Consider the following 144,179-nt stretch of genomic DNA (forward strand, 5'->3'; position numbering starts at 1 on the left):
GCAGTGTAGTAAAATATATGCACACTTGCTTGTTGCCCTGCTTTCAGTGCAGAAGTTGTTTTAAAATTTTTGGCTATGCAAGGCGAGCATTCAGATAAATGTAGACAATATAAATATATAAATATAAATTTCTCAGTGTGTGCGTGTATATATGTGTGTGTGCATGTATGTGTGTGTAGGTGTGTGTGTGTGCATAAGGCGAGTGGCGACACATGAGGTCAAAAAACAAGGAAGCGGTGTGCCTGGTGGAAACAAAACACCCATTAAGAATGCGTGAAGAGCAAGGCCACACACACACACACACACACACACGCACACACACACACGCAGAGTGTTTCAATGCATGTGAGGGGTATTTTTGCACCTTTTATTAGTCTTTACAACAGGCCTGCAGATAAACATTGCTACCGGTAATTGAATCTCTGCTTTATGAATTCAGCATCCAGGAGGTGTGAGAAGGTGCATGCATTTGTAATAAAATAATTAGCATTTTGGCTTTAAACGCTTATTCACTGAGAAAAATGTGCATTCTTCTACTTTTCAGCATCTGGAAAGTGCAGCATATGCTGTTACATCACGGCCATGGGAAATGTATTAGAAATAAGAATGTTGTTGTTTTTTTATCTTTCATATCTACAGGGCGGGAAAAAAAGCAAGAAGTGTACCCGAGGGAGGTAAATATCGACCTATCCTCACCTCAGGAGCCCAACCCACTGCATGGACGGGTCTGTTCTCCTCCTCCATGCCTGGAGGCTCGTGGACTGTGCTGAAGGTACTCTGTCTCCTACCAGCAAACGTGCGATAATACAAGAGAACGACATCAAATCCAGCGTTATGTGCTCGTATTGTCTGCTGGCTATACGAGTTGTCACCCAGCGAGCCCAAGCTGACGCATCATCACGGCGCAGGCGGCTGTAAAGTGCAGAGAGAAGATGAGCTCAATGCCACTGAGACCATAGAAAGTTCACTGATTCATTTTTAATATACTGTCAAACTTTTCACCAATGGGGGCAGATATCTGTTAGAAGAGGGCAGAGAGGCTGTCAGGCTTGGTTAGATGTAATCTGCACTGTGGACGCACCAGCAGATAAGACAAATACTTCACTGCAGCTCCGTTAGAAAGCATATTTGCTAACTTCAACTTCAGTCAATATGGCGATTGGTGGACGCAGCGCTAAAACAAATGTACTCACATTGAAGCAAAAGTACATAAGGATGGGTTCCAAATCTTTAGCTACTGACTGATTTTCCTGACTGATTCTCAAAAAATCAAAAAGTACCAGATTTTGACACCCTTGTCACGTCCGGTTGCAGACTCAGTACTGGCTCAAACACTTGGCGGGCAAACAAGCATATCCGTAGCTACTTAATGCAAACAAAGCAAGCACGTCTGATGATATTTGAATTTAAATTGCAGCATACAGATGCTACCAATTAGCTTTAACAATTTTACATGGCGATTTCAACACTTCCAAATGTGTTTATGAAAACTAGATGTGTCCCGATACAACTTTTTCACTTCTGATAGGCTGCCGATATTTGAGAAGGTACCAATATTACCAGCTATGATACTATGAGCACAGATCATAATACTTACTTTTATTATTTTGTTGTGTAGAACTTTAGAAAATGTTTGATCAAGTGAAATTACTCAGAGAACATTGCTAGGTCTGAAAAACACTACCACCAACCTTATGACAGTCTTATGCTATCTTTATATTGAAGTGGAATGGCAATTAGTTTTTGGTGACACATATTGGCCACAATAATTAACTAAGTTAAGTTCATGACCAGGGATGAGAATTTATACGATTTTTCCGGTTCTGATTCCACTTTCAATTCTGCTTAATGATTCAGTTCCTTATCGGTTCTCTCATTGATTATTATTTGGAAAAAAGACAACAAAAAGGTGGATCAACATCAATTTAGATTAGTTTAGAGGTAACTCGACCTTACAAAGTCTGCAGTGAGGTCTTAAGAGGCACAAACGTAGTATTGAAAAAATATAAACTTTTTTGAAAATAAATATTCTTCTTTAGAATTTAACAAAACACAACATGTGGAAATTACACAATGTAGCTGTCATGATCTTGCAGCTCTGCGCTGGTTGATTCCTGATGCTTTAACCTTCCAGTCGTGTTCATCACCTCTGCTCTGGCTCCACTCAAGCTCCTTGTTCCTGTGGGTCTGCCCTTTAGTGTTTACTTGTTCTTCTCCACACCTTTTGTGTAAGATTTCTGTTTCTCAATACCTTTTGTATGTGTCCTGAGTGGTTTCACTCTTTTTTAAGTGTGCTTTTTGTTATTATTTTTATTCTTTCTTCTTTGCGTTGGGGTCCTATTCCGGCAAAGGTCGATCGTGTCAATAACATGTATTAATATGTGATATTAACTCATTACATGGAAAGTGAGATATGTCAAGCCTTCTTTTGATATAATTTAGATGATTATGGTTTACAGCTAATGAAAACCTTGAATTGAAAATGTGGGGTTTCAAAAACTGTAATCCATGATCATCAAATTATAATAGAGGCTTGACATTTCTCACTTTACATTTAATGAGTTAATATCCCATATTAGTGTCACATTCGAAGTTGACATGTTGACATGAATGGACTTTTTACACATGATTGTATTTTTTTTTGTTCCGCCTGTATAATATAATGACTGAGTGAAAATCTACTGGAAGGAAAACATGCAACTTTTCTCTAATTACAATTGAACATTCACAACATTCATTTGAACCATTTGCACTGTGGCAAATGGTTGAAAGCCTTAGACCAGTGTTTTTCAACCTTTTTTGAGCCATGGTACATTTTTTCATTGAAAAAGATCACGAGGCACACCACCAACCAAACATGTTAAATAAATGATACTGTGTAGCCGCCTATATTAACAATATAGTAATTATTATCAAACTTTCTGAATAGGAATAAAGTAAACACAAACATTTATTTCATAATCTTTCATATTTCTTCTTTCAAATTAAAAGTGCACTTAACATGTCCACTTCAAAAATACAGCTGGAACATGGAATAAATAAATAAATAAATAAATGATAAATGGGTTATACTTGTATAGCGCTTTTCTACCTTCAAGGTACTCAAAGCGCTTTGACACTATTTCCAAATTCACCCATTCACACACACATTCACACACTGATGGCGGGAGCTGCCATGCAAAGCGCTAACCAGCAGCCATCAGGAGCAAGGGTGAAGTGTCTTGCCCAAGGACACAACGGACGTGACTAGGATGGTAGAAGGTGGGGATTGAACCCCAGTAACCAGCAACCCTCCGATTGCTGGCACGGCCACTCTACCAACTTCGCCACGGAATGCCAAAACAATGTGGTCTTAAACCTAAAGAGGTAGTGTTTTGCAAACTCTAATTCCGTCCAAAAACATTCTGTTAGCAGGAATAAAGAAAATAATGCTTATTCTGACAGAAGCAATAATATTTGGGGGCAATTTCACTGTTACAATATGAAGAGTATGAAGAGTTGAATGTACAAAATGTCAATCTCAGTATATTTTACTCACTTAGTGTGAAACTTGTGCCTGTTTGGATGAACATAGAGCTGATATGCATGTATTCTTTGTATTTTTATTTTGTATGCTCCTATATGGACCTCAGGAAGACTAGCAGTCACCTTGGCGTCAGCTAATGGGGATCCATTCAATAAACAATAAACAATAAACAATATCCTGGCTGGAATTGAAGACAGACACACACGGAGCTCTTCCTCAACAGCTCTCAGTCTCTCTCTGTTTTTTAGTTTTTATAGCAGTTAGGCTTGAGAAGCTTACTTCACACAGATACAGTATGTTGTGGAAAATGGGAGCAATGTCAAAATAGCTTTGTTTGCCAGAATGGGGAACTCCTTGGCAGCAGTCAACCAAAAACTGTCCAAAGGTAGATCAGCAAAACTTAGCTTTAAACTACAATTTTGTCTCAGTTCAGTTAGTTCTTCCTGCTTCTGTAAAGTCATGTCCTTTCCAACAACTGCTGAGCTCTATGGGTGCCTAACCCAGTCAGGCCGAAGAGAAATAAAGTGACATATTTTCCTCCAGAGTTGTTAAATGTTTACCTATGATTTCACACAGTGCAGCAGTGTCAACATTTTGCCATTTCTTGGTGAGTGGGAACATTTCAAGGTTGACACGTTTCACATGTTGTTGCCATGGGTGCACCTTTGAGCGGACTCCGTTTATTTGAATCGTACTTGTGAGCAAGTTTTCATTTCGGCCTTGCATTTGTGTGTTCAGTTCATTCAGATGATGAAAAATATCCGCCATTTGTCAGAAGCACTTTAAATTCCTCCCGCAGTTCATACACACGGGCCAGCACCTTGCCGCGCGACAACCATCGGACCTCCTTATTAAACAGCAAGGCCTTATGCTGCACTCACACAAAGATGCCAATATGCGGCTTTTCACCGGTCGTCTCTTTACAAAGTTTACCATGTGCACAATATCAATCATCACAGGGGCTAGGTCTGCTGGCAATGTCTTGGCCATGAGGGCCTCACGGTGTAAGAAACAGTGCGTGACAATCACATCTGGATGTCTTTCCTTCACTCTGCTTACAAAGCCTTTGGTGCGCCCGACCATGGCTGAAGCTCCATCAGTGCAAACACGTGCAGTTTTCCCACTTTAGTCCTCCTTACTAAACTATTACTATGTGACCCAAAAAATGTCCTCTCCTGTTGTCTTTTCTGGCAATGCCTTGCAAAATAGGACGTTTTCTCTGATTGCGTCTCCATCCACAAAGCGCACATTGGCCAAGAGTTGAGCATGTCCACTAATATCAGTACACTCGTCCAATTGCAACACACATTTTTCACTGATACGGATCTTTTCCAAAACCACATTTTTGATGTCTGCAGACATGTCTGTAAATTGTGTTATCTGAGAGAGGTACTTTGTCTATTTCTTTAACCGCTTCTGGTCCGAGCATCTCATTTACAATGGCTTTACAGGTGGGTTGTATTAACCTTCCTCTTGTGTTAGCTTTCTGTTACCATCTCTTATGTTAACGGGTCGGTTTTGACCCACGTCTTAAATCAGCTGTAAAATACACTAAAAACAACTATCTATCATCCAATTTGTTTCTCATCTCTTGGTTATTACCTTGTTAGGCTTCCTTATCCATGAAAATATTGGTTTTAATAATTTTGGTGTGGGCCATTGGGCCTTTTTTTTGTCAGTATAACCCTCGATTTCAATTTAAAAAATGGTAAAATGAACCTCAAGAGAATCGTATAAATAAATAAAAGATTGTTGTGTTACCTGACTATTACTGAGGGGTATTAGAACACATATCTTTTGACAACCTTTGCAGCGCATGGGAATGCAGCGGCTATGCTAACGCTCTTGGGAGTGTAGAGCGATTTGGCAAAAAACACCCGTCATTTCTGTCAATTTCATGGCTGGCTCAAAGCGTGAACACTCTGTGATCACATACGACCGACAGACAATTCTGGATGTGGATGGATCGGGTCGTTATAGACTGAAAGATGCATGTACGGTGGACCTCCTCGCTAGCATGGGAATACTTCGTGGGCTACATCGAGCGGCCTTTGTAGCAGCGGAGTCAAGTGCTAGTGGTGACCAATGGCCAATGGAGACGACATAAGCGGTGCGAGCGGAAGCAGAAGCGGGGATGCCGAGCTGGGCTAACAACAAAGAGAAAAGCTAACCAAAGAAGCGTGGAGTCTCCGGGTAAGAAGCCATTTAAACTAGAACTAGCCGGCGTCAGGCTGGATAATCCCTGCACACATAACAATTCTCTTAGAATAAAACACAACTCACATAATGTTTTTTCTTTTGTGACCGTGTTAGAGGCAGACATACATTGTACTGAGGTAGCTAACTATAATGCGTTCAGTTTATCGCAACATCAAGCAAACAATCTGAATATCCCCGTCGTATCAATTCCTAGATATGGTCGAAACTATTTAAAATGCAATACGCATAATACACGCAACATTATTAATATTGCTACTTCGGATAATTTCAACAAACAATCCTCAAAACAGCCCACTACCTATAATATGGGCTTTTTAAACATAAGATCATTATCTTCCAAAACGTTATTAGTTAATGAAGTCATTAGAGACAACAAACTTGACGTCGTTGGTCTCGCCGAGACCTGGCTCAAACCAGACGATGTTTTTGCGCTAAATGAGGCATCTCCTCCTAACTATACCAATACACATGTTGCCCGACCTCTTAAAAGGGGAGGGGGTGTCGCACTAATATACAATGAAAACTATAATCTTACACCTAACCTAAATAATAAATATAACTCGTTTGAGGTGCTCACTTTGAGGTTTGTCACACCGCTGCCTCTCCACCTGGCTGTTATCTACCGCCCCCCTGGGCCCTATTCGGACTTCATCAGTGAATTCTCAGAGTTTGTTGCTGATCTAGTGACGCACGCCGACAATATAATCATAATGGGGGACTTTAATATCCATATGAATACCCCATCGGACCCTCCATGCGTGGCGCACCAGACTATAATTGATAGCTGTGGTCTTACACAAATAATAAATGAACCCACGCATCGCAACGGTAATACGATAGATCTAGTGCTTGTCAGGAGTGTCACCACCTCTAAAGTTACGATACTCCCGTACACTAAAGTAATGTCCGATCATTACTTTATAAAATTCGAAGTTCTGACTCATTGTCAACAAACTAATAATAATAATAATAACTACTATAGCAGCCGCAACATTAATGCTGCCACAACGACGACTCTTACTGACCTACTGCCTTCGGTAATGGCACCATTCCAAAAATTATGTGGGCTCTATTGATAACCTCACTAACAACTTTAATGACGCCCTGCGCGACACCATTGATATTGTAGCACCGCCTAAGCTAAAAAGGGCCCCTAAAAGGCGTACCCCATGGTTTACAGAAGAAACTAAAGCCCAGAAATTATCATGTAGAAAGCTGGAACGCAAATGGCGTGCGACTAAACTTGAGGTTTTCCATCAAGCATGGTGTGATAGTTTAGTAACTTATAAACGCATGCTTACCTCAGCTAAAGCTAAATATTACTCAAATCTCATCCACCTCAACAAAAATGATCCTAAATTTCTGTTTAGTACAGTAGAATCGCTAACCCAACAAGGGACTTCTCCCAGTAGCTCCACCCACTCAGCAGATGACTTTATGAATTTCTTTAATAAGAAAATTTAAGTCATTAGAAAAGAGATTAAAGACAATGCATCTCAGCTACAACTGGGTTCTATTAACACAGATACGACTGTATATACGACGGATACCACCCTCCAAAATAGTTTCTCTCTCTTTGATGAAATAACATTGGAGGAATTGTCAAAATGTGTAAATGGAACAAAACAAACAACATGTTTACTTGACCCAATTCCTGGGAAACTTATCAGGGAGCTTTTTGTATTACTAGGTCCATCAGTGTTAAATATTATAAACTTATCACTTTCCTCTGGCACTGTTCCCCTAGCATTAAAAAAAGCGGTTATTCATCCTCTACTCAAAAGACCTAACCTCGATCCTGATCTCCTGGTAAACTACCGGCTGGTGTCCCACCTTCCGTTTATCTCGAAAATCCTCGAAAAAATTGTAGCACAGCAGCTAAATGAACACTTAGCGTCTAACAATCTCTGTGAACCTTTTCAGTCCGGTTTCAGGGCAAATCACTCTACGGAGACAGCCCTCGCAAAAATGACTAATGATCTATTGCTAACGATGGATTCTGATGCTTCATCTATGTTGCTGCTTCTTGATCTTAGCGCCGCTTTCGATACTGTTGATCATAATATTTTATTAGAGCGTATCAAAACGCGTGTTGGGATGACAGACTTAGCCTTGTCTTGGTTTAACTCTTATCTTACTGACAGGATGCAGTGTGTCTCCCATAACAATGTGACCTCGGACTATGTTAAGGTAACGTGCAGAGTTCCCCAGGGTTCGGTTCTTGGCCCTGCACTCTTTAGTATTTACATGCTGCCGCTAGGTGACATCATACGCAAATACGGTGTTAGCTTTCACTGTTATGCTGATGACACCCAATTCCACATGCCCCTAAAGCTGACCAACACGCCGGATTGTAGTCAGCTGGAGGCGTGTCTTAATGAAATTAAACAATGGATGTCCGCTAACTTTTTGCAACTCAACGCTAAGAAAACGGAAATGCTGATTATCGGTCATGCTCAACACCGACATCTATTTAATAATACCACCTTAACATTTGACAACCAAACAATTAAACAAGGTGACTCTGTAAAGAATCTGGGTATTATCTTCAACCCAACTCTCTCATTTGAGTTGCACATTAAGAGTGTTACTAAAACGGCCTTCTTTGATCTCCGTAATATCGCTAAAATGTGTCCCATTTTGTCCACAAGCGATGCTGAGATCATTATCCATGCGTTCGTTACATCTCGCCTCGATTACTGTAACGTTTTATTTTCGGGCCTCCCTATATCTAGCATTAAAAGATTACAGATGGTACAAAATGCGGCTGCTAGACTTTTGACAAAAACAAGAAAGTTTGATCATATTACGCCTATACTGGCCCACCTGCACTGGCTTCCTGTGCACCTAAGATGCGACTTTAAGGTTTTACTACTTACGTATAAAATACTACACGGTCAAGCTCCTGCCTATCTTGACGATTGTATTGTACCATATGTCCCGGCAAGAAATCTGCGTTCAAAGAACTCCGGCTTATTAGTGATTCCCAGAGCCCAAAAAAAGTCTGCGGGCTATAGAGCGTTTTCTATTCTGGCTCCAATACTATGGAATGCCCTCCCGGTAAAAGTTAGCTACTGCTACCTCAGTAGAAGCATTTAAGTCTCATCTTAAAACTCATTTGTATACTCTAGCCTTTAAATAGACTCCCTTTTTAGACCAGTTGATCTGCCGTTTCTTTTCTTTTCTTTTCTACTCTGCTCCAAACCCGGGGTGGACCGCTAGCCTGTGCATCAGATGGGGACATCTCTACGCTGCTGACCCGTCTCCACTCGGGATGGTTCCTGCTGGCCCCACTATGGACTGGACTTTCGCTGATGTGTTGGACTTTCACAATATTATGTCAGACCCACTCGACATCCATTGCTTTTGGTCTCCCCTAGAGGGGGGGGTTACCCACATATGCGGTCCTCTCCAAGGTTTCTCATAGTCATTCACATTGACGTCCCACTGGGGTGAGTTTTCCTTGCCCGTATGTGGGCTCTGTACCGAGGATGTCGTTGTGGCTTGTACAGCCCTTTGAGACACTTGTGATTTAGGGCTATATAAATAAACATTGATTGATTGATTGATTGATTGATATCTTAAATATATTTGTTTAATTATTTTTTTCATTTTAATAATTTTAACTATAGTAACATCTATGGTGTTACGGGTCAATTTCGACCCACATATATTTACTTCAAGAAAAAGGCTAAACATTATTTTTTTCAGCAGCAGAACTTTAATACAAACACAAAATAAAAAGCAGAACAAGTCATAACACAAAATATATATTTGCAAGGTCAAACAAACAACAACCAATCAAGCAAATCAAGTTAAGTTAAGTTAAAGTTAAAGTACCAATGATTGTCACACACACTAGGTGTGGTGAAATTTGTCCTCTGCATTTGACCTATCCCCTTGTTCACCCCCTGGGGGGTGAGGGGAGCAGTGAGCAGCAGCGGTGCCGTGCCCGGGAATCATTTTTGGTGATTTAACCCCCAATTCCAACCCTTGATGCTGAGTGCCAAGCAGGGAGGTAATGGGTTCCATTTTTATAGTCTTTGGTATGACCTCCTCATCAGACTCATCAGATGTGTCTGTGTCTTCTGGATGATACTCCACATTGTCTTCCTCCTCAGAAACCTGTTCATCCGTATCACTATGCTGCTCTGTGTCCTCTCCCTCATTTTTACCAAAAATATTATCGAGAACTTCACTCACTGTAAATCTTTTTTTCATTTTTGCATGCTGCAAATTGGAGATGTGCACTCTGCAAGTCACCAACTCTATACTGAATTGACCTCACATGTCTGGACATGCCCGTCTTTGTTTGTTTTTATACTGGATAACAAAGTAAAATGAGAATCCCCTAAAGCTCACATGATTGGGAGAGGAGCTGGCTGTCAGTGTGTTCAGTTTTGGCTCTAATTATTGCTTTATAATCTTATTTTTATAACTGGGTCGAAACCGACCCTAACAACACCAAGGTCATAATTTCAACCAGAGCATTTTATAATTTAGTGGAAAAAAAAAGTTTTATTTTGTTGAAATAGAGGTTCCTGACAAAGTCAAAAAGCCTTGATGCAAAAAAAATACATTTATGTGGTTCTTTTATGCATTTAAAAACTAAAACGGGTCGGTGCCGACCGTAACACAAGACGGAGGTTAATGTCTCTGCCACAGTGTGGGACCTTTTGATTTAGCTACAAGTTCTGTTATGATGTGCTTCCCGGATCATGTTCTGTTTGGTTTTATAGACTCCCTCAGTTCCTGTTTTGTGCACCCCTGGGTTTGTTTTCAGTTACCATGGGTGTTTAGTGTTTTCACCTGTCTCTGATTAGTGTTCGGGATGCTCACCTGTTTTCGTGAGCTAATCAGAGCGCTCTTTAGTTCTGCCTTTTTCAGTCAGCCAGTCTGGCTTCCTAGTTTGCTACACGCAACAGTTAACAACGGTTTTGATTTCCTCTTTGTATGCTAGCTTCTGTTGCGTTCCAGACCAGATGTTCCTCCAGGGGAATTTAAGTTACTGGTCAATCCCAAGTTCTTTTGATGACATATAAGCTGAGTTTAAATGATCACCCAGAACAGAATAGGTATTTTGTAAATTATTTCCAAAGCTTTGGAGATAGAGACCAGCCGGGTCACATTCAACTGCGTAGCCAAGTTGATCTGAAAAACATTACCCAAGTGCTGTGTTCTTCAATATGTCCCTCGCCCCCACCCTCCAGAACGAATACACATGTCTATTGTTCTCCTTAGCTAGAGACAGGATGATATAACAAATAAAAGGAGTATTGCTACTCCCTGCATTCCGAGCTCCATGTAGTCCACAGTGTACCATCGGTCATGAGATGGAGAAAAAATAGAAAGAGTACAAGATGGAACACTATATATTTCAAATATGACTATAGAAAATAAATAACTCTTAAACATGTATATACAGATATATTAATACTGTATATATATCCCCGTCACTTCCACGCTAGTCTCTTTTTTATATGCTAATTACTATACTAATACCGGTATGACCTAGTCTCTCATAATGCTCATCTAAATGAGAAGGCATTCATATATAGATACTAGGGTTGTACGGTATACCGGTATTAGTTTTGTACCGCAATACTAATGAATCATATTCGGTACTATACCGCCTCTGAAATGTACCGGTCCGCCACCCGCCCGCGTCCCCGTCATCATCACGTTGCGTCATTGCTGGTTTACTAGCAGACGAGCATATTCGGCAGGGCACAATCATGGAGTACTTTCAACCAGACCCAGTGTGTAGACAGAAAAGGGAGAATGGACGCATTTTGGCTTAAAAACCAAAGATAAAGGTGAAGTTATAACACTGAAACGCCCACCGGAAGAGGTGCTTTAAGACATGGCTAGCTAGCTAGCGGCTAACGTCCTTCCGCAGTCGGCAGTGTTTTAGCTACTTCTAAATCACTAATCCTCGCCTCTATGGCGACAAATAAAGTACGTTTCTTACAAGTATAATCCCTGCAGGACGAGGAATAGCTAAACATGCTTCACTACACACCGTAGCTCACCGGCGCCAAAATGTAAACAAACGCCATTGGTGGATCTAACCTGCTGCTATACTCTGTCTCAAAGTGTTGACATGTGCTCAATGTTTCTTTACCATTATTGCTATGTCGTCTATTACCATTATTGCTATGTTGTCTATTACCATTGTTGGTATATTCATTATTCCTACATTGTTGATACAAATTATTGTTACAGTGTAATAATTATTGTTACCTGTGGTAATGCCACTATGATAAAACATTTGTATTATAATCCTTGAACAAAGTAAGCGTGAAACGTATGTGAATAATCACTGAATGGAGAACTGGGGGTGGGATTAAATAACTTATCTTCTTCCCACTCCCTTTCAGGCAAAACTGGACAATCATGCATTACATACTATACGTTACCTTTTGCACTATATTAATTTATATTATTATGTGTTGTCAACTTTGTACTTTTTTATGTCATTGCCTGAAATAAATAAATAAATGGAAAAAAATAATAAAATGAAATGAACATCCACTGTAATGATACCAAGTACAGTTGTGTTTCTAGTCGATACTACCAAGATTACATCAATATTTTTTGGCATCACAACATCTTCTTTCGTTTTTTTAAAATTGATATTATGTTTATAAACTTAGGAAATATGTCCCTGGACACATCTGGACTTTGAATATGAACAATGTATGATCCTGTAACGACTTGGTATCGGATTGATACCCAAATTTGTGATATCATCCAAAACTAATGTAAAGTATCAAACACCAGAAGAATAAGTGATTATTACATTTTAACAGAAGTGTAGATAGAATGTGTTAAAAGAGAAAGTAAGCAGATATTACAGTAAATGAATAAGTAGATTAAAAATTAGTTTTCTACCACTTGTCCTTGGATGGACAAGTGGAAAAAGACACAATATATTACTGCATATGTCAGCAGACTAAATTTGGAGCCTTTGTTTGCTTACTTACTAATAAAAGACAAGTTGTCTTGTATGTTCACTATTTTATTTAAGGACAAACTTGCAACAAGAAACATATTTTTAATGTACCATAAAATTTTTTGTTAAAATAAAGCCAATAATGCAATTTTCTGTGGTCCCCTTTATTTACCTAAAAGTACCGGTACCAGTACCAAAATATTGGTATTGGGACAACACTAATAGATATACATTTACACCTACAATGTTTTCTTTTTTGGAGTAATTTATTTTGTGTTTGCAGTATCTTATATGTCTTGAATATATATATATATGTATGTATGTATATATATATATATGTATATATGTCATGTCTGTGTGATCATGTTTTTGTTTTGGCCATGTGTTTGTTTTTTGGACTCTTTTTAGTTCCTGGTTGCGCTTCCTTGTTTGTTTGTTTCCATAGCAACTCATTAGTTTTCACCTGTCCTGTCACGCACCTGTTTCACGTTTTGAGTCACGCACCTGTTTTCACTGATCATGTCACTATTTAAATCTGTCATTTTCTGTTGGTCTTTCTGGCGACATCACATTCATGCTCCACATTTATGCTCTGCACACTTTTTCATCCCTCTACTTCATGTCATGTTCACAGTTCCTTGTCAAGTAAGTTTTGTTTATTAATGCCACAGTTAGTGTTTTTGTTTTATTGTTCATTTAAACTCCTCCGTGAGGCTAGAGATGGGCAGTTCCAGGGCACCGTGACCATATAGGCCGATGTTACTGAGGCATCGTGGAAGGCCAAGCCACTTCTTGATGTATGCACTGACTGTTCTCTCCAGCTTCTCGACTTTGGAAATGGGGATCTCATAGACCGTTAGTGGCCACATCAAACGGGGGAGCAATCCAAACTGTAGGCACCACAGTTTCAACTTGCCAGGAAGTAAGGTCCCGTCAATGCGGACAAGGCCTTTGATGGCCTCTTCCCTCAGCTGATTGCTCTGGTCCGAGTCTTTGAGACTTGCATTGTACAATCGCCCTAGACTCTTGACTGGCAGCTCTGACACCAACGGAATGGGAGTATCCTCGATGTAGAACCTCTGGTCCGTGAGTTTCCCCTTGACGATAGATATGCTCCTGGACTTGCTGGGTTTAAACTTAATCCGTCCCCATGTAATGTTGGCATGAAGCTTTCCCAGCAGATGTTTAGTGCATGCAACGGTTGAGGTCAAGGTGGTCATGTCGTCCATGTAGGCACGGATGGGAGGTAGACGCTGTCCCCCTTTCAGACGTTCTCCACCCACAACCCATTTGGAAGCTCGAATTATCACTTCCATTGCCATGTTGAAGGCTAGAGGGGAGATGGTACATCCAGCCATTATTCCCACTTCCAGAGATTGCCATGATGTTGTGTATTCTGTTGTTTTGATACAGAATTGCAGATCACGGAAGTAGTTTTTCACCAGGTTTGTGATGGTATTTGGGATGTGGAAGAAGTTGAAGGCTGTCCAGATGAGAGAATGAGGGACGGATCCAAAAGCATTGGCTAGGTCTAGGAATAAGACGTGCAGGTCTCTTCCCTCCCTCTTGGCAGATTGGATTTTGTGCCATATCATGCTTGTATGCTCCAAGCAGCCTGAGAAACCAGGTATTCCAGCTTTCTGCACGGATGTATCAATCAAGCTGTTTTGCTTCAGGTACGTTGTCATCCTTTTAGCAACGATGCTAAAGAAGACCTTCCCTTCAACGTTTACCAGGTTGATCTGCCGGAATTGATCAATGTTTGAGGCATCTTTTTCCTTTGGGATTAACACTCCCCCAGCTCTGCGCCACACTTTCGGGATGGTTTGCTTCGTGCACATCACCTTCATCTGCCTCCACAGAAAGCATAAGACATTTGGGGAATTTTTGTACAGCTGATATGGAACTCCATTTGGTCCTGGAGCTGAAGCTGCCCTTGATTTCCTCACTGGGGCGGCGTGGCGAAGTTGGTAGAGTGGCCGTGCCAGCAATCGGAGGGTTGCTGGTTACTGGGGTTCAATCCCCACCATCTACCATCCTAGTCACGTCCGTTGTGTCCTTGAGCAAGACACTTCACCCTTGCTCCTGATGGCTGCTGGTTAGCGCCTTGCATGGCAGCTCCCGCCATCAGTGTGTGAATGTGTGTGTGAATGGGTGAATGTGGAAATACTGTCAAAGCGCTTTGAGTACCTTGAAGGTAGAAAAGCGCTATACAAGTATAACCCATTTATCATTTATTTATACTGCTTCCTCAACCTCGCTCCACCTTGGGGGACTGTCGTCCAGCTGGTGTTCTGGTTGAGGTATTGGTGGCATGTCTGATGGTATCTCTCTCTGTTCGAATCTTTGACTGTCTGTGTGAGTGGTTTTCAGGTGGTCTTCCAGTTCCCTCTTTGGCACCTTAAGTGATCCACTCTTTTCCTTTGTGAAGAGGCCTTTCACAAATCTGAAAGGGTCCTTGTAGAAGGATGTTCTCGCCCTTTCCTTCCTCTTGCCTCGAGTCCTGAGGTTTTCAGCTCTCCGCAATCTTCCCAGGTGTCCCTTTAAGTCTGTTTGCAGGAGGTCAATGCCAACTCTTTCCTCCAGTGAGGCTCTCTTCCATTCCTTCCTCAAAACCCTTCTCTCTTTGACCAGTCCTTCGATTTCCTTTTGCCTTCTGGACTTTGGAGGGGTTGTTGATGGCATGTCCTTTTTCCCTGTCACGTGTGTTCCGAATCTTTCTGCTCCATAGGAGTAGATCAGATCTCCCATCTTCTCCAGTTTTTTCTCCACCGTTCCTTTGATTCCGTCCAGGATCTTGATCAGGTCTGCATCGATTATTCCCCACTCTTTCTTGCTGCTGGACTTTGGCCACTTTACATGAGGTCTGTGGCCTTGCATGTTCTTCTCCAAAGCAGGTTGCAAATGGCTTGGTTCCACAATCTCTGATGTAGTGCTTGAATTACTTTCAGCCTCTGGGGTATTGATACTCGGTAAGACATTTGGGGAATTTTTGTACATACATATATATATATATATATATATATATATATATATATATATATATATATATATATATATATATATATATATATATATATATAGCACGGCAGCACGGTGGGAGAGGGGTTAGTGCGTCTGCCTCACAATACGAAGGTCCTGAGTAGTCGTGAGTTCAATCCCGGCCTCGGGATCTTTCTGTGTGGAGTTTGCATGTTCTCCCCGTGACTGCGTGGGTTCCCTCCGGGTACTCCGGCTTCCTCCCACCTCCAAAAACATGCACCTGGGGATAGGCTGATTGGCAACACTAAATTGGCCCTTGTGTGTGAATGTGAGCGTGAATGTTGTCTGTCTATCTGTGTTGGCCATGCGATGAGGTGGCGACTTGTCCAGGGTGTAGCCCGCCTTCCGCCCGATTGTAGCTGAGATAGGCTCCAGCCCCACCCCGCGACCCCGAAGGGAATAAGCGGTAGAAAATGGATGGATGGATGGATATATATATATATATATATATATATATATATATATATATATATATATATATATATATATATATATATATATATATATATATATATATATATATATATATATATACATACATGTAGGTATATACATATACAGTGGGGCAAAAAAGTATTTAGTCAGCCACCCATTGACAATCAATGGGTGGCTGACTAAATACTTTTTTGCCCCACTGTATATATATATATATATATATATATATATATATATATATATATATATATATATATATATATATACATGTAGGTACATGCATATATATATATATATATATACATACATGTAGGTACATACATATATATATATATATATATATATATATATATATATATATATATATATATATATATATATATATATATATATATACACACATACATGTAGGTACATACATACACATATATATATATATATATATATATATATATATATATATATATATATATATATATATATATATATATATATATACATACATGTAGGTACATACATACATATATATATATATATATATATATATATATATATATACATACATGTAGGTACATATATATATATATATATATATATATATATATATATATATATATATATATATATATATATATATATATATATATATATATATATATATATATATATATATATATATATATATATGGTTGTCCCAACAAATTATACAATCCAGTGGTGGTCTGCATAATTCCTGTGAAGTAATGTAATCAAGACATATAAGATAATGCCAACACAAAATAGATTACCTTAACTCTAGTTCGAATAGTGACTCTGTAGCCTATCCGGCTGCACTTGGGCGGAAGGTAACGTACACTCTGGACAAGTCGCCACCTTACTTACAGCCACCCAGTAAAGATATCTGAAGCCAGCAAAACTAAACATCAGTTTGTGATATATTTACATTATTAAAAGTTAAATCGTTTAATAACCCTTCTAAAAAAATACTTTTCCAAACTGATATAAAAATGTCAGTATAGAAGACATTGCTTCTAATAAAGTAAAAGTTGGAAGACATTAAAATGAACATTATTACTACACTAGATCTGTCATGATCCGTTACCCGGATGATGGCATGATGTATGTTTTTGGTAATGTTTCTGTGTTAGTCTGTTTCCTGGGTGCACCCTCTTTCCCTGTTTACTGTTGGTTTCCATGGGCACTGATTCTCCTCACCTGTCTTAGTTTAGCAATTAGTGTTTCCACCAGGTGTTTTGGTTAATCACTCCCCTTTATAGTGTGCGGTCACCCAGCAGTAGTTGCTGGGTCAATATTTGCTGTAGGCAACATTTACGTTTCATGTTTTTTCTCATCGCTATAGCAAAGTGTAGCTTTCCTCGTTTTTTCACCTTTGGTGACATTTTGGTTTTGTTCTGCTCCACGCTTGCTAGCGTCCTCAGTTTTGTATTTTTGTCTTGCCTTTAATTTATTAAAAGAATACTTCATCTTACCTCCACGACACTCCTGCTTGTCTCCTGCCTTGGAAGGAACACAACAATCGCAGCCATGCGTCGAAGACGTAACAGGATCTTTACATTGTCACTTTAAAGGCATCAAATGTAAGTTTTTAAAACAAATATTTGTTTGAAACAGTTACAATAAATGTTCCCGCACTCAGAAATAAATGTTTTACATTAAAACATTTTTTACAGTATAGTTTTTGACGATCCAAGATGGCGCCACTTGTTTTTCTGCACACTCGCTTTTAATGCTGTGTTGCCAAATTTTGTATATGATCGTTTGATACTCCTTGATATTCGCACCTCATCCATTGTGAGTGGACAGTTTAATAATCCACCACCTTTTTTGGCATCGGTACCACTGTTCCTGAGACGCCCAAAAAACGTCGCAGAAAACTCTGAAAAAGGAGTGGATTACATGTCAGATTGAGGATTTACCTGGCTCTGTCCTCTCGGAAGATTCATCCACAGCTGACTAAAGCTACAGCAGTTGATTTGAGGCGATCGCTAAACTACAGCTCTGGCTACCTGAGACCTGTTAGCCTTGGAGCCGCCGGCTATACGCCGCCACACCACCGGCTTGCGAGGCTCTCCAAACAGCATCGCACCCAAAACAATCTCCGCCCACTGGCTCGTTCTGCGCCATTGCAATGCAACTGGAGTTCACTTCATATGGCTCTTTTTAACACCAGATCGTTAAATAATAAGACTTTTATCCTCAATGATTTTATCTGCTCCAATAATACTGACTTATCACGGAAACTTAGCTCTTCCCAGGTGACAACAGCGCGTTCTTCGAGCTCTTCCCCCCCAACTATAGCTTCTTCAGCACGCCCCAACTGGCTGGGAGGGGCGGGGGTATCCCCACAGTCTACAAGTGCCGTTTACTCTCCACCAAAGCCTACGTCAGCTTTGTACTACAACTTTTTGTATTTACACTGCCCACTCTTATTTTATGTGCTGTCGTTTACCCCCCACCTAAGCAAAACCAAAAAAATATTTTTAAAGTGATTTTTAAGATCTTTTAACAGAAATCCTGCCAAAATTTGATAAAATATTTATCTGTGGTGATTTTAACATCCATGTCGAATCTCTGATCAGCTGGCGAAAGATTTTAACTCAGTATTAGAATCTTTGGATCTCACTCAGTCCATAGCCTGTCCTACTCATCAGCATGGGCACACACTGGATCTTATCATCTCCCATGGACTGTCTGTGCCTGTTATTGATGTTCGTAATATACCTATTTCCGATCACTCACTCATGTGCTTTGAGGCTTTAGGGGACGGCGTGGCGAAGTTGGGAGAGTGGCCGTGCCAGCAATCTGAGGGTTACTGGTTCAATCCCCACCTTCTACCATCCTAGTCACATCCGTTGTGTCCTTGAGCAAGACACTTCACCCTTGCTCCTGATGGGCCTGGTTAGCGCCGTGCATGGCAGCTCCCGCCATCAGTATGTGAATGTGTGAATGTGTGTGTGTGAATGGGAGAATGTGGAAAATAGTGTCAAAGCGCTTTGAGTTCCTTAAAAAAGGTAGAAAAGCGCTATACAAGTACGACCCATTTACCATTTACCATTTAGCACCTCCACCTCCAAACAAACATGTTCCTTCCTGCCATCACCAGATCATCACCTCGTCAACAGCCACTGATTTTGCTGCTGCTTTCCAAGAAACTAACCCAGGACCCGTCATATGCCCTGGAAATGTAATCTTCTCCTTCCACTCTACATGCTCCCAGATCTTGGACTCTGTTGCTCCTTTCAGGGACAAAGTCACAAAATCTGCTCCTGACCCGTGGCTAAATGAATCCATGTGAGACATCAGTGCAGGCAGGCTGAGCCCAAATGGAAGAAAGATGGACTTCATGTGTCATTGGACATGTTCAAGGACAGTCTTGCGACATATCACAAAACTGTGAAAGAAGCAAAAACTAAATATTTATCTAACATCATCACCAGCAATAGTCATCACCCTGGAGTTCTATTTAACACTATTAACTCTGTTATTAACCTTATCAACCTTATCACTGCTGTTTTAATGGTGTACCTGAGCACACATGATGCATTTGAACAGTTTTTCATTAATAAGGTCCAGTGCGTCAGGCAATCCATCCCAAAGGTCCCAACTACTACTGCCGCAGCACAGAATCAGCATTACTAAAAGTCCAAAATGACATTCTTATGGCTCTTCACACCAAAAATGCTGTTATGCTTGTCCTTTTGGATCTCACAGCTGCCTTTGACACTGTGGACCATGCAGTCCTCATGTCCTGCCTGGAGTACTGCGTTGGCCTATGTGGATCTGTGCTAAGATGGTTTTCTTCATATCTCTCCCAAAGGTCCTTTTCACTAATGATTTGTGATCTCTCCTCCACAGTTGCTTCACTTTCTTCTGGTGTACTCCAGGGTTCAATCCTTGGGCCAATTCTTTTGTTCTCTTTACATGCTCCCATTACGTTCAATCATATCCAAATACAATGTTAACTTCCACCACTATGTTGATGATGTAAAGCTCTATTTGCCCGTTATGTTATGTGATATAAATGCTTTGTGAAAGCACTCGATCACTATGGCAGGGCATCTGTCGCTTCATCCTGGGCAATATTCATGTCAAATTTGTGCTTTGTTTTAAAGATGTGCTATTTGGATTTACACTGTATGAAAACAAATTTGAAAAGGAATTTTACCTTTGCAACCTCATTATACTATTAGCTAAGTTTCATATTCATAAATGTAAGTTTCTCAATACCCGACCTGTTTTTTGTGCCTTTAAAAAAGATTTAGAACTCTACATTTGTCAAGGCTTGGTAAAAGGATTGGACTCAGATGCAGAGTAGGGAACTTGACAGGCTTTTATTTTGGCAGCTTCCTTTCACCTCCAAAGTCAAGGAATACAATACTATAATTAACCAAAAAACTAATCGTTGAAAAAAGGTTCCAAAAAATAGGAACAACTGAAAATCACTCCGAACGGAGGAAAACACAAAACCAAAGACGAACTAATAATTGGCGCAGTAAATGCTATAAAATGTATAAACAAAAAAACGCTCCAACGGGAGGAATAAACAACAGCTATGAAAAATTCTACACTATCTTAATTAATAAAGTTTAACAAAAATAGTCACTCAAAAATTGAGGAATTTAACTAATAACTTACCACTTCGGCTGAATAAAGTCAATAACAAAAAATCACTCTGCTGAGGAGGAAAAAGGAAAACTCAAAATAGCCACGAAGGGACTCAAGAACATGGGACATAGACTGGATACAAGGCAAGGCATGGACATGGACGTAGACGATGGAAAGTACGAATGAACGAAACAATCTGGCACAGAACAAACGGAGGAGTGGGCTTATAAGACACATGAGGGTAATAGGGAACAGGTGGAAACAATCAGGGAACAGGGATGACGTCAGACTGATGACACAGAAGGAAGGGCAAGTGACCTGAAACGAGAGGAGAGTTACTTTTCAAAGTAAAATATGCAAATCACAAGACAGAAAAAACCAAGACAAGACATCCCTCACCACGGTGTGACAACATTAAAAAACTCTCTACCTCCAACAACCAAAAAGCTGTGAAAACGATGATGCTGTGTTCCAAATTTAAGTTATTTACTGAAATTGAGTGAGCCTATGGCTTTGCACATTGTTTATTATATATATGTATATATATTTTGCATTCTATTTTAGTTACTTTGAATTTACAACCCCCTGGTGCTGTTTTGTACTGTTTTTGTACTTGTACAGCCCTTTGAGACACTTGTGATTTAGGGCTATATAAATAAACATTGATTGATTGATTGATTGACTTTGATTATTATTTCTCAACTGTTTGTAAATGTTGAAATTTATAAATAAAGGTTTAAAATAAAAAAAATAAAAAATGTGACATAAATGCACTCCATTCCCTCCATTGCTGTCTCAATGACATTAAACTAAGGCTGTCACAGAATTTTCTGCATTTAAATGAGAGCAAAACAGAGTACATTGTTTTAGCCCTGATGCACGTCATAGTGCACCCAGCTTTAGCATTTGAGAAACAAATTACCATATTTTCCGGGCTATAAGGCACACTTAATAAATCCTTTTTTTTTCCGCAAAACTCGACAGTGTGCCTAATGTACGGAACAATTCTGGTTTTGCTTACCGACCTCGAAGCAATTTTATTTAGTACATGGTGTAATGATTAGTGTGACCAGTAGATGGAGATACATGTAGACTGCACTATGGTGGCAATATGACTCAAGTAAACAACACTAACATTTTATATGTTCCATTGAAAATATAGAACATTACATGCGCTCAAAAATCTTTCAAAATGTTTTGGTACGACTTTAGTAAGCTATGAAGCCGCAGTGCTTGATGTGCTTCAACATACGAGTATTATTATGGTGTGTGTATGTAACAGTCAGTGTTCTGCGCTGTGTATCTTCTTAGTGAGGCGCACACACCGAAGTTGAATCATGGGGTGTGGGCAACTTAGCGTGGGGAAAGGTGTTTGGTTGGCTAATATGCGGCTAACAACAGTGTCACCAATGTGGGTTCCAAACTCCCCTAAAATGTCACGCAATTGTGCCAGGGTGTCATTATTAGCAACGGTGGGAGTGGAAAACATTTGCCTTGCTACAGGGGTACCATCAGGGCTGCTACAGCCTGGCTGCCTAGCTTGCTCTGCAGTCCCTGCTTGCATCCACCCTCTACTCCTCCCAAATGGTGTAAAGTCCATTATATTTCAAACACAATGAATATAACAGTGGAAATATGACGTTAAAATAAAATTTAACTATACAGAAACACGTGGTATAAAGACACTGTACGTGAGGAAACGTAATGATAAATTGTGGAAAAACACAGCCACAGTAAAACAAAATCACTTTTTTATCAAAAGTCTCAATGATCAACGGATCCTTTCTGATTGCTGTACGATACGCTTACTTGCTCACAGCATAACCTCGGCGATCTGCAGCAGCTGATCTGAAAAATCCGGGTCACGGCACCATTTTGTAACAGTCAGCGTTCTGCGTTGTGTATTTTCTTAGTGAGGCACACACGGGGATTTATTCACCCTTTTTTGGAAAAAAAACAAAAATAGGGCGTCACATACAGTCCACGGCAAACGGAATCTCTCTCCACAGCTCCGAGCGTCAGTGCTCACTTTTTTTGGTAAAAAACAAAAACAGGGCGTCACACACAGTCCACGGCAAACAGAATCCCTCTCCACAGCTCCGAGCGTCAGTGCTCATTGAAGCTGGTCACAAAGGTGCGACGCCAAATCCCCCCCCCAGGGAAACAAAAAGGTATGTAACGGAAAATAATGGAGTGGAACCTATTTACAATGAGAAACACTTTTGGGGAAGTTCACAACAAAAAATGATGTGAATAATTGACCAAAATTAAAATAAAATAAAATAAAATTTAGCTCGGCTACATGTATAAGGTAAGAAATATTATCTAGAGTTTTGTTTCACAATATTATGCAAAAGCAACTTTTCTTACCATCTGGTACCTACTGAATTGTATTTGGAATCTGCATAAATCCTGAAAAATTGCGCGCATCCGCCTTTGTAGTCCGTGTGAACCCCGTAGTCGATAAGCTACTTCTTTTTCTCTATCTTCTTGTTATGTGACATTCATCCTCTGCTGTTGCCATTTATAATATAAAGTAGTGTAAAGTTCTTACTTATATCTGTCATTAAACTCGCCATGAAAGCGCTAAAACATACCGATGTAGTGAGTTTACATTATTCACCCAAGGAACTTTAGTTGTTTGAGAGTTCCGGTCGGACGGTTTTTTACGGCAGTTGTTTCCGAATGAGGAGATGCTGCTCCGTTATTGATTGAAGTAAAGTCTGAATGTCATTAAAACAGTTAGCTCCATCTTTTGACACTTCTTCCACTCCCATCCTTGCACACTACACGGCTACAACAAAGATGACGGGGAGAAGACGCTGCCGAAGGTGAGCCACGTAAATAAGACCGCCCACTAAACGACGCATCCGTAAGCTACTGTCAGAAAGCGGCTTGAAGATGATCTGTAAAACATAATCTATGCAACATTTTGACCAAAGAAAGAACCACCGTTACATGTTATGCAGACCAGTGGTCCCCAACCCTTTTGTACTTGCGGACCGGTCAATGCTTTAAAATTTGTCCCACGGACCGGGGGGGGGTTTAGTAAAAACATTTTTTTTTTTTTTGGTCATAAATAAATACAATCATGTGTGCTTACGGACTGTATCCCTGTACACTGTACTGATTTGTATTGATACATAATGTATATGTTGTGTTTTTTATGTTGATTTAATTTAACAAATTATTATTTTTTAATTTCTTGTGCAGCCGCGGCCCGGTACTAATCGGTCCACGGACCGGTACCAGGCCGCGGCCCGGTGGTTGGGGACCACTGATGTAGACCACAAGGAAGTCATTTCAATTTAGAAAAAAACAATACGACTCCGAACAGGACAAGCGGTAGAAAATGGATGGATGGATAATAATAATATGACTCCTTTAATGTGCCCTATAATTTAGTGCGCCTAAAAAAAAAGATCAAAAATAGACCATTCATCGGCAGTGCGCCCTATGGTCCGGAAAATACGGTAACTCTGTGGTTAGAGCAGGTTTTTTCCAGCTGAGAAAGATTAAGCCTTTTCTGCCGAGGGCATACCTTGAAAAAGCCATTCTTGCCTTCATCAGCTCTAGACTGGACTACTGTAATGTCCTCTATAATGGACTAAATCAGTCACTCCCCCACAAGCTCCAGTTAGTACAAAATGCAGCTGCTCAGCTCCTCACTCATGCTCCAAAACATGCCCATATTACCCCGGTATCTCTTTGCTCTCCATTGGCTCCCAGTATGTCTGAAAATACATTTTAAAATATTTTTGTTTTTAAGGACATCAATGGTCTGGCCCTAGCATACTTTGCTGATATTTTAACAAGGAATCTGCGCTCATCTTTACACACATATTTGGAAGTACCAAGAACTAGACTTAAAACATGGGCTGATCGTTCTTTTTCTGCATCTGAGTTGTGAGCCATCACTGAGCTACAAGTTTTTAAATCTCAACTAACAACATATTTGTTTAAATTGGCTTTTAACAAACAATTGCTTTAAGTATTTATTATTACTGTTTAAATATGCATGGTTTTACTTGCTTTTAACTTTTAACCAGTAAAGCACTTTGTGCACCATTGTGATGTTGATTGATTGAATGATTGATGTTTGTAGTAATAAATATGATTCGAACATTTCAGCATTATATTTGTTTTCAATTACAATAAGTGCGTTTATCATAAACATTCCCGCCACTTCATTTTACACACAATGGCATTGTTTTTTTGGACATATACCACAATAATATTTTGTGGCCTTGATACCGTGATAATATCGTACCTTGAGATTTTGATACCGTTACATCACTAGTACATACACATGCACATATACAAACATAAGCTCAAACATACAATCACACTTCATCAAACATACCGTATATTAATGTTGTTGACAGCGGATATGGGCATTTGCAATATGATTTTCCTGATAGGCTGGACAGGACATATTAAATAAAACATACAAAAAATACAAAACAATGTTATTAAGGATGGGTATCTTTCCCATTTAAACAGATACGGTACCTGGAAATCGATACAAATAGCCAACGGTACCACTTTTCGGTACTTTTGTGGGTGTTCATATTCAATATTAATTTGTTTAATCATAACATAAAAAAGTCATATTTATCTATGAAGTGAGCTTTCAATGATGCATGTGCTTTCCAGCTGTTATTTTGTGTTCTTACACTTATGAGTCTCATTTGCAAGTATTATATAGTAGACTTTGCACACACATGCAATTCTAAGACTAGAATGCAGTCGTGCATAGACTACAGAGCATTACACACCATGGCACCATGCTGCCATGGTGATGGCAGCATCATGCTGTGGGGATGTTTTTCAGCAGCAGGAACTGCGAGACTAATCAAAATAGAAGGAAAGGTGAATACAGCAATGTACAGAGACATTCTAGATGAAAACCAATGCTTCCCATCAAACCTGATGGCGCTTGATAGGTGCTGCAATGAGGACAGTGCGAAACTGCCCAAAAATAGGTTCTTCCAAGGTGTGGGATCGTATTAAAAAAAAACTTGAGGCTGTATTTACAGCCAACGGTACGTCAACAAAATATTGAGCAAAGTTTGTGAGTACTAGTTTTAATACATTTGCAAAATTAAAACACTATAGAATTTTGAGGACAAAAATGTATTTATTTTATTTTGGAATAAGGCTTTAACATAACAAAATGTGGAAAATGTGAAGCTGTGAATACTTTACGAATACACTGTACTTCCCGTTCAGTGTTCTGTTGGCCAGTCTAGAATAAGAACATGTTTTGGGAGAAAAAAATCATTATTTCTTATTGTCACAATGTAAACAATAAACAAAAAAGATTCACTCACAACAATAATCACTCTCAAAACTACTAAATGAGTTTTTGCTGGGAATAAAAGCATTCAATCGCTTGTACAGATCAGTCAGAAAAGCGTTCATTCATCAATCTATAATTGTTGGAAAGAACTCAGCAGCTCATGTTCGCTCTTGGCACGCTATAACTGCTCACTTTCACCCTGGGATTGGCAATTATGAAGAAGGCAAACAAATGAATGACATTTTGTGGCGCAGGTCAATAAAAAACAACTTACTTGGCCCGTGTGTGGAGTCTGTGGACTGCACCTGCATTTTGTTTTAGAGTAGATTAATTTGTTTCAATTAGCAAACACGGCATATCACTTCGACTGGGTTGGAAAAAATGTAAGACCATTGTGCATTATTGTACCATACAAATGCTGCTGTAGATCATAATCAGGTGACACGTTGATTAGCGTCGAATGAAAGTGCTGTTCCCAGGAGCTGCTGCGGAGGTTAGCTTCATTAGTGAGACACATGACAGCTTCACCTTTGTGTACTTTCAGCCCAGTCTTTCTTTCTTCCAACTGTGGCGCTGCGTTTGGCAAAAAAATGCTGACAAGGCATTCATGTTAGGATGACAAACGAGCTCATCGCCAAAATCATTGGGTGGTCTCCGCAGGATGACAGCTCGATGCCATCAAAAACTATATTAACCACCCGTAGACACTTTTAATTGAATCTGTGTTCCCATTCATTCATTTATTTGTGGCTGCCCACCAAGATCACATTTGGACCGCCACAAATAGACACTTGCGTTTTCCTGCGCTGTTGTCGTTTCACATCGCTCATGTCAAAGGCTCACCAATGTCATGTATATAGAATAGAATATAATAGAAAAGAATAGAACGCCTTTTATTGTCACTATACACAGGTACAATGAGATTGAAAGCAACTCCAGTATCAGTGTGACAGTCTACAAATATGCAAAACCTAGGAAGGAAAGAAAAGAAAATAGTGCAAAAGGAAGTAAGGTGCACAGTCCAGTCCTGAGAACGAATGTTCTGAATGTCTTGTTTAAATATTCAATATTATACGATATACATATATACAGAAGCAATCAGACTGTGGGTGGAAAGTAAAAATTGCACACTGAGAGGTGCTAAACTATAAAATCAGTGCCTATGAGAGTTCATCGTGGTTATGGCTTTAGGGAAAAAAAACTATTCTTAAGTCTGTAGAGCTTTGTTATTGATATCCATAATAAAGTCCATCACAGAGTTTGTCACCACTTAGTTTTGCGCCAAAATTAGTTGAAGATGAAGTGCAATAATAGTCCTATACACTCAGCTTAACATGAAAGTAAACATGACACTGGACGTTACTGTTAACCTGGAAATGGAAATCCCGCTTGGGACATTTCTATTGTCTCAAAAAAATGACACATCATGACCAATTTTGCAAATTAGACAACCAACTAGCCTGACAGCGACTGTCAAAGCAAGCACATCAACTGTTATCTCTGATATTAGTTTTACCAAGGCTGCACAATATTATTTCTTTTCCAAGCCAATACCGATGCAGATCATTTTCTGCTTCTCAAAACCGATATTAATACAGGTAACTTACTTATATATATATATATATATTTTTTCCAAATGTATTATAGATATAAGCATAGTTTGTGTACACCTTTCATTTGGGCAGCTTCTTTCTCAACAGTTGTTTCAGGTGGCTGATGATGTTTGATGTGTTGAAGCGTAATTTTTTCCCCCTCCTCATCGAATGTTTGCAGAACATTCAGCGCAAATAGCAAAATGTCTTTTTCTTACACGATCGATGGCATGTTTTTTTTTTACCAGGAGCTCAGTGGAAGTTTACGACAGGCCATAGGAGAAAAGGAGAGCTTGATTGTCTTGCCCTGACCCACTTAGAGCACAGTATGAATAATCTTGCCAAACAGAGGTGTTTATTGTTATTTTTATCGGTTATCGGAGATGTTTTTTCAAATTATCGGATTTATCGATGTAAAAGATTTGCTGGCAAGAAAGCCGCAAAAAAATAATTGCAAAGACTTTTGGAAATAAATAAGAACTATTAATAATTGCAAAACATTTCTACCATTGCATATTGATGGTGTGACCGGGTCTGAGAAAATAGTACAGTTGTGGCAGAAACAATATAGTGAACTATTAAACTCCATAAAATGTAATGTATTTGCAGTGGATAAAGTGGAGTTTAATGATGATGTAACTGTCACTGTGACTGAAATACATGAAGCAATAATGACGTTGAGAGATAATGAGGCCTGTGGTGTGGATAACATTGCAGCTGAACATATTAAACATGATAGTAAGAAAGTGTACTCTCTGTTGGCTATGTGCTATACGTGTCATGAATATGGAGGGGGGGTGAGTGTTTCCATGGTGACAGCCAGTAATACATACAAAGCCTAATTCAAAGATGGCTGTCTGCACCACTTAGGTACTTGTTATCAATTGTACACAGTTTTAGAAGATAACTTGCAGTACACCCACTAATAGTACACATAATTTTACACTTTGTACACTCTATGTAGTACTTGTTATTTGAAATCTTAGTAGATCAGTTAATGTACTGCAATAAAACATCCTAGTACTTCAATCTATTGCTTGCTTTTGTCATTAAAACGTATTTGCTTTCATATCAGCTGCATTAGAGCATAAAACAATTGAAGGATTGGCCTTTTTTCCACCGAGCAAACAAGACTTTCTGTCTGTTTCAGCACCAAATGTGCAGTAGAGAGGCTGCTTGTGGCTTTGGGAGCCTGCCAAAGTGCTATCCTGGCCTTTCGACTTCAATTGGAATTTCATCTGAAGTCTCTGATTGTTTCAGGTATGCCACCAGATAATGTGTGTTTGTTTGCGTGTGTGTGTGTTTGTGTGTTTGTGTGTGTGTGTGTGTGTGTGTGTGTGTGTGTGTGTGTGTGTGTGTTTGTGTGGGTGTGTGTGTGTGTGTGTTTGTGTGTGTGAGTGCTCATTTTACGGATGGTGGACTAACAAGGGTTGGTGGGACAATGTTATCCAACTAGAAGTAAATACTGCAGCAACATTCACTCCCTCGTTTTGAACGTTTGATTCATCAACAGTGGCTGGAGGTGGATGGTACTCTAACAGAGCAGTTATTGAAATATTTGACAGTAAAGAATACATTTAGACTTTTAAAAGTTGCGCTTACACTTGGTTTAGTTAAAAGAAACTCTGGTGTGCTTACTCTGCTAGTATGTTCCATTTTGTCAAGTGTCAAAGCCATCGTCCCAACCCTGGTGTGTGCTTGCATGTGAACTCTGGTGCGGTTCAGTTCAGGTTGGGTGTGAAGTGTGTCCAGGCAGGCGCAGTAAAAAAAATAAATACAAATATACAACATGGGGTGGCAATAAATATTTCAATGATGAACAAAGCTAAATATGTACTGGACCAAAAATCACTCCATATTCTCTACTCCTTGCTTTGATATTTATCTATTGTTTTTATTTGTTGTTGCGGTAAAGATTGACAAAGGAAGTTAACATGTGTGCTAGAAATTAATTCTGTAGAGGAATAGGGTAGGATTAATTAAACTATGCTTCTTCCTACTCCTTTTCTGACATGTTACAATGTGAAACTTTAAACATGTGATGTAAATATTGTAACTGTATACATGTTAAAAACACATCATTGTACTGTTATTATTTTTCTTTTCATTGCTCCTTTTGTTGTTGTTTTAGTTTGTTTTTTCTTCTTGTTTTGTTTTCAAATGTGTCCAAAATAAATACTTTCAATAACAATAAAATTCCATCAAGCATGCTTGCTTTGTTGACATGGACAATAATAATATTACATAGAGGCAGTCCACTATGAATACATATGTTTGCCCGCCAAGTATTTGAGTCTGCAACCACACTTTACATCACATCATTAAACAACAACAAAGGTTTAGAAATATGGTACCATTTGATTTTCCATGAATCAGTACTTGGTAGTATCTACGGAATTCGGTAGGTACCTAAAAAAGTACTGAACCATCATAGGCATGGTTGGTTCCGTGAAAAGGAACTCTGGTGTGTTTGCTTTGCTAGTTCGAATCTTTTAGATCGGCGATTAAATGCTTTGGAAGTCTCTTTTAATGTGTAAAAACTACACTCTTGAAAGTACCTTTGGACAAACAATTACAAAGAAAAAGTCGTTTCATGTAACTAATGAAAGAAACAAGTATTCATTATTTGTGAATTGGTAAAAGGAAAGATCAATTTTGCCTCCAAAATGTTGGAAATTACACTAAATATTAGATTGAACTGTACCTTCATAAAGACCTGACATAGTACACAACAGGTACATTGATGTATATTTGTCTAATTGCTCCAATAAATACAATGACATCATCAGTCGTCATATACATCTGCTTATGAATTTATTTCGGGTTCTTTTAGCAAACAACTATGAAAACATAAACATTAAATCCTAAGAGAGAAGCATTAAGACTATTGAAGTCAGAGGATGCTGTCTGTTAGTCGCCATGGTTACGCATGTGTACCAAAGCAGGGACGTTAAAGTTGTGAGCGTTTGTGCGCGCACCTTTGTGTGTGTGTCAGAAATGAGAATGGAAAGAGTGAATGGATAAAAAGTAAGATGCAGAAAAACCTGTTACGATTCAATCTTATATTACATTCATCTTAAATTATATTACATTCATTTTAAATTACATGACACTAATCTTATATTGCAATAATAGTTTTATATCACATAATTGTTGTCTCATATTACATGAATCTTATAAAACATTATTCTTATAATACATTACATTAATCTTATTATAGTACATTGTTAGACTTCACCAGAAATTGGAGCCTCGGAGATGTAGCTCGTTTTGCTGGTAGAAGTAATGATCCTTCCGCAGGTTCACATACAGAAACTTTGTTAGGACTTTTACTTTGTCTATTTTTTCAAGTGAGATGTCTTGTCGGCGCAGTGCCATAGCCGAGGACCTCACTAAGTAATCCAAAATGTTGTCTTCTCTCTAGGGTGTTGGGTAACGGAAAATCATTGAGAAGCACTTTATTAATCTTACATTTTAAGTCTTGGCAGTTCATTCTTCACACTCACACTAATAGAAAGGTCATTCTGACAATTTGCAACAAAACCTCCCATGTGTTACTGAGAAAGGAACTGCACTTTAAAAAAAAAAATACAAAAAATGGCCTATTATTCACAATTCTTATGTAACTAAAGAACACTTTTTTTTTTTGTATTCTGAATTGTAAACAAATGCAATCAAAAGTTTGTTTACAATGGAACCTATGGGAGTCACTCTATTCTGCCTATAAAGCCCTTAAAAACATCCATAACGCGTCTATTACAATTTTATAATGTATATATATATATATATATATATATATATGTATATGTAATATTTACATATTTTGATCATTTTAAGCACATGCAAAGAACAATCCACAAATAACTTCAGCTGAAATACAGGACTCTCTGAAAAATTGTGGTGTGGCTGTTTCAAGATGCACAATAAGGAGGCACTTGAAGAAAAATGGGCTGCATGGTCGAGTCGCCAGAAGAAAGCCATCACTCCAAATTACTTTGTTCCAGAAGTTTTGAGGCTTGTCTCTGTGCTGTTTGGCGTAATGTAAGCGGGATACTTTGTGACATTTGTGCAGAAATGGCTTTCTTCTGGCGACTCAACAATGCAGCCCATTTTTCTTCAAGTGCCTCCTTATTGTGCATCAGCCACACCACAATTTTTCAGAGAGTCCTGTATTTCAGCTGAAGTTATTTGTGGATTTGTCTTTGCATCTTGAACAATTTTCCTGAAAGTTGTGGCTGAAATCTTTGCTGGTGTACCTGAATCCCTCATTTTCCACTTCTTAATCAGCGTTTGAACACTGCTGATTGGCATTCTCAATTCCTTGGATATCTTTGTATACCCCTTTCCTGTTTTATGCAGTTCAATTACCTTTTCTCGCAGATCCTTTGACAATTATGTTGCCTTCCCCATGACTCAGAATCCAGAAACATCTGTGCAGCACTGGATGAAAAATGCAATGGTCTTTTTCAGAGAGTCCTGTATTTCAGCTGAAGTTATTTGTGGATTTTTCTTTGCATGTGCTTAAAATGATCAAAATATGTAAATGTTACACATATATATATATATATATATATATATATATATATATATATATATATATATATATATATATATATATATATATATATATACAGTAAGTGTGTGTGTAGTATGTGTATGTAGTGAAGTCGTGTATTTTCAGATGCTGTGTGCTACCTGTGCTAGTGGCGGTCACACAGGCAGCAACATTATTGTCTTACCCATGCTTGGGACCCACCATCGGAACCAGAATTATCAGCTGGTCGACCTCACAAGGCCAACAGGCTGCTGCAAAGTGCTGAGTGGGCATTTTCTCCTAATGGCTTTTCTTATCTGCTCTCCGTAGATCATCAGCAACAGGACGGATGGATAGAGAATCTGTTTGGATCTTTCATTATTTTCCAGCCATTCTATGAATTCCACAGGTAAGATAAAAACACTTAGAATCAAATTTTTGCTGACATTTTAAATATTTTATCTTTATGCAAGAATAATTTTACAGTCGGGGGTTCAGAATGAGCTTTTAACGACTAATTGATCGATTGATCCATTACATTTAAATACATTTTTCATTCCTGCAGTGAGTTTAGCATGTAGGATGATTTGTATTTTTAATTATTATGGGCCTCTAGCACTTATTCATCATACGTATTATGTTAATTACTAATAGTGTTGGTAAGATGTTTCTACATGGGGGACCGGGCTTGTCGGGACGGGGCGTCAGTCAGCCTCGCCCCAGATTAGTAGCTGTTTTTGCTGTTTGAGGTAATGCATCTTCTGCAGGTTCACATAAATAAATTTTTTTAGGACTTGTACTTCTTTAATTGGGTTAAAATGTATGTATTTTCAAAGCAGTGTCAGAGCTAAAAAAAATCCAATCACTACCTTGTTTGTTTATCAGAGTAGTTTAGTCTTTTTCTGAGATGGAAAAGTTGGAAATGAGAAAATAAAAATTCTAACGTTACATAGACACTGTCCACTAAAATTATGCCTGTTTACCCGCCATGTGCTTGAGTTGGTACCAAGTCTGCAACCTGATATGACGTCACAACAACAAAGGTAGAAAAATATGGTACCGTTTGACTTTCCTTGAATCGGTAGTTGGTCAGTACCTATAAAAGTACTGAATTCAGTACCCATCCCAAAACATTGCTAGTTCAATAAAAGGAACTCTGGTGCAAATCCTTAGTTGAAGACAGCCCTAATCAAAACTGGGGCGTGTCCCGACACAACTTTTTCACTTCTGATGTGATACCGATATTGGAACTTCAGTATTGAACTATTGATCCGATATCAGCAGAACTCATATTTACTTTTATTATTTTGTAGTGTGGAATTTTATAAAAGGTTTGATCAGGTTAAAGCAAACAAAATGAAAATGAAAAACACGTACCTATTCAGGGGTGGACCCTGATTGCCAACATACGTCTGGTGGTGGGGGTGTGGTCAATATGACAACTTCATATGATATGCATAATCTTCAATGGTGCATATATTTTCTTTCAAAGGCAAAAAAAATGTTAAACAATGAAACCTCAATCTACGAACTTGGTTCTTTAACATGGTTCGCCAACCAAAAAGTTTGTAAAATGAAGCAGTTCCCCATAAGAATCCATGTAAACATGAATAATTGGTTCTATCCTCAACAAAAGTCCCTGTTTCAGTAAAACACTGCACACTTTGAAGACACTGTAATGCATATAAATACTGTGTGTGTGCTGTATATCAAAACAACATAAGAAGGGGGTGATGGCTCAACAATCTATTTTTATATCAAAACAACACAAAAACACTACAACAAGCATAAATGTCAACACACACACACACACACACACACACACACACACACACACACACACACACACACACACACACACACACACACACACACACACACACACACACAAACACACGTTGGTGTGCTTCAAAACCATCCATCCATCTTCTTCTGCTTATCCGAGGTCGGGTCACAGGGGCAGCAGCCTAAGCAGGGAAGCCCAGACTTCCCTCTCTCCAGCCACTTCGTCCAGCTCCTCTCGGGGGATCCCAAGGCGTTCCCAGGCCAGTCGGGAGAGATAGTCTTCCCAACGTGTCCTGGGTCTTCCCCGTGGCCTTCTACCGGTCGGACGTGCCCGAAACACCTCCCTAGGGAGGCGTTCGGGTGGCATCCTGACCAGATGCCCGAACCACCTCATCTGGCTCCTGTCGATGTGGAGGAGCAGCGGCTTTACTTTGAGCTCCTCCCGGATTACAGAGCTTATTACCCTATCTCTAAGGGAGAGCCCCGCCACCCGGCGGAGGAAACTCATTTCGGCCGCTTGTACCCGTGATCTTGTCCTTTCGGTCATAACCAAAAGCTCCTGACCATAGGGGAGGATGCGAACGTAGATCGACTGGTGAATTGAGAGCTTTGCCTTCCGGCTCAGCTCCTACTTCACCACAACGGATCGATACAGCGTCCACATTACTGAAGATGCCGCATTGATCTGCCTGTCGATCTCACGATCCACTCTTCCCTCACTCGTGAACAAGGTACTTGAATTCCTCCACTTGGGGCAAGATCTCCTTCCCAACCAGGAGATGGCACTCCACCCTTTTCCGGGCAAGAACCATGGACTCTGACTTGGAAGTGCTGATTCTCATCCCAGTCGCTTCACACTCAGCTGTGAACTGATCCAGTGAGAGCTGAAGATCCTGGCCAGATGAAGCCATCAGGACCACATCATCTGCAAAAAGCAGAGACCTAATCCTGCAGCCACCAAACCAAATACCCTCAACGCCCCCTTCAATAATAAAATCCTCGAAGCAAAGGGGATGCATGCCGCAGGCTAACTAGCTAAAATGCTAGCTTAGTGGTTGTCCACCAACCCGAAGCTATACAGCAAGACTGTGAGAGTTTGATCACATTTAAAGCATTTCTGATCGCACAAAATGAACCCTTAGACAGGCTCACACAGGAAAATAAAAATAAAATAAACTCGTCAGAAGTGCCGCTAGCCTTGTAGGTCTTCAAAATGGCTGCCCCAGTGTGTACAGCAGGGGTCAGCAACGCGGTGCCCGCGGGCACCAGGTAGCCTGTAAGGGCCAGATGAGTCGCCCGCTGGCCTGTTCTAAAAATAACTCAAATAGCAGCACTTACCAGTGAGCTGGCATTTACAGAGAAAAAAAGTGCTGCACTTTCCTTCTGTGCAGATGGTGCTGAAAGACAATGCTTCTGCATCTGAGGCTTTTGACAAAGTTGCAGAAAAGTACTCTCAGGTCATACACAGAGTTGGGCAAGAGTTTGAGAACAGGTTTTGTGACCTGGATCAGCTTGAGCCATGTGTGTCGTTCATTTCTAATCCTTTCATGAACGTGGACATATCATGCATTGCTGAGCAGTTAAGTGCAACATTCAGCCTGGATGCTGAACAGGTGGAGATTGTAACACTGCAAAATGACCTCCACCTCAAAGCCCACCAGGCTGCACCAAACTTTTGGTGCCTTGTTGACACAGAAAAGTACAGTGGTGTATGCGCAGCAGCTATGAAGGTTGCAAGCCTGTTTGGTTCAACTTATCTTTGTGAATCAGCCTTTTCTGACATGAACTTCATCAAGAACAAACACAGAACACGCCTCACTGATGCACATCTGCAAGACTCACTCAGAGTTGCAGTGTCAAGTTACACACCAGAGTACAACACACTAGTTAACAGCATGCAATGCCAGGCTTCCCACTAACTGACAAAGAAACAGATAACAGATTTGGTGTCCAGTTCAAAGTGTGACATGATTTATTTAAAAATTTGAGAGTTGACTTTTGTATTTTACATGAGTTATTATTTGTACAAACATGGTGCAAAGTAATTCATGATTTGTTAAAAAATGTTAGTGGCTAGCTAGTTAAAATGGGATATTGTGATTTCACAAGACTGTCTTAGAAGTGATCATTTGAAAATGTTCAATTTGAAAAATGTGCACTTAGAGAAAATATAAAAATAAAGTGTTGCATATTTATATTTATCTGTTTCTATATATATTTATTGTGAGAAATCATTAAGATGATCAGTGTTTCCACAAAGATAAATATCATTAATTATTAATAATAACAGAGTTAAAGGTAAATTGAGCAAATTGGCTATTTCTGGCAATTTATTTAAGTGTGTATCAAACTGGTAGCCCTTCGCATTAATCAGTACCCAAGAAGTAGCTTTTGGTTTCAAAAAGGTTGGTGACCCCTGGTGTACAGGATGTAAAGAGGATGTGACGGAGGCGGCCCCGCCTCCTCAAAATGGCCACGCCCACGTGTACAGGAAGTGATGTCAACAAAATGGCACCCCACCCCTCGGGCTTCCAGCGGCACACAAAGTGAATGAATGAATGAATAAATGAATGAATAAATGAATGAAGCATTCGTAGGTTGCGATATGGTTTGCACACAGAGTCGTATTTTGCACGGTTTAAATATCCGTAAACCAAAAAGGACGCAAATAGAGGCGTTCGTGAATCGACATTCCACAGTACATACAAAAATCTGTGTTATTATGAATTAGTATTAACATATACTTATTTCAAACTTAAAATGCTGTTTTGCACTGCTGTTTTTGCACCGGAAGGCTAAAAACTGAATCCTCTCCTATTCCACTGTACTTGAATGTATACTAGACCGTATTTATATTATTCACATGTAAAAAATGCTACTTGCACTGCTGTGTTTTTGCACCAGAGGAAGAGTGATAGGACAATGCTATTCGATTCCATAGCCTTATTTATATTATTCACATGTATAATGCTATTTGCACTGATGTTGTTGCACCTGCTGTTTTTTTTGCTGTTTTTGCACCGGAAGGAAAGTGAAGGGACAATTCGAGTGTACGCTACTCCATATTTTTATTTTTTACTCTCCTTGATATATGAATACCTAAGTGTTTATTGTTTATTGTGAGCGAACTGTGGTGCTGAATTTACCCCAGGGATCAATAAAGTACTTTATATTATATTCTATATATTTTTCTTATATTGTTTTGCTCTCTTTTTTATTTTGCTGCAATGCAATGTACTTTATTGAAAATTATTCAAGTTGCTAAAGACTTCTCCAATCCTTTCAGTGCCTTTTTTTTTAATCATAAACGATTAGCAAGACATGTATCATCCTTTTTTGGTGTTATTGGAGAGTGTGCTCGTGTTTAGACACTCTTTACTTCTGTTGCTCGATGTCCGTGATGAAGAACGATAGCAGCAGCGAGGCGATGTTCTGTCGAATTTAGCAGCTTCCTCGAAAAAAGCAACCGTCTGCGTAACTCGATTGAGGGGTCTATTGAATTACAAAGCCAGGTAAAAAAAAAAGAAAACTTTAAGTTTCGGAACGTCAGTTTGGATATCAAATATAGCTCCCACTACCTCAGCGGACATTGGACACACTCACCATTGAACAAAATCAAATCAAGCAAACTTTAATTAAGGACTTGCAGCGGCGAGAACATGGTGCCCAGCTGGTGGAAGTTGGGCAGTTTGAGCTGGTCCGTGAGCATGGTGTCAATGATGCAATTGTGTCTGCACACTGTTGTGCATGCACCCTAAAATAACGAAACAAAATCAGCATATGATGGAGCAAAAAAAAGCAAAGATGTATAATGTGTATTGCATATTCCTTAAACGAAACTGTAAGCTTCAATTGTTTGCATCAATCATGTGAACTTCCACACGCTGTATTTGTCTATATGCGTACTTCATCCATCCATCTTCTCCCGTTTATCCGAAGTCGGGTTGTGGGGGCAGCAGCCTAAGCAGAGAAGCCCAGACTTCCCTCTCCCCAGCTACTTCGTCCAGCTCTTCCCGATGGGTCATTAACTTAGAATTTAATGGCAGCAACACAATGCAAAAAAGTTGGCACAGGAACATTTTTACCATTGTGTTACATCGCCTTTCCTTTTAACAACACTCAGTAAACAATTGGGAATTTTTTTAAGCTTTGCAGGTGTAATTATTTCCTATTCTTGCTTGATGTACAGCTTAAGTTGTTCAACAGTCCGTGATCTCCGTTGTGGTGTTTTAGGCTTTAATATTGCGCCACACTTTTTCAATGGCAGACAGGTCTGTACTACAGGCAGGCCAGTCTAGTACCCGCACTCTTTTACTATGAAGCCACGCTGTTGTAACACGTGGCTTGGCATTGTCTTGCTGAAATAAGCAGGGGCGTCCATGATAATGTTGCTTGGATGGCAACATATGTTGCTCCAAAACCTGTATGTACCTTTCAGCAATAATGGTGCCTTCACAGATGTGTAAGTTACCCATGCCTTGGGCACTAATACAACCCCATACCATCACAGATGCTGGCTTTTGAACTTTGTGCCTATAACAATCCGTATGGTTCTTTTCCTCTTTGTTCCGGAGGACACGGCGTCCACAGTTTCCAAAAACTATTTGAAATGAACACTTTTACACTTTGCATCAGTCCATCTTAGATGAGCTCGGGCCCAGCGAAGCCGGCGCCGTTTCTGGGTGTTGTTGATAAATGGTTTTCCATTTGGATAGTACAGTTTTAACTTGCACTTACAGATGTAGCGACCAACTGTAGTTACAGTGGTTTTCTGAAGTGTTCCTGAGCCCATGTGGTGATATCCTTTACACACCGATATCGGTTTTTGATGCGGGATCGAAGGTCATGGGCATTGCCGCTTACGTGCAGTGATTTCTCCAGATTCTCTGAACCTTTTGATGATATTACGGACCGTAGATGGTAAAATCCCTGAATTCCTTGCAATAGCTCATTGAGAAATGCTGTTCTTAAACTGTTGGAAAATTTGCTCACGCATTTGTTCACAAAGTGGTGACCCTCACCCCATCCTTGTTTGTGAATGACTGAGCATTTCATGGAAGCTGCTTTTATACCCAATCATGGCACCCACTTGTTCCCAATTAACCTGTTCACCTGTGGGATGTTCCAAATAAGTGTTTGATGAGCATTCCTCAACTTTCTCAGTCTTTTTTGCCACTAGTGCCAGCTTTTTTGAAACATGTTGCAGGCATCAAATTCCAAATGAGCTAATATTTGCAAAACATAAAGTTTTCCAGTGCGAACATTAAGTAACTTGTCTTCGCAGTCTATTTAATTGAATATTGGTTGAAATGGATTTGCAAATCATTGAATTCTATTTTTATTTACGATTTACACAACGTGCCAACTTCACTGGTTTGGGGTTTTGTACCTTCAGGAGTGCTAGCTTGCTGTTAGCGGTTAGCTATTATATCCTCCTTCAGGGTCTAGTGAAGCATGTTTAGCTATTCATCTTGCTGCGGGGATGATACAAACTGTACATGTAGGGCTGCAACAACTAATCGATTAAATCGATTAAAATCGATTATAAAAATAGTTGGCGATTAATTTAGTCATCGATTCGTTGGATCTATGCTATGCGCATGCGCTGAGGGTTCGTTGATTTAAATGTTTTTTTAAATGTAACCTTTATTTATCAACTACAACATTTACAAACAGCTGAGAAACAATAATCAAAATAATAGGGGTGTAACGGTACGTGTATTTGTATCGAACCGTTTCGGTACGGGGGTTTCGGTTCGGTGCAGAGGTGTACCGAACGAGTTTCCACACGGACATATTAAGTAGCGTACTGCACGTTGTGTAAACAATACTCAAAATGCCGGACATTTGAGGCATTTAAGAAAGTCCACCTTGACAGCCCCGCAAAAGAGGACATGTCCGGTGAAAAGAGGACATATGGTCAGTCTATTGTAGCCCGTTAGCTGCTAGCATGCTAGCAAAAGAGAACATGTCCGGTGAAACCGATCGCTGCTAGCATGCTGGCAGCGACCGGGCTAGGATAGACTGACCATACGTCCTCTTTTCACCGGACATGTTCTCTTTTGCGGAGCTGTCAGGGCGGAGTTTCTTAAATGCCTCAAATGTCCGGCATTTTGAGTTACGGCTGCGTGTATTTTCAATGTACGTTCAGGGTTAAGAAGGTTACAAACAAAACAAATTGTGCGTGCAGCAGCATTCGTGAGGGAGGGGGAGAGACAGAGAGAGCGAGAGAGTTGTGATAAACGTGCATGCGTCGTCAGGCTCTGCTTTTTATCAATAGATGTATCAGATTTAATGTTTTATTATCTATAGCAGGGGTGTCAAAAGTGTGCAATTTTGTAACATTTTCCTTGTTTTATTTGGCAAGTTGAAAGAACATGGCGCCAGTATGCTGTTTTTTTTTCAATAAAATACTGGAAAGGATAGCAATGTAGTTTGTCTCTTTTATCCGATTATTAATGTCGAATTAATCATTAGTTGCAGCCCTAGATACATGTAAGAAGATTAGTTTATTTGTCACCATTGCGGCAAGGATTAGTGATTTAGAAGTAGCTAAAACACTGCAAACGGACGTTAGCTGTTAGCTAGCAAATGGCTAACAAGAGGAAGAGCTAAGCACTTCTTGCAGATCGGCGCTTCAGTGTTTATCTTCACCTTTATCAGTAGTTTTTAATTCAAAATGCAACCATTCTCCCTTTTCTATCACCACACTGTTTCTGCTTGTAAGTACTTTGTGCGTGTGCATTGCCTCACATGTGTGTCTGCTCCTTTTACCAGCAATGTTATGACGTGACGACGGTGCGCTACATGTCCGGGGAAAAAAAATACCGGTATTTTTCGGAAGCTGTATCAATCAATCAATCAATCAATGTTTATTTATATAGCCCTAAATCACAAGTGTCTCAAAGGGCTGTACAAGCCACAACGACATCCTCGGTACAGAGCCCACATACGGGCAAGGAAAACTCACCCCAGTGGGACGTCAATGTGAATGACTATGAGAAACCTTGGAGAGGACCGCATATGTGGGTAACCCCCCCCCCCCCCCCCCCCTCTAGGGGAGACCGAAAGCAATGGATGTCGAGTGGGTCTGACATAATATTGTGAAAGTCCAACACATCAGCGAAAGTCCAGTCCATAGTGGGGCCAGCAGGAACCATCCCGAGCGGAGACGGGTCAGCAGCGTAGATATGTCCCCATCCGATGCACAGGCTAGCGGTCCACCCGGGGTTGGGAGCAAAGTAGAAAAGAAAAGAAAAGAAAAGAAACGGCAGATCAACTGGTCTAAAAAGGGAGTCTATTTAAAGGCTAGAGTATACAAATGAGTTTTAAGATGAGACTTAAATGCTTCTACTGAGGTAGCATCTCTAACTTTTACCGGGAGGGCATTCCATAGTATTGGAGCCAGAATAGAAAACGCTCTATAGCCCGCAGACTTTTTTTGGGCTCTGGGAATCACTAATAAGCCGGAGTTCTTTGAACGCAGATTTCTTGCCGGGACATATGGTACAATACAATCGTCAAGATAGGCAGGAGCTTGACCGTGTAGTATTTTATACGTAAGTAGTAAAACCTTAAAGTCGCATCTTAGGTGCAGTGCCAGTGCAAGTGAGCCAGTATAGGCGTAATATGATCAAACTTTCTTGTTTTTGTCAAAAGTCTAGCAGCCGCATTTTGTACCAACTGTAATCTTTTAATGCTAGACATAGGGAGGCCCGAAAATAAAACGTTACAGTAATCGAGACGAGATGTAACGAACGCATGGATAATGATCTCAGCATCGCTTGTGGACAAAATGGAACGAATTTTAGCGATATTACGGAGATGAAAGAAGGCCGTTATAGTAACACTCTTAATGTGTGACTCAAACGAGAGAGTTGGGTCGAAGATAATACCCAGATTCTTTACCGAGTCGCCTTGTTTAATTGTTTGGTTGTCAAATGTTAAGGTGGTATTATCAAATAGATGTCGGTGTTGAGCAGGACCGATAATCATCATTTCCGTTTTCTTTGCGTTGAGTTGCAAAAAGTTAGCGGACATCCATTGTTTAATTTCATTAACACATGCCTCCAGCTGACTACAATCCGGCGTGTTGGTCAGCTTTAGGGGCATGTAGAGTTGAGTGTCATCAGCATAACAGTGAAAGCTAACACCGTATTTGTGTATGATGTCACCTAGCGGCAGCACGTAAATACTAAAGAGTGCAGGGCCAAGAACCGAACCCTGGGGAACTCCGCACGTTACCTTAACATAGTCCGAGGTCACATTGTTATGGGAGACACACTGCATCCTGTCAGTAAGATAAGATTTAAACCAAGACAAGGCTAAGTCTGACATCCCAATACACGTTTTGATACGCTCTAATCAAATATTATGATCAACAGTATCGAAAGCGGCGCTAAAATCAAGAAGCAGCAACATAGATGACGCATCAGAATCCATCGTTAGCAATAGATCATTAGTCATTTTTGCGAGGGCTGTCTCCGTAGAGTGATTTGCCCTGAAACCGGATTGAAAAGGTTCACAGAGATTGTTAGTCACTAAGTGTTCATTTAGCTCCTGTGCGACAATTTTTTTCGAGGATTTTCGAGATAAACGGAAGGTGGGACACCGGCCGGTAGTTTACCAAGAGATCAGGATCGAGGTTAGGTCTTTTGAGTAGAGGATAAATAACCGCTTTTTTGAATGCTAGGGGAACAGTGCCAGAAGAAAGTGATAAGTTTATAATATTTAACACTGATGGACCTAATAATACAAAAAGCTCCTTGATAAGTTTCCCAGGAATTGGGTCAAGTAAACATGTTGTTTGTTTTGTCCCATTTACACATTTTGACAATTCCTCCAATGTTATTTCATCAAAGAGAGAGAAACTATTTTGGAGGGCAGTGTCCGTCGTATATACAGTCGTATCTGTGTTAATAGAACCCAGTTGTAGCTGAGATGCATTGTCTTTAATCTCTTTTCTAATGACTTCAATTTTCTTATTAAAGAAATTCATAAAGTCATCTGCTGAGTGGGTGGAGCTACTGGGAGGAGTCCCTTGTTACTGTACTAAACATAAATTTAGGATCATTTTTGTTGAGGTGGATGAGATTTGAGTAATATTTAGCTTTAGCTGAGGTAAGCATGCGTTTATAAGTTATTAAACTATCACTCCATGCTTGATGAAAAACCTCAAGTTTAGTCGCACGCCATTTGCGTTCCAGCTTTCTACATGATAATTTCTGGGCTTTAATTTCTTCTGTAAACCATGGGGTACGCCTTTTAGGGGCCCTTTTTAGCTTTAGCGGTGCTACACTATCAATGGTGTCGCGCAGGGCGTCGTTAAAGTTGTTAGTGAGGTTATCAATAGAGCCCACATAATTTGGGAATGGTGCCATTACCGAAGGCAGTAGGTCAGTAAGAGTCGTCGTTGTGGCAGCATTAATGTTGCGGCTGCTATAGTAGTTATTATTATTATTATTAGTTTGTTGACAATGAGTCAGAACTTCGAATTTTATAAGGTAATGATCGGACATTACTTTATTGTACGGGAGTATCGTAACTTTAGAGGTGTTGACACCCCTGACAAGCACTAGATCTATCATATTACCGTTGCGATGCGTGGGTTCATTTATTATTTGTGTAAGACCACAGCTATCAATTATAGTCTGGAGCGCCACGCATGGAGGGTCCGATGGGGTATTCATATGGATATTAAAGTCCCCCATTATGATTATATTGTCGGTGTGCGTCACTAGATCAGCAACAAACTGTGAGAATTCACTGATGAAGTCCGAATAGGGCCCAGGGGGGGCGGTAGATAACAGCCAGGTCGAGAGGTAGCGGTGTGACAAACCTCATAGTGAGCACCTCAAACGAGTTATATTTATTATTTAGGTTAGGTGTAAAATTATAGTTTTCATTGTATATTAGTGCGACACCCCCTCCCCTTTTAAGAGGACGGGCAACATGTGCATTCGTATAGTTAGGAGGAGATGCCTCATTTAGCGCAAAAAAATCGTCTGGTTTGAGCCAGGTCTCGGCGAGACCAACGACGTCAAGTTTGTTGTCTCTAATGACTTCATTAACTAATAACGTTTTGGAAGATAATGATCTTATGTTTAAAAAGCCCATATTATAGGTAGTGGGCTGTTTTGAGGATTGTTTGTTGAAATTATCCGAAGTAGCAATATTAATAATGTTGCGTTTATTATGCGTAGTGCACTCTAAATATTTTCGACCATATCTAGGAATTGATACGACGGGAATTTTCAGATTGTTTGCTTGATGCTGCGATAAACTGAACGCATCATAGTTAGCCACCTCAGTACAATGTATGTCTGCCTCTGACCCGGTCACAAAAGAAAAAACATTATGTGTGTTGTCTTTTATTGTAAGAGAATTGCTATGTGTGCAGGGATTATCCAGCCTGGCGCCGGCTAGTTCTAGTTTAAATGACTTCTTACCCGGACACTCCACGCTTCTTTGAGGATTAGCTTTTCCCTTTGTTGTTAGCCCCGCTCGGCATCCCCGCTTCTGCTTCCGCTCACACCGCTTACGTCTCCTCCATTGACGGTCACCGCTAGCACTTGACTCCGCTGCTACAAAAGCCGCTCGATGTAGCCCGCAAAGTATTCCCATGCTAGCGAGGAGGTCCACCGTACATGCATCTTTCGGTCTATAACGACCCGATCTATCCACATCCAAAATTGTCTGTCGGTCGTATGTGATCACAGAGTGTTCACGCTTTGAGCCAGCCATGAAATTGACAGAAATGACGGGTGTTTTTTGCCAAATCGCTCTACACTCCCAAGAGCGTCTTCAAGCTGCTGCATTTCAATGCGCCGCCATTTTGTCTCTATGGTACCGTTTTTAATTCATTAGTACCGCAGGACTTTATTAGTACCGGTCTATCGTACAAGCCTAGTGATCAGACGGTGGCAGATTTTTCAACCCATGTTTTTCACCCTGTTTATAACCAGCATCAACAATAACAGGTGTGAAGTGCAATCTAAAACAGACTTTTCTAGTCTTCTTTGATGCAAAATCCTCAATTACATCATCATATGAAATGTGTTGTGCAACTGTATGATTGATGCACAAGTCCAGAGAGAGACTCCTGTCACATCAAGGGTTTCAAGTACGTTTGAATAAGTTTCACTGTTTCGCCCGTCAATCAACCGGAGTTATGTAAGTCACGTTGATGACTGCACAGGCATTCTTTTTTAATTTTTCACATAACCTAATGAATTACTTGTATGTATATGGGTCTATTTTAATTCAGGAATGAAATACAATTTATTTGTAAGTAGTTTGTGTTGTGTGGCCTCACTGGCCTGGAAATCCGAATATCCCACATCCTCCTCCACCTATGTCAAGTTGCCTGGTGCAAACTTTGTCGCTAAATCTGGGAACTTTACAATCCACTAGGTGACCTTTTTGTTGTAAACAGCTACTAGCGACAAATCCAGCGACTTTTACCGGTGTTATTGGAGACTTTTTGTGTTTTGGAGGGTCTGAGGTGAAAGCACGAAGCGGGGTTAAAACAACGTTGAGAACTTGTTGATTTATGTCCTGACGTTGAGAAACTCAAACCTAACGTTTGACAACGTTTAATCAATGTTGGGTGCTGATGTTGATTTGACCATTGAATTTTGATCATTTCCCAACCAATATTCCAACCACAAATGCAATGTTGAAACATGCTTTTTGACGAAATATATTCAATGTCAGGTTGACTTGACCATTGAAATTTGGTCATTTCCCAAACAAACAACGTGGATCCACTGTTAGACATCAACGTTGTCTCAATTTACAAATACAACTATTTTGCAACGTTGTTGAGAAGTCAGTTGTTGTGCATGCTGGGCTGTTCCAAAGCACTCACAGGCGGTCAGCTGGTGCTGCTGCTGCAGAGAAGAGACCCTCGCACGGCGGGAATTGCAGTGGTTTGGGCATGTGCAAATAATTTGCAGTCTGGACTTCTTTTGTGCATTCCATTTGTACTCTGAACTCTTTATAAAAGAAAGTTATTAATGAAAATGATTGGCATTAGTCTAAAAAACTGGCGAGTTTGTTTTTTTTTTTTTTTTTCTGTGTGCACCCTTACATAGATTTCGCGCTGGGTAGTCGCCCACATTGCCCATTGCAAAAACCGGCCCCAGTAACACCCCTAATCCGACACCCTCTCAGGTCAAGTCACGTCGACCCGTTTGGATTATCTTCAATTCTTCATAAACTGTTCAATTCCGATTTCTGAGACATGTTCTTTTCACGACTGACAGTTTTATGTCCTTTAATCCGACATTTCTTTTAGCACAACTTGTTATGTGTGTTGCCTTTCGATGACGTATATGTCAGACGAACATGAAATGAACATTCAGTCTGCATTTTCATCGAGATTTATGACCTCATGCAAAAGGCTATGTTCACAAGTCAATTTTAGATGTTTTCATGTCAATGTGAACAGTATTTTTAAAAATGTGGCTAGAAATTCGATATGCATTCAATGCAACTGCAGTTTGAACGACCGGGTAGCATACCCAATACCTGTATGTCATTCAAATGCAACAAACGTCATACATAATTGTTTGCCAAAATGAAAACAGACACATGAGCAGACGACAGACCAAAAGTAAATGTTTTAGAAATCTCGTCAATGTCCTTCCATTGCTTGCTCACACGCTCTTCAGGACATGTTTAAACAAATCATCCACAAATTGCAGGAGACAAAAACTTGCCCTCTTCCTTCTTAACCTCCTATGCAAAATAGTTTGGTTACAAAAATGTTGATGCACAAAATCCTTTAAATTGCCACAAATGCACCAAAACTGAAACCTACTAGAATTGGAGCCACGTTTACTTCTGTAAACACACTGCTACATGTGTAATGTCACTTAAGGGACACACTACGTTCACATTAAAATCCCTTGTTTTTTGTAATGTGAATGCCTTATAAAAGATTGGATTGAACAAACAATCTGAATTGTGAACGTATACAGCCTTTAAAAAAATGGGAATTGTACTGTTTGAGAAACACTGTACAAAAAGTCTGTAGATTTCACAGTAAAAACCTGTCAGCTCAGTTACCAGAATTTTACTGTAAAAATAAAAGTGGTACATATTTTCCATTTACAGTAATGCACTGTAAAAACAACAATCATAGATTTAACAGTAAAAAAAAATTGTATAACAAAGCTGATTGATTTTACGGTCAAAAACTAATGTAAAAATACAATTGGTCTTAATTTTATATTTACTATAATGCACTGTAGATTTTATGGTGAAATCTGACAGCCCAGTCGAGTACATTTTACTGTAAAAATAAAAGTAATACTGATTTCAATTTACAGTAATACACTGTAAAAACGATTGGATATTTTACGGTTTAAAAAATCCCCACAACTGGCAGTTCAGTGGCCAGAATTTTACTGTAAAAAACCAACAGTGAGATATCGATTTTCAGTGTAAAAAAATACCATGCATTTCACTGTAAGATTTTGGCAGCTGAGCTGCTATTATATTACTGTAAAAGCTACAGATTTTTTTTTGGACGGCATACATGCCACATAGTTGCAAAACATCGTAATGGAGCTTCAGCTTATACGTGGCAAGATGTCATTTTGAGCTAGCCTGATAGCATGCACGACCTCCAGCTGTGCTTCGAGGTCGCATTGGACACTTAATGATCCATCTGACAAGCAGTGAAGGAAAATGATGTTGTCGCTTCCATTTGTTGTAAACGTGCAAGGAGACGGGAGAAGAAGAAAGTGTTCATGGATGAAGATGGAGCACTTTCATCCGGGTGTCCTTGTCATGGCGTCCACTTTGTCACAACATCGCCTTTGCTCAAGTCGCCCATCAAGGTGGTTAATGAGTCATTACAACCTTCTTCCGGTACATTCCTCAACTTTAATAACGCGTGCATTCACCCGGCAGATGGATAGAATTTTGGGTGACCTCCCATTCCTCATCCCCACCATCCCCTACACTCCGCTCCTTGACATTGATTCCGCTGATTGAAATCCTACAAGTGATGTCACAAATTACCCATCATTTACTACGAGTCCTCCACTTGTCTGCTGATACGCTTTGTGGAGGATTCAATCTTCCCTCTGTCCTCTTCTCTTTGTCCCTCCTTACACCTGGACTACAAAAAGCTGAGTCCTGAAAGGCTTTTGGGTTGTGAAGACCAAGATGAAGCGTTGGCCCTTTTACTGCTTTAGACGCACAGAAACTGAAACTGTCAATGCTCAGCAAAAGATTCACTCTCTCTGCCCCGGGAAGTGACCCGTTTAACAGAAACACTGCGTGTATTTTCCACTTCACACCTTGAAAAACACACCAGAAAGGACATTGGAAGACCTACTTCCTGTCTCTGAGACTCCGTGTCCAATAAACACAATAATATTAATCATAGGCAGTCCCTCCAGAATTTTACCATGTCTCCAATTCACGGAAATTCAACCAACCTTCGCAAATTGTGAGCGGCCTTGCAAATGTGTCCAAAAGCCACAACCTCACTGCACATTTTGGCCAATCAGCGTCATTTTGGTCAATAATAATAAAACATGTAACAATACTGTAATTACTTGGACAAATACTGTGTGCATGCGAGGTGAGTTTCTTCACAAAATGCTGTGTATTTTCCAATTGTTGACTACCTATTATAGTTTGTAACCATGTTGTACTGAGCAGCCAGGACTTACAATACACTACTGCTATGTCGCAATAAGTTGCATTGACAGTTCCGTGGGTATTGTCACACTTTTCGTCAATGTCATCACTGTTAAAAAAGCACATACAGCAATACTTTTTCCAAGCATTTGTGTGGAATTAAAACATTTTATGAAAAAAAAAAAACTTTGCTCAATCATTTTAAGGTTATACTATATTAAATGTTTGTATATTATATTATACACAGGTGAAACTCAAAACATTTTAATATTGTCAACTTCCGATTGAGCATGGACGATGTAGGGCGTGCTTAGCGGGGGCTTCATTGAAATAGGGCGATTTTGTATGTTTTACTGGTACTTTTGCTAACTCTATACTTTTATTAACCTGTCCTGCGCAGCTTCTTTTTTTGTCATTGTGATTACGCAATGTCTGGTCGAAGGAAATCCAACAGGCCAGGCTGCTTCAAGTCTTGTACGTCTCCGGGTTTCCAGAAGTCATGTAGGAGTTGGTCCGGAACGCTGTCCTATTTAGGAGCATCAGTCGGAAGAAATTCCACGATCTTAAATCCGTTGTCAGCGGAGCGATAGCGGTTGTTATGGAACCATTTGAGAGCATTCTCTCATCCCATTGCGGGATCATTGCTAACTTGGAACTCGCTACTAATGCTAACGGGCTGACCGACCTCCGTGCTAGCATCAACAAGCGGTATAGCTCGGTATAGCTCGGTTGGTAGAGTGGCTGTGCCAGCAACTTGAGGGTTCCAGGTTCGATCCCCGCTTCCGCCATCCGAGTCACTGCCGTTGTGTCCTTGGGCATGACACTTTACCCACCTGCTCCCAGTGCCACCCACACTGGTTTAAATATAACTTAGATATTGGGTTTCACTATGTAAAAGCGCTTTGAGTCACTAGAGAAAAGCGCTATATAAATATAATTCACTTCACTTCACTAAATTCCACCGTAGATCACTTCTCTAAAAAATGCAATGATCTGGAGGTTTCCCTTTGTTCGTTTTGTCAAAATCACTACTATTTGAGTGTGTATGTCAGACTATTTGCTGATAGTAAGCTCTAACTATACGGCCTTTTTCTTTCTTTTTTTTTGTTTGAACATTTACCTTATGGGTGCTGGTTAGCGCCTTGCATGGCAGCTCCCGCCATCAGTGTGTGAATGTGTGTGTGAATGGGTGAATGTGGAAATACTGTCAAAGCGCTTTGAGTACCTTGAAGGTAGAAAAGCGCTATACAAGTATAACCCATATCATATCATCATACCTTAGTGCACTTCACTTGTTAACGACATGTCACATTTCCAGCGCCCATTGTGCAGTTGTTTTTTTCCACAGCTGCTTAGTGTAGTAGAGGCGTGAAGGTTTTTCTTGTGGAGAAGCGAGGTTGCGCTCATATGAAGGGCCGTTAATGACAATATTCAGAATTCCCTTTTACATACACTACTGAAATGCTCTTATACATACTACTGAAATCCTACCATGCACACTGCTGAATGTTTTTCTCTCATACACAATACTGAAATCCTCTCATACTGTCACGGCGCATGCTCAATCCCGCATGTCATCTGCGGCAAGCTCTGCCGGTGCCTCCGCTGGCAGCGCATCAGGGCACGCCCCTGCTCGCTCTGGCCGGCCACGCACCAGCAAAGCTGCAAGCAATTTGCAATCAGCACACCTGGGACCAATGATGGCAAGCAGTATAAAGATCAGCGGACCCGAAGATCCTTTGCCGGAACCTAGTTCACTCCCGTAGTAAGCGTCCCGTTTCTGGTTTCACTCCCGCATACTTGATCTCTTTCTGTGTCTTCCCAGTTCTCGTGTCTAATGTCCCTTGTGTCTTCCCGCAGTGCTTCCTGTGTCTCCTGTGATCGAAATGTGTGCCTCGACTCCCCTTTGGACTTTGGCCTGCCTTCCTCGATCCTCGACCCCCAGCATGGACACGGACCTCGTTGCTTCTCTCCAGCCTCCGACCGCTCGCTCGCCCACGGACTGCCATCTTGCCTTGCCCCCTTTGGTCTGGTGAAAGATTCATCCAACACGCACATACAACAAACTCTGGTAATATTGACATTGTTAACTCTACACATCATTTTGCACCAAACACTTAGAGTAGCATACACATTCCACACACTCATCGAAAGGTTCAATAAACCTACTGAACTGATTCTTGCTTTGGTGTTGTCTCCTTCCCCCAACGTACGTAACACATACACACTACTGACTGTTTTTTCTCTCACACACACTACTAAAATCCATTCATACACACTAATGAAAACCTTTCACACACTACTGAATTTTTTCCTCACATACACTCTATTGATGCACACTCACACACACTACTGAAATTATCTCACTGCACTACTGAAATTATTTTAGTAGTGTGAATGAAAGGATTTCAATAGTGTGTTTGAAAGGATTTCACTTAAAACAGAAGACATTTCAGTTAAAACCTAAGGCAATTCATTTAAACTGGAAGGCCTTCTGGTTCCGGTCAACAATAATACCCGCTCCTTTTCAGCCAAGTTCCATCCATCCATCCATTTTCTACCGCTTGTATTGTTCACAAACAATATGTCTGGCCAACTGCCGGCAAGCAGCCTAACCAAGGCAGCAGGTCTGCTTCATGGTGTGTTGGCTTCAGCGGAGAACATAAGAATATTATCAAATGCGACAACAGCCGGGCAGCAGCCGACCATTGCAACTTGAGCGGTCACACAGCGTTGCCTTTCCCCTCCTGACAACAAAGCAACACGGTGCCACCTGCTGCAGCTCAAGCCCAAGCAGAGTGTGCACCGCAGCGTTATCAAGCGCAACGTTTCAGCTTAGGACATCAGGCAAGAGGCGGAAAAGATAATTAGAAATTATTTATTTCTGAATTATTGAGTAATCCAACAAAACGTAACGCAAAATGGCATAGTAGTGAGCTAAACAGTTTGTCGTTGGTGCCTCCACTACAAATAAGCTAGCAACTAGTGATACAGAGTTTCCGTGAGTCCTAAGAGTCTCAGACTTTTTGTAAACTTGGCGTGTGTCTTGCAGGGAGCCCAGAAAGTACATTGTCAAATCAGCTATTGTTTGTATTTGTCATGTCTGTTGATCATGTTTTTGTTTTGGCCATGTGTTGTTTGTTTTTTGGACTCTTTTTAGTTCCTGGTTTCACTTCCTTGTTTGTTTGTTTCCATAGCAACTCATTAGTTTTCACCTGTCCTGTCACGCACCTGTTTCACATTTTGACTCACACACCTGTTGTTAATCATGTCTGTGTTATTTAAGCTTTTCATTTTCTGTTGGTCTTTCTGGCGACATCACATTCACACTCCTGCCACTCTGTTCACCCTCATGCTGATGATCCATGCTGCTTTTTTTCATACTTTTTCTCATGCCAAGTAAGTTTTTGTTTATTAATGCCACAGTTAGTGTTTTTGTTTCATTGTTCATAGTTTCTGCCTTTGTGCAAGTTTTGTTTTCATAGTCAAGTTTTTACCTCCGCTGTGAGCGCTTTTTGTTTGTACCTTTTTGATTAATTATAATAAACATGTTTTTAAATTCACGTCTCGCACGCGCCAACTTTCCGTTGCCTTCCGGAAAAATAAAACCCAAGGACCAAGTCTTGACAGTATGTCGCCAGCAAGATCATTTTTCCCAACGAAGTTGGACGTTTTGGACGAGGCAGCGTGGGAGGTCCTCCGCGCCATGGAGGAGGAAATGCTGCGCTACTCCTCCGTGGAGTACAGAGACTCCATTTGGTGACGCAGCGCAGTCCCGGAAGCGCCGCTCCCGACGAAGGACGTCAGGGAGGGCTTCCGCAAGCAGAGAGGACACGTCACTCCCGCAAGCTCCTCCCCCTCCGGGCGGAAGCAAGCAGCAGGCAGCCCAGCTTCGCCCTGATGACATCACAGACCAGGATTTTTTTTTCTGAATTATTTTTCTTTTGATCATCCGCCTCCAACCAAAGACTCTAAAAACATGATAAGACATTACCAGGACATGTTTTTTGAAATCAGATCCTGTCCCCGCCCAACCAAGACTCAAGCCACGCCCACGTCACAACATGTTTCCTTTTTTTCACCCACTCAATCACAGGTAGAAAAAAAAGGACATATTGGACAATTTAGAGGGGAGGATTCTGCCCCCCTCCTGCCCTCCCTCCACCCACCCCAAAAGACGGTTCCAGACCGCGGGCAGCGCGTCTGGGATCCGCTCCTTGAGGGGGGGGCTAGGGCTGGGAACTGTTCAGGTGGGGTCGCTCTTCGTCATGCCATGCCACAGCTTCAAGCACGACCGCCACCACCAGTTCTTCGGTCTACCAAGCCACAGCCTCCAGCACGGCCGCCACCACCAGTCTTTCGGACTGCTAAGCCGCAAACTCCGGTTCGGCCACCACCACCGGTCTTTCGCCCTGCTAAGCCGCAACCCCCAGCTAGGCCACCTCCACCTGCACCATGGCCAGCTCCACGACCAAGTCCAAGGCTAGCACCAGCAGCATTACGACAAGTTCCTGTACCAGCTCCACAGCAGGTTCCAGTACCTGCACCCAGGCAAGTGCCACCAGTTGCAGCTCCACGCCAAGTGCCACCGGTCGCAGCTCCACGCCGGGTGCCGCCGGTCGCATCTCCACGCCGGGTGCCGCCATTCGCAGCACCACGCCGCCAAGTGCCGCCAGTCGCAGCGCCACGCCGCCAAGTGCCGCTAGTCGCAGCGCCACGCCGCCAAGTGCCGCCAGTCGCAGTGCCACGCCGCCAAGTGCTACGCCGCCAAGTGCCGCCAGTCGCAGCGCCACGCCGCCAAGACCAAGACCCCCCAAGCCAAGACCAAGACCGCCCAAGCCAAGACCAAGCCCAAGACCCCCCAAGCCAAGACCAAGAACCCCCATGCCAAGACCAAGACTCGTCACGCCAAGACCAAGACCCGCCAAGCTTCGCCGCCTGACGCGCCAAGCTTCGCCGCCTGACGCGCCACGCCAAGCTTCGCCGCCTGCCACGATGACGACGTATCCACCTCCTAGTCAGCCACGGATGTGGCCATTCCATGGGCGTCCGCCATGCCAGGTTCGCCGACCTCCTCGTCGGCCACGAATGTGGCCATTCCCAGGTCGTCCACCTCGTCTGGTACAGCAGCGCTCTACGCGTCGCCGGCATCTAACTCTGCCTCGGTGGATTCGGGGACACCTGGTCTGGTGACCCACCGCCATGTCCCCCTCCCGCCCTCCCATGACTCTCGATCCTGCCTTGTTTTATTTGTTTTTGGACATCTGGGATCTGTCCTTAAGGGAGGGGCTTTGTCATGTCTGTTGATCATGTTTTTGTTTTGGCCATGTGTTGTTTGTTTTTTGGACTCTTTTTAGTTCCTGGTTGCACTTCCTTGTTTGTTTGTTTCCATAGCAACTCATTAGTTTTTACCTGTGCTGGCACGCACCTGTTTCACATTTTGACTCACACACCTGTTGTTAATCATGTCTGTGTTATTTAAGCTTTTCATTTTCTGTTGGTCTTTCTGGCGACATCACATTCACACTCCTGCCACTCTGTTCACCCTCATGCTGATGATCCATGCTGCTTTTTTTCATGCCAAGTAAATTTGTGTTTATTAATGCCACAGTTAGTGTTTTTGTTTCATTGTTCATAGTTTCTGCCTTTGTGCAAGTTTTGTTTTCATAGTCAAGTTTTTACCTCCGCTGTGAGCGCTTTTTGTTTGCACCTTTTTGATTAATTATAATAAACATGTATTTAAATTCACGTCTCGCACGCGCCAACTTTCCGTTGCCTTCCGGAAAAATAAAACCCAAGGACCAAGTCTTGACAGTATTGTTTGCAGTGTTGTAGTGTTTTTGCTACGGTAACATGCCGGAATGCGAGTTACGTGGTGGTACGTCAGTAGCTAATCAAATCACTTATTCTTCACCTGGTATGTAAAATCAGAGAGTAAAAACTAATCTTACAATAATGTAACATAACTGCTATGTGAGAGGGCAGGTGCAGCTTAACATATTTATCCACTTAAAGATGATCATTTCAAATGTCTACTTACTGTATCAATCAATCAACCAATCAATCAATCAAAGTTTATAAAGCCCTTAATCACAAATGCCTCAAATGGCTTCCATCCACTGAATGTTTGTTCATCCCTTGTATTATGTTAGAAGTCATTTCTGCACCGGGCATAATCTAATGTTGTTATTTGGCTATATTGATTGTTTACTTGAACAGTGCCATGTTGCCATGTCTTAAAAGTAACTTTACTGACTGTTGTTGCTGTTGTTTGTTGTTACAGTCTGTAGGTCATCTGTTAGTTCCTGCCCCACACTGAATCAGTAATACACTGCATATTATTGCTGTGATGAAATACATCCTTCATCAGCATTTAAAGTTATAAGTCAAGTACTAGGGTAAAAATACTGATTATACATTAAAAGTGTATGCTCCCTTTTTTGGTTTTTGCTTTTTGTATGCACATCTTAGCATAAAGGAATGGCTGTTTATTTTATATTCCCTTTATATATATTCCCTTTTTACCACTAAGAAACACCAGTCTTATTTCAAGGTGGAGTGACACCTCAGTTGAGAAATAATGAGCTTCCTTCCCCCGTCCACAGCCTACAAGAGCTGATGAGTCTGTGTTAAAGGAAAGGACAGAATATTAATGGTAGATTTATAGCTCAGAGAGAAATCACGTAAACAAAGGTGTTCCGGGGGCTTGAAGTGATAAAATATGTCAAAGTAAATACATTTGACTAAAATATAAATATTAATGGGTAAAATAAAAACCTGTATCCATTACTGATATAACATTGTGTGAGATCAGCATTTTGCATTGTATTTAGTATATATTATGTATTGTATTTTCTACAGCAATATGACGTATATTGTGTTGGCTGTTTACGTGTGATCTGATCAGTACATTCGTATTTCAGAGTCAGGAGTCAGCAGCATGACCATTTCAACAAGGACAGAATAAACAAGCTCTGGATTCATGGAAGTTTGCTCCTAAACATAACTTCTCTCTGGAATAATCAATATATTTCACATAAAAACAAGACCATGTTCCACAAACAATGTGTTGAAAACAATATTTTTTTTTCTACAGAAATGGAATTTCATTAAAACATAATATATTTGTTTAAAAATATTGATTATAAAAGACTGATAAATGACATTTCAGTCCAACTTCTTCAGCTCTTAAAGTCTTCTCAACTTAATGATTGCTGGAAAAAACGTTTTGGATCATAAATGTAATAATAAACACATAAGGAACACATTTAATTCTGATAATCCACCAACGGGTGTTGCGTTCTGGATAAACTCCTTCTGTCATATCAATTTAAAAAAAAAATGGACTGATTTTTCTTCCCAAATAAAGTTAAAATCATGTCACACGTCAAAATGATTCACAAATTTAACCCTTGTAAATCTCTTCTGTCTTGAATTCATCCAGGCTGTTTCTTCAGAATAATCTTTTTGTTACATTGAAAAAAAGTAAATTAACCATGAATGTCCAATCTCCCAATTATTGTGGACTGATCTTTCTGTTGTGTCCAATATCCCAATTATTGTGGACTGATCTTTCTGTTGTACTGTTTAGTAATTACAACATACTGTTTGACTTCAAAGAAATAGCTCTGTTCTTACGGGGTAAATTTCATAAAAATGTGAGTATGCTGTCAAACTGTTATTATTTAAAAAGCATGTTGTTTAAAAACATTTAATTAAAGCAAAAATATTGTCCACTCGTGGTATTAAAAACTTACAATTTGTCTAAGGTACACTTATTAATGACAAAAAATGATGTCTTTCTGCGATTAATCGCAATTAATTATGAGTTAACTATGAACAAAATGCAATTAATCGCAATCATATATTTTAATCGTTTGATAGCCCTAATATATATATATATATATATATATATATATATATATATATATATATATATATATATATATATATATATATATATATATATATATATATATATATTGTAAGTAAGTAAAAAGCTGGGATTAGTACTCGTCTGACGTGCTTCCTGTTTCGCCAGTAAAGCGCACATACAGTTCCTAGATAAATTTAATGAAGTAGCAGAATGTACAAAAAAAACTTGGAGTGAAAGGGTCCAAAGCTTTCAATAAAGCGTCCAAAGTCCCCTATAAATCGTGCAATATAGCATGTAACAGCATGCAATATAGCGTTTAACAGCGGTCAACCAAATGATGGTTATCCAGCTCAACTTTCTTCTCCCGCCACGCCAAATGCAGGTAACAACACCCCTTTTATAGTGCCCGCCTCTAATGTCATGTAACACATACTTCCGTTCTTTGAATACACACCACGTGACCTACATGTTTTTGGCTCCTATATAGTTACTGTAGTTTTATTGATTGAACTTTATTCACATAAGATGTGAACGCATCATTTCATACTCACTGCTTGATAGTTTTTGCTAAAAAGTTACTAAGTCGTTTTTAACTCACTGAATCAATTAGGATCGAATCGTTTTTAAAAAAAAGAAGATTTTTCCTAAATCATATCAGCCACCAGCCACAAATATCAAATCAAATCACTGAAGCGAATTGTTACACGCCTATTGTAAATACTGTATAAATATATATATAAATATATATATACACTACCGTTCAAAAGTTTGGGGTCAACCAAACAATTTTGTGGAATAGCCTTCATTTCTAAGAACAAGAATAAACTGTCGAGTTTCAGATGAAAGTTCTCTTTTTATGGCCATTTTGAGCGTTTAATTGACCCCACAAATGTGATGCTCCAGAAACTCAATCTGCTCAAAGGAAGGTCAGTTTTGTAGCTTCTGTAACGAGCTAAACTGTTTTCAGATGTGTGAACATGATTGCACAAGGGTTTTCTAATCATCAATTAGCCTTCTGAGCCAATGAGCAAACACATTGTACCATTAGAACACTGGAGTGATAGTTGCTGGAAATGGGCCTCTATACACCTATGTAGATATTGCACCAAAAACCAGACATTTGCAGCCAGAATAGTCATTTACCACATTAGCAATGTATAGAGTGTATTTCTTTAAAGTTAAGACTAGTTTAAAGTTATCTTCATTGAAAAGTACAGTGCTTTTCCTTAAAAAATAAGGACATTTCAATGTGACCCCAAACTTTTGAACGGTAGTGTATGTATATATATATATACATACTGTATGTATATATATATATATATATATTTATACATACTGTATGTATATATATATATATATATATATATATATATATATATATATATATATATATATATATATATATATATATATATATATATATATATATATATATATATTACAGCTGTCACACGATTAAAATATTTAATCGCGATTAATCGCATTTGTTCATAGTTAAGTCAAAACTGGAGTCGCGTTTAGAGACTCTGTTTAGATACTGTCGCGCCATGTCCGTGACGAAAAGCGAGTTGCAGAGAGCCTGACGTCACACTTGCTTCACGTTGCTGGGAGCCTTTTTCTCATTAATAGCCACTAGTGTCATCTTAAATTGTGATGATATCTCAAATATATTAAAGTACGTCCACAGCGCGGACACGCTGCCTCCGCTCCAGACAACCCTGTGCATATGTCTGGTGTTAATGTGTATGTTAGTGTGTTATGGTAGTATTTTTTTCCCATGGTCTGTGAACACACCATGTTGTCAGAGAATGAACACGTGTTGTGTGTCTTGGACTGAAGCATGGAGGCAGACGTGTGTGCTTGGAGGAAATACTTGTTGGAATCGGGCCCGTTGTTAGCATAATATTGGCCATAAAAGGTAAAAAGAGCGTCAGACTTTGTTTGTTTTCCTCTGGACACAATACATTACTTTATTTTGTTAGGTATGGCGGCTAATATGAAGCCCATACATTAAGGAGAAACCATCAACGTTATTAAACTGGATGTTAGCGTAGCACTTTTATTTTGAAGCCGAAAAAGTGTGTGATTGTTTTGAGAAAGTGTCTTGACATGTTTTATTGTCGGATTGACTGTTTGCAATAAAAACGTCTCCTTTTGACATCCTGCCGACTGTCTTTCATTTCTGTTGATTTTTATGTCATCTTACTTACTAAATGAGTCACAGTAACAATGGAAATATTATGTTATCACTGCACCTTAATCGTAATCCGTATTTACAAACAAAGTGCTCCATTTGAGTGATTTTCTTGGAGGTCAAAAATTAGTCGCAGCAGAAAGCCAAAAATATCTGTATTTGTAATAAACTGAAGAATTAGCAGTATAGTTTTTGCTACATTGAAAAGTATGTGTCTTCTTTCATTGGCATGACGTCACTTTTAAAGGCACAACGTCCTCACTCTTGAGCAACAAGGAAGCGAAGTGTGTCATGAAGTGTAAAAGGTGCTTAGTCAGCGTGGCGTGGATGCAGGTAGGCCTGGTAGAGCCGCCACTTCACAAATGATGGTGCCAATCACCTCTGAAATGGAATTACGAAGCTCTTCACAGTTCAGTAGCATTTGGGCAATAAAGCGGGAGAAGGAAGACGCCGCGAGACAGGCAGGAAATGAAGGTGGCAGAATGCAGATGGCGAGAGACTCAAGCATATACTTTCAAGTATCTGGTGAAGATTTGTGTCTTTTTTATGTGTCTCTTTATATTTACACTCTTATCTTACACTATGTGGAAAATTGACTATCTTTAATGTACAGTGCATTTGGAAAGTGTTCAAAGTGCTTCACTTTTTCCACATTTTATCACTTTACAGCAAAAGGAATACATTTATTTTGTCCTAAAAATTCTACAGACAATACACCATAATTACAGGGTGAAAATGTTCACTGAAAAAAAAATTCTGTAAAAAAACGGTCATCTACTGGCAGCTACAGCTGCCAAACGAAAACCATAAAATGAAAGTAAAACATTGTAAACCAAATAATGATCAAAAACATTATATTTACAGAAATTTTCATGAAACATTTTGCGGAAAAATATCGTAATTTTACAGATTTTTACTTAATTATTAAGATCAACCACCTTTAATAAAGTGAAGATGCAAACAGTTCTGCAGAAAAATATCTTTATTCTACAGAGTTTTTCCAAATTATTACGATCAAACACCTTTAATGAAGTGACAATGCTGGCAGTTCCACAGAAAAATACCATTATTTTACAGATTTTTTCTGAATTGTTAAGATCAACCACCATGAGGATGCAAACAGTTCTGCAGAAAAATACCTTTATTCTACAGCATGGATGTCAAATTTGGCCCGCCGTGTAATTTCAGTTGGCCCTTGAGGCGATATCAAATTAACACTAAAACTGGCCCGCTGATTATATATTACGGCGGTGCCGCGGTAACACCGCATTCACCACTAATTACAATACTTGCCAACCCTCCCGGGAGTCTTTCATACTTCAACACCGCTCCCGAAAATCGTCAGGTCTGCTTTTTAGCCAGTCCAACGAGTCCTGTCCTGGCCCAGCCACATTACATGTGCGGCTTCTGCACGCACATACAAGGGAATGCAACGCATACTTCATCAACAGCGATACAGGTTACACTGAGGGTAGCCGAATAAAAAAACTTTAACACTGTTAGAAATATGCGCCACACTGTGAATCCACACCAAACAAGAATGACAAACACATTTCAGGAGAACATCCACACCGTAACACAACATAAACACAATAGAACAAATACCCAGAACCCTTTGCAGCACTAACTCTTCAGGGACGCTACAAGGTGTGTGTGGGGTGGGGGGCGGGGTTTGGTGGTAGCGGGGGTGTATTTTGTAGAGTCCCGGAAGAGTTAGTGCTGCAAAGGATTCTGGGTATTTGTTCTGTTGTGTTTATATTGTGTTACTGTGCGGATGTTCTCCCGGAATGTGTTTGTCATTCTTGTTTGGTGTGGATTCACAGTGTGGCGAACATTTCTAACAGTGTTAAAGTTTTTTATACTTGCACCCTCAGTGTAACCTGTATCGCTGTTGATGAACTACGCGTTGCATTCGCTCGTGTGTGCGTACAGAAGTCGCATATATATTGTGACTGGGTCTGAACGACGTTAGAATGGATGAAAAGCGGACGTACGTCAGCTCGTTGAGAACGTTAAAGGTTCATTTGTTCAACCTTGGCGCAGCTTTGTTCAGTTTTAAATTTTGGCCCACTCTGTATTTGAGTTTGACACCCCTGTGTTAGATTGTTAGTATGGACATAGACTTTTATATAACTAGCTACATATGTAATGAAAGATAATTACTGTAATTTTAAATGAATTTAAAAGTAATTTAAGAAAACAGAAAATGCTATGTATAATTAATTTGGTATTTTTCTGTAAAAAAAAAAGAAATAGACATAGTTTGTCATTACTGGCATATTACTTAAAATAACAGTCGGATTGTTTATTTACAGATAATTTCTTAAATTCTACAGTTTTATAAACTATTTTTAAAAAATAGAAAAATTACAGTACAAATTTATAGTAAATTAACCATAAAAATAGGATTTATTTTTTTTACAGTGTTGTTTTAGAGATTTTTGAAATGTTTTACAAATACAAAACTAAGCAGTAGATAAGTATTCACAGCCTTTGTTCAATACATTGTTAATGCACCTTTGGCAGAAATGACAGCCTCAAGTATTTTTGAATACGATGCCACAACCTTGGCACATCTATCTTTGGGAAGTTTCGCATTTAACACACAGCCATTTTCAGATCTCCCCAGAGAAGGGATTCAAATCTGGGCTCGAGCTAGGCCACTCAAAGACATTTACAGAATTATCCTGAAGCCATTATTTTAATATATCTTGGCTGTGTGCTTAGGGTTTTAGGGTTATTGTCCCGCTGAAAGATGAACCGTCGCCCCATTCAGAGTTTAAGGGCGCTCTGGAACAGGTTTTCATCCAGGCTATCTCTGTACATTGCTGCAGCCATTGCTAGCATTAGTACAAACTAGCAGTGTGAGGCGCTCCTCCGTCGGCTTGTTGTGTTCTGCGAATGCATTCTCCTTCGCTGTATTTAAGGTTCCATCCGGCATATTTTTCCAAAAAAGTCCAGTTTTATCACAGTTAAAAAGATTGGTAGAAATTCCACTTCATGGATCAAATCATAATTGAAGCGTCAGCGTTGTCCGAGCAGTCTCGCCATGCTGCACACGACACTTAAACTTTTCCAAACACCCGCGGCTCGCCCTAAATTGTCCTTCCGTTCCAGCATGCTCATGTCTTATTTTTATTTAACCTCTATTTAACCAGGAAAAAATCCCATTGAGATTAAAATCGTTTTTAATCATATTTATTTTTTATATTGCTTTTGTATTGGTTTTCTATTCACTTATTCTTTGTTTTTATTCAGTCATTGGTGTAGCATAATATTGTTTTTAATATTGTTTTTAATATTGTTTTGTTTTTAATATTGTTTTTAACATGGCTGTGCAGCACTTTGGAAACATTCTTGTTGTGTAAATGTGCTATATAAATAAAGTGGATTGGATTGGATTGGATTGGATTAAAAATCTATTTTTCAAGGGAGTCCTGGCCAAGAGGCAGCAGAGTTACACATAAAATCTCATTACACATTACACATAAAAATGACAGGGTGGACATCAAGTAAAACCTTTAGTTTAGATTTAAAAGCATTTAAGGATAACAATTCTGTCAAGTCTCTTTGTAGCATGTTCCAAGCACAAGGAGCTGCATAGATTAAAGCTTTTTTTCCCTAGCTCAGTGTGAGCAAAAGGGACAGAGAGCAACAGCTAATCGTTGGATCTCAGTGCATAAGAGTTCGTACTTCTCTGTGAAATTAATGCACAAATATATTTGGGCAATAGTCCCACTTTTGGACTTTAAGTCATCATATAAGTGGCGAGCCATATCTTGAACGATAGCCTCAGGAATGCTATCGCCAGTTAGCTGCTTCTCATTTAGCTACACTAGGAACATCTTATCTACATTGTCTTGCACGTTCTCTACGCCTTTGCGAAGATTTTTAACTCTTTCAGCAAAGTCAGCAAACATAAAAAACATCCTTTTTGATAGTTGTTGCAATTGTGAACTTGTTTTTGCCATACATGTGAGCCAAAGGCAGCAGTGCTAGATTATTACTCCGAGCAAAACATAAACAGATGTGACTGGGTGTCTGGGTCCCGCGTCTTCAAAATGGCTGTAGCATCGTGACCAACATAACTTGGCACTGTCATGATCATGTTTTGTTTTAGTTTAACTACCTTAGTTCTGTTTTCAGCACCCGGGGATTTGTGTTTTGGTTGCCATGGGGGCTGATTATTTTCACTTGCCTCTGATTAGTGTTCGGGACGCTTAGCTGCTCCCGGGCACTAATCAAAAAGCTATGTATTCCTGCTTTTTGCCACACTCAGTCTGGCTGTTCCGTGGGTATACTATTTGATTCCTGACGCAATGCTAAGTCTTCCTGTTAGCTATTTCCTTAGCTTCCCATGCAATCGGCACACTTCGGCCATTACCATGAGTGTAAAGGTGCATGGTAAGAAACTCTTTGACATACCTAAACCATTTTTCATCACATATAAGATCTGGCCAGTCCTTTAATTTAAGTCATTCCTGTGACTAACAATTTCTGCATCCCTTCTTTTCCTTTAGTAGGGATAAGCACACAAGCTCCCCAGAGAACACAGCTATCTATTGTGCTGAGCTCCATTTTCCTCTGGTTAAAAGGTTTGAATCAGTTTCTGAAGTCCATCTTTTCAGGATGAATTTGCATTTATTAATGTCTCATCCAACATGTCCATCATCAATACCTGCTCAGTCCTCTCCTCTTTCCTTAATTTGACAGGAGCTGGCAGTCTGCTCAAGGCATCTGCATTAGCGTGATGTTTGCCTGGTTTAAAGGCCTACTGAAACCCACTACTACCGACCACGCAGTCTGATAGTTTATATATCAATGATGAAATCTTAACATTGCAACACATGCCAATACGGCCGGGTTAACTTATAAAGTGCAATTTTAAATTTCCCGCTAAACTTCCGGTTGAAAACGTCTATGTATGATGACGTATGCGCGTGACGTCAATCGTTGAAACGGAAGTATTCGGACGCCATTGAATCCAATACAAAAAGCTCTGTTTTCATCTCAAAATTTCACAGTATTCTGGACATCTGTGTTGGTGAATTTTTTGCAATTTGTTTAATGAACAATGAAGACTGCAAAGAAGAAAGTTTTAGGTGGGATCGGTGTGTTAGCGGCTGGCTGCAGCAACACAAACAGGAGGACTTTGAGGTGGATAGCAGTGGCGCTATCCGACGCTAGCCGCCAACCGCATCGGTGATCGGGTGAAGTCCTTCGTCGCACCGTCGATCGCTGGAACGCAGGTGCGCACGGGTGTTGATGAGCAGATGAGGGCTGCCTGGCGTAGGTGGATAGCTAATGTTTTAGCATAGCTCTGTGAGGTCCCGTTGCTAAGTTAGCTTCAATGGCGTCGTTAGCAACAGCATTGTTAACCTTTGCCAGGCTGGAAAGCATTAACCGTGTAGTTACATGTCCATGGTTTAATAGTATTGTTGATTTTCTCTCTATCCTTCCAGTCAGGTGCTTATTTCTTTTGTTTCTATATGCAGTTAAGCACGATGCTATCACGTTAGCTACGTAGCTAAAGTGCTTCACCGATGTATTGTCGTGGAGATAAAAGTCACTGTGAATGTCCATTTCGCGTTCTCAACTCTCATTTTCAAGAGGATATAGTATCCGAGGTGGTTTAAAATACAAATCCGTGATCCACAATAGAAAAAGGAGAGAGTGTGGAATCCAATGAGCCAGCTTGTACCTAAGATACGGTCAGAGCGAAAAAAGATGCGTCCTGCACTGCACTCTAGTCTTTCACTCTCACGTTCCTCATCCACAAATCTTCCATCCTCGCTCAAATTAATGGGGTAATCGTCACTTTCTCGGTCCGAATCGCTCTCGCTGCATTGTAAACAATGGGGAAATGTGAGGAGCCTTTCAACCTTTGACGTCACGCTACTTCCGGTACAGGCAAGGCTTTTTTTATCAGCGACCAAAAGTTGCGAACTTTATCGTCGATGTTCTCTACTAAATCCTTTCAGCAAAAATATGGCACTATCGCGAAATGATCAAGTATGACACATAGAATGGATCTGCTATCCCCGTTTAAATAAAAAATAATAATTTCAGTAGGCCTTTAAAGACAATGTTGTACTTCTATGCACTGAGTTTTACAGTCCACCTTTGTACTCTTGATCCCATTTGGGGAATTGGTTTCTTCTCATTGAATTGATGGATCAGTGGATTGTGATCTATGTAAATAGTGAAGTTGCGTCCATACAAATGTTTGTAAAACTTTTCAATTCCAAATATGACTGCAAGTCCTTCTTTGTCCAACTGCGATAATCTTATCTCCGCAGGTTGCAAAGTAAGAACAACAAACCCAATTGTTCTCTCACTTCCATCTTCCATGATGTGTGATAATACTGCACCTACTCAATAACGTAAAACATCTTAAGACAAAAATAGCTCTCGTCAGCTAAGTAGTGTACCAGAACGTCAGATGTGTTTAGCAAGTCCGTAGCGTTTTGAATTCCATTTCCACCAAACATCATGTCCCAACAATTTGTGTAATGATGCCAACCGAGTTGCTAGGTTTGGAAATAACTTGTTATAGTAGTTTATTAATCCCAAAAATGATTTGAGCTCTGTAACATCTTGGATTGATTTTAAAAATGTTTCCACTGTGTGTAGTCCTTGTGCATCGACTCTGTACCCTAAGTACTCCACTTTATCCTGCATGAAGGTGCACTTGTTGGGGACGGCGTGGCGAAGTTGGGAGAGTGGCCGTGCCAGCAATCTGAAGGTTACTGGTTCAATCCCCACCTTCTACCATAGTCACGTCCGTTGTGTCCTTGAGCAAGACACTTCACCCTTGCTCCTGATGGGTCCTGGTTAGCGCCTTGCATGGCAGCTCCCACCATCAGTGTGTGAATATTTGTGTGAATGGGTGAATGTGGAAATAGTGTCAAAGCGCTTTGAGTTCCTTAAAAAAGGTAGAAAAGCACTTTACAAGTATAACCATTTGTTCCTTCTGAGACATAGGCCATCCTCTTTCAGGTTTTTTTTTTAGCGCAGTATCCAAGTTATTGATTTGATCAGCTTTGTCCACTCCACTGACCAAAATGTCGTCTAGATACACTGCAACCAGGGGAATTCCACTTAAAATACTTTCCATCGTTCTCTGAAACATGGCAGGAGCGCAGGCCACACCAAACGGAAATCTGTTGTAGGTTGTAGGTTATGTTTTTTCTTGCCCGAATGTGGGATCAGATCCGGGCGTTGTGGTCCTTTGAGGCATTTGTGATTAAGGGCTATATAAATAAAGTTTGATTGATTGACTGATTGACACACACACACACATAGTAAACAAACTAACGACTTTATAAACAAGTTGAGGCAATGTTTTTTCGACACATGGCCTGCTGCATGTTTTCTCACATCATTAACTCTCAGCCACAGCTGATGGACGCTGTCTTGAGAAAATAAAAAAGCAACATCAAATAGTTTTCTCCTTTGCTGTATACTTTTAGTGTGAGACAAATACGTCTGTCTCCAGTATGGTCCACACCTGTCGCCATCTAAAAACAGCAGTCCAATCTTAAACGCACGCAGAGGTTCCACGGAAATGAAGCAAAAAATAATTAAGTTAAACCAAGTGCTCCGCTCTCTTTACTCCGATGGGAAATCTCCACAGCAAAGTCCGTATAGTTGTGTTACGCCATGTTATTTCAAGCCGAACGACGCTAGTGCGCTTGGGCCAGCCTTCCAAGAAGTAAGCAGTGTTGCCTAAAATATAATAATATATTACGTTTTTTTTAAATAAATGACGGTTTTTCAGTTATTAACAATTTAAACAGTATTGCTAACTGTCGGGAATGTTACCGTGTTTTTTTAATTATACCTTTTACATTGTTTTAAAAAAAATTAAAAATTACATGTTTAGCACGTCTCCTGGGGGTGGACTCATTTCTGCCTCACCCCTTCACACGTGACAAAGTCCTCCAGGACATTTTAATTAAGCGGGTGGGCAAGGGCGACCCCTCAGGAGGATTAAGTTGTGGTGACAAAGAGCTCTTTGGGTCATGATCATCAGTTGCTGAGCCACTTTAGGACACTCATGGAACTAAGCGGCAGCAGATTAGAGGCTGATATTTTTCATGAATCCCACAGGTCACAAGATTCCTATGGATATACTCCAGGATGGGAGTTATTTTTGCCAGTTATTAGGACCATTGTTTGTCATTGAGCATTGATGGTAACCGGGACTAATTTTTAGATTCTCCAGGGATCATTCTAACTTTTTCATTTCGATGCCTGGTTTTGATACCCGACCAGAGGAATTAGCCACCACCAAAGAAGTAGAATTAACCGCCACCAATAAGACAAAATAGTCGCCAAACAACAAAGAATAAATAGCCGTCACCAAAGAAGACGAGATAGCCCCCAAACAATGAATACGAAATAGTTGCCACCAACGAAGAAATAGCCGCCGAACAATGATCAAGAAATAGCTACCACGAAAGCACAAAAATAGCCGCCAAACAACCAAGAATAAATAGTCGCCACTTAAGAAAAAGAAAAAGCGGCTACCAACAAAGTAAAAATAGCCACCACAAAAGAAGAAATAGGCAGCAAACAATGAAGAAGAAATAGCCGCCACCAACAAAGAAGAAATAGTCGCCAAACAATGAAAAAATAAATAGCCGCCTCACAATGAAGAACAAATACCATCCAGACATCGAAGAATAAATAGCCGCAGAACAAAGACTGAGACGGTGACGAGAGACAAAGTCACCACAAACAAAGAAGAAATAGCAGCCATCAACCACTTCCAAGCGCTTGCTCATGTGGAGTTCAGTTAGTTTTTTGTTGTTGTCTTTTTTTCTTTTTGAATGCTGCGTATGGCTCAGGACATTTTCTACTTCTTCCCACTCCTTTTGGACGGTTGATCACTTGACCAAAAATGTGTGCTTGTGAAAATCTAACATGTATCATAAAAATGATTTATTGATTGATGAAAGAAATAGCTGCCACCAAAGAAGAAAAAATAGCTGCCAACAAAGAAAAGGATGTACCCGCCAGGCAATACAAAAGAAATAGCTGCAACCAATGAAGAATTAATAACCACCAACAAAAATGAAATAGCCACCAAAAAGCGAAAATAAATAGGTTTCTTCAAAGTAGAAGAAATAGCCGCCACAAAAAAAAAAATATGGGCCGAAAAAAATTAAAAATAAATAGCCACGAAACAACGAAGAATATATAGTTGTCAAGCCCCCAAACAACAAAGAAGAAATAGTTCTCAATAATGAAAAATAAATAACAGCCACCAGCAAAGAAAAAATAATCGCTACCAAAGAAGAAATAGACACCAAACAATGAAGAAGAAATAGCCGCCACCAATGAAGAACAAATATTCACCACCAAAGAGGAAATAACTGACGAACAAGAAAGAATAAATAGCCGCCGAACAATGAAGAAAAATAGCTGCCGAACAATAAAGAAGAGATGGCTGCCACCAACAAAGAATACATAGCCACCAAATAACAAATAATAAATTGTTGTCACCAAAGAAGAAGAAATAGCCGCCAAACAATAAAGAAGAAATAGATGCCACCACCAAAGAAGAAATAGCCGCCAACCAAAGAAGATGAAATGGCTGCAAAAAAACAAAGAATACATAATTGTTACTAAAGAACAACAAATAACTTCTAACAAAAAATAAATAGTTACTGCACAACGAAAAATAAATAGTTGTCACCTAAGAAGAAGAAATAGCCGTGTCTAGAGTGATGGCATTCAAACAACAAAATAGGAGAGGTGGTTGCCTTGCCATCTAATAAGGTTTATTTACCCCTTTAAATTATCCTAAATGCGAAAAGCTTCCCCTAACAGTTTCACAGGAGGCAGACAAGCGTGGCTGTCAAAATAGCAAATGCTTTTCCAAGACTATAAAATTCCATTATGGATACAATGGCGCCTCATGATGTCAGGCTTGGAATGCTAAAGGGGCCACTCACATTTCTCTGAGATACACCACTTCATTGCCTCCCCTGGAAATGTGGCATATCATCTCCACAGACACAGCAGGGGGGCAGCGTGGAGAATATGAATGACTTGAAGAGCAGAAGGCATTTAAGTCGAGACTGACGATGGTAATTCTACAGTACCAACCTAGAAAATGGATTTTAGAACACAAGGGATAAAATCCTCAAATAACTTTTGCTCATATGTTCTTATCTCACTTTAGATAAAAATGCCAGCTAGCTAGCTGTTTACGTGACACAGGTAGGTTACGACGTGCTTTTAAAGCAAGGACGTGTATTTATTACATACTTGCCAACCTTGAGACCTCCAATATCGGGAGGTGGGGGGTAGGGGGTGGGGGGGTGTTGGGGGTGGGTGGCGTGGTTGGGGGCGTGGTTATCTACAGCTAGAATTCACCAACGCGAGTATTTCATATATATATATATATATATATATATATATATATATATATATATATATATATATATATGAAATACTTGACTTTCAGTTAATTCTAGCTATATATATATATATATATATATATATATATATATATATATATATATATATATATATATATATATATATATATATATATATATATATATATATATATTTATTGTATTTACATAAAAGAAATACTTGAATTCAGTGTTCCGGTGGCTATCCATAAAATGGCAGTATTGTCCTGTTTAACTTCTCCGTTCATGATGAGTATATCATTTCGGCCACCGTGTTCAATGGAGAAGTCTGTTCTACATATTTACAGGCAACATACACCTTCCCCTTCGAACGTCTCCTTGTTGTGTGCGCAGTTGTGCTCTCTACTCTCTAAAAGCCCTAGATGTTAAGACGTCATTGGGCAGGCAAGCTGTATATATTGTGGGAAAGCGGACGTGAGAACAGGCTGTCCCCACTCAGTCTCAGGTCCGCATTGAGCCGGAGGGGGCGTGGCCTCTGGCTCCGGTTGAATACCGGGAGTTTGTCGGGAGAAAATGTCTGCCGGGAGGTTGTCGGGAGAGGCGCTGAATACCGGGATTCTCCCGCTAAAAACGGGAGGGTTGGCAAGTATGATTTATTACCGCATATACAATAAAAACTTTACCAAATATTTTACATAAAACGATGACGGTCACAGAAAAACAGTTAAAACTATTGTATGAGCCATTGATGATAAAATCAATCAATCAATCAAAGTTGACTTATATAGCCCTTGATCACAAATGTCTCAAAGGACTGCACGAGTCACAATGGCATCCTCACTTCAGATCCCACATCAGGGCAAGAAAAAATGCAACCCAATGGGAACAACGAGAAACCCTGATGGGCTGCGGCTTGCAGACGCTCATGGTAGTATAGAACAATTTGGCAAAAATACCGGACAATTCTTTAAATTTCATGGCTGGCTTACAGCATGGACATTCCGTGGTCACATACGACCGTCAGACAATTCTGGATGTGGATAGATCGGGCCGTTTTGGACTGAAAGATGCGTGTACGTTGGACCTCCTCGCTAGCATGGGAATACTTCGCCGGCTACATCCAGTGGCCTTTGAAGCAGCTGAGTCAAGTACCAGCGGTCGGACAGGAGTAGATCTCTCACTGGTAAATCCCGAGGCGGTGGTGTTTGCATATACGTCAATAATAACTGGTGCAATAATGGGAAGATAGTATCACGTCACTGCTCTCCTGATGTTGAACTATTAACTATAAAATGCAGGCCATTTTATTTACCCAGGGAATTCAGTGCTATGATCTTCACAGCAGTGTACATTCCCCACAGTGCTAACACCAAAGAAGCTTTGAATGATTTGTACTGCTCCATCAAAGAACAGCAAACTACACATCCAGAGGGAGTTTTCATCGTGGCAGGGGATTTTAATCAAGCTAACATGAAAACAGTTTTCCCTCATTTCCATCAATATGTGAATTTTGCAACCAGGGGTGGAAGCAGATTGGACTTGGTGTATAGTAATATTAAACAGGCGTATAAAGCTGCACCACGCCCCCACCTCGGCTCCTCAGACCATCTATCTTTGATGCTAATTCCTGCATACAAGCCCCTGCTGATCAGGAAGCAAGCTACAGTGAAGCAGGTGAGGACCTGGCCAGAGGGAGCAATGTCAGCATTACAAGACTGCTTCAAAACTACAGACTGGGACATGTTCAAAGCAGCCGCCACCGAAAGTCACCACACATGTGAGGAGGAGTATGCAGAGTCTGTGTCCGCATACATTCAGAAGTGCATGGAGGATGTCAGTGTGATCAAGAACATCCCCACACGGGCCAACGAGAAACCCTGGATAAACAGTGAGGTACGTGCAATGCTGAAGGCTCGGAACAAGGCTGTCAAGTCTGGCGACATGGTGGCATTAAAATCAGCCAGAGCTAACCTGAACCGTGCCATTAAGTTTGCAAAGCGGGCTCACAGTCAGAAAGTGCAGGACTTCTTTGAGAACCCTACAAACACTAGACAAGTGTGGCAGGGCATACAGGTCATTATGGACTATAAAACTGCCCCCTGCCCCTGTGACAACAGTATCAGCTTCCTAGATGTCCTTAACAACTACTTTGCAAGGTTTGAAGCACTTAACACCACTCCGGCGAGAAAATCCATCCCTCGCCCTGATGAGCAGCCGCTCAACCTGGATATAGCGGATGTCCGGAAAACCCTGAGGAGAGTGAACCCCCGGAAAGCACCGGGACCTGATGACATTCCGGGCAAGGTGCTTAAGGTATGTGCAGACCAGCTGGCTGGGGTTCTCACAGACATCTTCAACATCTCGCTGACCCAGGCTGTGGTACCATCATGTTTTAAGATGGCCACAATCATTCCAGTGCCAAAAAAACCCACAATCTCCTCCCTCAATGATTACCGCCCCATTGCACTCACCCCCATCATAATGAAGTGCTTCAAGAGGCTGGTAAAGGAATATATTGTCTCCAGACTTCCCCCCACATTCGACCCATACCAGTTTGCTTATCACCCTAACCGCTCCACAGAGGACGCCATCTCCTCTGCAATCCACCTGAGCTTAGAATGTTGTTCCTGGACTTCAGCTCAGCATTCAACACCATCATCCCGCAGCACTTGGTGAGCAAACTGGCCCCCATTGGATTCAGTACCCCCCTTTGCAACTGGCTGCTTGACTTCCTCACAGACAGACCCCAATCTGTGAGAGTGGGCAACAACACCTCCAGTGCTATCTCCCTGAGCACCGGCTCCCCCCAGGGCTGCGTCCTGAGTCCACTGCTGTTCACGTTGATGACCCATGACTGCTGCGCCAGGTCCACTACTAACCACATTGTGAAGTATGCGGAAGTCACGACAGTAGTGGGCCTCATCCGTGACAACAATGACATGGACTACAGGGAGGAGGTGAAACATCTGGTTGACTGGTGCAGAACCAACAACCTGGTCCTGAATGTCAACAAGACCAAGGAGATCATCGTTGACTTCAGGAAGCACCAGTCCAGCCACGCTCCACTCTACATCAACGGCACAGCGGTGGAGATAGTAAGCAGCACCAAGTTCCTGGGGGTGCAGATAACTGACAATATAACCTGGTCCCTACACACCGGACCTCTTGTAAAAGGAGCTCAGCAGCGCGGGCACTTTTTGCGTCGGATGAAAAGAGCGCAGCTCCCTCCCCCCATTCTCACCACATTCTACAGAGGCACTATAGAGAACCTGCTGACCAACAGCATCTCTGTCTGGACTGGAGCCTGCAGTGTCTCAGACTGGAAGTCTCTGCAGAGAGTGGTGAGGACGGCGGAAAAGATCATCAGGACTCCTCTTCCTCCTTTCCAGGAGATCGCAAAAAGCCGCTGCCTGACCAGGGCTCAGAAAATCTGCAAAGACTCCTCCCACCCCCACCAAGGACTGTTTTCACTGCTGGGCTCTAGAAAGAGGTTCCGCAGCCTCCGAAGCAGAACCTCCAGGTTCTGTAACAGCTTCTTCCCTCAGGCCGTAAGACTCTTGAACGCATCATAATTAAATTATCCCCTCAACTCCCCCCAAAATGGATTAACTCGCTGGAATAAAAAAGACAATATAACATACATCCATAAATGTGGACGCATGTGAAAAAGTGCAATATATTTATCTGTACAGTAATCTATTTATTTATTTATATATATTTATATATATATATATATTTTGTATATATATATATATATATATATATATATATATATATATGTATATATTATTTATATATATATTTATTTATTTATATATGCACCTTATTGCTTTTTTTTATCCTGCACTACCATGAGCTTATGTAATGAAATTTCGTTCTTATCTGTGCTGTAAAGTTCAAATTTGAATGACAATAAAAAGGAAGTCTAAGTCTAAGTCTAAGATATGGGGACCACCCCCTGGGTAACCGGTGCTATGGATGTCGAGTGGATACAGTTAATAGTGCGAGAGTTCAGTCCATAGGGAAGCCAGCAGTGGATCCTCTCGTATGGAGACAAGTCAGCGGCGCAGAGACGTCACCAACTGATGCAGAGAGCAGTGGTCCATACCGGGTCCCGACCTGGAACAGCTAGCGCTTCCTCTGTGGAAACTGATTTGTGGCCACCTGATAACCTCTCCACGCGGGAGAGAGGGGCAGATCAGAAAAAAGAGACAGCAGATGAACTGGTCTAAAAGGGGGTCTATTTAAAGGCTAGAGCAGGGGTCGGCAACCTTTACCACTCAAAGAGCCATTTTGTCAAGTTTCACAAATTAAAGAAAGTAATGGGAGCCACAAAAAAAATTTAAAATGAAAAACACCGCATACAAAGCTTTAATGCTTTGTGCTATGTTAACCAGGGGTCTCCGACACACGTACCGGCACGCACTTTAATGTGGAAATTTGGTGTTAGTGCAGCCCTCGAGTTTTGAATGAATGGCGCTTGATAGCTCATACTTGCCAACCCTCTCATTTTTCCCGGGAGACTCCCGAATATCAGAGCGTGATGACACTGCATTTGGCGCCCTCTACAGTCTGCCCTAACAGTGTACCTGCTCGACCACACGTAGAATGCAATATCAGCTTGCTCACGTAAGTGACAGCAAGGCTACTACCTCAGCAGCCACACATCTTACACTGACGGTACCAATACCCAGAATCCCATGCAGCCCTAACTCTTCCGCTCAACCAACGCACGGAGAGGGGGGGGGGGGGGTGTTGATGTGTGGGGGGATTTGGTGGTAGCGGGGGTGTATAATGTAGACCGGAAGAGTTAGGGCTGCATGGGATTCTGGGTAATGGTTGTGTTGTGTTTATGTTGTGTTACGGTGGGATGTTCTCCAGAAATGTGTTTTTCATTCTTTTTTGGTGTGGGTTCACAGTGTGGCGCATATTTGTAACGTAACAATGTTAAAGTTGTTTGATACGGCTACCGTCAGTGTAAGCTGTGTGGCTGATGAGTAAGTATGCTTTGCTGTCTCCTGTGTGTGCAAGTAATAACATCATGCAACATGTGGCTGGACTGGCACGCTGTATGTATATGCTATAGAGGACAATTACTGCAGTGCAATTAGAGCACGCCCTTTATTTAGTAATTAGAGTGTAAATAGGATTATTGTTTCCCTGGGAGTAATCTATGAGAGACACTGAGATCCATAATTCTCCTGGGAAAATCGGGGGAGTCGGCACATATGTAGCTGAGCCGCATCAGAGTGGTCAAGGAGCCGCATGCGGCTCCGGAGCCGCGGGTTGCCGACCCCTGGGCTAGAGTATACAAATGAGTTTTAAGATGGGACTTAAATGCTTCTACTGAGGTAGCATCTCTAACTGATACCAGTACAGCATTCCAAAGGGAGCCCGAATAGAAAACACTCTAAAGCCTGCAGAGTTTTTTTGGGCTCTGGGAATCACTAATAAACCGGAGTTCTTAGAACGCAGATTTAACAGGACATATGGTACAATACAATCAGCAAGATAGGATGGACCTAGACCGTGTAGTATTTCATAAGTAAGTAATAAAACCTTCAAGTCGCATCTTAAGTGCACAGGAAGCCAGTGCAGGTGAGTCAGTGTAGGTGTTATATGGTCAAACTTTCTTGTTCTTGTCAAAAGTCTAGCATATATATATATATATATATATATATATATATATATATATATATATATATATATATATATATATATATATATATATATATATATATATACACTATATGTGTGTATATATATATATATATATATATATATATATATATATATATATATATATATATATATATATATATATATATATATGTATATATATATGTATGTATATATATATATATATATATATATATATATATATATATATATATATATATATATATATATATGTATATATATATATATATATATATATATATATATATATATATATATATATATATATATATATATATATATATAATTATCAATATCATTTGGTAACACCCAAAGTTGAGAGTGGGATGTAATGCTTTTAACACTTTGGAAAGTTGATGACCTCTATGAATGTGCATAAAGGTTGCAAACACATGCTTTTTACTTGCCCACATTAAATAAAGACAGAATCCAATATTATAAATAAAATGATGGTGCTCATACAAAAACAGCATTGTTCTGCAACATTGAATATTTTGTACAACCCATTGCCGATAAAAGTTTTACATAATTAAAATATCTTCTAAGTCCCATTCAGGGAAAATAACAGTCTCACTACTTTCAAGGGAAACATGAAAACACACAAATTAGACATGCTAATATTTGTAAGCTGTAGTTGTACATGGTATTTATTTTTATTTTTATTTTTTTTGTCATAAAGAAATACAATCCTGTATGCTTACGGACTATATCCCTGCAGACTATATTGATCTATATGGATATATAATGTAGGAACCAGAAATATTAATAACAGAAAGAAACAACCCTTTTGTGCGGATGAGTGTGAATGAGTGTAAATGGGGGAAGGAGGTTTTTTGGGTTGGTGCACTAATTGTAAGTGTATCTTGTGTTTGTTATGTTGATTTAATAAAAAAATAAACTTTTTTTTTATTTTATTTTTTTATTTTTTTCTTGTGCGGCCCGGTACCAATCGATCCACGGACCGGTACCAGGCCGCGGCCCGGTGGTTGGGGACCACTGCCCTAAAAGACTAAACATGACTTTGCATTGCTGTATTTCACTCTGACTTTTCTATGTTGGCAGTGCAATAACAATCAGGTTATTTATGATGTACAAGGCACACAAATGAGCATTAGCTTTTGTCTGAGTGTGTCATGTACACAATGCAATTAGCTATGCATAATTACTTCCTGCAATATGATGGATTTCACAGCCTGCACTCTAACACTGGCCAACAGAAGTGATTTCTCTTCATTAAAGCAATGTGGCCACAATGCTGCTGGATTTGTCTTTCCTTTCCGGGTCTTCATTAACACGGAACACCAGGTCACGGTGCTGAAACAACTCTTGTAAAACACAGAGGAATTTCCCGGCGGGTTACAGATGGCGGCTGGCAACAGCACTTGTACAAGTCTGGTGTGGAAGCATTGCTTAAACGCCACTGGGGCGCAGAACACCTCACTGTGATGGAGCACTGATGTGGAAACCATGGACTCAAGCAATGCCACAACCTGCGCGCATAAAAACCAGTCTGTGCGCGCAATGGTTTTCTCGGTTTCTCTGCACGTGCGGCATTCCTCCCTTTTGGCACTCAGGGGCGGACAATGATTAGATACAACAGGTTTTAGCTACACATGTTTCCTAAACCAGACATGACTGAAGTTCTTGTAATCAAGGACAAGCTGCACAATTTTCAGCCATAGAACAACTGCATAATGTATCCTGGCTAATATTTGTAATAATTCAAGAAACGTCTGTTTCATCAGCCTAATAAAGCTTTCATTTTAATTAGGGCTGTCAAAGTCAACGCTAATAATAATAACGCATTCCTTAAAAGGGGATTTTTTTTTAACGTTTTAGACCCTTGGCCCTTTCTGTAGGTTGGGGAAATGTGTAATGGCGTCCAGTTACTGTTGAGCACAAGCTCGAAAATAGCTAGCAGAACTGCACAAAGAAAGGGGGTCCTCATGGAAATCTCAGATCCAAATCTATGGCAAGTCGTTCTCCATGTCATGATCCGCTACCCGGGTCATGGCGTGATTTATGTTTAGTACCTTCTTTCCTATGTTTTAGTCTGTTTCCAGGGTGCACCCTCTTTCCTTTCGTTTACTGTTGGCTTCCATGGGCACTAATTCTCCACACCTTCCCTTGTTTAGTAATTAGTGCTCCCACCAGGTGTTTTGGTTAATCACTCCCCTTTATAGTTCTCAGTCACCCAGCACTAGTTGCTGGGTCAATGCTTGCTATATGCAACATTTACGTTTCTTCTAGTTTTTCATCTAGCTCAAGTATTTTTTTCCGCACTCTACTATTCCTTGCTGTTCACCCTTGGTGACTATTTGATTTGTTGCTCCACGCTTCTTTAGTGTCTGAGTGTTTTTGTATTTTTGTCCTGCTTTAATAATTAAAGCTACATCCTACCTGCACGCTGCTCCTGCTTGTTTGTCTGCATTGGAGGGAACGTGACCATCGCAGCCATGCCATCCCAACGTAACACTCCAGACAAGACAAGACAATTTTACCTTCAATTGCTTTGAGACGACATCATTGGAGGGAACCCTTCTGGCGCGCATTGCTGTTTGTAGTGAGGAGAAGCTTCAAGTCTGTTTTTGATTACAGTTGAGTGCACTATTAACATAACATGTAGATTGCTACTCAAACTGCTTTAGTAAAATTTAATAAAAGCTCAGCAGAAAAAAAGTTGGTAGAGAGGAAGTCTAAAGTCACTTTTGTCAAAACATATAAAATATTTTCTCATACCAATCATACACGTCCAGTTGGCGTCTTCACAATAATAGCGCTCTGCTTTTCATCCGGTCTCATCAACACAACAATCAAACATCGTCTTACAATACAATCATGCTATTCTGTTATTCTGTGATATTTTTACCTAAATAAATGTTTTCTGGCAGATTGAAATTTAGTGTATTGTAATGGCAGCGGTGACGGAGGAAGACTGTCTTTGAACAATCTCGTCTCCTTCTTCGCTACCACTGAGACCAGGTTTAATACTGCAGGCATGCCTGCCACTGCCCTTTGCAGACCACATTGGGCACAAGTAGAAGTTTTTAACTTATTTCTGCCCCTTTTCATTTGTATTTTACTTTAATGTTAAATAAATGAACTGAACTGAATTATAGCTCACTACACAATACTGCCATCGCTATGGTATACTATTTTATAACCTGTTCTGATTGATAGTTTGCAATTACAGAATGTTTAACAGGGCTGAATATTGCATTTTTTTAATAAGTAGGTAGAGAAGGTTAAAACATTTTCATACAGCGATAGGAATACTATTAATTGTATGACATGTAGAGTACAGAATCTCAGAAACATTTATTCATGTATGAAAAATATCACCTAACATCTTTGACAATCAAAACATGATGGAAATGTGTGAAACTAGTATCTAAACATGGAAATGTAGCTCCTCTCCTCTAACTGCACATGCTCCTAAAGCAGGAATACACATTTCGTATTCCTACAAAATTCAAACTCTGGCAAGACACCAACGCACTGCATGTATTTTTATATTCTCTTTAAAAGTGTGCTTGTATAATTTTTGTGATAAGCTGTTTAAAAGAACATAATGTTTAAATACATTTCATTAAAGTAAATTAATTGTCCAGTCATGGTAATAAAAACTTATCTGTCTAGGGTACACTTATTGGGCACACTTATTATGGACGAAAAATTATATATTTTTGTGAATAATCATGATTAATTTTGAGTTAACTATGAACAATGCGATTAATCGCAATTAAATATTTTAATAGTTTGACAGCCCTAATTTTAATATATTTATGGTATTGCATGATGCTTGGTTATAAGACATTTGATCACAAAGCCTGCCGACAAAAATAACTATGGCAAATAAGTACACCAGTACAAAATTGTAATTACATATTTTTGTGTACATACTCGAGTTAGGAGAGTGATTGTTTTGTAAATAAACATCACTATAGAACCTAAATTAATACAAATGGTGAAAACAAAACTGAAGCAAATTTCTCACACTCAAAAAAGTATTTGACTTAAGAATTATACATATGAGGCCAGCATGTTATTTGTGGGGTACGTAGAAGTGAAAAGTAAACTATAACAACTATACACATAACATACACAGGTTATACATCACTATAAGAACTTATGAGGGAGTGTGTACTGTATGACATCATGGGTCGTAAAGTTGTTGTAAAATGTGAAAATGAATGGAGTCCACATTAGGAGTTGTTTTCCAAGGGCAGTATTGATTGAGAACTTTTACATATCACTGTTCCTCTGATGAGCCTGTGAACCTTGACTGTGTGCTCTTACTGCATCCTCTGCGCTGGCTTTTGGCATTGAAGAGATGTTGGCAGGCAGAAGAGGGACTTCCACACGAGATGAGTGGTCTTTGTGTCCGAGTTTCACCTGCTCCATCGGTTCAGCTCGGAATCTTTCACTCATCTTCTGATAAACTGGCTGGGCGATCCATTCATCCATCTCCTTCTTACTGACGACACTGAGTCTTGGGAGGCCTGACACCATACACAGGTGCATAACAGAGAGATAGCAACTTGTCCTGTGACTGTCGGTTCATCATCTGCAGGCTATATCATGTATGAACTATTTTAAATGTTCTCATTTTACAACTAATAACTAACAAATAGTCTAACACTATGAAAAGGATCAACTGCAGGTGAAATCTCAATCCATCAACACTTTATTCAAAAATTAAAAATATGGGTTGATAGATGAAATTCCCAATATGTTATCAATAATTGTATTAACTTTTGTAAGTAGCTAGTCTTTTCTTATCTTTGGTAATTACCTGCACTCGTTGTGGACAACTCAAGTTTTCTCTCATGATTTCCATTATGATCCATGATGGCCTCCAAGGTCCGTGCCTACATGGGAGCATAGTTGAAATGTAGTCTTTTGGTGCAGTACTTCATAAGGTGGAGTAAAGATCTCAAGTAGTCCTGGTAAAATAAATGGAACATAACTGACAGTGACTTATTGGAAGCACAGTGAAAACACAACACAAAGTGTGTTCATAACTTGTTGGACTGTGAAAATATGTCATTTGATGGTGATTGGAAACAGTATCTACTAAGAAAAGGATACACGAGAAACACACTGTGGCAACAAAAATGAAACAACCTGTATACTGCATGTACTTTTCACAGATAACTCCCATTCACATACTCACATATATGTTAAATTTGATATTGCTACTACGGTACATTTTTAGCCTACTTTATACCTGCATTATCCTTTCCATTCTTACACTTTCCATCCTTTGTAACTGAGTTACTGTGTGGAACAATTTCCCTTGTGGATCAATTAAGTTTGTCCAAGTGTAAGTCTAATTATAGCTGGTAATTTGAACATTACAATAGGTACTTGTCAAACTCATTATTTACCCACCAATGTGCTTGAACGGCATTATGTGTTCAAGATCTTGCAGAAGGCGTTCATCCATCGCCACACCACAAAGGGCTTGATAGGCTGGCGAGTCATGTGACAGCCACCTCTTCTTACTTTGTTCATCCACTGACAGATCTCTGTGGTAGCATTTGTAGACGGCCATTTTCCTTCCAGGGATACTGTATACCACGGCTATAGAAGAGGATTAATTTCCACCGTCGCTGCAACTCCTGATAAAGGTCAACCATAAGCAAAAATAATAGCATTGCTATAACATTCGAATAACACATTTTTAAAATAGTATCATCATTTCATGCCAGAAATAAATAGGTGACAGTAAGATATAGGTCTAAAACATCACAGTAGAAGGAAGGTGTTGACAGTAACACTTCACACTGTTATGCAATTGCCACCACTGCTTACGCCGATTTGATGCGTTTTGCACGTTCTCATTCATAAATTACCATCTGTTGCGATTAGAAATTATTCTGGGTACCAATTGGAAACCAATTTAGGTACCAATTTGCTCATTTTGTTGAGGACATTCACAATGGCAGGAGATCCTGATGAAGACATCAGATTTAGCGTGCTATTTTATGCTTATGTCACTGCCGTATATAACAAGAAGAGGGGCAGCGAAAGATTACCTTAAGGACATTACCATTTACTGTATTATGATGTCACGTGAACATGTCATAAATATACTTTTACAACTTGATGTCATTAAAGATACATTTGTTTTGACTAAAAAATGTTATTCTGGCTATGCTCCCTAACTGTAATGGTTATTATACAATCATACTTTCTATGATAGAATTTAGATAATTTATCCATGCTCTGACGTCATTGCGCCAGAGTCTAGCAGGTTAGCTTGGTTTGAAAAAATGAGTTAAGTTGCGGTAGTGAAGGCAACCTCATGATGAGGCTTCCAAGAAAGAAAAAAAAATGTGACTGCCTGGCTGTGATTGAGGTTAGCACCTCCTGGGAAATAAAACAGCAATTTCTGGTATTGAATTCTGACATTTTGTCATCTGGCACGTGCCCCTTACTCGCTCCCGCCTGCCTCCCCCAAACACCACCCCCAGAGGGGGATTATGCTGCTCTATGCGAACATCGCCAGTCTTTTTTTTCTCGCTCCACAGCCAAGAAAATAATTCAGCTCTTGGTTTTGCTTTGTTTTTATCAATTTGATCAATTGTGAAAATCCTAAGGACTAATCAACATGTAGCAGTACTGTGTTTTACTGACAGTCCTCATACATCTCTCTCTCTTTCTGTCTCTTTCTCTCTTTTAAGACATACAGAATTATGGAAAATGTACTTTTTAATGCTTATAGAGTTGGGCACATTGATCAATGATTGATTATTTCTGTGAAGAAGGACAGTTTTTTCCCCACTCCCACATGACTTTATTCTTCTCATCCTCCCCCAGCGTCTACCTTTATCCCACCTTTTACGGGGCCCATTATGGAGGTCCTTCAGCGTTCCTGTTCTGTAACACTGTACAATGTTTGTTTGTCTAATCTAGAACGAGTTTTTGCTGAAAACAACATTTTGTTGTACTTGTGCAATGACAATAAAGATCCATCCATCCATGTTTTGGTTAGATCTTACTGTGACATTCACTCCGCCAAGTATTGGCTCGTAACACAAATTATGCGCGCAACATAAAACAAAACAATTAGCCGAGAGTCAGCTCATATTCGAAAACACTCCTGAAGTACCACTTTTTCTATGTTTCACATTTATTAGTGTAAAACCGATTATAGGTTTGTAATCTTGGTCAATTTAAGATTGATCTTTTATTGGTCGTTAGCATTTAAACAGGAAGAATATTGATTGTGTAATAATAATTGTTGCTAATTGCACAGCTGACGAGCAACTATTCAGAGACATCCTGATAAAGTGATTGTGCTTCAGACTTGAATTGAGTTAAAGTTCTTAGACAGTTTTTATCTAACTGCCAACAGATTGTTGAACTCAATAAAATCATGGAAATAAAAATATGACATAACATGATGTATTGTTAGTGCAATAGCTGTGTAGATCTCACAGTATTGAACAAGTTTGAACTTATGTGTGTAATATATTTATAATTAATGTTTTATAGTATGTTTATTTGGCAATACGCTCAGTGTATTTATTCTTTCTCACTGTTTTTATTTATAACATTTCCAACCTTTTAAGCTACATTTTAAACCTGGTTCATTTTCCCTACGCTGTTTTTATCAACCTGTTTTTTTTATTGTAGCTTGCAAATGCAGCATTTTATTGTTTTGCAGTGCATCTCTGAATGAATGATAAATAATACATCTAAATATGAGTAAGTCAAAGGTTGGTTCCCTAACTCAGCCCGACCAAACCAGAGTTGCTGGAACTGTACCAAACCGTACTATAATTCGTCCATAGCGAAGTTCGTTTACCGTTTTCAGCAGACATGGTCAAGGAGGAATAGTTTTATTCACAGCCAAGTCCGTCAAGATGTAAATGTTGATGCACCTAAAACTTTTGGATCGTGCAGTCTAGAAATGTCTGATCATCAGTAGCTGACTCCAATTGTCCTCTTTGATCAAGAACAATTCCATTTCAAGAGGGGACACGGAGGTCAAACCAACAACCTGCTGCTGACAAGAGACCAACTGGTCACCATCTGGTCCTGCATCCCAACAAGAGTCCCATTTCCTTCAACCAGAATAAATCAAGAGGACGAAGGCAACTTAGCCAGCAGCCAGGTAGCGTACTGTGAAGACACAATGTCTGAGTTACCGCTAACCCTTAGCTCATCTTTAAAATGTAGGCAGGGGTTGGAAGGGGGGGTTCACCCTCTGGGAACCTGTTGGTGGCGTAGGTAATTGAGGACGTGCCGGTCAGTGTCGAGGCCCCTGTGGAGAGCCCACGGCAGAACAGTGATTATCCAGGCGCTGAGGACCGAGGGAAGCTGCTTCTTCCAGCTGATGTTTCCATTAATATCTGTCACTTTTATCACATTGGAGCAGACAGAGCAACGAGACCATAGTGTGAAAAACTGCGAGGCGTTTATCTACATTGCCGGACTGATCGTGGGCTCGTTAAGAGTCAAGCCTAAGTGTAAGAAGCAATTTTAAATCATAATCTGTTTAATTGTTGACCATGCTAAAGAGAGAAAATCGTTAAATCGATGTTGTTTTGTACCTCCAAGCAAGGCTCCTCTTACCTGTCAGTCAAATTGCAAAGACATATAGCGCTCCACCCCCCCCCCCCCCCCCCACACACACACACACACACACACGCACACACACAAACACACTCCCACACACACACAAATGTATCCACTGATTTGTGGACACAAATAAATTCAAAGATGTGAATTTTGCTTCCAGGTTGCTCATACACACTTGCTTTGCCGAGTAAGACGCAACAGGCTGCTATATTTAGCAAGGAGAGGTATGTATTATATACTCCAGCACACCCCGCAACCCTAAAGGGGATAAGCGGTAGAAAATGGATGGATAGATGGAAGGTATGAAATTAAAAGTGAAAGAGAGGAGCAGCATATATTCCGTCACAGTCATGAAAGGAAAAGTATTCACTGTGTGAGCGGAGATCAGCCTCCACAAGCCCACTGAGTGGGTATACAACCGCGTACAGATTATTATGTTCTTGTTCTTTGTTTCAGCAACGCAGGAACTGTTTATTTATCTCCTGTAAAACATTTTGTGGCACAATAGAAATTGCAGGTTTAACCTGGCTGATTCAACCTCGGGCTTAAACAGGCTCCCCTGATTAAGAGTTGAGAGCGCTAGCCAATGAGCCACAATCCAAAAGCTGTCAGCGTGTTGTCCTGCATAAGGAAGATAGGTTTACCAACATGCTGTTGCACAGTCACAGCAACTGACATCTGGCACTGGCACCTTACCTGTCAAATGTAATGCATTAGCACATGCAAATAATGACATGTTGCATTAATCATGTACAAACACAGACTATTCACATGATTCATATTGACTGCTCCTGCAGGATATTTGTACAGGCTCATATTTCCATGAGTACTATTGTCTTTACTTTTAGTTTCGCGATACCGCTGAGACTTCTGGGTAATATAGTTAAAACACGCAGAAAATCTCCAGAAGCAACCCAACCTTTATCACTCCCATAAGTGCTAAGAACTTGAAGACACAGCTTAGAGACACTCTTTTGTCATGTACAACATTTATGAAATATGTAAACCAGTGGTGTTCAAAGTATGTCCAGGGCCCCTTTGGGGAACACAGCTTGTTTTTGGACCCTTATAGAACATTGTGACAAAAAGAATATACAAGAAGAAAAGAAATATAGAGCAAAAAGGCATTATGTAATGAGAATTTGACCCCTGGGAGGTGAGGGGAGCAGTGAGCAGCAGCAGTGGCCGCGCCCGGGAATCATTTTGATGATTTAACCCCCAATTCCAATCCTTGATGCTGAGTGCCAAGCAGGGAGGAAATGGGTCCCATTTTTATAGTCTCGGCCGGGGTTCTAACTCACAACCTACTGATCTCAGGGCGGACACTCTAACCACTAGGCCACTGAGTAGGTATAACATTTCTTTAAACTTCTAAGACTGGAAGGTCGTGAATTCAGACCCGGGCCGAGTCATACCAAAGACTATAAAAAGGGGATCCATTGCCTCCCTGCTTGGCACTCAGCATCAAGGGTTGGAATTGGGGGTTGAATCACCAAATGATACCCGAGCACGGCCACCGCTGCTGCTCACTGCTCCCCTCACCTCCCAGGGGGTGAACATGGGGATGGGTCACATGCAGAGGATAATTTCACCACACCTAGTATGTGTGTGACTAACATTGGGACTTTAACTTTTTAATTAGTCTATATCATATACAAATTCAACGTCAGCAACCCACTTTCCTTTGTTGTCTTTTGTAGTGTTTTTAAAAAAAATCGTAATCAAAAATCAAGTTTTCACTTTATTTATTTTATTGTCTGTCAAAGTATTAATAATGTTGTTGAAAGTTGAACTTTGCGTCCCTTAAGAGGACGAGACGGTGATCAGTCCAATACTTGTAATAAACCAACCAAACATTTACAAGGCTTGTCTGCTGCAAAAAGAGCCAAGAGATCCGAGGAGAGAGAGAGGTATGAATGATGAGGACGAAGCATCTGGATATTTCTGCTAATAAATGGAGCTCTTGATCTGGGGGCAGACACCACAATTGCATTTGGACAATGTGATGAATTGGAGACCATGAGCTGTGCTCACTTTTTCTCCACCCGCTTAAACACAAGCAATAATTCATCTTGGGAAGCTTGGGCTCAGAACAGAGAGCACTAGTGTCTGAATAGAATTTAACAAAACCTAAACACAATTACACAACAACAACATCAATACGACCTTTTTAAATGACTGCCTTACAAATGTAGGATGACAACAGTAGTACATCAACTCACAAACACCAGCGTACAATTTTTTTCAGGATATGAGTTCAGCTAATTGTTATGATTCATTTTTTTTTTTTTTTTTTTCAAGATTGCGCCGCTGTACTGGCTGCTGTTTGCAGGAGCTATGTGTTCTTGTGTGTCCTCCTTTGGTGTTCGGGATGGGCGACTGTAGAGGTTGAGCTCTTGTGGGTTCCCCTGATCGCGACAGACCTTCTTGAGAGCCTGGTAGTCAGGTGCAATAATATTTTTATTGTGCACACACGCGCCAGGTCAGCACTCTTTTCAGCAACTTTTCAGTCTTTCAGCTGCTCTCCCTCTTGCGGCGTGGTCTCGGGCGCATGTGTGGGTTGTCTGGCTCAAACTCCAACTCCAACTACTGTGTCTCGGCCCGGCTGCTGCTAACAAGCATGGCAGGTGATTGGATGATCAGCCCCAGCTGGGTAATCCAATCACCTGCCAGCTGTGCTTCGAGGCCGGTCCTTACACACCCCGCTCTGCGGCAGGCCCGCAGACCACGCCCCCCTCCACAGCGACCTTTACGGAGCTCTGGCTGAACGAGCATATATCGGACACTTCGATCTTCCTGGACGGATTCTTGCTAATCCTCACAGACAAAGCATTGGCTGAGAGCTTGTGGGCAGCCTAGGACAGAGCCCGCTCTCTTGGTTGCTTTGTTAGGTCTGTTCCAGTCTCTGGAGCCCTGCAGAGGCCACACCGTGTATGTGGGTGTTGAAATTGTGTTTTTGTTTTGTTTTGTTATTTGTCTATGTATGGTTTTGTTGTACTCTAGCTGTATGTAGAAACGGTGTTGCATCAGCTCTGTGCTCTATTAATGTCTTTTATGTACTTTGTGTTATTTAATGTTACCTTTGTTTTCATGTGTTTTACCTAATGTTTTGTGGACATTTGTATCTGCACTGCAACCACATAATTTCCACATTGTGGGATAAATAAAGTCCATCCTATCCTTTCCTATCCTATTTAAGTTTTGAGCAAAATCGGGGTTACAAGTCTCCACACCACTAGTTAGTGTAACAAATTTCACATTAAACCTCGTAAGATCATACCAATACGTTTGATCTCGCTCGCTAGTATTAGTTTATAGCTAAAGATGAATATAACTTTCATTTCCTTAGTATTTTTTCTTTAAAGAATATCTTTACGTCACATGTACAATGTATATAGAGCAAAATCTTGTCTGCATTTGACATATCCTCTCTTGAGCAGTGATCAGTGGGCAGCCATCGTGTGGTGACCAGGGATCATATCTGGCTCGTCGTGGTTCAGCTTCTCTGTCATTAAGGCTTCAACGTGTCGGCAGCCCATGATGGCAATGCGGGCATAGTGTCCTGCCCAAGGACACAACAGCAGCTACTGGGATGGAGGAAGCGGTAACTTTATGGTTCCTGGACAACCCACTCTGGAAGGAAGGAAGAAAGTGAGTGTGGAGAACAGTGCTGAGAGGAACAAGAGGGTGTTATTCATTGAATTAAAGAAATACATTACGATGAGGTGGAGGCTTGTCCAGGGTGTACCCCGCCTTCCGCCCGATTGTAGCTGAGATAGGCTCCAGCGCCCCCCGCGACCCCGAAGGGAATAAGCGGTAGGAAATGGATGGGTGGATGGATTATCAAAAACACTGACAGAGCGTGTAGCTAGCTAACTTGGTAAAGCAGTTGGAGCTAGCACTGCTAATCTGCACCATATTGAAGCAGAAGGACATTAAAATAATATCTAAACATTTATACATGCAAATATGGAGAAGCTACTGATGGTGTGTTTGACGGAGAAGCAGCTCGAAGAAAATATAATTGAAGTCCATTGTCCAAGGTAAATACTTGGGGCGGCGTGGCTTGTTGTCGTGCCAGCAACTTGAGGGTTCCAGATTCGATTCTCACTTCCACCATATAGTCACTGCTGTTGTGTCCTTGGGCAAGTGACATGGTTTGGGTCGCAGCTTACTGCGGGGTTGTTCTCCCGGGATGCAGAGGGACAACTCCGGACGGCAGCGTGAAGGTAGGATTTTATTTCATCTTCGCAAATCATAACACATACCAAAAAACAAGAAGCAAGCCAAAGGTCGCACGTGAAGCTAAGGTACAAACTTTGCACAGGACTCAAGAACATAGAAACAAGACATGAACCTACGTGCCTGTTGCTTGCAGAAAACAATGACGCCAGACTGAGCGTGGCGAGCAAGGTGAATAAATAGCTCTCTGATTAGTGGTTGACAGCAGCTGAGCGTGGGACCACTAACCAGAGGCGGGTGAACCCAATGAATCCCCATGGTGACCAAAATAAACCCAGGATTGCACAAAACAGGAACTGAGGGAGTCCGAAACTAACAGAACATAACAAAAACATGATCCGGACCACGGATCATGACAGCAAGACACTTAACCCACCTGCTTACAGTGCCACCCGCACTGGTTTAATGTAGCTGAAAGATGCAGATAATGGGTTTCACTATGTAAAGCGCTTTGAGTCTCTAGCGAAAAGCGCTATATCAATATAATTTACTTCACTACTGTACATTATTGTTACATTTCCTCATGATCAGCGCAATGTTTGTTTACAATAAGCTCAGAAAAATGTTTTTTACAGCAGAGTGCAGGTAGAGAAAAGACTAGAAAAGGTGTCATGATCCGTGGTCCGGATCATGTTTTGTTTAGTTATGTTCTGTTAGTTTTAGACTTCTTTAGTTCCCGTTTGCGCTTCCTTGTTTGTTTTGTCACCATGGCGACTCATTAGTTTCACCTGCCTCATTTGTTTGGATCACACCAGTCGCTAATCATGAGATCACTATTTAAGTCTGCCTTTGTTAATCACTCGTCCTGGCTTCATTGTTTGCGTCACGCCTATGCCAAGTAAGTTTTGTTTATTCCATGTCATAGCCTATGCTAAGTCTTAGCTTCCTATGTTAAAGGCACGCTTGCCTTTTTGTTGTTTGCCTGCATTTTGGTAGTTTGGTGATTTATGTTCAATAAATCAAATCCTACCTTTACGCTGTCGTCCGGAGCCGTCCATATTGCACCCTGGGAGAACAACCGTGCAGCAAGCTGCACCCCCGATCGTGACAAAAGGAGCACTTGGTTTGCTCACCCTAACCCACTGACAGCCCAGAACGGGTAATTTTGCCTAATTGGAGCGTTTTTTGTGTTGTTTTTTATCGGTGCTATTTTTAAATGTTATCAGAGTCATCGGTAGGATTTGTCACGCACATCTAAGAATTACCAGTGTTGCAAGAAAGAGGCCAAATAATGCGCCTCCACAGGTGAACACAACCATACTCCAGAATGCAAACATCCTAATTCCACAGCAGCTCTCACGCTGTTCTCCAACAAGGAGACGTTTCATGTTGCAGCGTCAAATAAGCCCCGCCCACTGTCCAACTTTGGAGCCAAAGCGTGTATGCAAATTCATGTTTTGATGCAAGCCAATGGCAGGCACGGTGGCCAGAACGGATTGTGAGACGGAACACCGTGTGATTGAGGCCGAGCCAAATGACTACCTGCTTACATGTGGAACATGAAAAAGTGCAGCTAGATGGATCTTCATGGAACACGTGACAAAAACATAACAAGAAAAATGAACAAGCTGCTTGGTGCCAACGTGCACCTGAAACACTAAGAAACATGGATGACAGATGGCAGACCTAAATCACACCAAGGTGGTGGCAGTTCAGGTTGCCATGGTAATCAAGATCTGATTGGATCCCCTTTCTCCTTCAGAGATGACGCAAAGGTCATTTGTCGTCTCAATAGTGAGACACCATGTAATCTGATCACCACAAACCGATCAATAATTAGATTTTTTATAGTGGGATTGTCAAACAAGTCTCAGAGGAAGTAATCAAGAACTAAGAGCCAGGAACTTTTGCAGAATCCTCCACAAAATACATGTAAGTACTTGATGTGATTTGGATTGCGCAACATAGACGATGTAAATGATATCAATTAGTCAGACGATAGAGCTTTTAATACTATCATCATATTGTCATATGGCAATGATGATACATTCTCGTTGTGTCACAGTGACAAGCGAACAATTGCTCTCTCAACGCATAGTATAGGGTCCTCGCTAGCAAGCTAGTAGCTAACGTCCCTCCAGAGTGCAAAGCCACTTCTAAGTCAGTAATCCTTGCCTCCACGATGGCAAATAAAGTATGTTTTTTTGTATTAAACATTATGCTTTTTTTTTTTAAAAGACAATGATCTCACTGAGAGGAAATCTCATTCATAAATAAAGCACAAATGAAATGTTGCCAGTCATATTAGTGAAACAAATTGTCATGATCCGTTCCCCGGATCATGTTTTGTTTAAGTGTAGTATTTCCTTAGTTGTTGATTTTGTTCTGTTTCAGCACCCTGGTTTGTTTCTTTGTTGCCATGGTTGCTGATTATTGTCACCTGCCTCTGATTAGTGGTCGGGATGCTCACCTGCTCCCGGTCACTAATCAGAGAGCTATTTATTCCTGCCTCTCGCCACACTCCGCCTGGCTGTTTTTTGGCTCCTTTGTTGTTTAGCCTTTGCCGTAGCTTCTCTTGCCATCGGCACCCTTTTGTATGTTCGTATATTGGCTGATTATTACAATAAATCATTTTTCTTACCAACATCTGCATTTTGGGGAAACGACCAGCACATTAACATGCGACGAAGACGTCACAGAAATATCTCACCTCTCTTTTTGTCACAGTAGTTTTCACCGTGATGAAAGTTGGATACTTGCTCGAACATAAAGCTGAACACTAGTGATGGGTCCGGCAACACCGATGCATCGGCACATGCGTCGAGCTCATAGAGCAAAACCCTGTGTCGGTGCGCGTACCGCTTTTAGAAAGTCACGTGACCGATCATGAGCTGTTTCGGTCACGTGACTGAACTGTGTCGCACTGACGCCTCCTCTGTGCCCTGTGAGCGGGTCTTTCCTACAGCCGGAGAAATAATAACTAAGAAGAGAAATCGTCTAAAATGTAATACGTTGGAAAAACCGTTTTTTTTAAATAAAAATGTGTAAAAATAAATAAATAAATAACAATCCCAGTCCACAAGCATCCTCATTCACAACACATTCTCTTAGATTTCCATGTTATGATACATGTTCACATTATCTATTGACTGTATCTAAAAAAGATAAAATATATTTTTATTTAAATGAAGATATGAAATAATCCTAAATGAAATACAATGACTTGGTTTATATTATTGTATATACTAGGTTATAAAATCAGTGTCAGTTGAGTCGGTTCATAGGTTGCCTGTAGGGATTTTTAATGTCCAGCAGATGTCAGTATTTAGTGACACAGTATCGACACAGTATCAATACAGTTTTGCAATGTGTCGAAACGCTTCATGACGCCTCATCAACCCATCACTACTGCACACTGAATGTATTATGTTGTAAATTAAGCTGGACATACCCCTACTAAAGAAATATGTTTATTTTTATTAAGTTAAGCAGGTAATATTTGTATTTAAGACAAAAAAAAACACTAAAACAACTTAATTGTTACTATTTTTACTGTCACCAAGTTTTGAGCAAATCATTGACTTGCAGTTCAGTAAACATTTAGAAAACTTTCCTGTACGATAATCTGACTACAAAGTTGCATTTATATCCTATATATATATTGTATTTCCTTAAGAACATTTTTGCAAATATCGTGTCATTAATAACGATTAATCACATATCTAGTGTGATTAATCTGATTAAAAAATAATCGCTTGACAGCCCTAATATATATGTATATATGTGTGTGTTTCTATTAGGGTGGTATGGTATAACGATACTAGTATAGTATTGCGGTACTAATGAATCAAAAACAGTATTATACTCTGTTTGAAAAGTACCAGTTCCCCCTTCTTTTTTTTAACAGGCATGATGGCGTGTCGCGTCATGTCGTGACATTGCTGGTTTTACGAGCAGAGAAGCATGTTCGGCAGCGCACAATCACGGAGTACTTACAAGCAGACACAGTGTGTAGACAGAAAAGAGACAATGAACGCATTTTGGCTTAAAAACTAACGATAAAGGTGAAGTTATAACATTGAAACACCGCTCAGCAAAAGAGGCTTTAAAACATGGCTAGCTAGTTCGCGGCTAACGCCCATCCGGAGTCGGCAGTGTTTTAGCTTCTTCTAAATCACTAATCCTCGCCTCCATGGCGACAAAGTAAGATTCTTACAAGTATCATCCTTGCAGGATGGGGAATAGCTAAACATGCTTCACTACACACTGTAGGAGGATACGATAACATGGCGTCACCGCTAACAAAAGTTAGTGTTTCTGAATGTAAACAAATGCCATGGGTGGATCTACACCTGACATCCACTGTAATGATACCAAGTACAATAGCGTATCTAATCGATACTACTATGACTACATTGATATTTTTTATCGTCACAAAATGTTTTTTCTTTTTTTAAATTCCTATTATGTTTATAAACTCAGGAAATATGTCCCTGGACACATGAGGACTTTGAATATGACCAATGTATGATCCTGTATCGGATCGATACCTACATTTGTGGTATCATCCAAAACTAATGTAAAGCATCAAAGCAACAGAAGGATAAGCGATTATTACATTTTAACAGAAGTGTAGATAGAACATGTTGAAATGGAAAATAACCAGATATTACTGGAAAAAGAACAAGTAGGTTAATCAACTTTTACAGCATGTCCTTGAGCAAAATAATATAATTGAGAATGACACAATATGTTACTGCATATGTCAGCAGCCAAATTAGGAGCCCTTGTTTGCTTACTTACTACTAAAAGACAAGTTGTCTAGTATGTTCACTATTTTATTTAAGGCCAAAATTGTTCTTCGATTGCAATAAGAAACAAATGTTTAATGTACCGTAAACATTTTTGTTAAAATGAAGCCAATAATGCCATTTTTTTGTGGTCCCCTTTATTTAGAAAAGTATCAAAGTATCGAAATCGGTACCAAAATATTGGTATCAGGACCGCCCTAGTTTCTATATGTTTCTATATATGTGCTTATGTATTAAAATATGTAAGTGATGTGCTTCATCTATCTCAGTGCTTTAAGAGTGTTTATTGCTTTGCTTGGCTATAATCTATATTGTGTTCAACAACCACATCGCCAACCAGTGGCCTGCCATGTACACTGCAGCCGTTAAATGCCTTACAGCAGGGGTCTTAAACTCAATTTACCTGGGGGCCACTGGATGCAGAAACTGGGTGAGGCTGTGCCACAAGAAAAGATTTCTTAAAACAAATCTAACATGCACTTTTTAATGAATTCACCTTCTTTGAATGGCTTTCCCGCCCTAGCAACCATCTCACTCCACCATGTAGCTAGCTTTGACTGCTGCATCGCTCTTTTCGCTTGCTTTCTTGACGAAATCTTGTTGCCTCAGTAGACCGGTTTTAAAATGTGCAACCCGGTTCACTCTCTCATCTCCCTGGTATTTTGCATACTCCTCAGCATGTCTAGTTGTATAATGACGTTTCAAATTGTATTCCTTGTGCACCGCAACTTTCTCTGTATCAACTACAGAAAAGAGCTATAAGGATTATTCATAAAGTAGATTACTTAGAACACACTAACATATTATTTATTAATTCGGGTTTATTGAAATTACAGGAGCTAATAAGGTTACAGACATTATGTGTCATGTTTAAGGCTAAAAGTAAAACATTACCAGCAAATTTACAAAAAATGTTTGTCATCACTTCTGAGAATGAAGAGCGTTGAAGAAAAGGTCATTTCCAACATCAGAATTCAAGGACAACTTTAAAACAAATGTGCATATCAGTGGTGGGGGTTAAACTATGGAATTCTCTTTACAATGATATAAAAGATTTTAAAAATATATTCCAATTGAAAAAAATATATAAAGACAGAACAATAAGATCATATGGACAGCCATAAGTGTTTACATTTTGCTTTATATTTATTATTTTACTTATTTTTTGCCTGGTTTTGTATTTGCTTTGTATCATCCCGTGAGGTGTATATTACTTATTTTGTTTTTCTTGTTCGGTTTGTACATCATGAAGTTTTGCACTTCTTGTGTTTTTTTGTGTGTTTTTTGTTTGTTTTCGTTATATTTGGATGTAATTGTTGGTTTATATGATATCATTAAGTAAGACTACGTATTATGTTGAAGGGGGCAGAAAAATATAAGATTTTTCTTCATCCTGCTCCTTCTTAGGCATTGGTGTGTAAATGTATAATTGAATAATTGAGGTATAATTGTCTATCGATCAAAGATACACATCAATGAAGGAGATAAATAAAAATGAAATGAAATAAAATGAAATAAGACACGTCGGGGTGCCCCTGTGCTCAACAAAGAAATATTGCATCAAAAATCGTCTCTGTCTGGAGCCAACGGAAGGAGGGGGCTCGCCGTGGAGTTTACAGTTACGGTAGCACAATTAGCCCCGAACGGGCTAACATCACCACTAACGTGTTACACGTCTGATTCGCCCAGCGACTCTCTGTCGGAGTATCAGCGCTGGGGTCCAGTGCGCCACAGTATCGTATTGTCGCTCGGTCCTTCGGCGGAGTGCTTTGGAAGCTACCGGACCGCTCGTCTTCCCCGCCCGGACTGTTTACAACGGGGGCGGGAGCGAGCAGGCGGGCGAGCGAGGGAAGCAGAGAGGGAGGGAGGAAGAGCGTGTGTGGGTGTCGTGGAAAAGCGGCAAAATGTTTCTCTGCTTGCATCACGCAAGTGACGTCAATGCATACTTGCCAACCTTGAGACCTCCGAATTCGGGAGATGGGGGCGGGGGGGGTTAGGGTGGGCGGAGATGGGAGGAGGCGGGTTTGGGGGTAGCGGGGGTGTTTTTGTAGCCCGGAAGAGTTAGGGTTGCAAAGGATTCTGGGTATTTGTTCTGTTGTGTTTATGTTGTGTTTAGGTGCGGATGTTCTCCCGAAATGTGTTTGTCATTCTTGTTTGGTGTGGGTTCACAGTGTGGCGCATATTTGTAACAGTGTTAGAAAATAAATAAAACAAAATATGACCACCCTCAGTGTGACATGTGTGGCTGTTCCTCAAGTATGTCTTGCAATAACTTGCGTGTGTCTGCAGAAGCCTCGTACAACATGTGTGTGGGCCGGTACACTGTTAGTATGGAGAAAAAGATGATGCGAAGAGATGATGCGGTGACAGTTTCTAGAGGACACTAAAGGCAGTGCCATCATGGCACGCCCTCGATATTGTCGAGAACCTTATACCACACCGTGATTGGTAGATTCCTTCATCTCCGCACACAACGCTGTCAAGCGCCATTCATTTAAAACTTGCGGGCTGCACTAACATTAAACTTTCATATTAAGGTGGGGGCCGCAAAATAATGTCTCGCGGGCCGCAATTGGCCGCATGTTTGAGACCGCTGGTGTATTTGTTATTCAAAGTATAGCAAGTAAAGCAAGAGAAAGGCTTCCAAAAAATGTCCAATTATTATTCAGCTCGCGATTCTTTTCTTTTCATTCCATTCCCAATGTCTCCGCCTGACAGTGTTGGTCGAAGTGTGAGGATGTTGCATCACTTTTATCTGCTGTTAAATCACGTATCACACGCACGCACGTACACGCACACAGACACACACACACACACACACACACACACACACACAGGCACACACACACACACACGCCCTCCCAAAAAACACACATATGCAGCAATGCATCATCTGCAATGTTTGAAATGTCATAGTTGACACAAAGGTGTTGTGTTGCTGTCGAGTGAGACATTCTTTCGTGACCAAAAAGTTAACAAATTCATGTTACAGCTTGAAATTACATCATTCCATCGTTATTTTTTGTGACTCAAAAGTTTAAACTTAAACGTTTTCATGACGTCATGAAGAAAAAAATCTTCTTTCCAAGTCTTGGCTACACATCTCAAAATGCAGCCTGGCGCTCGATCACATTTATTTTCAGAAAATAGGCTAAGCTAGCAGACATTGGTGTTACCCTTAATGCACGAATTGTAGGCATGTTCATTATGCTAAAATCGTTGAATTTCATTTTTTTTAAAACATTTTTTAAGGGTGGAGTTTAAAGTTTGATTGACTACATAAATGCCGAACAAAAACAAATACAATGAAATGTGTTTTTAATTATCTTTAACCATGCTATGTCTATATGACATACTGTATGTCAAGTGCATGGAGAGCATGATAATTAGCCGCATAGAAAAGGCAACAACACCAAAACTCAGCCCATACCAATGTGCATGCAGGGAGAAGCGATGGACAGAAGACACATTGGGCCCTGTAGAGGCAGGGATTTGTTTCTCACTTGTCACCTGGGATAGTGGGTGTGGCTATGTGTGTGGGCGGAGTGTGTGTGGGGCTGATTGCTGAATATATAACACCTGCACCTCTCTGTGAATTGTTTTGGCTTGTATGGAGAGAGTGTGAACCTGGGTGCCGTTACTGCTGTTGACCGCAAAGGGGTCGCAAAGAGGTCGCAAAGGGATCGCAAAGAGAACGCAAAAGGACAGAAAAAGGACCACAAAGGGACCACAAACCATCTGAATGTAATGTATTGTATTTTTACTCAAAGGGAAAATAAATCACCCTCAAAACAGCAGTAATGACTTCATGTTGCATCCTTGGACCCAGCGTGTCAGACAGAACCCTGTTTTCCACTCTCAGTGACTAATTACTTTCTGATAGTCACACTACAGGCCCCATTCAGCAATAAGTTCCTAACGTTTCCTCTTATCTTTCTTCCTAAGTGATTTCCTAAGAGGAGTCCATTCAAATTCATGACGTGTTCTTAAACGGCCCAATTGTTCTCACCTGCTGTTCTAAAGTTGCTGAATGCCAAATGGTTAGCGTTTGCATGTCTATCATTATTTGCATACAAACACGCCCTTATTTCCCCAATATGCATATGTAAACACCCTTAATTATGTCATTTGCATAGGTAAACGCCCTTAATTCCCCATTTAAGGGCACAATTCCGGCGGAAAAGCCCTTATATGGGCACACGGAGAAAACACAAACAGATTACAGAAGACAAATTCGTATTATCGCGCGAGGGAAATGCATAACGTCAAAACGGAAGTTTAAGAAAGGGGGGACAGCTGAGGTAGCCTAAAGCGTTCAAATAAATATTTGTCACTTCGGGCAAATAGGTCTACATGGTCGTGAAATATGCACTTCCTGTGTGTGTGCGTGTGGGTGTGTGTGTGTGTGTGTACGTGTGTGTGCGTATTTTGAAATGTCTATATATTGGTCATTTTGCTATGTCTGTCTCTTGTCACATGGGGGGGTCGCAGCTTGCTGCGCGGTTGTTCTCCCGGGATGCAAGACGGACGGCTCCGGACCGAGGCGTAAGGTAGGAGGTGATTTATTTATCATAAATCATCCAATAAACAAAACAACAGGGATGCGTGCCGAGCGCCCGGGAAGCTAAGGAACTATTACTTAGCATAGGCAAAAGACAAGGAACACTAGAACTCAAAAACTTACGTGACAATTGCATGGAGCAAAGACAATGAAGGCAGAACGAGTGATCAACAAAGGTGGGTTTAAATAGAGTCTCTGATGAGCAACAGGTGCGAGTGCAAGGCAGGTGAAAATCAAGTTACCATGGTGACGAAACAAACTCACAGGTGCACAAGCAATAACAAAAGGAGTCCAAAACTAACAGAAAACACAAAAACATGATCCGGACCACGGATCATGACATCTCTCTGTCGTATCTCTATCTATCTATCTATCTATCTATCTATCTATCTATCTATCTATCTATCTATCTATCTATCTATCTATCTATCTATCTATCTATCTATCTATTGATGGAAGCAGATCAGAATCATATCCATATTTAAGTGTTACTTCTTTCTAAAAACTCCTATAGTCATATTTACATCAGCTAATGTCTCGTGTGGTACAAAGTGCTTGGATTCGAGTGTCCTTGGTTAGAGTCAGAGCGCTGTCTTTGTTGAGACTGCCATTACATTCCTAAGATAAGAAGCACAGCTAGACTGGGGAAACGGCAGGTGGGGGGGGACAGGAGAAGGAGGAAGTAGACAGGAGTTCCGGGGTTTTGGTAGACCGATCTGGACCGGGCTAGGGAACGCTTGGGTGCTGGATTGGTCTCATTATTGCCAAAGCTTTGACAATAAACAACGAAATACCAACTACTGCTTTTGGTGGTCAATTTAACATCAGCTTATTTGCCATTAAAAGAACTTGGGAGTGGACAGCAGACTTTGACTTCCTTGGGAGGAAGAGCTGTCGATGCAACACTATCTATCTATGATATTAATTTAACATTAGACAATAGAAGTAAGGGAACTTGTCACATATAAGAACAAATAGGCTACCGTAAGAGTGCTCTGGAGCACTCGTAGATTTTGTTCTTATCTGCAAACAAATCCCAGCTAAGAAAACATTGGTGAATACAAAAATCTCCTTAAAAACTTCGTAAGTGGGCCTAACAACAAAATGTGTTCTTAAGAACAGTTGCTGAATGGGGCCCAATATTGCTCCAATATTACTCCACTGACTCCTGAAATATTTAGAGCTTAACAACACATATGCAAGGTTGCACTTCGGTCATTTCAGTTCAGCTTTCGCCGCAATACGGCCAAACAAACTGGGATGTAAGCTCCAAAACCTTAACCCGAGTACCATTCTACGAAAGTGACTTTTGTACTTATTTTTATTAAATGCACAAAGTACGTGAAAATGGGCAGTGTTGGGCAGTAGTGTGGTACAAGTAGCGATGCTAAATAGTTTAACTACATTCCCCAGTAGTGTGGTGGTAGCATTGCTACTTTTTGAACCATTAGCAAATCCTGTAGCTTAGCTATTTCTAGACACATGTATCTTAGGGGCGTCCTTCAAATAACTACATGCTGCAAGAGAAGAGAGAGCGAAAATAAACTGCAAATCCAGCCGGAAACAAAAATTACATGGAAAATCGATGATGACGGGCTGGTAGGAAGTAAAATCATGACAGCACGCAGAGGAGGCAGAAAGCACATGTGGAGAGGGTCTCTCCTGGAATGAGATAATGAGAGTATTTACTGCAAGGGTATAAACGCAACCTAAATGTTGGATGTCACTTCCAAAATAAAACCTTGCACTCCATAAACATAGTAGTTTGCTGCTTTGTTTGTTTAAATAACAATGTTTCTTCCTGGGTGTATCAATAGCCATTTACCTATACTTTAGTTAGATGACATTATTTTTAACATGTTATAAATGTCCTGGCTAACTTGACAGTGCACATCTGTGTGAGCAAACCACTCGAGGAAGAGTGAGGCGATGGGAAAATGTCAATTGCTTGGATTTTGCTGACGTCACGTCCGGCTCACGTCCCGCCAATTAAACATGCGTGGTGGTCAAGCCAGCGTCTGTTCTCAATGGGTACTAGGCGGCATTTAGCCTTTCTCGAAGAAAAAAATGCCCTATGTTTGTGTTGTTTTCAGCTATACGTATCGTTCAAATTACGAAAGTGATAAACGTTTCTTCAGAGTTGCTCGAGAGGTTATCAAAAAGGGCGAAAGAGTACAAGATTTTACAAAACAATGAGAAAAGCGTGCAGCTAACATTCCAGTCCAAGGGAGCCGAGTCGAAAAATGCATGAGTTTGCAGTGATCACTTAGTTAAAGGTTTGTTTGACATACTTTTAACGGTTATTATTTACCATTTAAGTATTATCTTGATATTGTTTTGTATTAAAGACATGTTTGCTACAAGGGTTTCATAAGGCACAAACTCGGCGAGTCTAAAAGAAATCAAATGTCAGCAAAACCTAAAAGAGTAATTTGTTTACCAAAGACAACAATTAAAAATGAAGCTTTTAGCACACACACAATGTTGACATCTATAGTTATATTTTGATAAAGACGGGGGAAAACACACTACTCACAGCAACAAGCATGCTAGTAAACGTGAATTAAATCATCAAATGCAACATTACCCAAGCAAAAACGATGTATATTTATCCGGGAGAGTCTTGATACCAATTTCCTTGACCCAGCCACACAAAAAGAAGTTGTAGACCTCCATGTTTTTTCAAGATTTTTTCAAGAATACAAACCCCGTTTCCATATGAATTGGGAAATTGTGTTAGATGTAAATATAAACGGAATACAATGATTTGCAAATCATTTTCAACCCATATTCAGTTGAATATGCTACAAAGACAACATATTTGATGTTCAAACTGATAAACATTTTTTTTTTGCAAATAATCATTAACTTTAGAATTTGATGCCAGCAACACGTGACAAAGAAGTTGGGAAAGGTGGCAATAAATACTGATAAAGTTGAGGAATGCTCATCAAACACTTATTTGGAACATCCCACAGGTGAACAGGCAAATTGGGAACAGGTGGGTGCCATGATTGGGTATAAAAGTGCATTTCATGAAATGCTCAGTCATTCACAAACAAGGATGGGGCGAGGGTCACCACTTTGTCAACAAATGCGTGAGCAAATTGTTGAACAGTTTAAGAAAAACCTTTCTCAACCAGCTATTGCAAGGAATTTAGGGATTTCACCATCTATGGTCCGTAATATCATCAAAGGGTTCAGAGAATCTGGAGAAATCACTGCACGTAAGGAGCTAAGCCCGTGACCTTCGATCCCTCAGGCTGTACTGCATCAACAAGCGACATCAGTGTGTAAAGGATATCACCACAGGCGCTCAGGAACACTTCATAAACCCACTGTCAGTAACTACAGTTGGTCGCTACATCTGTAAGTGCAAGTTAAAACTCTCCTATGCAAGGCGAAAACCGTTTATCAACAACACCCATAAATGCCATCGGCTTCGCTGGGCCTGAGCTCATCTAAGATGGACTGATACAAAGTGGAAAAGTGTTCTGTGGTCTGACGAGTCCACATTTCAAATTGTTTTTGGAAACTGTGGACGTCGTGTCCTCCGGACCAAAGAGGAAAAGAATCATCCGGATTGTTATAAGCGCAAAGTTGAAAAGCCAGCATCTGTGATGGTATGGGGGTGTATTAGTGCCCAAGACATGGGTAACTTACACATCTGTGAAGGCGCCATTAATGCTGAAAGGTACATACAGGTTTTGGAGCAACATATGTTGCCATCCAAGCAACGTTACCATGGACGCCCCTGCTCATTTCAGCAAGACAATGCCAAGCCACGTGTTACATCAACGTGGCTTCATAGTAAAAGAGTGTGGGTACTAGACTGGCCTGCCTGTAGTCCAGACCTGTCTCCCATTGAAAATGTGTGGCGCATTATGAAGCCTAAAATACCACAACAGAGACCCCGGACTGTTGAACAAGTTAAGCTGTACATCAAGCAAGAATGGGAAAGAATTCCACCTGAGAAGCTTAAAAAATGTGTCTCCTCAGTTCCCAAACGTTTACTGAGTGTTGTTAAAAGGAAAGGCCATGTAACACAGTGGTGAACATGCCCTTTCCCAACTACTTTGGCACGTGTTGCAGCCATGAAATTCTAAGTTAATTATTATTTGCAAAAAAAAAATAAAGTTTATGAGTTTGAACATCAAATATGTTGTCTTTGTAGTGCATTTAATTGAATGTGGGTTGAAAAGGATTTGCAAATCATTGTATTCCGTTTATATTTACATCTAACACAATTTCCCAACTCATAAGGAAAAGGAGTTTGTAGTTTGATATGTCTGGGAACGCGACCGATGTATAATCCTTGATATCACTTGACAAATCTTGGTTCTCACTCTCGGGAAGAAGTCACATTTCAGAATACAAGCAATAACGATTACCCTATTCTGCTTAGTTACAGGCACAAAAATATGTTCACTTTTATTGATTTCCGTTAATGTAAAGATGGAGTTAAGGTCTGTTTTGGGAGCTTTTCTCTGCCACTTGTTTGGTGGAACGTTTTACATTAAGTTGAGATTTGTGTAGTGTTGATGTAGCAAGCTACTTTTGCCGTATAGCTTGTAGTGTAGCTTGATACAATTCTGTGCGGATAGCTTCCCCTGTAGCTTAGCTACATTTATTGAGAGTAACTAGTAGCTTAGCTCACTCCATTTTCCAAGTAGCTTGTCCATCACTGAGAATAGGCAAGCATACTTCTGTCATACACTATCAACACCGGAGCTCTACAGACTGTGCACTAAGCCAGCGCTCTACACCCTCTTTACACAAGACTGCATAGCCCCGAGTATATGAAATCTCATTGTCAAATATGCCGATGGCACCAAAGTGCTAAGGCTTATCAACAACAACTATGAGATGGCTTACAGACTAGAGGTGCAACAGCTGGCTGGGATCATGGTGTGACAATACCAACTTGGTCCTTATGGTACCCTATTATGCAAAACCAACTTTTCTCACCCATTGGCACCAGTTTCTGTGTGATTGGGATACCTACTGTAAATATGACAAAAATGTGGAATTAAACCATGGAGACATGGCAGATATATAAAACAATCCTGCCTTCTTACTAAAGGCAAGATGTGCAGAAGCATGTACAGTATGCCCCCTCATCCCTGTTGATGGTGTTGGTCCCTCGTTTCCTAATTTCCATAGCCTCCTTGATTCATCTTTTCTATGTATCCCATGAAATAACTTCTCATTGGCTGCCAGTTGCGTATTGTGTGTCACACTTCATGTTGTTGTGTTCCGGAAGTCCATGCGCCGTAGTAAAGTTAAAGTTAAAGTACCAATGATTGTCACACACACACTAAGTGTGGTGAAATTTGTCCTCTGCATTCGACCCATCCCCTTGTTCACCCCCTGGGAGGTGAGGGGAGCAGTGGGCAGGAGCAGTGCTGCGCCCGGGAATCATTTTTGGTGATTTAACCCCCAATATCAACCCTTGATGCTGAGTGCCAAGCAGGGAGGTAATGGGTCCCATTTTTATAGTCTTTGGTATGACTCGGCCGGGGTTTGAACTCATGACCTACCGATCTCAAGGCGGACACTCTAACCCAGACCTGGGCATTCTGCGGCCCGTGGGCCGCATCCGGCCCTTTGTACGTCCCTGTCCCGCCCCCGTGAGGCCAATCATAAATTACAAAATACATTTTAAAAAGTATCTATCTCGAGTGTGCAATACAACGGTGCTGCTTTTGTTTTGAAAAGCGTTATTTGTATTACTTCCGTGTGGACGTATGCTCGTGCGCGCAGCGGCAATCACAAATTACAAAATACATTTTAAAAAATCATCTATGTCGTGCGTGCAATACAACTGTGCTGCTTTTATTTTGAAAAGTGTTATTCATGGGCGTATGTCCTGTGAGTGAAGGCGCACAGCGACAAGTGATGCACGGTTATCCCCGAGACGCTAAAAAGAGAAAAGTTGATGGACATGGTCTGCCAAGTAAAGGTAAAGCCGTGTGCTTAATTTGTGGTACACATGTTGCTGTGTTTAAAGAATATAGTGTAACGACCTGCTGAAGTTGATGTTGTCTTCTTGAGTTGCGGAAGGAGTGAGGATAGACGATAGAGAGAGGGAGGAAGGAGAGAGGCAGCGTCTACAGGTGCAGCGCACACTGCTTGGCATGGAAGAATTCCGCCCTCAATGAAGACTCCCAGGTTTGATGGCAAGGCGAACTGGGAGGCATTTCATCCCACTTCTGACATCAATTGTAGCGTCCAGAAGTGCACACCAAGTCTGATGCTGTTTTTAAACTTTTATCGAGCAAACTATACTAACACAGCTCAACTTATCTCGTTCTTTCCACACGCACGTCTATCCTCACTCCTCATTTCCGCAACAGCAACGCTTCCTCCTTCTACGCCAATCACCTTACAGGCGTGCTACGTTCACAACAAAGAGGATGCAGGATAAAGTGACAGAAATTTACATTTTTGCATGGTATTAGACATCAGGAAGCGTTGTGTAAGAAAGTGTTAAAAATAAAACCATCAAAAGCCATCTGCTTTTGAATAAAGATAAGTTAGGTTTAATGAAAATATTATTATTATTATTATTTATCTTACGGTATATCAAAAATAATTTGAGCAAAATTTAATTGAAATATTGTCAGTGTGGCCCTCCAGCAGTGCTCGGGTTGCTCATGCGGCCCCCGGTAAAAATTAATTGCCCACCCCTGCTCTAACCACTAGGCCACTGAGTAGGTGCTTCCATTCTTGCTTCCGTTTTATAAGTCGCAAAGTGTCCTTCGAATTCGGCCAACAAATGTGTCCTTTTCTCCCATTAGCGACAAGTGTGTATACACTTCGCACCCTTTCATATCCCGAGATCATTTGTGCATTCAACTCTGAAAATTATTTTCAACATGGCGGCACTATATGCAAAGCAGAAAGAATGATTTTAAAATGTAAGTATAGCTTTATTTATTCATTCAAAACCGCTAAAACAAGACATGTCAAGCTGGCGTGACAGTAGCAATATACACTTGTGTTAAAATACGAGACCTTGACGATCGTAATGTTAAGCGACCTCTGTACTCTTTGCTCCTCTCTTTACCCCGAGGGAGAACCATATATCCGGCCATTGTAGACGGCTTCGTGGCTGGAGCTTTTTTCAGGGTTTGGAAGTAAAGCCTTACATCTTTTAATTTACTTTTTTAGACCGCAAGAAATCGACTTAATTATGTCCTATTAATGTCTAGCCAAAATAAAGAAGTATTGTAAACGTGTGCATCAATGTACCGATATTAGTTATTGTTTGTTTGTGTTTATTTGCCTGTTCTTTGTAAATGTTCACTTCTACAAACAATTAATGTGATGTTGTGTTTAATTTTTCTGGGGGTTTTTTGTGTTTTTTTTGCTGTGCAGAGCAATCAAGGAGAACATGGACTTGGACAAAGCCATTTAAAGGACAACAGACCAAAAGGAAATTACACAAAACAATTGTATACCACTTTGGATGATCATTTAAAAACAAAGTATTTTTATAAAGTCATGTGCTGAAACTGCAGTTGTTGTAATTAGTTCCCTCTGCCTTCATTGCAAATAATTATATGATAATATTATCATGATGTCCCACCCAATATCTATTATTAAATATATGGGTAAAACGCATTCACTTTGACAAGATTAGAAAACGACATCAACTGTGAATCGCATATTAATAAAATAACGGCTAAACAGGATTGTGTGGTGTTGCTATCTGGATAGACCGTGAGGACTCTTTCAGGGACATCATCTGAATTGTCTGTGTGTTTTTAAAGGTACATGTCTCACAACAACAGCCATTCACAAGCATAAAAATACATATTTTATCAACTGTGGGCTCTGTACCGAGGATGTCGTTGTGACTTGTGCAGCCATTTGAGACACTTGTGATTTAGGGCTATATAAATAAACATTGATTGATTGATGATTGAACTAATAATTAGGAATGACAACATTAATTATGCTTGTCAACACGTGACACATCTTCATCTCCCATGATCGGTCGGCCCTAACCGCAGTTAAACCAGTTGTGGCGGTGCCGGTAGGTCTTAGCTGTACTCTAAAATACAGTAAAGGACCAAGAGAACACAAAAAAATTAGAAATTATTTTCTCATGTTGTCATGGTTTTAACGCTTATCACCCATGACTCTCTGCTAGTGTATGTTTATCAGGAATTTCGTCAAATCAAAGGCATTGTTGACTCATGTCCCAGTCATTAACTTTGTGGCCCAAACAACCACAACCTTCTTAGGATACCTGCTGCGGATGAATGACGCAGAGGAGAACAAGGAGGTCGACTAGTGAAACTTAAACACTGGCTGGCACTCTCTTCCGGATTAAGGAAGTCCCCACAAAATGTACCACGGGATGATGAAGACTGTTTTCGTCACTTTGTCTCACGACATATGCTTGGTCCTGTCGGTGCTCGGCTGGTGCCAGTAGTTGGACAAGGTTAGGAGCTTTTTACGTTGCAGCCTTGCGGCTCTTCTTCCGGGAGTTCATCGCAGCAACCTTCAGCCGCTGAACCGGGCAGTTTCAGCGGCTGTTACACAGGCCGTAACGAAGATTGTACGTGAATGCGAGGTCAGTCACACATTAAAATTTCATCTTTCAAGAGTTGTTCAAATCACATTCTTTGGATATATTATTTGTCGCTGAAACCTGGATAAACGCTGGTGAGTTTGCTGTCTTCTTGGAAGGCATTTGTCTATTACCTCTAAACTTCCTGTGCAGGTCTGGATGTTTGTTATTTAAATATTTACCTAAGTTTGAAGCGCAGGTAGTAAGATTGCCTTGCCACCTTTGGCAAGGCATGTTTTGAAGCACTGCTTGCAACGTGGCGCTTCTGTGTGTAAAGTGTAACCTTTATTGACAGTTTTGAAGCCCAAATACCTCTATATTGCGCTTCACGCACCTCCTTATTAACCAGTAGAATGTATGTTTTTTTGCCATTCTTCCTCTCCTCACTGTTTCTGCTTGTGTGCTCTGTGAGTGTGTGTGCATTGACACACACACGTCACCGCTGCACGGCAGCATCCGTCCATTTTCTACCGCTTGTCCCTTTCGGGGTCTTGGGGGGTGCTGGAGCCTATCTCAGCTGCATTCGGGCGGAAGGCGGGGTACACCCTGGACAAGTCGCCACCTCATCACAGGGCCAACACAGAGAGACAGACAACATTCACACTCACGTTCACACATTAGGGCCAATTTAGTGTTGCCAATCAACCTATCCCCAGGTGCATGTCTTTGGAGGTGGAGAGTCACGAGGAGAACATGCAAACTCCACACAGAAAGATCCCGAGTCCGGGATGAACTCAGGACCTTCGTATTGAGGCACATGCACTAACCCCTGTACCACCGTGGCACGGCAGCATCCCGATATAAAAATATATACTGGTATTTTCTTAAATAACTGTATAGTACCTTTTTTAATTTGTTGGTACCGCGGAACTTTATTAGTACCAGTATATCGTACAACCCTAGTCTGCACTCTTGAAAAGTGCCGGCTTTGATTCTAGTGGTTGAGCCATTTTGACACATTTGACCACACAATTATTTTATCTTGGTTGTAAGTGGGTGTCAGGGGGACTGCTCTGGAGTGGTTCAGGTCTCATCGGTCAGGGTAAAGCTTCTGTATAAGATTGGGAAACTCTACTTCCTCCATCCCCCTTTTGACCGTGGAGTACCCCAAGGATCAATCCTTGAGCCTATCCTGTTTTCCCTTTACAGTATATCATCCCACTTGGTGCAATATTTAAAAGCCACAGCAGCTATTATCATTTTTATGCAGATGACTGCCAAATATATCTTCCAATCTCTGAAAATGACCATACCCCCCTGACAGCCCTACAAAACATGTCAAGGCCTGGTTGGCTCAGTAATTTTTTCAAGCTTAACGAGGGGAAAACTGGAGTTCTGTTGCTAGGCAACAGTGACCTTCTCATGGACTTACACTTTCTCAGGAGCTCTGTACATCCCACAGCTTCCAGCCATTGCGTTATTCCAGACCAAAAGTCTGCAACCTGAGGCTTTGGAGCTGCATGAGGCTCTTTCATTCCCCCGCCCTGGCTCCCTTTGGGTTGATTTTGAAAAAAAATGTTTTTTTTTTTTTTTATTTAGTTAGTTTTATTTTAATGTAACAATTTATATTTTGGAGAGATAGATGATTTTGTGATACAAAAATATATCTTAATTTAATATTTTGTCGATTGAAATGTATGTCACACCCTCTTTGCGTCATCTTTTGCTTCCAAAGCAATTGTATTGTTTTTAGAGGTCAACCCCCGGTAATTTAGCAATGGACAGAACAAAAAAGAGAAGCATTTATGATGAAAATAGAACAATTTATGCTCCATGAACAAATGAATTTGCTTTTGGAGTGGCGTGGCTCGGTTAGCAGCGCGGCCGTGCTAGTAACTTGAGGGTTCCAGGTTCAATCCCTGCTTCCGCCATCCCAGTCATTGCCGTTGTGTCCTTGGACAAGACACTTTACCTACCTGCTCCCAGTGCCACTGACACTGCTTTAAATGTAACTTAGATATTGGGCTTCACTATGTAAAGTGCTTTGAGTCACTAGAGAAAAGCGCTATAAAAATAGAATTCACTCCCCACTTCACTTTTACTGTTGACAAGGTTGGTTCACCCGTGTGCTTAATATGTGGGTAGAAAATAGTAAAGCACAAAAAATCAAATGTTGAAAGACATAACCAGAACAAACACACAGGATTAGCGCAAAAATACCCTGCTGGAGATGACCGAAAAATAGCAGTTTTGTAATTGCTGCAGGAAGCCCATCAGAGCAAAAATACTTGGTAGTTGTTTTTCTATCTTGGGTTTGATTTCATAAATGCTACAGCACAAGTGTAATGAAACTATAAGTTGTGTTATCGTCATTTTTATTTGGTTTGAAATGGGCTCAAATGGCTCTTTGTATGCTGAGGGTTGCCTACCCCTGTTATAGACAATGGTTTTAAGTTAGAAAAACAAATCAACGCCCAAGTTTTTAATCATCGTCAGCTTTCATCAAAAAACAACATTCTTTTTTTTTTGAACAACACTCTAAAAACAGTTTGTTTGTTTGTTAAAAGTGCTGTATGAATAAAGTGGATTTGGATTTGAATACTTAAGTTCTTATCCTTCCAGATCAAAATGTGTTCCTTTTTTATTACAGATCCATTTTTCTGAGATAGCTATCACTTTAAGGGGTTTGTTGAAATGTTGAAAAATTTTCTAAAAATACTTCTCTTCTCGATGGTTATTCAGAGGTAATAAAGGAAGTGTAAAGTCTGCACAAAGCAAAGCTGTTGTAGTTTGCATACAAGCATTCTGTTGTTGAAATTAATAATTGAGAGTGTGTTGCCGGATTTAATGTTGCCATTATATTGTTCATCTATACAATAAAAACAATTATTGGTAATGTGGGAGAAAACATTTGGATCTGGATGTATATGTGATGGGACACAAGTAGGGGATTTTATTTTTTTATGTTTCATTGCCATGCATGTCTTAGAGTGTTTTATTATTGTGGATTTTAATTGCATGTTTTATTGCTGTGGAATTTGATTGTACTTTTAATTGCATGTTTTTACACATTGCGGACTTTGATTGTATTTTTAACCATGTTTTTACACTTTTGCGGACTTTGTATTTTTAACTACATGTTTTTACACTTTGCGGACTTCGATTGTATTTTTAATTGCATGTTTTTACTCCTCGAGGACATTGCTGGCATTTTAAGACGTTGCCCCTTTTAGCTTGTTGCCCCTGACAACCAAAGTGCCAATCGGACGGCACCTGAAATCAGACGCACCTGTGGAGCATTAGGGCTGCATACATTTAAAAAGGAGCAGCCGGGAGATTCGACAGGCTTGACAAGGACCGGGCGAACGCGCGCAGGGTGGGAAGGAATCCCCAGGACTATCCAGCAGACCCGCAGGCTACCGGAGCGAGCCCCCAGAATCCCACAACACGCAGGGGCAGAGGAAACTCTGCCTCCAAAGTAAGTGTCGTGCCTTGTGGATTTGTGGGGGTATTCAACTGCCTTGGGCTGTGGGCTTGCGGGGCGTGCGGCGTGCGCTGGCTGTGTGGTTCTGTGAGCAGGAGCAGTCGGGACCCGGAGACCTGCGGTGACTCCCGGGAGAGACCAAGAGGCGGAGCGAGCCGGGACAAGTACGGCTACGTAGGTCCCGCGAGAGACCGGAGACTGGCGAGGTGGGTGGGCGTGCCCAATACTTCTACGCCGAATTACAGCAGAGTCCCCCTGCCTTGAGCGTAAGTGTGACGTTAGCCCTGAGAGCGTCTCCGTGGTTTTAAATTATTTTATCCCCGTGGCCTGCCTCAGATTTAATTTGTGTGCAGGAGGACGCTGTGGAAGTGAGCAGAACCAGGACATTGACCACGCCTGTCGTTGCTGTAACCTCACCTGTTTTATTGTTTACCAATTGGTATTTTTAGTGTTATCTACTTAACTGTTTTTAGCTATATTATAATAAATTGTGAACAAGCAAAATCATCGTCCCTTATTTTGGACAGCTGCTCTCACTTCATTGGGTTCTTAATATTTTATATTTGTTTTTAGCAACATTTTTATTAGATTTTAAATATACCACCACTCGGGTCAACATCACATTTCTGGCGTTGTCAGCAGGATCCATATTGTGAGAGCACTGTTTCCAGTAAGGGCAAGATGATGATGCCGGTGTATCTGGGCGCACCTTGGCTGCCCAGGTTTAAAGGGCATGGTGACGGTCTCAAGTTTTCTGAGTGGAAGGAGCAGATTAAAGGGCTCCTGGGCAGCCAGGATATACCAGAGGCACGAAAAGTAGTCATTTTTTTGGGAGCGCTTACGGGTGAAGCAAAGCTTCAAATTTCGGTTTTAGATACGGACGAGAAGGACAATACTCGGAAGATTTTTACTTATTTAAATTCTTTATATGGGGACAGTTTTTTAGCTGCGCACAAAAACCTGACGAAAATGTACAATCTTTCATTTTGAGGCTCCGCGAACTTCATTGTAGACTTAAACAGGGTGATAATGATGATTCCCCCTCCGACAGTGCCCTGCGAGAGCAACTGCTGCTTGGATTCCGAGACTGAGCACTAGCCCAAGCTCTGAGGGTGTATGCACGACGCAATCCAGACCAAGACTTTGCTGCTCTCCGCACGGAAGCTCTCCTATTGGACTCCGAATACAGCTCCACGCCATCTGAGGTAACCTGCTCGGCAGTCAATAAACAATTTGCTTCCCCGAGAACCCAAGAAAATTGGAAAGAGCAGCTGAAGCGGGAGATCATGGAGGACGTTAAGGGATACATGAAGGGACTCGCTCAGGAGATTATCGCTGAACTAAAACCAGTCATACAGCCTCCTCCAGCTCGTCCAACCACACCGATCCCGTCGGAGACCTTCCAGCAGCGGCGTGTAGCCTAAAATGAACGCGACGAGCAAGGTAGGCCCATCTGCCGTAACTCTAGAAAGGGGGGGCATATAGCCAGGTATTGTAGCACTGCAAATACACATGCACCGGTTTTAAACTAGATGCCCCTGCTGCTGAGGTCCGAGTTGCAGGGCTGGCCACCACGCCAACGTCATCCAGGGCCCCAGAAACATTTGTAGGTCAATGCCCCACAATACAAGTAGACACTGGAGGCACTATTCTGCCAGGACTTTTAGACACTGGGTCCCAAGTGACGCTAATGTCCGAAAGCCTATTTAATGCTCACTTTACCGAAGCTAAGCTCGGAGGGACCCCTACCCTGTTTCGTCTAAGAGCAGCTAATGGCCTGGAAATCCCCTATATCGGCTATGCGGTTCTTGATTTTGAAGTAGAGGGTGTTAAAGTTCCCGAAAGAGGAGTAGTAATTGTTGCGGATCAAAACTGTTCACACCCCTTCATAATAGGCATGAATGTAATCGTGGGTTGTTGGGATGCCGTTTTTAAATGTCCTAAGACCTCTACCCTTCGGCATCTTCAAAGGCAGAAGGTGTGGAGGGAAGCTTTTGCTACATGTTCCCGTATAGAAGCTGTTGCCGCTGAAGATGGCTTGCTAGGCCACGTGAGACTGGCCTCGAAGACTAGTATTACAATTCCCCCAAAGAAGGAGATGTTGGTGTGGGGGTGTGCCAAGAGTGGGCCTCGTGGGGCTAACTACTGCGCCCTGGTGGAGGCTATGCCTGGTGCAGTTGGGGTGGCAAAATCGCTGGTCGTGGTGAACAGAGGTAGGCTGCTCCTCCGTGTTTATAACCCCCATTCCTACAGTATTTCCTTAAAACGATTCGAGAAGCTAGGGCTGCTGTTCTGTGTTGATGATAGTGATGTGCATGGAGCTGAGGGTCTGTGTTTGTCTCTGGTAGAGGAGGGTGTGGTTGAAGTGTCACTCATTGATGCCACAGCCCAAACCAATCCAGAACTGTCCCCAGATGTTAGGGATGTGAGTGATAGGCCGGATCTGTCTGAGCAGCAACAGGTGCAACTACGCGCCCTGCTGGCTAAGTGGGAGAAGGTGTTTGCACAACATGAGGAGGACTTTGGAAGAACCAGTGTTGTGCAGCACAGGATCCCGACTGGAGATTCCGCCCCTACCAGGGAGAGATACCGACCAATCCCGCCTCTGTTGTATAAGGAAGTGAAGACACTGCTTTAGGTATGCTTGAACAGAGAGTGATAAAGGAAAGATGCAGTCCATGGGCAGCGCCTACAGTGTTAGTTCGCAAAAAAGATGGGAGTTGGCGCTTTTGTGTAGACTACCGGAGGTTAAACGCAGTCACACATAAAGACGCCTTTCCGTTGCCCCGAATTGAAGAGACCCTTACTGGCCTGAGCAAATCTGAATGGTTTTCGACCTTGGACCTCACTAGTGGGGATTGGCAAGTGGAGGTGCACCCGGACGATCGTGAAAAGACTGCATTTACAACTCCCCTTGGACTGTTCGAGTTTGAACGCATGCCATTTGGTCTATGCAATGCACCTGCCACTTTCCAACGGCTTATGCAACATTGTTTGAATGGTCAAATAGCGGAATCATTGTTGGTTTATCTTGATGACATAATAATTTTTTCTGTTGATTTCCCTGCCCATCTACAGCACCTGGAACAGGTGTTTGAAAGGTTGCAGCGACATGGACTTAAACTCAAGCCCTCTAAGTGCAAGCTCTTTCAGCGTGAGGTGAAATTCTTGGGACACGTGGTGGATCGGGATGGGGTGAGACCAGACCCGGGTAAGATTAAGGCAGTACAGGACTGGGCCGCTCCGACCACTGTCAAGGAGGTGAGAGCGTTTCTTGGCTTGGCAGGCTATTACCGACGTTTTGTGGCGGGGTTTGCTAAAATAGCCCGTCCCCTAAATAGGCCGTCCCACCGACAAAAAGGCGCAGGCCCACAAAATAGTGTGGACACCAGAGTGTCAGATGTCCTTTGAAGAGCTAAAAAAGGCTTTGACCTCTACACCTATCCTGGCGTATGCGCATTATGACCATCCCTTTATAGTTTATACGGACGCAAGTAATCAAGGGCTCGGTGCCGTTTTGTCGCAAATCCAAGATGGAAGTGAACGTGTCGTTGCTTACGCTAGTAGAAGCTTGCACCCTGCAGAACAGAATGACGCTTATTATAGTTCCTTTAAGCTCGAACTTCTGGCACTTAAATGGGCTGTGACAGAGAAGTTTAAAGGCTATTTGATCGGTGCTCAATTTACCATCTTTACAGACAACAATCCTTTGGCCCACCTGCAGACTGCAAACTTGGGTGCGGTAGAACAACGCTGGGTGGCGCAACTAGCTTCTTTTGATTATATTGTAAAGTACCGTTCAGGGAAATCTAACGTCAATGCAGATGTGCTGTCCAGGTTTCCTCTCCCTGCAGAGGGAGAGGTAACGCCACAGAGTCATGAACCTACCATTACTGCTGTCGAAGTGACTCTGGGTAGAGAGTGGGAAGAAGCTCAGACTTTGGACCCAGACATCCAAACTGTGAAGAGGTACGTGGAATGGACGAGATTTCCTAAACGTGCAGAACGCTTGTTTTTGTCTCAGCCTGTTCAGAAACTGCTGCAACGTTGGAGGAAGCTGGAGGTGAGGGATGGAGTGCTGTACCATGTGGTTACTGATCGGGACACACTGGAGGAGTGCCCTCAGATTGCGTGCCCAAGTATGAGGCGTGAGGAGGTCTGGAGGAGTATCCATGAGTCTGGAGCCCACTTTGGACCTGACAAGACCCTGGGCCGGATCCGGCAGCAGTTCTACTGGCCTGGTATGGAGGGGGAGATACGACAGTTCGATCAGCACTGTCTTGCATGTAGCCTACAGAAGAGTCGGGTTGAACCCAGGGCTGCCCTCCACCCTATCTCAGCAACATTTCCGTTGGAGGTAATTGGGCTAGATTTTTTAACTTTAGGTCGCCCCACTGACCCTTGGCAAAACATTTTAGTAGCAACTGATTTGTTTACACGGTTTGCCTGCACAAACAACTGTAAAAATGGTATGGAAATTCATAATACAGCAGTTTGGCTGTCCCGCACGCTTCCACTCAGATCGCGGCCCTAACTTTGAGAGTGCATTGATGCAGCAACTTTGCGATATGTATGGTATAGCAAAAAGTCACACGACACCCTACCATCCAGCCGGCAACGGTAGGGTAGAGCGCTTTAACCAAACATTACTCAACATGCTCCGAACATTAGAGGCAGAAAAGCAAAGCCGCTGGCCAGAGTACTTGCCTGAACTAGTCCATGCTTACAATAATACTACACATAGTGCTACGGGCTATGCCCCATCCTTCCTCATGTTTGGTAGGCACTTGCGGCTCCCGGTTGACGTGGGGTTAGGTATAAACCCGCGACAGGCGCGGTTTGATGTTCAGGGGTGGGTTGGGGACCACCACAATCGACTCACTTTGGCATACAGCCTTGCTAGAGCAAAAGCAACAAACACAGCCTCCCAACAAAAGCGGCAATTTGATAAGAGGGCTCATGCCTTGCCTTTGACCCCTGGTGAGCGAGTGTGGGTCAAACAGGCGACGGCAGGGAAAAGGCAAACTGGGCACATGGTGGGACCCTGAACCCCACGTTATCTTAGACATTGTGGGAGAGACGGTGGTGGTTTATCGGGTGCGCCCTGAGAAGGGTGGTAGGGAACAAACTATCCACCGGAACGCTTTGAAAGTATGTACCGGGCCCCCTGTTGATCCTTCACTACCTCTGGGGGAACCACCCCCACAGACTCAAAACTGTGAACTGCCTGTGTTTTATGGGCTTCTGCCCCACCCAGAGGCTCCGTTGGAGGCACCGGGTTCTGTGGAGCAACCCAGGCGCTCCACTCGGACAACCCGGGGACAGTTGCCTGCCCGCTATGCAGATTAGAGTTCCCACCGTTGCAGGGACTGACAACGATAAGGTATGGGGGGATGTGATGGGACACAAGTAAGGGATTTTATTTTTTTATGTTTCATTGCCATGCATGTCTTAGAGTGTTTTAATATTGTGGATTTTAATTGCATGTTTTATTGCTGTGGAATTTGATTGTACTTTTAATTGCATGTTTTTACACATTGCGGACTTTGATTGTATTTTTAACCATGTTTTTACACTTTTGCGGACTTTGTATTTTTAACTACATGTTTTTACACTTTGCGGACTTCGATTGTATTTTTAATTGCATGTTTTTACTCCTCGAGGACATTGCTGGCATTTTAAGACGTTGCCCCTTTTAGCTTGTTGCCCCTGACAACCAAAGTGCCAATCGGACGGCACCTGAAATCAGACGCACCTGTGGAGCATTAGGGCTGCATACATTTAAAAAGGAGAAACCGGGAGATTCGACAGGCTTGACAAGGACCGGGCGAACGCGTGCAGGGTGGGAAGGAATCCCCAGGACTATCCAACAGACCCGCAGGCTACCGGAGCGAGCCCCCAGAATCCCACAACACGCAGGGGCAGAGTAAGTGTCGTGCCTTGTGGATTTGGGGGGGTATTCAACTGCTTTGGGCTGTGGGCTTGCGGGGCGTGCGGCGTGCGCTGGCTGTGTGGTTCTGTGAGCAGGAGCAGTCGGGACCCGGAGACCTGCGGTGACTCCCGGGAGAGACCAAGAGGCGGAGCGAGCCGGGACAAGTACGGCTACGTAGGTCCCGCGAGAGACCGGAGACTGGCGAGGTGGGTGGGCGTGCCCAATACTTCTACGCCGAATTACAGCAGAGGCAGGGGGAACCCTGCCTTGCGCGTAAGTGTGACGTCAGCCCTGAGAGCATCTCCGTGGTTTTAAATTATTGTATCCCCGTGGCCTGCCTCCGATTTAATTTGTGTGCAGGAGGACGCTGTGGAAGTGAGCGGAACCAGGACATTGACCACGCCTGTCGTTGCTGTACCCTCACCTGTTTTATTGTTTACCAATTGGTATTTTTAGTGTTATCTACTTGACTGTTTTTAGCTATATTATAAAAAATTGTGAACAAGCAAAATCATCTTCCCTTATTTTGGACAGCTGCTCTCACTTCATTGGGTTCTTAATATTTTATATTTGTTTTTAGCAATATTTTTATTAGATTTTAAATATACCACCATTCGGGTCCATCACATATATCAGTGTCCAACTAGAACTCTTGCTTAGTTGGCAATCCAAGTCCCTAAATTTCCCTTGCTATCTCAAGTCACGTGCTTTCTTTGGTGATGTCAGCAGGGGCGCCGCTAGGGATTTTGGGCCCCATGAAAATAATCTTTACAGGGCCCCCTGTATTATAATTTCATCATCATTAGGGGCCTCTCTGGGCCCCCCTCCATCATGGGCCCCTAGAATCCGTCTCCTTTACCCCCCTTTTCTGCGCCCCTGGATGTCAGCATTGTGTTTATTGAGGTGCTCATTCATGTACACATTTGTACCCTTTAGCTTTTTTTCCCTGTTTTATCAATGCAGTTTTCCATTTCTTGTTAGCAAGCTTCACTATAATGACTAGCGTGGTGGTGTTATTGCTTCTGTTCAGTAGGATGCACACGTCAATGGTGTTAATATTGACAATCAATTTCCTTTGAATGCAGAAAGTTGACCACTTGTTGCTCCGTTCAAGCAGCATCCATTTCATATGGTTCTCCTCTGATTCGCAGCCCAGCAATGATATCATTCTGTCGTGTAAACGTATCTGTTTCTTCTTTGATATTCTCCAGATTGGTGTTATCTTGTAGCAACTGTTAGCGCAATGCTACAATCTCCTCTTGCAGGACCTTCAACTCATTTGTCACTGCTATTGTTTCATGCTTCACTGCTGTGGTGTCCTTTAGCAGGACCCTGATTTTAGTTGTTCTATTGTTCGCATCATCATTCTCATATTTTCCACCACAAGATTTCTCAGATCATCTGTTTCCTGTAATTCGATCAGTGTGCCCAAAGATTCCGAGATGGGAGTTTTGTTTTGAGTGTGTTAATTCGTTGTTGCTAAGCAGCCAATCAGAAGCCTTTAATTTGTTAGCTTTGATGGCTAGCGACATTTCTAACTTTTTTAATTCAAAAAATCAGAGCTGTGTCAGCATGTTTTGGAGCGGGGCCGGTTCTAGGCAGGCCTATATGAGGGAGCAGTCAGCAATGTGAAGGGGCCATCATGTTCCAGCACTTTTTTCTGTGCTTATACAGTAATAAAATTGCTCCATTCGTCAATGAATTTGGTTGTGAGCTCTGTGTCCAACTCTAACCTGGAGAAGTGGATTGCACTTCGTCAGGCCTCTGACTTCAGACCTGTACAACTTGGGTGTCCCCCCAGAAGACTAAGCTCTTGCTGGTATAGCTCTTAAAAGGGAAATGCACTTTTTATTTTATTTTGCCTATCGTTCACAATCAATATGAAAGACATGATAATGGATGTATTTAGATTTGTTTGTAATGCATTTTTTTATGCATTTTAACTCCTACATTAACAGAAATAAAAGTGTGCTTTCATCAGAGCCAGTGGGAGGTCCTCTATTCCACCAATAAAACCCAATTAAAAAAGCATCAAAAATGCTCCATTTACATTTTGTGACTTGAATATTAACCAAGTATTAGTGATATTGTTATAAGCGCTAACTCAGACAAATAAATTATAGCGGCGCCGTGATCACTAGCGTGTGTCCTTATGTTTACATCATTGAGTGGAAACCTGTTTCCTTGCTTCCCTGCTCTCGGAAGTTTATTGTAGATCATAAAGCACGCCTCTCACCTGGATAGTAGAAGGATGAAGATGTAATCCGATAAGTTGGATCTGGAAATGTTAAGAACGACACAAAATGACGCTTGGTTCCACCCCACTTTTTTTTCGCAAGGATTAAAAAAATAAAAGTAAAATAAATCAAATAAAGTACTGTATCCTTCATCCACATTTCATCAACGATCACAACATTTATCTTAACTAGCCTAATTCTTAGAGTACCAGCAGAGTGGAAAAATATGTTGCCTCTATATTGAAGCTGTTATCATATATATCTGATGTATGATGGATGACACCGAAAGACTTAGAAAGTTTACGAGTAAATAAAAATGTAAACAGTATCAACCTCACAGAAAGTCCAGAGCCATTTTGATAGATAACGATGAAGCCATTCACGTCATTGCATGACATAGTGGTAGAAACCGTAGATCAATCAATCAATCAATCAAAGTTTACTTATCCTGTCCTTAATCACAAATGTCTTAAAGGGCTGCACAATGACATCCTTGGAACAGATCCCACATCAGCGCAAGAAAAAACTCAACCCAATGGAAACAAAGAGAAACCTTGGAAGGGACCGCAGATATGGGGATCCCTCCACGGGTGATCGGTGCAATGGATGCAGATTGGATACGGTTAATAATGTGAGAATCCAGTCCATAATGGGGCCAGCAGGGGATCCTCTTACATGTAGACAAGTTGGGGCGCAGAGACGTAATTGACTGATGCATAAGGAGTGGTCACCCCGGGTCCCGATTTCATGTGAAAGTCCAGTCTGTTGGGAGACCAGCAGGAGATCATCTTGAATGGAGACACTTAGCATCATGTAGCAGTATTGCTAAGCGCTAAACAAGATTACTGTGGTTTGCTAGCAGCATTAAAGCTAACCACTCACAATGTCCACAAGATGGCGACAAATAAGCATTTATCAAACTGACAGATGTTGAAATATAAAATGTAAACTCCCTGCCCAGTCAGATTGCGTGTTGAACTCCTGCTGTCTCGAGGGCCAAATTGACGATGCCAACGGGCCGCAATTGTCCCGCGGGCCGTAGTTTGGCCACCCTTGCTCTTGAAGAAGGTACAGATTTATTTGTGCCAAGACCACCACCAATGCCTCACAGTGTTTATGTACCCTCAGGCGGTGAGACTGCTAAATCAACAGCCTGCCCCTTTTCTTGCCCCTGTCCATCTTAACAACTTACCCCCCACCAACTCAATCACTGGGCACTGAAAATTGCATTGATGCCAAAACTACTAATATTGTATTGCTTATGTGTGTACCAGAGACTATTAGGCTACAGTGACCTGCACATCTCTGCACTGTTCTATTATGCGCCAACATATGCTTGCATGTTCGAAATAAACTCAAACGCAAACATTTTGTTGACACGTAGAACTGATATAACAATAACAATAAAAGGGATTCATTGATTAAATTACACTATTATGTGCCTCTGACACTTGTGACATTATATATGATATTATATTTTATAACTTTAAATATAAATACAAATCCAAAAGCTACTACCTGGCATGTGAGCAATTACATGTAATGTTTCATTTTGTTAGTCTGCTGTGTCACTGATAACCTGCCAGTCTGTTGGTAAGAAAAATTACTTTTTTGTATGCCCCAGGATCAATTTAAGGCTTTCAATGCAAAATAAAATGTGATGCCTTCAAAGACTTATCTCAGCACACAATATTTGTGCTCCACTACAAACATGACTTCCATCCATCCATCCATTTCCTACCGCTTGTCCATGTCGGGGTCGCGGGGGTGCTGTAGCCTATCACACTCACATATACACACTAGGGCAAATTTAGTGTTGCCAATCAACCTATTCCCAGGTGCATGTCTTTGGAGGTGGGAAGAAACCGGAGAAACCAACACACGTAAGTTAACTTCAACAAAAGCAATTTAGCCATACAAAAGCCTGCGGGCGCTAAAGGACATTGTGTTCGACTATACATGGCCAGTTCTTTTTGGTTTTGGAAGAATTTCAACTGCTGGAAGAAAGTGAAAAAAAATTTTTGGACTAAATCAGGGGTTGGCAACCCAATATGTTGAAAGAGCCATATTTGACCAAAAATACAAAAAACAAATCTGTCAGGAGCCACCAAAAAAATTAAAGCCTAATACAAGTCTTATATTGTTATATTGAAAGCAAGACATGATGTTAGTGTCTATGTTAGCTATATTAGACTGCAAGTTCTTATTTGTGAGGCGGGTGCGGTATTTGGATTTGATGTTGTTCATGTTTGAGAATATCTACTTGCACAGGTATTTGTTTTGTTAGCAACAGCCACCTGCCTACACCACGCCGTGCTGAAAGAAACGTGCGTCGTTAATGTATTATTTGGTATAATAATCATTAGGGGCGCAAATCTGAGTACATTAGTTTTACATTAGTAAAACAGAGGCTTCTTAGAGGGTGAGGTTACTCCTGGAAATTACTGGCTTAGATTTACCAAAAGTATAGATGTGTTTGTCCATGTTAAAGGAAACAACAGGCTGTCTTCTAGGGCTGAGAATCTTTGGGTGTTCCACGATTCGATTCAATATCGATTCTTGGGGTCACGATTAAATTCTAAATAGATTTTTTTTTTCGATTCAACACGATTCTCGATTCAAAAACGATATTTTCCCGATTCAAAACGATTCTCTATTCATTCAATACATAGGATTTCAGCAGGATCTACCCCAGTCTGCTGACATACAAGCAGAGTAGTAGATTTTTGTAAAAAGCTTTTATAGTTGTAAAGGACAATTTTTTATCAACTGATTGCAATAATGTAAATTTGTTTTAACTATTAAATGAACCAAAAATATGACTTATTTTATATTTGTGAAAATATTGGACACAGAGTGTTGTCAAGCTTATGAGATGCGATGCAAGTGTAAGCCACTGTGACACTATTGTTCTTTTTTTTTTATATAAATGTCTAATGATAATGTCAATGAGGGATTTTTAATCACTGCTATGTTGAAATTGTAACTAATATTGATACTGTTGTTGATAATATTCATTTTTGTTTCACTACTTTTGGTTTGTTCTGTGTCGTGTTTGTGTCTCCTCTCAATTGCTCTGTTTATTGCATTGAGGGTTGCTGGGTCGGGTTTGGTTTTGGAATTTGATTGCATTGTTATGGTATTGCTGTGTATTGTTTTGTTGGATTGATTAATTAAAAAAAAAAAAAAAAAAAAAAAAAATTGATTTTTTAAAAATGAGAATCGATTCTGAATCGCACAACGTGAGAATCCCGATTCAAATTCGAATCTATTTTTTTCCCACACCCCTACTGTCTTCTTTTAGTGGATTTATTACAATCTTTGGCAAGCTGGTTAATGTTTGCTGTGGTCTGGAACAACATGGCACACAAACAACTATTAGAAATACAACCAATATTTTACATACAGGTAATGTGTCATAAAACATACAAATATAAATTAAATACGCAGAGGACATAAGTAAAGGAAAATAAATTAGGTCAAATATACCTACAAACGAGACACAATGATGCTGGCCTGAAAAGCATGTTATCATCGATTAGCTTGCACTGACCAAATATGCCTGATTAGCACTCCACACAAGTCAATAACAAGTCAAAAAAGTTTGTCAACACAAGTCAATAACATCAACAAAGCTCATATTTGTGCATTCACACACAGCATTGAACGTTTTGTTGCCAAAATGAGATCAAGAAGGAGTGGCATAAAACACGTCTTTCTGTGGCAGTCGGAGAATGTGATAAATGTAAACCAAGGGTGCTCACACCTTTTCAACAGGCGTGCTACTCATCAAATGACCAAGTCGAGGTCAATTGATATAACATGTTACAGGTGTTTAATACAAATACAAACATGTTCAACACAGATTCCCTTCTTTCATGAAGACGAGAATATCAGTTGATGTATTACCCTATTCTGATTACTTGCATTGATTGGAATCAGACAGGACTCGCAGTAATTGCTGATAAGCTGCACAACTTCAAATTTACAGTGTGGAGGGGAAATAAAGTCCTCTCTTTCCAACACCCGATGAAAGATGTTGTTTTCAGCATTTGATCTCATTTTTATACCCTTTACAAGAAATAAATTGGAGTTAACTCTGTAGCTCACTAGCTTGTATGCGCTAGTTTTCTAAAACGTTTATTTTGTTAACACAGGCAGTATGAGGCAGCACTTTTATTGTGAAAACAGGAACTGTAAGGTGGTCTTTACACTTCTTACACACAGTACAGAGAGAGTCTGTTGAAATAAAATGTGCTTCTCGCTTTTCTGTCTGTCTTTTTTTCTCTTTTTCTTCATACTAAGCTCACAGCAGCCAGCGTCATCTCACAAGATCCTCAGGTGCCGTGAATGTCAACCAAGTGTCTAAGTAATGTCGAAGTGAAGATTGATGATCAATAATTTAAAGGTTTCCTTTTTTTTTCTCGAGTAACACACCCTCGCCGATCGACCGGTAGCTCACGATTGATCTAATGGGCACCCATAATAAACAAACTGCTGCGTCATGGGCCAACCAACTACGGTGCGTTCATGGACCGCCAAAATTAGTATGACAAAACGGTGCTTGCCGACTACACTCATCAGTGAAGCATTAACACAAACATATTAAACATGGGGCTTTCTAACAATTAGGAAGGTTTGTGTCCTACCGAAACCATATTAAAAAATATATATGTCTTTTTTCCCATCTTTTTCCATTTTCATACATTTTTGAAAAAGCTCCAGGGAGCCACTAAGGTGGCGCTAAAGAGCCGCAACGTGTAAAACCGAACACAGAACTCGGTAATCTGTCATGAACCCCGAAAACCGTGGGGACCCGACTAAAAATTTTCGTGGCGGTCTCTGCGTTTTCAATTAGGGCGTGTTCAAAACACCTTTCACCGTGTAAAAAATGTTAGCCTCCGTATTTGCACTGCAAGATCCGTAATTATACTTATAACACTGCCATCATTTGTTAGTCCCATTTTGCTCCCAGACTTTCACGATGTGAACACGGTAACATTCCGGAAGTGGTAGAGTTAAACACGGAACCATCACGAGTTCATCAAGGAGCACACAAATACATTGTGTTTGATTCAGAGTCATACTTGCCAACCTTGAGACCTCCGAATTCGGGCGATGGGGGTGGGGGTGGGGGGGGGGTGTTGGAGGCGTGGTTGCGGGGCGGGGTTGGGGGTGGGGTTGAGGTGCAGGCAGCATACCCCTTCCCCTTCGAGCTGTTATTGTAGCGTCCCGGAAGAGTTAGTACTGCAAGGGTTTCTGGGTATTTGTTCTGTTGTGTTTATGTTGTGTTACGGTGTGGATGTTCTCCCGAAATGTGTTTGTCATTCTTGTTTGGTGTGGGTTCACAGTGTGGCGCTTATTTGTAAAAGTTGTTTATACGGCCACCCTCAGTGTGACCTGTATGGCTATTGATCAAGTATGCCTTGCAGTCACTTACACGGGCTCTGTACCGAGGATGTCGTTGTGGCTTGTACAGCCCTTTGAGACACTTGTGATTTAGGGCTATATAAATAAACATTGATTGATTGATTGATTGATACACGTGTCTGCATAATGCACATGCAACATGTGACTGGGCCAGCATGCTGTTTGTATGGAGAACAAGCGGACCGACGACAGGTTGTAGACGACGCTAAAGGCAGTGTCATCACGGCACGCCCTCAATATTGTTGTCAGGGTGAAAATCGGGAGAAATTCGGGAGAATGGTTGCCCCGGGAGATTATCGGGAGGGGCACTGAAATTCGGGAGTCTCCCGGGAAAATCGGCAGGGTTGGCAAGTATGTGCAGAGTACAGGGTGGAAGACTGCGCCACCTTTCAGGGATCTCCATGTACTACTGCGCCCCTCTGCGTTAGCGATGTGTTGAACACGGTTTTTGGCGCTTTGAAAAACATCCAAACGGGCAATGCTTTAACATACTTTTTTACTACTTCGCACTTGTACTTAAGGATAGGTGCTCAGTTTGATACTTTTACATATTGTATCTACCTGTATATGATTTTTTGTTGGTGTGCTAAATGTACACTCAGTGTGTAATATGGGTGTTGTTATTCCATCCATCCATTTTCTACCGCTTGTCCTTTTTGGGTTCGCGGGGGGGACTGGAATCTATCTCAACTGCATTCGGGCGGAAGGTGGGGTACACCCTGGATATGTCGCCACCTCATCGCAGGGCCAACACAGATAGACAGACAACATTCACACTCACATTCACACACTAGGGCCAATTTAGTGCTGCCAATCAACCTATCCCCAGGTGCATGTCTTTGGAGGTGGGAGGAAGCCGGAGTACCCGGAGGGAACCCACGCAGTCACGGGGAGAACATGCAAACTCCACACAGAAAGATCCCGAGCCCAGGATTGAACTCAGGACTACTCAGGACCTTCGTATTGTGAGGCACATGGACTTGTTATTATTTTCACAAAATCAAATGGTAACATATTTCAATACTTTTGTTGCACGATACATCAATGTGCCTGTCCACTCGACATCCATTGCACCGGTTGCCCAGGGGTGGGGTGCCCACATCTGCGGTCACCTCCAAGGTTTCTCGTTGTTCCCAATGGTTTGAGTTTTTTCTTGCCCTGGTGTGGGATCTGCGCCGAGGACGTCGTTGTGGCTTGTGCAGCCCTTTGAGACATTTGTAATTAAGGGCCATATAAATAAACTTTGATTGATTGATTGACTGTTTGGCTGCCAAGTGCTTGAGTCTGCAACCAGACGTATTCGTACTGGATTGCCTCTATGTAAAGATGTAATTTTTCATAGCAGATAGAAAGCACTCAAAAGTAAGGTTTCACTTTTCAAAATGTGCTAGCTTGAGGCTAATTTACATTAAAAATGTAATTTACAAGCTACTGATTAGCATTGGTAATTTTACATGGCAATTTCAACATCTCAAAATTTGGTCATGAAAATTACAACTAGGATGCACGTTACAATCAAACAGCTGTTATGTTACCATGAATTGATTAACACGGACCCCGACTTAAACAAGTTAAAACAATTATTCGGGTGTTACCATTTTGTGGTCAATTGTACGGAACATGTACTGTACTGTACAATCTACTAATAAAAATGTTAATCAATGTAACAAACATAACATACTTACAGTATAAACACTTTGTAGAACTCAACAAAAGACAAAACTGGCACATTCAAATTAATGGCAAAGACTACTTCCTGACTACGGTAACAAACCTAGGAAAAACTGGAATGAATGAATTCTGTAAATGATACTCACAAGCGGAAGAAAACAAAATATAATTGGACAGCATAGTTATCATTATCAGCTCACTATTCAATGTTACATTATAAAAGTATGTTTTATAATTAAACAATATTAACACTTATCAGGGGCAGCACAGTGGCACAGGGGTTAGTGCATGTGCCTCACAATATGAAGTAGTCCTGGGTTCAAGCCGGGGCTCGGGATCTTTCTGTGTGGAGTTTGCATGTTCTCCCCGTAACTGCGTGGGTTCCCTCCGGGTACTCCAGCTTCCTCCCACCTCCAAAGACATGCACCTGGGGATAGGTTAATTGGCAACAATAAATTGGCCCTAGTGTGTGAATGTGAGTGTGAATGTTGTCTGTCTATCTGTGTTGGCCCTGCGATGAGGTGGCGACTTGTCCAGGGTGTACCCCGCCTTCCGCCCGAATGCAGCTGAGATAGGCTCCAGCACCCCCCGCGACCCCAAAAAAGGGACAAGCGGTAGAAATGGATGGATGGATGGATAACACTTATCAGCAACACATGAACACACAAAAGTAGGGAAAGGTACCTTACAAATTTAGATTTTGAATTCCTGGTCTCTGGGAATTGATATCAGTACCAATTTTTGTTTTTTTTATTTTTTTTATTTTTTATCCATCCATGTTTCACAAATGTTAGTTTTATTACACACGAGCTGTTTGATTGTAACATGTATCTTAGTTGAAGTTTTCATGACCAAATTTGGATAGATGGCATATCCACATTTGCATAAAGCTAACACGTTTTGAAAAGTGGAGCCTTACTCTTGAGCGCTTTTTATCTGGCATGCATGGAGAATAACATCATTAGGTAAAGGCAGTCTTCTATATTTACATCGGTTTGCTCGCAACTGGACATGATGTTACGTGCAACAAGGATATCTAAATATGGTCCTGTTTGATTATTTGAATCGGTACCAGATAGTGCAGACGTAAACTTGGTAGCCATTTGTACACAAGTACCAAAAACTGGTACTTTTATTCTTATAATTTCTTATAAGTCAACACAAATATTGAAGTAATTTCAAATAGCAGGCAGGATGCATGTATTTCCTAACGTGTGGGTGCATCCTTCAAAGAATGGATGCAGTGTAACGATTAGTGTGAGAGCATCAAATCCTTCCAGATTGTTCTTCACGTCACTTTGCTCTCTGCGGGCATCGTGAAAGGGGCGCTCGCTCTCACTGGATTCAAAGAGAACAATCACCTCGCTTTAGACCAGCTTTTCGTCCTTTGCGGCTTACTTCACTCGCTGTTTTAAAGCCTCGCTGGCGTCGCCGCGCTGCTGCTGCCGCATAGCAAGAAGGGAAGGATGGAGAAAAAACGAGAAAAAAGTTCCTGTGATGTGTCTGTCGATGTGAGGAAGGAAGGAGAGAAGTGACTCTGGATCCACATCAATTGTCACTGTTTGATTTCAACGCTTTCACTGAATAGAACTCTTTTTAGTACTCATATAATATGTATGTTCAAACACCTACTAGTACTGTTTTGTCTACTTCAAACATGTAGCATTACTGCTCTGTCAATATTAAAATGATTATAAAAACATATTGAACGTGAAAAAATAAAGAAATAAAATATTGGAACTTACAATTTGCAGCACCCATCGGAAGCCGTACCATTGGTACCGCTTAAAGTTGGTTGATTCGTTTGGAAGTGGCCGTGTCAAACCTTCTCATCAGCTGGGACAGGTTAGCTTGCTCAGGAGCTAACCAATCACAGGAGGCTTGAAAGTCACGTTCAACGTTTTATCGTGAAGCAACCTAAAGGCCTACTAAAATGATTTTTTTTTATATTTAAACGGGAATAGCAGATCCATTCTATGTGTCATACTTGATCATTTCGCGATATTGCCATATTTTTGCTGAAAGGATTTAGTAGAGAAAATCGACGATAAAGTTCGCAACTTTTGCTCGCTGATAAAAAAAAGCCTTGCCTGTACCGGAAGTAGCGTGACGTCACAGGAGCTAGTATTCCTCACAATTCCCCGTTGTTTACAATGGAGCGAGAGAGATTCGGACCGAGAAAGTGATTATTACCCCATTAATTTGAGCGAGGATGAAAGATTCGTAGATGAGGAACGTTACAGTGAATGACTTGAGAGGCAGCGATGGACGTATCTTTTTTCGCTCTGACCGTAACTTAGGTACAAGCTGGCTCATTGTATTCCACACTCTCCTTTTTCTATTGTAGATCACAGATTTGTATTTTAAACCACCTCGGATACTATATCCTCTTGAAAATGAGAGTCGAGAACGCGAAATGGACATTCAGTGCCTTTTATCTCCACGACAATACATCGGCGAAATGCTTTAGCTACGAGCTAACGTGATAGCATCTTGCTTTAACTGCATATAGAAACAAAAGAAATAAACCCCTGACTGGAAGGATAGATAGAAAATCAACAATACTATTAAACCATGGACATGTAACTACACGGTTAATGCTTTCCAGGCTGGCGAAGGTTTACAATGCTGTGCTAACGACGCCATTGAAGCTAACTTAGCAACCGGACTGCACAGAGCTATGCTTAAAACATTAGCTCTCCACCTACGTCAGCCAGCCCTCATTTGCTCATCAACACCCGTGCTCACCTGCGTTCCAGCGATCGGCAGAAGGACGAAGGACTTCACCCGATGCGTTTGGCGGCCCGGAGACGTAGGAAGTCAAGGTGAGGTCGGCGGCTGGCGCGGCTAGCGCTCCAACAAGGTCCTCCTGGTTGTGTTGCTGTAGTCCGCTGCTAATACACTGATCCCAACTACAACTGTCTTCTTTGCAGCCTTCATTGTTCATTAAAAAAATTGCAAAAGATGCCCAGAATACTGTGGAATTATGAAATGAAAACAGAGCTTTTTGTATAGGATTCTACGGGGTACCATAACTTCCGTTACTCGGACTTCGTCACGCGCATACGTCATCATACCGCGATGTTTCCCGGGAAGTTTTAAATGTCACTTTATAAGTTAACCCGGCCGTATTGGCATGTGTTGCAATGTTAAGATTTCATCATTGATATATAAACTATCAGACTGCGTGGTCGGTAGTAGTGGCTTTCAGTAGGCCTCTAAAAGGGCTGCTGGCAACAACTCGTGATCTGATTGGCTATCACAACTGTCTATCCACTGAGGCCATGTCTAAACTAAGCTGGATAACCCCTTAAACAAATAGTTATTTAGCCTAAGCCCCGTTTCAGCCACACTAAACCAGCGTTTAAGGTCCCCCTCCTTGGACAATTTTTTACACGGGTAAGTGCGCCGTGTATTTCTTGAATCTCCGGCTCTTAGCTTTGTATGGACTCATTGATTGTTTACAAAATGAGTTTGTGTTGTAGATTTTCTGACCTTTGAACTATATTTCGTGTCTATTAAGAATGTCTGCTCATTTAATTTCTCTTCTATTCTATACCATTGAATAGACCAGATGTAGGACAAAGTTGAATATGGAGTCGCTCTGACCATTCTACAAAATGTTTTGATTGTCTAAGCATGACTAAGGGATTCAAGGATGTTGCAAAACAAACATGTCGAAAAGAGCAGGACCTTGACGCACAAAGAAACAGATAAAATGGCCAAGGGACAAGGGCTGAGGGTGATTGCTTGATCCGTGTGTCCTCCGGAGGACGTTTTGTTTGTCTGCAGGGACAGCTCAATCTGACTTGCACTTTTGACTATGGGTAAATACATTTTTTGTACTAAATTCACTTTTGTTGCTGTTTGAGCTTCGGACAATCCAGTAGAGGAAGTGAAGTCAGAAAGGCTGCGCCCCATACAGGATGTGACGCCAGAAAGAACACGCCACAGCCAGTTTCATAACAACTGGAGCTAACCACTGGAAAGATGGAGGCGAGTCATTCAGACACGCCCATGTTTCTCCTACTTCTACATGTACAGAAGCTTGTGGAAATCACACATGATTACCTTAAGAGAAGGAAACGGGCGATTGCAGCTATTTCGGATAAAACACATCACAGACGGCAGGAGAACTTTCGAATCTCCAGGTCAGCTGTGATTCTACTTACTTAAAAACGTTGTCCCTTGCTCCCTGGATGTGATAAAAAAGGTAACGTGTGCTTTGTATTACCTGGCCGTTGAATGAAGACTACGGAAATCGGCGAATGCATTTGGACTGGTAAAGCAGACTGTATCAGTTATCGTCTATCATGTATGTCGCGGACTCAACGTCTAGGTCCAGAGTATATAAAGTCACCAAAAAGGAATGGACAATGAAGGTGAAGGCAAAAGAGTGAGGAGTGCCTTTACCAGATATCTACATCCCGAGATTGATTGTTGTAAAATGTTCTTTGTCACATTGTGTACTTTTACATGTTCAATAAAGATTGTATTAATTTATGATGGCTCAGGTGTGATTCACTACAATAGGGCCCCACAGCACACTGGATTCCAGTTAATTGAAATACCACAACACTGGATATTGTTCAGATAAGTTACATTTAATTTAAGAACTTGCACACAAAGCAACACTGGAGGTGACTATGACGTGTGCAATTTCCGCACATGCGTACTAGGTCGCGTTGCGCCGGCGGACGGAGGAGGAGCAGGGGGTCTTAAACGACAATTGTGTGTGTGTAGACAAGGATAAGGTTTGGTGGGATTTACCCTGGATAACTTTAGGATTAGGGTAGAAGTGGGCCTGAATGCGCCCCTTCAACCGACACTGCACAGAGCACCGCATTGTTGATTCAAAAGGCCTGCTGCAGATTTGACACAGTGCTGGCAACAAGCTAGCTGAATTCTGATTGGATGAAAACTCTGACATAGAAACAGCCACACTGGAGCATAATTTGACATAAAGAGAATATGATGAATACTTTTATGCAATTAGGGAAATAAACTAAAAAATCAAATTAACTTTTACTGATTTATGATTATGATTCATGTTAGGCCAGCAGTGAAGGCCTTGCTGGCCGACTGCCCACAACTGCTATTCCGTGTGCTTCAAACATGTATTATTACTATTCTGTGTAATTCAAACACATACAATACTATTTTGTGTACTTTAAAAATGTACTAATACTATTTTGTGAACTTCAAACAAATGCCATTACTAATTTATAGTGTTTAAACAAGTACTATGACTTTGTTGTGTACGGTACTTCAAACATGTACTAAAACTATTTTGTTTACTTCAAACATACTAATACTATTCTATGTACTTTGAAACACATACTATTATTATTGAGTGTAGCTCAAACAAATACTATTACTATTTTGTGCACTTCAAACACATAGTATTACAATTATGTGTGGTTCAAACATATTATTACTATTCTGTGTATTTCAAACACATATTATTACTATTCTGTGAACTTCAATCAGATACTAATTCTATGTTGTATACTTCAAACACGTACCATTACTATTCCATATAGCTCAAACAAGTACTATTACTATTCTCTGTACTTCAAACACATAATATTACTATTCTGTGAGCTTCAATAACACACTAATTCTATGTTGTGTACTTCCAACAAGTACCATTACTATTCCGTATAGCTCAAACAAGTACTATTACTAGTCTACGTAGTTCAAACAAGTACTATTACTTTTTGTGTATTTCAAGTACATACTAATACTCTTGTGTGTACTTCAAACACATACTATTATTATTTTGTGTACTTCAAACACATACTATATTTTGTGTACTTCAAACACGTACTTATACTATTGTGTCAACTTCAAACACATACTATATTTTGTTTACTTTAAACACGTACTAATACTATTTTGTTAACTTTAAACACATACCAATACTATTCTGTGTACTTCAAACATGTACTATTACTATTTTGTGTACTTTAAACATGAACTATTCTGTGTAGTTCAAACACATACTAATACTATTTTGTGTACTTCAAACACGTACTATTACTATTTTCTGTACTTCAAACATACTATATTTAGTGTACTTCAAACACATACTAGTACTATTTTCTGTACTTCAAACACGTACTAATACTATTTTCTGTACTTTAAACACATATTAATGCTATTCTGTGTACTTCAAACATGAACTATTCTGTGTAGTTCAAACACATACTATTACTTTTCTGTGTACTTCAAACAAGTACTATTTCTCTTTTTTCACATAGTATTACAATTCTGTGTACTTCAAACACATACTATTACTATTTTCTGTACATCAAACATACTGTAACAAACTGTTCAGGATGTCCCAAGTTACCGGAGTGTGTTGGGTAAGGAGGAGTGTTGTCCCTCCAGAGTTGCCGTAGGGCTGTGACGTAAGAGGTATATAAAGGTTGTTGTGGAAGGAGGTGTGTGAAGAATGACATTAAAGAAGTGGTGGAGACCGGACCTGCTCTCATGACTCCCATTTATTATTTTATATAAGTACACCGAATATGCGAACCCAGAACAAACGGCTACATTGGTGGCAGCGGTGGGATTTTAACCGCTGTGTTGAAAAAAAAAAAGAAGAAGAAAGTGTTACACGGGACTTGTGAGTTTCCAGTTAGCTGCACGTGTATAGTTAGCTTCCTGGCTATTTTGCGGACACGTGGTGTGGTGACGACGACCATTTTAAGCCTGACAAGGCACTGTTTGACAGACATTCACACGGCATGAATGCCAAAAATTGACTTTTTTTTAACCGCTCCCTTCGCCGGCGACGGAGGCCGGAGTTTCTCGGCTGGTGCGAGGCAGTTGGAGGTGGCCGTTTGCGCGACGGCGGGAGCCAGCTGCAATGCTGGTGGGAGGTCTCCCGACTCGTCTCATTGAAGAGAGACTGGGGGAGGCTTTTGGACAGAGACAATTGATGGACCGCTTCGGGTTCAGCCTGTCGGCGCGTGTGCGTCCTCCGGGGGAGAGCTTGGAGGTGTTTGCTGCGGATGTGAGCCGGCTGGTTACGGAGGCGTTCCCGGCAATCTTACTACTGGCCCTTCATGATGAGAGACATCCGTCGGTGGTGTGAACAGTGCAGAGCGTGTCGAACCCGTAGGTGCCCTTAACGTCCCTGTGGGCGGGTCCCAGATTTGTTGCCCCTCCGGAGGGTGGTCATGGACATTCTGGAGTGGCCCAGACGTTCAGAGGGTATCCCAGGTTTGTCGGCCCCTCCGGAGGGTAGTCATGGACATTCTGGAGTGGCCCAGAAGTTCCCATGGGGGGCGGGGGGGTCCCAGGGTGGTTGCCCCTTCCAGAGACTCTGCCAGCACCACTAGATGGAACTTTATTGATTCCTTCACTGCCTATAACCCAGAGGCTGATGGCATGATGGCGCGTCACAATCGAACTATCTTGCAGGGGGTGATTGGAGCGACCTCCCTCGCATCATCGAACTATCTCGCACAGGAGTGATTGGAGCGACCTCCCTCGCATCTACAAGTGTTTGCATGTTTTGAGGGGCCAGGGTGCTAGCCTATGCAATACTTTGTGGATCAGTTAAAAATATTGTTGATTTGTTGTGTGCATGAAGATTGTGAAGTTTTTTGTTTTTTTTCTCTACTCTATTTCCCCTTGTTTGTTACCTATTTTGTTTGTGACGAAACGGGGACGTTTCTAATTGAGGGGGGGACGTATGTAACAAACTGTTCAGGATGTCCCAAGTTACCGGAGTGTGTTGGGTAAGGAGGAGTGTTGTCCCTCCAGAGTTGCCGTAGGGCTGTGACGTAAGAGGTCTATAAAGGTTGTTGTGGAAGGAGGTGTGTGAAGAATGACATTAAAGAAGTGGTGGAGACCGGACCTGCTCTCATGACTCCCATTTATTATTTTATATAAGTACACCGAATATGCGAACCCAGAACAAACGGCTACAATACTATATTTAGTGTACTTCAAACACGTACTAATACTATTTTGTGTATTTCAAGCACAAACTATATGTTGTGTACTTCAAACACGTACTAATGATATTTTGTGTACTTTAAAGGCCTACTGAAATGAGATTTTCTTATTTAAACGGGGATAGCAGATCCATTCTATGTGTCATACTTGATCATTTCACGACATTGCCATATTTTTGCTGAAAGGATTTAGTAGAGAACATCGACGATAAAGTTTGCAACTTTTGGTCAAGCGATCAAATGTTTGGAAGCCGTAGCTGCGTACTCACGGTAGCGCGTATCCAACTCAAAGTCCTCCTGGTACGAGTCTCTGTTGTCCCAGTTCTCTACGTGTTTGTGTTGCTGCAGCCGTCCGCTAATACACCGCTTCCCACCTACAGCTTTCTTCTTTGCTGTCTTCATTGTTCATTAAACAAATTGCAAAAGATTCACCAACACAGATGTCCAGAATACTGTGGAATTTTGCGATGAAAACAGACGACTTAATAGCTGGCCACAATGGTGTCCCAAAATGTCCGCTACAGTCCGTGACGTCACGCGCAAACGTCATCATACCGAGACGTTTTCAGCAGGATATTTTGCAGGAAATTTAAAATTGCACTTTACTAATCTAACCCGGCCGTATTGGCATGTGTTGAAATGTTAAGATTTCATCATTGATATATAAACTATCAGACTGCGTGGTCGGTAGTAGTGGGTTTCAGTAGGCCTTTAAACACATACTAATACTATTCTGTGTATTTCAAACATGTACTATTACTATTCTGTGTACTTTAATTATGAACTATTCTGTGTAGTTCAAACACACTATTACTTTTCTGTGTAGTTCAAACAAGTACTAGATCTCTTTTTTCACATAGTATTACAATTCTGTGTACTTCAAACACATACTATTACTATCCTGTTTTGAACAACAGTTTGGTCACACATTATTAAAAACCAGTAGGTTGCTTGCCAAAAGATGCATCATCAGTATAAAACACAGGACTAAAAAAGAATACTGGATTATGACTCGGCTTGAGCGCGGATGAGAAAAGGCGTCAGCCCCAAGGAGCAGAAGTGTGTAAAATAGAATAGTTTCCACATGAAATTGTCATCCTACAATCAGAATCTAGTCTGCAAGCATCTCGTTGATGAGAGTTTTCAGTTTGATGCTGCGTCTCCCTGATGGCTTGCATCCTTGCAGCAGGAAGCTTCTACGACTGACTTGCCTTCAGGGAGCTCTAAAAAGTCTAACCCGACTGACCTGATTCAGTACGCTCCACTCTCAGGGTCAGGTGGGATCCACAGAGTCCATTAGCGCGTCGCCCAGCGCTCCCGGCTAACAGAAGAAGACAAAGCCAAAGAACATTGCCATTAGCGTCCAGATGAGAGGGATCCCTAATGGTGCTGCTATAAGGCCTGCTATGGTGGACTTTTAGAAATATGACAAATGAAATGAAATGAAACACTCTTTACACTTTTGGGAAAAGATGCTACTAATAGAATGTGAATGAAGTGCAAAGTCTGCTCAAAGCAAATCAGAGGAAAATCAAAATAAATCGATCTTCTCACGATGACAACAAGACTGAACTCTAAGGAAAATGTAGTCATCAAAATGGTGGATCATCGTTGTGAAGAAGCAGTGGTAGTTAATGTACGCATGTTGACGATCATGCTGTTACGTGTACAGGAGGAAGGAGACGGCACAGACAGGAGGGACGTCGTATTAACTTTATTTATTTATATACATACACCATATATATATATATATATATATATATATATATATATATATATATATATATATATGTATATATATATATATATATATATATATATATATATATATATATATATATATATATATATATATATATATATATATATATATATATATATATATAAACAATAAATGAAGTGTGTGTACTAATCCAAGATGTGTGTGGTGTGTGTGTAGCTGTAGTATATTAGTATGTTACCAGTAGTGTTGAATGAGAGGCGCGGAACTCCAATAGGGGCGAGACAGGCTCATAGGTCCATGAGCACAGGCAGGAAGTCGGGGGGCGATAGCGAGGCGTCAAAAGTCCGTGTCCAGGCGGGAGGTCGAGATCCAAGATAAAGCCAGGGAACTAGAGGGAACGAGGGGAGACGAGACACACAGCTTGTGACGTGGGAACGAAGGTAGGTGTACTGAACGCTGAAGTCGGGGGGCGATAGCGAGGCGTCAAAAGTCCGTGTCCAGGCGGGAGGTCGAGATCCAAGATAAAGCCAGGGAACTAGAGGGAACGAGGGGAGACGAGACACACAGCTTGTGACGTGGGAACGAAGGCAGGTGTACTGAACAGGAAACATGTTCTGGCGCGGGATAGCAGGTTGTGCTGGCTTATGAAGGCAGGTCTCATCATCAGCTTCAGGTGTGTTGATTGCCGGCGATTGATTGCAGCTGCTTGCTGCAGCTGGACTGGCACGCGCCTGTGGCGCTCCTGGAGGTGCGCCCAGCGCAGCGCACACATGAATGCGCACTGACGTGCGCCCGGGCTCTGAAAACATGCTTTGTTAATAGGGATAGAACGGTTTATTAAAAAACCAATGTGGGTTGTTATGGTAATCTTTTTTTTCTCTGTGTTAATCAGTTTGGAGCGTAGGCATAAACTTGGCATAAATACTGTTAGGGCCACAGCCACGAAAGAGGCCACATGGTCATGGCCTGGCTTTTTTAGAGAGTCAAAAAAATGTTACTTCATTTAAATCAGTCAGTTATAAAATACAAAAAAAGTGAAGATAATATACGTTGTAGTATCAAAGTTCGACAATAAACTTGTTTGAATATGTTTAGGATTGTGCAACAATACCTACACCCCTTGTACAAATTATAAGTCCTGATACAAGGTCAGTTAGAATAATGCATAATGTTGGCTATAGAAAACACTCAAAACCTTTATTTATTGCAGCAAAAATGTTGAAATTCAATAATTTGGTGCATTTACAAACAGCCAAAATTATGTACAAAGCAAACTATCACTTGCTACCCAATAATAAGGTTGTTTGAAGCAAATTATGAATATGTAATAATAATACTTATTACACTTACACTTACAAAAATGCAAAATGCTTCATTTCTCCTGGTAGCAGCAAACACAGCATGGAACACTTCATTGCTCATTCAAGAAAGAGGTCATAACATAATCAAAGCTCACATTTATGTATTCACACACAGCTCCAACATTAGGGAAGCAGGATGAGCTGATAGAAAAAAATTTAAAAAATCATTCTATCAAATTTGTACAGCATCAGATAAAGTTATGTTTTAAGTTTCACTTTGTGGGCTCTGTACCGAGGATGTCGTTGTGGCTTGTACAGCCCTTTGAGACACTTGTGATTTAGGGCTATATAAATAAACATTGATTGATTGATTGACTTTTGCCTCTCATAGGACATAATTGTAGTGCATTCAATGACCCGTGATTAAAGTTTGTATTTACAGCGTCCTCACTAGTTTTTAAAGACAAGGGAGGGTCAAACCAGAGTAGATACACTATTAATAATAATAAGACAAATATTCATAATGATTGTGATAATGATTAATTATTATGATTATTATTATCATCTATGTCATGAGCCGTTGCCCGGATCATGTTTTGTTTAGTTTTGACTCCATCAGTTCAGTTTTCAGCACCCTTTAGTTTGTGTGTTTTGTTTACCATGGGTGCTGACTAGTTTCACCTGCCTCTGATTAGTGTCCGGGATGCTCACCTGCTGCCAGGCACTAATCAGAGAGCTAATTATTCCCGTTTCTCGCCACACTCGGTCTGGCTTCCATGTTTGCTGTAAGCAACAGTTACGTTGGATGATTTCTGGTTTTCTATGCTTTGATTCCTGAGCTAAGTTTCGCCTTAGCTCACCGTGCGATCGGCACACGTCTCTTTTGTTTGTTTCCTTTATGTTTGTATTTCATTGAATGATTTATGGACATTAAATCATATCCTTACCTGCACACTTCATCCTGAGTTCCATCTGCATCCCGGGAGAACGACCCACGCAGTAAAATGCGACCCCGACATGACACTCTAATGATGATATTCTTACATGAATCAACCTATATGTACATTACCCTATGGAGCACAGGGAATATTTAGGTGAATAAGGACTTGTATGATTATTGAAACTTACATTTTGGCTACTTTTTACTAAACACTAAGGGCCTGATCTAGTAAGATCCAAATAACAGGCACTAAACAGAGTGTAGAAGCTATAAAATTGTGTGTATTATTAGTGCGCTTGTTGCGTGGGATCTACTAACACTGTGCATACAATTGAAATTGAAATACTTATTTAAATGAAGTTTTTGCATGCACTACTCAGCTTTCACAATGGAGACACACGATAATTTACTGCACATTTGTTATCATGCTCCTCCTACATGTGGCGTTTTGGTGTGTTTTCAGGCATACAACAGATATGTACAATATTTTATGGGCCATTTAGAAGCATTCCTGCAGTGCACCTACGATAGAAACCTTTTTTCTTTTCTGCGAACGTGCCCTGGAATGTTCCGGACACAAGAAATTGCATATTGCATGAAGTTTTTTTTTGTTTTTTTTCATATATGTGATACTGTACTTTAAAGGCCTACTGAAAGCCACTACTACCGACCACGCAGTCTGATAATAATAATAATAATAATAATGGATTAGATTTATATAGCGCTTTTCTAGACACTCAAAGCGCTTCACAGAGAAGTGAGAACCCATCATTCATTTTTACAACTCATTCATTCGTCATTCATTCTCCGGTGTGAGCGGCACCGGGGGCAAGGGTGAAGTGTCCTGCCCAAGGACACAACGGCAGCGATTTTTGGATGGTAAGAGGCGGGGAGCGAACCTGCAACCCTCAGGTTTCTGGCAAGGCCGCTCTACCCACTACGCCAGCCGCCCCTTAAATGATAGTTTATATATCAATGATAAAATCTTAACATTGCAACACATGCCAATACGGCCGGGTCAACTTATAAAGTGCAATTTTAAATTTCCTGCTAAACTTCCGGTTGAAAACGCCTTTGGATGATGACGTATGCGCGTGACGTAGCCAGTTAAACAGAAGTATCGGTACCCCATTAAAGCCAATACAAAATAGCTCTGTTTTCATCTCATAATTCCACAGTATTCTGGACATCTGTGTTGGTGAATCTGTTGCAATTTGTTCATTGCATTAAGGAGAAAGAAGCTGAGCAAGCAAAGAAAAAAGTTGTCGGTGCGAAGCGGAGTATTTTGCGAGGAAAGTAAGCAACACAACACAGCCGGTGTTTCATTGTTTACATTCCCGAAAGATGCAGTCAAGATCGAAGAACTCGGACAACAGAGACTCTTACCAGGAGGACTTTGACTTCGATACACAGACGCCTGTAGAAAACTGGGACAACACAGATTCTTACCAGGATTACTTTGACTTGGATACACAGACGCGGTAACGTGAGTACGCAGCTGCGCTTCCAAATATTTGATCACTTGCCCGTATGTGCGTTTCACGTACGTAACTTTGGGTAAATATATAAGCTTTATGAACCTTGGGTTAGATGAACGGTCCTTTGGGCTGAGTGATTGTGTGTGTTGTGCAGGTGTTTGAATTGTATTGGCGGGTTATATGGACGGGAGCTAGGAGCTAGCAGCTAGGAGCTAGGAGCTAGCATAACAAACACCTAGGTGTTTGTTATGCGGGATTAATTTGTGGCATATTAAATATAAGCCTGGTTGTGTTGTGGCTAATGGAGTATATATATGTCTTGTGTTTATTTACTGTTGTAGTCCTTCCCAGCTGAATATCAGGTCCCACCCGCCTCTCACAGCATCTTCCCTATCTGAATCGCTTCCACTCCCCACTAGTCCTTCACTTGCACTTTCCTCATCCACAAATCTTTCATCCTCGCTCAAATTAATGGGGAAATTGTCGCTTTCTCGGTCCGAATCTCTCTCACTTCATGCGGCCATCATTGTAAACAATAGGGAACTTTGCGTATATGTTCAACTGACTACGTCACGCTACTTCCGGTAGGGGCAAGGCTTTTTTTTGTCAGATACCAAAAGTTGCGATCTTTATCGTCGATGTTCTATACTAAATCCTTTCAGCAAAAATATGGCAGTATTGCGAAATGATCAAGTGTGACACATAGAATGGATCTGCTATCCCCGTTTAAATTAAAAAAATCATTTCAGTAGGCCTTTAAAGGCCTACTGAAATGACATTTTTGCTGAAAGGATTTAGTAGAGAACAACGACGATAAAGTTCGCAACTTTTGGTCGCTGATAAAAAAAAAGCCTTGCCTGTACCGGAAGTAGCGTGACACCGCAGGTTGAAGGGCTCCTCACATTTCCCCATTGTTTACACCAGCAGCGAGAGAGATTCAGACTGAGAAAGCGACGATTACCCCATTAATTTGAGCGAGGATGAAAGATTCGTGGATGAGGAACGTGAGAGTGAAGGACTAGAGTTCAGTGCAGGACGTATATTTTTTCGCTCTGACCGTAACTTAGGTAAAAGGGCTCATTGGATTCCACACTTTCTCCCTTTTCTATTGTGGATCACGGATTTGTATTTTAAACCACCTCGGATACTATATCCTCTTGAAAATGAGAGTCGAGAATGCGAAATGGACATTCACAGTGACTTTTATCTCCACAACAATACATCGGTGAAGCACTTTAGCTACGGAGCTAACGTGATAGCATCGTGCTTAAATGCAGATAGAAACAAAAGAAATAAGCCCCTGACTGGAAGGATAGACAGAAAATCAACAATACTACTATCAGGAGACACCGAACTAAACACTGGACCTGTAACCACACGGTTAATGCTGTGCCGCCTGTCGAAGCCTAGCAATGCTGTTGCTAACGACGCCATTGAAGCTAACATAGCTACGGGACCTCGTCAGAGCTATGATAAAAACGTTAGCGCTCCACCTACGCCACCCCTCATCTGCTCATCAACACCCGTGCTCACCTGCGTTCCAGCGATCGACGGCGCGACGAAGGACTTTACCCGATCATCGATGCGGTCAGCAGCTAGCGTCGGATAGCACGTCTGCTATCCAACTCAAAGTCCTCCTGGTTGTGTTGCTGCAGCCAGCCGCTAATACACCGATCCCACCTACAGCTTTCTTCTTTGCAGTCTCCATTGTTCATTTAACAAATTGCAAAGGATTCACCAACACAGATGTCCAGAATACTGTGGAATTTTGCGATGAAAACAGAGCTGTTTGTATTGTGATACAATGTGTCCGAATACTTCCGTTTCAACCATTGACGTCACGCGCAAACGTCATCATAAATAGACGTTTTCAACCGGAAGTTCCCCGTGAAATTTAAAATTGCACTTATAAGTTAACCCGGCCGTATTGGCATGTGTTGCAATCTTAAGATTTCATCATTGATGTATAAACTATCAGACTGCGTGGTCGGTAGTAGTGGGTTTCAGTAGGCCTTTAAGGGGCTGTTTGCAACACAGTTACATTTGTCAAAAAGCAAAAAATATACCAAAAATGAGTGAATGAATGAATCTCTGTCAATGTAAACAGAAAAGGGGAGACGTGGGGCGATCCAGGAAAACATTTCAATTTGTTATTTGTTTGAGTTTTGCTGGGACAACTTCGACTGGCGAAAGTTGCGGGGATTGGAAAAAGTTGCGAGGCCGTGCATAGTTTTGTTCAATATGCGTAAATTGGCGCAATTGCGACATTGCACATTCCTTGGAGGGATTCGAGAGGTTATTATTCGACCAATTGGACTTATTCATTTTTATGTTTGAGAGTGAGGGGAATGTTTTGAAGCAACAAAACAAATGTCTTTAGTCGTCACACATGCTAGCAGGGGTCCTCCCATGGGAATGGATCCATCCTGGTGAACTTTCTGTTCCACTTGGAAGCTTTCTGGGCTGCCGTGAGTGCGTTATGTTATGCACGTGTTGTGCATTTGTCACGTATGATGGATTGGTGCTCTACCCTGCTGCTGCGAAGCCAGACGGAGAATTAATATGAAAAGAAAACAGTCCATAGGGAGAGTGGCTTTTTTTTAATGCATCACCATCAGTGTGTTTTGCTGCATTTGCTCTGCACTCACATTCTCTGGGTTTAGCTCGCTTTGTTTACACATCAAAAGGAAGTTGCATCCGTGTGCTAGCAGCCACAGGCTTGTTATTTTTTGTATTTTTATTATAATATTATTGTTAATATTGTGCCAGGGCCTCAGGGTAATGGAACTCATTCAAATGTGTGGTCTTCTCCAACATGGAGCATACCAAGAAGCAATGAAATAGCATTTGCACTAGAGCTAATGCCAACATAAAATGCAAGGTGTCCAGGCTGGTCCACCGCTAAAGTAGGTGATCCTGTGTCGCCGTGGTGACAATATAGCTAATACTCCTTCAAACACTGGACAACTTTCAGCAATACGGTTAGCACTAGACCTAATGCTAACATAATATGAAAGATGGCCAGGCTGGTCCAGCTCTCACCCTGGGTGTAACTTGTTTGACCTGCTGCCCTCAGGAAGGTGCTACAGGTCATGAGGTCTAAGACAAACCGACTCAAGAACAGTTTTTTCCCTAAAGCCATAACCACGGTGAACTCTCATAGGCACTGATTTTATAGTTTAGCACCTCTCTGTGTGCAATTCTTACTTTCCACCTACAGTCTGAATGTTTCTGTATATATGTATATAGTATAATATTTAAACAAGACATTCAGAACATTCGTTCTCGGGACTGGACTGAGGCACCTTACTTCCGTTTGCCCTATTTTTCTTTCTTTCCTTCCTATGTTTTGCATATTGATAGACTGTCGCACTGATACTGGAGTTGCTTTTAATCTCATTGTACCTGTGTATAGTGACAATAAAAGGCATTCTATTCTATTATATTCTATTCTATAAAGAGGTGATCCTGTGTCACCGTGATGAGAATAAAGTTGATAATGTTTCTGTTCCAAACACTGGACAACTTAGCCAACTTTCTAAAAATAAATAAAAAATAAGGGACACCAAGTTGGCAGGGCCAGTGTTCCAAAAAATGTGCCGTTTCATTGAACAAATTGCAACAAGTTGTGTAATCCAATAGTTATCAACAAAACTAATGAATAACATTTTCAGAAAATGTCCGAAATAGGTCCTGGAACAAGTGCTTTTGCAGTTTTCATTATTATTCATATATGAGCTTGTCAAAATACGCATTGACTTTAATTCTGTCGCCATCCAGTAGAGACCAGTGATTCTTAAACTGTGGTACCACAAATAAATATTGTAATGTCCATCAATCCATTTTCTAACAGTTTTATTTTCCTGAATTCAAACACAGTGTTACTGTTCAAACTGTGTGTAATTTTACAATATACTTGATAAATAAAACCGAACATGACTAAAACAAAACATAATCACAGACATGACACCTGTGAGGTGGGGTGGTTTTATCTTGGCAAAGAAGAAGTGCTCGCTTACACAGATTTACAAAGATTGGTGAACAATATTTGAGAGAAATAGGTATTTTGTGTATACAGTAAAAGTTTTAGATATTTGAGTTCAACTCATGAAAAATGTAAGCAAAAACAAGTGTTGTTTATATTTTTGGTCAGTATATGTGATTCATAATTGATGTGCGTTTCTAATTTTGTCAGATTGGTTGCATTATAGCGATTAATTGTAAATATTGGGATTGCATAATATTATTATTATCATATATTTTCAATGAAGGCAGAGGAAATGAATCACAACAACTACAGTTTCAGCAAATTAATGTATTAATTTATACAGGTTACAAAAATACTTTGTTTTTAAATGATCATACAAACTGGTATATATGTGTTTCGTGCCTTTTTTATTTTGCTCCTTCTTGATTATTCTGCACAGCAAAAAAAAAAAAAAACAGAAAAGTTAAACACAAGATCACAATAATCATTAATAGACATTTTGTCTACATGCAAATGTACACAAAAAAACAGCAATAACTAATATCGGTACATTGATGCACACGTTGACAATACTTCATTATTCCAGCCACACATTAATAGAACATAATTAAGTCAACTTTGTGCGATCAAAAAAAGTAAATTAATAGATATAAGGCTTTACTTCCAAATGTTGAAAAAAGCTCCGGGCACCAAGCTGTCTGCAATGGCCGGATATATGGCTCTCCTTCGGGGTAAGGACAGGAGCAAAGAGCACGGAGGTTGCTCAACATTACGATTGTCGAGGTCTCGTATTTTAACACAAATGTATATCACTACCGACATCCCAGCTGACATGTCTGCTTTCAACTGTTTTAAATACATACAGCTACCTGTATACTTACATTGTAAAGTTGCTCTGTCCGCTCCGCATAGCACCGGCATGTTAAAAAAAAATTCAGAGTTGAGCACGCAAAGGACCTCGGGATATGAAAGGACGCTGAGTGTTCACAGATGCAACCTTTCTGTCAATATGTTGCATAGGAGATTAGAAGGACACATGGAACTTTTTTGAATTAAGACGACTTTTGCACACCGCGATGACGTCAGCACCCCACAAACGTGCACTGCGAAGGATGCAGCTGCCGAATTGAGACACAGCTAAAGTGTGGCTTTAATTTAGGGTTGGAAGTGTGAGGTGCGGTGTAATACAGCTGGATAGGATCCCAGGAAACATAGTCACAAGAGGGGAGTGATAATAAGTATTTTAATAATTATGAAGTCGGGACGTGGGGTGGACCACTTCTAATGCATCAGTCGGTGACGTCTTGGCGCCCAGACGATGCAAGAGGATCCCCTACTGGCCCCACTATGGACTGGACTCTCACGTTATTAACCGTATCCACTTGGCATCCATTGCACCGGTCACCCAGGGGGGTTCCCCACATCTGCGGTCCCTTCCTTGTTCCCATTGGGTTGAATTTTTTCTGGCCCTAATGTGGGATCTGAGGATGTCCGAGGATGTCGTTGTGGCTTGTGCAGCCCTTTGAGACACTTGTGATTAAGGGCTATATAAGTAAACTTTGAGTGACTGTGAAGTGAATTAATTGCCTCATATTATGTTTTGCATATGGTGAATGTTTATATTCATCTTGGAGAAAGCGAACCACCAGGTTTAAGTACAAACGTAAATAGTAGTATTTCAGTTTGGGCACATAATAAAATAGGGCCTTTTAGTACTGACATTTGTGTGTTGATTGGATTAGTTCTCACGAAAGAAAAGGCAATACAATTGGACCTTGGTATGCAAAGCTGATGGCCCTATCCTTGAGAAGAGACTACATGTTTAGCCTAATGACAGCATCTAAGATACGACCGGTATCTGTTTTCTTTTCAGTCACTTACACATAAACATCCTCTTTATGGCCAGGATGCGCTCTCCTGACTTAGCACACAAACACAGAATGGTCTCCCAGACAATCTAAAGAACAACTCTAGTTTTCACAGCATCTCACAATCAGTCAAAGACGGGCTTTTAGACCAATAATCCTGCTCACATTAGCAATACCAGGCAGGTAGTTGACCATCAGATGATACCCTGGCGGGAGTAGTCTGATGGCCACCAGAGTACCATTCCAATCTTCTAACATCGAAAAGTTTTGTATGTATCCAATATCAATGGGGTATATGGCTATTAAATGATACCCTTATGGGTATCAGTTAATGGCTACTGCACTGTATGTGGACTTTGAAAAAAACTGCTGCACTTTATATACTTCTGCACTTTAAATGAACCTGCTAAAATACTGTAACTTGACCGCCCACTGATTTGTAACTCACATACCCTTTATGTATTGTACTTGTATTTTAAATTGTTTATCATTATGTAATTGTAATATTGTTGTGTATTTTCAATCCTGTGTAATTTTATTGTGGATGTTAGATGCACAATAAAATGACTACAGATGGAAATTAAGCAGGGTGCTAAATCTGGTGCAGCCATCTTCTTAATGTAACTGCACATTGTCCTTCAAATAAACAAATAC

The sequence above is a fragment of the Entelurus aequoreus genome, linkage group LG04 (genome assembly GCF_033978785.1).
Source record: "Entelurus aequoreus isolate RoL-2023_Sb linkage group LG04, RoL_Eaeq_v1.1, whole genome shotgun sequence".
Taxonomy (NCBI): Eukaryota; Metazoa; Chordata; class Actinopteri; order Syngnathiformes; family Syngnathidae; genus Entelurus; species Entelurus aequoreus.